This window comes from Callithrix jacchus, chromosome 22 (assembly GCF_049354715.1).
Source record: "Callithrix jacchus isolate 240 chromosome 22, calJac240_pri, whole genome shotgun sequence".
NCBI lineage: Eukaryota > Metazoa > Chordata > Mammalia > Primates > Cebidae > Callithrix > Callithrix jacchus.
The window spans coordinates 22,128,633-22,272,811 of record NC_133523.1 but is presented as its reverse complement, the minus strand read 5'-3'; the positions used below and the strand labels follow the sequence as shown (position 1 = coordinate 22,272,811).

The 144,179-nt window shown below is 43.3% G+C and overlaps 1 protein-coding gene, 2 long non-coding RNA genes and 2 pseudogenes across 6 annotated transcripts; 1 reads left to right on the top strand and 4 right to left on the bottom strand.

Annotated features, from left to right (window-relative positions):
• Positions 1–2,828: 2,828 nt before the first annotated feature.
• LOC108590183 (cdc42 effector protein 3-like) lies at positions 2,829–5,741 on the bottom strand (annotated as a pseudogene).
• A 40,881-nt stretch (positions 5,742–46,622) lies between these two features.
• LOC103787304 (uncharacterized) lies at positions 46,623–84,665 on the bottom strand. 2 transcript variants are annotated; one of them, XM_035285491.3, is made up of 4 exons: positions 84,502–84,665; positions 64,521–64,647; positions 63,599–63,694; positions 46,623–51,377 (listed from the first exon to the last, which is right to left on the bottom strand). In XM_035285491.3, the coding sequence occupies exons 1-4, from the start codon at positions 84,502–84,504 to the stop codon at positions 49,471–49,473; spliced, it is 2,133 nt and encodes a 710-aa protein (XP_035141382.1). In that variant the 5' UTR covers positions 84,505–84,665; the 3' UTR covers positions 46,623–49,470. The 2 variants fall into 2 exon arrangements, with proteins under 2 accessions (XP_035141382.1, XP_035141383.1); XM_035285492.3 differs by lacking the exon at positions 64,521–64,647.
• A 1,744-nt stretch (positions 84,666–86,409) lies between these two features.
• LOC103789865 (uncharacterized) lies at positions 86,410–128,669 on the bottom strand. 3 transcript variants are annotated; one of them, XR_013530940.1, is made up of 3 exons: positions 128,465–128,669; positions 126,464–126,559; positions 86,410–86,966 (listed from the first exon to the last, which is right to left on the bottom strand). It is a non-coding gene; the product is annotated as an uncharacterized LOC103789865 (long non-coding RNA). The 3 variants fall into 3 exon arrangements; XR_616077.5 differs by lacking the exon at positions 86,410–86,966 and adding an exon at positions 110,065–111,485; XR_004738175.3 differs by lacking the exon at positions 86,410–86,966 and adding an exon at positions 114,428–120,567.
• LOC144580792 (uncharacterized) lies at positions 100,068–104,255 on the top strand. Its single transcript, XR_013530939.1, has 2 exons — positions 100,068–100,316; positions 102,658–104,255. It is a non-coding gene; the product is annotated as an uncharacterized LOC144580792 (long non-coding RNA).
• A 282-nt stretch (positions 128,670–128,951) lies between the features above and the next one.
• Positions 128,952–129,445, bottom strand: LOC100386987 (mitochondrial inner membrane organizing system 1 pseudogene; annotated as a pseudogene).
• Between the last annotated feature and the right edge of the window lie 14,734 nt (positions 129,446–144,179).

Here is a 144,179-nt window from a genome sequence, read left to right as displayed (position 1 = left end):
TGGTCAGGCTGGTCTTGATCTCCTGCCGTCAGAGATCCAGCTGCCTCCGCTTTCCTTGTTTTATTCAGTGCAATGTGGAAAGTCTGCGGCAAACTCAATCTGCCGGTAGTTAACATTTATTGTTCCTCTTTCAGGGAACCATCATGTGCAGATGTTCAAAGGTCAGTTTCTAGACAACTTCAAACAAAAAAGCTTATCAAGATAACTTCCCTTTCACTCACTTGCACATACTCCTGGGCCTTCTGCCTCAGGGTTAGAGAACAGCTGCCTTCAGCTTTCAGGCCTGCTCCTTTCCCTGTAGTTTCTCCCACCATTCTGATCTCCTACAACCCTTCAGTTCTTTTCTTGGGCCTGTATGGGGAAAAACAGTTTTAGTACTGTATGGGGAAAAACAGTTTTAGTACTGTATGGGGAAAAACCAAGATACCCAGCATGGCTACATCTGCTAGAGTGTCTAGTGAATATCAGCTTCTGGGTCATTTTCTCTTATCGGACAACTTGAAGTACTGAGCGTACATTTTCTTTTTTTTTTTTTTCTTTTTTTTTTTTTGAGACGGAGTTTCGCTTTTGTTACCCAGGCTGGAGTGCAATGGCTCATCTCGGCTCACCGCAACCTCCACCTCCTGGGTTCAGGCAATTCTCCTGCCTCAGGCAGTTCTTCCTCAGCCTCCCGAGTAGCTGGGATTACAGGCATACGCCACCATACCCAGCTAATTTTTTTTTTATTTTTAGTAGAGACGGGGTTTCACCATGTTGACCAGGATGGTCTCGATCTCTTGACCTCGTGATCCACCCGCCTCGGCCTCCCAAAGTGCTGGGATTACAGGCCTGAGCCACCGTGCCCAGCCCTCTTTTTGTATTTTTTTAGAGATTGAATTTTTCCGTGTTGCTCAGGCTGGCCTCAGACTCCTGAGTGCAGGCAATCCAGCTGCCTTGGCCTCTCAAAATGCTGGGATTACTGGCATGAGCCATTGTGCCCTATTATCGCGTATTTTCTTTAACATATTTTCTTTATTCAGTCTACCAATAATAAGTGTTCAAGTTGATTCCGTGTCTTTGCTATTGTGAATAGTGTTGCAGTGAACATGTTTGTGCATGTGTCTTCATGTGGCAGTTTCGCACAGAACTAAAAATAGAATTACCAACCTGGTGTTGCTTGGTGAAATGGTAATTCTGTTTCTGGTTCTGTGAGAAATTGCCCCACTGCGTTTTACAAGAGTTGAATTAGTGTACACTCTTTTTTTTTTTTATTTTTTGAGATGGAGTCTTGCTCTGTTGCCCAGGTTGGAGTGCAGTGGCGCAATCTTGGCTCACTGCAACCTCCGCCTCCTGGGTTCAAGCAATTCTCCTACCTCAATCTCCTGAATACCTGGGATTATAGGTGCTCACCACCACGCCCAGCTATTTTTTGTATTTTTAGTAGAGATGAGGTTTCACCATGTTGGTTAGCCTAGTGTTGAACTCCTGAACTTGTGATCCACCGGCCTTTTGCCTGGCTAATGTACACTCTTAACAGCAGTGTATATGTTTTTCCATAGAACCAAGAAAAGGGGGGGGGGGAAGATAAAAAGAGCAGTGTATAAGTATTCCCTTTTCTAAGCAACCTTGATAGCATCTTTTTTTGTAACTCTTTAATAGCCGTTCTCACTATTGTGAGATGGTATCTCAAGGTTTTTCTTTGCGTTTCTCTCTAATCATTATTGATGAGCATTTAATTATATGCTTGTTAGCCACGTCTGTCTTCTTTGGAAAAGCATATTTTTCATGTATTTTGTCTACTTTTTGGTTAGGTCTTTTTATTTTCTTATAAACTTGTTTAAATTTCTTCTGGATTCTGGATATTAGACCTTTGTCAGAAGCATAGTTTGCAAATATTTTCTATTATTCTGTAGGTTGTCTGTTTACTGTGTTGATGGTTTTATTTGCTGTGAAGAAGCTCTTTAGTTTAATTAGGCCCAGTTTGTCAATTTTTGCTTTTGTTGCAATTGCTTTTGGAAATCTCTGCCACTTTCTATGTCTAGAATGGTATTTCTTAAGTTATCTTCCGGGGTTTTTATAATTTTAAAATAAACATTTCAGTTTTTAATCTTGAGTCGATTTTTGTATATGGTGTAACAAAGTTTCAGTCTTACACAGAGTGCTAGCTGGTCATTCCACCACCATTAATTAGGAAATTCTTGGCAGGTGCGGTGGCTCAAGCCTGTAATCCCAGCACTTTGGGAGGCTGAGGCGGGTGGATCACGAGGTCAAGAGATCAAGACCATCCTGGTCAACATGGTGAAACCCCGTCTCTACTAAAAATACAAAGAAAATTAGCTGGGCCTGGTGGCGCGTGCCTGTAATCCCAGCTATTCGGGAGGCTGAGGCAGGAGAATTGCCTGAACCCAGGAGGCGGAGGTTGCAGTGAGCCGAGATCGTACCATTGCACTCCAGCCTGGGTAACAAGAGCGAAACTCCGTCTTAATAAATAAATAAATAGGGAATTCTTTACACATTTCTTTCTTTTTCTTTTCTTTTTTTTTTTTTTTTTTTTTGAGACAGAGTTTCGCTCTTTTTTACCAGTCTCAAAATATAGGCTGGAGTGCAATAGCGCGACCTCGGCTCACTGCAACCTCCGCCTCCTGGGTTCAGGCAATTCTCCTGCCTCAGCCTCCTGAGTAGCTGGGATTACAGGCACGCGCCACCATGCCCAGCTAATTTTTGTATTTTTAGTAAAGACGGGGTTTCACCATGTTGACCAGGATGGTCTCGATCTCTTGACCTCGTGATCCACTCGCCTTGGCCTCCCAAAGTGCTGGGATTATAGGCGTGAGCCACCACGCCCGGCCTCTTTCCACATTTCTATTGTCACCTTTGTTGAAGATCAGATCGTTATAGGACTGTGCCACTTCTGGGCTCCCTATTTTGTTGGTCTATGAGTGTTCCTATGGTAGTTCCATGTTACTTTGTTTACTGTAGCGCTGTAGTATAATTTGAAGTCAGGTAATGTAATGCCTTCAGCTTTTTTTGTTTTTGTTTTTTGAGACGCGCCCAGCCATGTTTTATAATTCTTATAGAAATCTTTCACCTTCCTGGTTAGCTGTATTCCTAGATATATTATCTTTTAGCAGTAGCTCTGAATGGGATTGTGTTTATGATTTGTATTTGGCCTGGATATTGTTGATTTACAGGGATGCTACTAAGTTCGTTTGTTTGTTTGTTTGTTTCCTACTAAGTTTTGCACATTTATTTTGTATCCTGAAATTATTTTTTGCCAAAGGCATATAAAAATATATTTTACCTTTAAAAATAACTTAGTTACAGTAATACTTTGCCTGTGTCTTACCAACATGTAGCTGACAGTCAGAATTTTGCGATATAGATACAATATGTAGGGATATGTAAGAACTCCAAAACCCATAAAGTTCAAATGTTAAAACAGAAAAGTTTCAACACTGGAGAATTTGCTCTGGGGAGCCCAAGCAATATATAGAAAAGAGCCTAGAAAAAAGTATTAGGTATTACATAAATTTTGACTTCCTCTTGCTCAGAAAATGTTAGAATGCTGTAAAGTTCATTAATGTGATTTGCCCAGCCCTTCATAGCTAGTGTAAGTCCTGGCCATGCCAGTGTTTTTGTGTTTCTACAAAAAATATGTGAGCCAGGTTCAAATCCTCAGTGAAGCCAGTCTTAAATTAGTGAAATCTCTTTGGGGAAATTCAAATATTTATTAAAAAAATATATATATATGTGAGCCAGACATCACCAACGCCTGCTGAAAATGGGCTCTGACTGACTCAACTGTCTCTTTTTGCCAAGGCAGGTTTTGCTTTGTTGTTTTTTTCTAAATTGTTTTTGCAAACAGGGCATAACAGGTAAAAAAAAAAAAATACTTTGTAAGAATATTATTTAGAAAACCCATCACAAAACTGCAAATACAGCTCCAAAAGCCCTTCTTTTCAACTGCGGTTAGTTTAGTTTGTTTCTGTGCCTTTTACCACAAAGGAAAAAAGTTGGCATTTTTTTCCAAAATAAAGTTACTTATTTTTATCCGGGACATTCAGCACCTCATCCAAAAGTGAGGGCAGAAGATCCAGCTGCAGGGAGAGAAGAGAGCCTGTGAGGTCAGAGAGGGACTGCTCTGACTTAGTCTTCCCTTTGATGAGAGTTCGCGTGGGGTGGGATGGTCAAACATGTCCTCGGCTGTCCAGGCGGGGTACTGTTCCGACAGGCTAGAGGAGTGGCTGCCCCTGCCCTGGCTGGGCTGAGATGCAGAACCACTGGAGCTCCATGAGGTGTCTCCACATGTCAGAACATGACACGTCATGTGTTGTTCTCCAACAGACCTCTTTTCTCTTGAGCTTTTCCCTCCATGATGGGTTCGCAGCTAAGCCTGGGCTGCTTTGCTGGCCCAAAGGACTCCTGTTTGGAATTAAATGTCACTGGTGACAATAAGGGCAACATGAGAGCTTGGGAGCCTCCAGTGGTCGCGAGGGAGATGGCATTCTTGAGCACTGAGTGGGAGGGTGTTTTTGTGAACACAGAGTCAGAGGTGCTGTTGGCCCAGAAGAACTTGTTATGCCCAGGGAACTGGCCCAGGTATGCTTTTTCCTGGTTTCCAGGTAAAAGCAAATAGTTCCCTTAAAGAAAGGAAATTATCTCCAAAGACATCCTGCTGGCCCTCTTTGCCGATGTGGTTGGTGTGGCGACTGATCATATCGGGAGACAGAATGTCCCTCAGGTTAAATTTTTTTCCTTTTGTTACTGGCTGCTTTCAGGTAAATTGGGGTCCTGGCTGGCATTTTGAAATTTGAGAATGTCTATTTTGCAAGCAGGAAAAAAAGCCACTTTCTTCACAGATGGTATATGTTTCTGAAGAATGTTTATCGATAGTAACTGTCACATCAATTTTCACAAGTGGCTTTAGAAGTGGCTGTAGATGTGCGAGTTTCCAGTGTGGAGGGTGGTGACTACAGGGAAGTGAGGCCACCTGGGCATGCTGCCCCAGTCAGGCTGAAGCTCCCCAGCTCCCTCTTGGGTGGGCGTGAAGGGCTGTATCCTGAAATTATACTGAAGTTGTTTGTAAGTTTAAAGAACTTTTCGGGCCGGGCACAGTGGCTCACGCCTGTAATCCCAGCACTTTGGGAGGCCGAGGCGGGTGGATCACGAGGTAAAGAGGTCGAGACCAACCTGGTCAACATGGTGAAACCCCGTCTCTACTAAAAATACAAAAAGTTTAGCTGGGCATGGTGGCACGTACCTGTAATCCCAGCTACTCAGGAGGCTGAGGCAGGAGAATTGCCTGAACCCAGGAGGCGGAGGTTGTGGTGAGCTGAGACGCGCCATTGCACTCCAGCCTGCGTGACAAGAGCAAAACTCCGTCTCAAAAAAAAAAAAAAAAAAGAGCTTTTCTGCCAAGACTGTACGGTTTTCCTGTTGCAGAATCGTGTTGCCTGCAAACAGAAATAGTTCAAATTACTCTCTTCCTGTTTAAATGTCTTTTATTTTATTTTTTAATACTTTTTAATTTTTTACTATTTTTTATTTTTAAATTTTAAATTTTAAATTTTATTTTACCTTATTTATTTATTTTGAGATGGAGTCTTACTCTGTTGCCAGGCTGGAGTACAGTGGCACAATCTCAGCTCACTGCAAATTCTGCCTCCTGGGTTCAAGCAATTCTCCTGCCTCAGCTTCCCAAGTAGCTGGGATTACAGGTGTGCACCACCACGCCCAGCTATTTTTTATATTTTTAGTAGAGACATGGATTCACCATGTTGGTCAGGATTGCCTGGATCTCTTGACCTTGTGATCTGCCCTCCTCAGCCTCCCAAAGTGCTGGGATTAAAGGCATGAGCCACCGCGCCCGGCTATTTTTATTTACTTATTTTTTGAGATGGAGTCTCACTCTGTTGCTGAGGCTGGAGTGCAGTGCTTCGATCTTGGCTCATTACAACCTCTGCCTCCTGGTTTCAAGCAATTCTCCTGCCTCGGCCTTCTGAGTAGCTGGGATTACTGGCACGCGCCACCATGCCCAGCTAATTTTTGTATTTTTAGTAGAGACGTGGTTTCACCGTGTTGGCCAAGCTGGTCTCGAACTCCTGACCTCATGATCTGCCTGCTTCAGCCTCCCAAAGGGCTGGGATTACAGGCATGAGCTGCCACACATGACCAAATGCCTTTTAATTTTCTTTTATCTTTTGCCTGATTTCTCTGATCAGGACTTCTGATTTTATGTTGAATAGTAGTGTAGAGAGAAGGCATCTTTGCCTTGTGCCAGTTTTCAAGGAAGAATGTTCGAAGATTTTTTCTTTCCTTTTTGAGATAGAGCCTCCCTTTGTCTCCCAGGCTGGAGTGCAGTGGCACAATCTCTGCCCACTGCAACCTCTGCCTTCTGGGTTCAAGCGATTCTCCTTCCTGAGCCTCTTGAGAGGCTGGGATTACAGGAAATTGCTACCACACCTGGCTAATTTTTCTATTTTTAGTTAAGATGGGGTTTTGCCATGTCAGCCACGTTGATCTCAAACTCCTGACCTCAGGTGATCCACCTACCTTTTTGCCTCCCAAATTCCTGGAATTACAGGCATGAGCCACTGCACCCATCCGCTTCCAGGTTTTGTTCATTCAGTATGTTGGCTGAGGGTTAGTCATAGATAACTCATTAAAGTGTGTACCTTCAATACATAGGTTGTTGAGGGTTTTTAACATGAAAGATGTTAAATTTTTCAGCCGGGCGCGGTCGCTCACGCTTATAATCCCAGCACTCTGGGAAGCGGAGGCGGGTGGATCACGAGGTTAAGAGATCGAGACCATCCTGGTAAACAAGGTGAAACACCGTCTCTACTAAAAATACAAAAATTAGTTGGGCATAGTGGCGCGCGCCTGTAGTCCCAGCTACACGGGAGGTTGAGGCAGGAGAATTGCCTGAACCCAGGAGGCGGAGGTTGCGGTGAGCCGAGATCACCATTGCACTCCAGCCTTGGTAACAAGAGCGAAAATCCGTCTCAAAAAAAAAAAAAAAAAAAAAAAAAAAAAAAGATGTTACATTTTATCAAAAGCTTTTTCTACATCTATTGAAGTATTCTTGTGATTTCTGTCTTTAGTTCTGTTTATGTGATGAATCACATTTATTAATTTGTGTATGTTGAATCAACCTTGCATTCCCAAAATAAATTCTACTTGATTATGGTGGGTTAGCTTTTTGATATGCTGCTGGTTTGTCAGTATTTTGTTGAAAATTTTGCATGAATGTTCAAAGATTTTGGCCTGAATTTTTTTTTTTTTTTTTTGAGACGGGAGTTTCGCTGTTGTTACCCGGGCTGGAGTGCAATGGCGCGATCTCGGCTCACCGCAACCTCCGCCTCCTGGGTTCAGGCAATTCTCCTGCCTCAGCCTCCTGAGTAGCTGGGATTACAGGCACGCACCACCATGCCCAGATAATTTTTTTGTATTTTTAGTAGAGACGGGGTTTCACCATGATGACCAGGATGGTCTCGAAATCTTGACCTTGTGATCCACCCGCCTCGGCCTCCCAAAGTGCTGGGATTACAGCCGTGAGCCACCGCGCTCGGCCCTGAATTCTTTTTTTTTTAATATCTTCGCCAGGTTTTGGTATCAGACTAATACTGTTCTTATATGAGTTGGAGAGAAGTTACTTTTACTTATTTCTTATAATAGTTTCAGTAGAAATAATGCCAACACTTTCTTGTACATCTGGTAGAATTCAGCTGTGAATTTGGCCCTTGGCTTTATTTTGTAGGTAATGGTGTTTATTTGGATAATCACTTCTTCCTTCATTAATCTAGCTAGTGGTTTATTTATATTTTTTTCATAGATTTAATTTATGGATTTATTGATATTTTGTAAAGTTTTTTATGTCTAAATCTCAGTTCAGATCTGATTTTGGTTATTTCTTCTCCTCTGTTAGCTTAGGGGTTGATTCGCTCTTGCTTTTAAATATGATGTCAGGTTGTTAAATGAAGATCTTTCTTTTTTTTTTTTTGAGACGGAGTTTCGCTCTTGTTACCCAGGCTGGAGTGCAATGGCCTGATCTCGGCTCACCGCAACCTCCGCCTCCTGGGTTCGGGCAATTCTCCTGCCTCAGCCTCCCGAGTAGCTGGGACTACAGGTGCGCACTACCATGCCCAGCTAATTTTTGTATTTTTAGTAGAGACTGGGTTTCACCACGTTGACCAGGATGGTCTCGATCTCTTGACCTCGTGATCCACCTGCCTCGGCCTCCCAACGTGCTGGGATTATAGGCGTGAGCCACCGCGCCCGGCCTGTTAAATGAAGATCTTTCTAACTTTTTCATTTGAGCAGTAAATGCTATAAATTTCTCTTTTAACACCATCTTAGCTGTATTGCAACAATTCTGATGTGTTTTATTTTTTGAGATGGAATTTTGCTCTTGTTATTCAGGCTGAGTGCAATGGCACGATCTTGACTTACCATAATAATTAAGGACCTTTTCTTTTCTTCTTCAGGATAATTTTTAAAAATGAATGATATATTGAACATACTACTAAAGAAACTTTACTTTTTGATTATGGCCTCTACATTGAAGATCTGTAGGAATTTTTCTGATTCTCAAATCTTCCCATGACGTCCCTGTTTATAGAAATACCTTTGAAATAATTTGTGTGACTACTTTACAAATCAAAAATGGATTCACATGACCGAATTATCATAATCACTAATTTTGACAGTTTCCTCGATATTTTCTATATCAGTTTTCTTGATTATGTCAATAATATGAACATGCTCTTAATAGAACACAGTATTTAATTACATCATTTTTCCATCAACTTACTAAAATCACTTAATAATTATATTGGCCATTTCCACTGATCAGCAGGAGGCTCTTCCACTAATGGCTCCCATGTTTTCCTATTTTTCTGTTCAACTTTTGTGTGCTGTTGGAATGACCTTTACTGTGAAAAAATGTGTGTCAACTTTAAGACTAAACATCATAATCTTTCCATTTTTCTTGCCAGACATAGTTCATGTTTATCCTGAAGAATCACCTCTTCTAACTGACCACCTTGAAGCTGGTCTTCTAATTTTTGAACATCTGGTTCCTCTTTAACCATAGCCAGCTTCTCATTTATAATCTGTTCTGTATATTTTCTATATGCTGCATTTCTAGGGATATCCTCAAGAACATCAAGAATCTTTGTGTACAGTATTCTTAGCCTCTCGTGTGGAGTATTGCACACAGCCAATCCCACAAGGCCAGTGGTCTTCTTCAGCACATCCGCCATGACAGCGCCCTATGTATAGATTTTTTTTTTATTTTTTTGAGATGGAGTTTCGCTGTTGTTACCCAGGCTGGAGTGCAATGGCGCGATCTCGGCTCACCGCAACCTCCGCCTCCTGGGTTCAGGCAATTCTCCTGCCTCAGCCTCCTGAGTAGCTGGGATTACAGGCATGGGCCACCATGCCCAGCTAATTTTTTTATTTTTTTGAGACGGAGTTTCGCTGTTGTTACCCAGGCTTGAGTGCAATGCGCAATCTCGGCTCACCACTACCTCCGCCTCCTGGGTTCAGGCAATTCTCCTGCCTCAGCCTCCTGAGTAGCTGGGTTTACAGTCATGGGCCACCATGCCCAGATAATTTTTTGTATTTTTATAGAGACGGGGTTTCACCATGTTGACCAGGATGGTCTCGATCTCTTGACCTCGTGATCCACCTGCCTCGGCCTCCCAAAGTGCTGGGATTACAAGCGCGAGCCACTGCACCCAGGAAGATTTTTATCTCCCTTTTTTTGAAATACATGTAAATCATGTTAATAGCTAAATAAACCTTTTGTCAATTTTTTTGACTCAGGATTGTCTTTATCTGGGACCTGAGATTAATTGCTTTGTTTTTGCTTTGGCAAAAGATTATATTTATGATGATTAGTCTTAAAGTTGACACATTTTTTCAGAGTAAAGGTCATTCCAACAGCACACAAAAGTTGAAGAGAAAAATAGGATTAAATTTAGCAATATGGAATGATAAAAACTAAAAGATACTGAGTAAGTTGTTTGAGGGAAACCTGATTATCCAAGGTGAGTATTTGCAGGCAGAATACTTACTTATACTACAAAAGCAAAAATAATTCAGTTTATGGCTGGGCACGGTGGCTCACGTCTGTAATTCTAGCACTTTGGGAAGCCAAGGCGGGCAGATCACCTCAGTTTGGGAATTTGAGACCATCCTGACCAATATGGAGAAAACCCATCTCTACTAAAAATACAAAATTAGTTGGGCATGGTGATGGCTTACTGTAATCCCAGCCACTCAGGAGGCTGAGGCAGGAGAATCGCTTGAACCCGGGAGGCAGAAGTTGCTGTGAGCCGAGATCGTGCCACTGCACTCCAGCCTGGGCAACAAGAGCAAAATGCCAGCTCAAAAAAAGACAAGAAAAGAAAAAGTTCAGTATATAAACTGAACAGTGGAGTTTCTTATCATACTTTGGTTTCTATTTATTACTTCAGTACAATTAGCATAGGTATGTCCAGTGTTTGTAGACAATCTGCATTCATATACATTCAACAGTATTTTCTACATTAGTATGAATATAAAGCCACAATATTTACTTTGAATGAATTCTTTAGTTATTTTAATATTGTGATTCATACTTTTGAAATGTAATTTTCAATGAAATTATAGAAAATTTTAAAAATTCTATATATATTAGTACATTAAAATTATTCATACTTGAATATTTCTATCTAATATCCAAAGAAGATTTACTACAAAATTGTTACAGGAAATATTAGTCTGATATGGTTATTAATTTAACCAATAGAGATGATTATATGTAAGCATAATTTTAGTGTTTTTCATTTCACAAATTAAAATGCTGCTATTACAGAACAAATAAAGACAGGTGATGTGGCCACCTCAAAACTGTAATCGCTCTCCAGTTAGCTATGTCGCAGGCTCACATGTATTCCATTATGTTAACACAGTGAGATTTTAATTTTTTATCAAAAAGTGCTAGTGGAAGTTTTCAGAATTTTTTTTTTTTTTTTTTTGAGACGGAGTTTCACTCTTGTTAACCAGGCTGGAGTGCAATGGCGCGATCTCGGCTCACCGCAACCTCCGCCTCCTGGGTTCAGGCAATTCTCCTGCCTCAGCCCCAGGGATTACAGGCACGCGGCATCATGCTCAGCTAATTTTTTGTATTTTTAGTAGAGTCGGGGTTTCACCTTGTTGACCAGGATGGTCTCGACTCTTGACCTCGTGAACCACCCGCCTCGGCCTCCCAAAGTGCTGCGATTACAGGCCTCAGCCACTGCGCCTGGCCAGATTTTTTTTTTTTTTTTTTTTTTTTTTAGTAGATGGAGTGTCACTCTTGTTGCCCAGGCTGAAGTGCAATGGTGCAATCTTGGCTCACTGTAGCCTCAACCTCCTGGGTTCAAGTGATTATCCTGCCTCAGCCTCCTGAGTAGCTGGGAGTATAGGCACCTGCCAACACGCCCAGCTAATAATTTTTTTCTTTTCTTTTTTTTATTTGAGATGGAGTTTCGCTCTTGTTACCCAAGCTGGAGTGCAATGGCGTGATCTCAGCTCACCGCAACCTCCACCTCCTGGGTTCAGGCAATTCTCCTGCCTCAGCCTCCAGAGTAGCTGGGATTACAGGCACGTGCCACTATGCCCAGCTAATTTTTTGTATTTTGAGTAGAGACGGGGTTTCACCATGTTGACCATGATGGTCTTGATCTCTTGACCGCGTGAGCCACCGCACCCAGCTGAAACTGTGTCTTAAATAATGCTTTCATTCCATTATTGTGAAGGTGCGATTCTACCCCGAGGCCTGCAGGCTCTCCTGCTGCAGCTAAGGCTTCACTTTTTTTTTTTTGAGACAGACTCTCACCCTGTCACCCAGGCTGGAGTGCAGTGGTGCGATCTTGGCTCACTGCAACCTCCACCTGCCGGGTTCAAGCAATTTTCCTGCCTTAGCCTCCAGAGTAGCTGAGAGAAAAGGTACCCACCATTGTGCTTAGGTAATTTAAAAAAAAAATTTTTTTTTTTTTTTTTTTTGAGACGGAGTTTCGCTCTTGTCACCCAGGCTGGAGTGCAATGGCGCGATCTCGGCTCACCGCAACCTCCGCCTCCTGGGTTCAGGCAATTCTCCTGCCTCAGCCTCCTGAGTAGCTGGAATTACAGGCACGTGCCACCATGCCCAACTCATTTTTTGTATCTTTAGTAGAGACGGGGTTTCACCATTTTGACCCGGATGGTCTCCATCATTTGACCTCATGATCCACCCGCCTCGGCCTCCCAAAGTGCTGGGATTACAGGCTTGAGCCACCGCGCCCGCCAATAAAAAATTTTTTGTGGAGACAGGGTTTCAATATGTTGGCCAAGCCGTTCTCAAACTCCTGACCTTGTGACCTGCCTGCCTTAGTCTCCCAAAGTGCTGAGTTTACAGGTGTGAGCCAGCTACCTGGCTAGGCTTCACTCGTTGATGTGACACTAAAGTGCTGCTGAGACAATTGGTGTTTACCTAAGATGTGGGCTGCCAGCTGTGAGCCCTATGCTGTGTGCTGTACTTCAGTGTCAGATGCTAGAAAACAAAAGAGGACAGCGGCCACCAGAAGAGGGGAAGCAGGAGAGCTCTAGCCCAGTCCTCAAGGAGTAGAGAGTCACTGCATTAAAATACAAGTAGCCAAAAAGATAGCACCCTATTCCACCACTTTTGTAGAAGAGTGAAAGTATACCTTAAGCAGGTACCTGGCTTCAAGCTGCAAAACTACCTTCTGTCCTGAAGATGTGAAAAGCTTATTTTGTCATTGATATAACCAATTAGCATACACGGATGGCCTCCCCAAGGACCAGGTGAATTTAGGATGAACTATGTATGACATGGTGCTGTAACTTCTTCTACTTGTGAACTAATTATGGTAACCGTCTTTCTTTTCTTTCTCTTAAGCAGACTGACTATACACATGACATCCACATTTAATTGTGTAATGAAACAGTTTTCTTTCTGTTTTATTACTGTGGTTTCTCTGGGGCTGAAAGTATTTTTTAAATTATATTCCCCAAACACTGTAGAATTACCAGATTTAATATAAACACATAAGATGCCAATCAAGCATTACTCTAGAGAAGACTTTCCCTCTCAGGCTTCCAGTCAACTCACAATTATGCTGTAAAATGCATGCTGTCACCTAAATATGCAGGCAGAATTGTGTCTCTGCCTAATTGGCATCTAGAGTCCTCTACAGTCTCTTCTACAGGGGATAGATCAGATTTCTACAAACTCTATAGGGCAGCTATTAATCATTTTACTTAGTGACTCTTGTATCATCAGACCTGAAACTGATTCTGAGACCTTGTAGCCCATAAACGCAATCAGAGTAATAGGTGTGCATTGAGTAGACATGGAAACATGAGAATCTCCACTTCTCTTTCCCTCCTCTCGATAAAATGCTCACAATTGCAGTAACATCTGCTGCTACTCCACCCATCCAGGACCTAAAGCTGCATGTCTAAATTCTAAATCTAAGTCTTGAAATTAAAAAAGAAAAATCTTTTATTTGAGGAATGCAAGTCTTTTTACTTACGAAACTCAGAGATACATTAAGAGCACAAGTATGTCTTTCTCCCTTCTTTCAACTATGTATTCATCTCAAATCTGTTCACTATTGCCACAAGTAGGTATAAGTTAAATAATGTCACACTGGACACTTAGTTTTATGCCCTTAGCCTTAATGTACAGTCAATCAATAACTAAAGTTATTTGTTTAAGAATTTCTCACAAACGAGTTTGTATCAGCCCACTTTCTGTCTCTCTCCTTGTTTTTGCCTTTACAAATCCACTTGTAACTGCTGCTAATCAAAAGTGTAGATTCTAGATATTTTGCATATTTCTTCTCAAATTGCAATACTTAAGCTTGGCCCAAATAAACTATCTACTTATATTCATGTTGTGTCAGCTTTTTCTTTCTTTCTTCTTTTTTTTTTTTTAATACGGGGTTTCGCCATGTTGATCAGGCTGGTCTTGAACTCCCAACCCTGATGATCCACCCGCCTTGGCCTCCAAAGTGCTTGGATTGCAGGCGTGAGCCACCACGCCCGGCCCAGATTTTTTTTTAGGTAAAATATTTAGAATTTTCTAGAATAGCCTTTATGAGTAAATCTCTCCTTTGATTGTACCCTACTTGTTCTAACAGCCAAAAATACAGAGTGATGTCGATTTTATCTAGAATCTGCAAATAAGATCTGGCCTCTGCCTGGAATTTACAAAACAGGGCTGGACATTAGATGGAGAATGTAGAGAAAACCAGCAGGAGACATTTTCTGCCTTGTGAAATGTCAACATACCCATTCGAGATCCCTCCTCAAAACTGTAGAACATTGGAAGATAACTGTATATTGAACTTTCCATAAAACTGGTGTTTTCTTTTTTTTTTTTTTTTGAGACGGAGTTTGCTGTTGTTACCCAGGCTGGAGTTTGCTCTTGTTACCCAGGCTGGAGTGCAATGGCGCAATCTCGGCTCACCGCAACCTCCGCCTCCTGGGTTCAGGCAATTCTCCTGTCTCGGCCTCCTGAGTAGCTGGGATTACAGGCACGTGCCACCATGCCCAGCTAATTTTTTGTATTCTTAGTAGAGATGGGGTTTCACCATGTTGACCAAGATGGTCTCGATCTCTTGACCTCGTGATCCACCCGCCTCGGCCTCCCAAAGCGCTGGGATTACAGGCTTGAGCCACCGCGCCCGGCCTGATGTTTTCTTATGGTTACATTCAGACTGTAATTTACTTTAGTGAAGCCAATACTTCAGTGGTGATGCTGTGACCTCTGCCGGGCGCGGTGGCTCATCCCTGTAATCCCAGCACTTTGGGAGGCCGAGGCGGGTGGATCACGAGGTCAAGAGATCGAGACCATCCTGGTCAACATGGTGAAACCCCGTCTCTACTAAAAATACAAAAATTAGCTGGGCATGGTGGCGCGTGCCTGTAATCCCAGCTACTCAGGAGGCTGAGACAGGAGAATTGCCTGAACCCAGGAGGCAGAGGTTGCGGTGAGCCGAGATCGCGCCATTGCACTCCAGCCTGGGTAACAGGAGCAAAACTCCGTCTCAAAAAAAAAAAACAACTTGTCCTAGTGCAGTTGCTGTTAATAACTCACTTGCTTAATAAGCTCTCTTACACATTTTTTACTATATTAAGGTTTTCTTTATATTTATCTTTCCTTCGTAAATTAAAACTCTCATTTAAAAAAAAAAAAAAACAGGCTCTTCCACTTACTGGATGTTTGACAAAATATTCTTTTGGGTTCAAAACATTGGCATTGCTGGTGAGCTTGTTAGAAATTCAGCAGCTCAGACTTTATTTCAGATCTCCTGAAAAAATAATCTGCATTTACGAGATGTCCAGTTTATTGTACACATTAAGATTTGAGTAGTACCTTCTAACTTAACATGTCCGTTTTTTTGTCTGAAAAATATAAATAACTATGTCTTTTTCATTTGAAAAATATACACAACCCATTCTGTATTATGTAAATATAGCACTCAGATGTACATATTAGTGTTTATGCCCTGTTTTATACTTTATCATCCAGACAAATATCACATATACACTGATGTTGTGGATATCATGCCACTCTCTTTTCTCAGAGTTAGTGAATATGTTACAAAATGTTTCTGTGTTGACAATTATTTTATTAGATAATTTCATTCACTCTTCTAAGTCAGAACCAGTTCTATTCACTTTCTCATTTTACCTTGAGTCAAATGAAAAATTCTGCTCATAGACACTAGGTAAATAAGTGTGTTTGTTTGTGTTTTCCAGGAACCATTGACATTTAGGGATGTGGCCATAGAATTCTCTCTGGAGGAGTGGCAATGCCTGAACCCTGCTCAGCAGGATTTGTTTAGAAATGTGATGTTAGAGAACTACAGAAGCCTGGTCTTCCTGGGTGAGGAAAACTTTAATACAAAATTCCTAATATAAACTTAAAGATTTCATTTCTCTTTTGTAGAATGTTCTCTGGTTATTTATGCTTTCAGATTTCTGTTTTTAAGAAAATCCTGGAGATTTATCTGTTTAGAAAATAATTTCTTCAAGATGTTTTATCTTGACCTGCACTTTCCACATGCCTGAGCTGATCTGTATTCTTTACTTTACTTTAGTGTTAATTTCAGAAGTGTAGTGGCATAAAATATTGTTATTCATACCTTAAAATCTAATTGCCATCACCAGTTTATGATTCAGTAGTACTAGCAGTGAACTTAAGAACCTATGATATAGAAATACTTTGTAAAAATTTAAACATTTCTGTTATAAGCTAGTATATTGGGATAAATTTATTATTCTATTATATCCTCTTTACTGAGCATATTACTAAGTTGGTAATTGGAGAATATGAGCAAGATTCATGTTAGTTATTTGTAATAAGACAGGTATTGCTGCCTCTAAGCCAGACCTGATCACCTGTCTAGAGAAAGCAAAAGAGCCCTGGAAGATGAAGCAACATGAGATGGTGGATGAACCCCCAGGTGGGTGAGAGTGAACACAACAGACGACATGGATGAGAGGTCCAAGGTCAAGGAGAAAGCCAGTCTTTAAAGTGATTTGGGAAGCTGTGTTCCAGAGTAAATAGTTTCTGGGAAGCCGAAAATTTTTTTAAAAATTATGCTCACACATAGGGATATCTTCTGCTTATGCTTATAAAATCTCTAAGAATTCTACTTTCCCTTCAATGACCTTCCTTCAGGTTACAGTGACAGCCAAAGTACTTTTCATGGCATATAAAAGAGTGCACGATCTGGTGTCTTTTCTGGTTTTTTGTTTTTTTTGTGGACAGATAGATATCTATATAATTTTGAGATACTCTATGTTAAATTTATTATTATTTTTTTTGAGACGGACTTTTCACTCTTGTTGCCCAAGCTGGAGTGCAGTGGCACGATCTTGGGTCACAGTAACCTCCGCCTCCCAGGTTCAAGTGATTCTCTTGACTCAGCCTCCTGAGTAGCTGGGGTTACAGGCACACACCACCATGCCTGGCTAATTTTTTGTATTTTTAGAGACGGGTTTCTCCATGTTGGTCAGGCTGGTGTCAGACTCCTGACCCCAGGTGATTCACCTACCTCGGCATCCCAAACTGCTGGGATTACAGGTGTGAGCCACTGCATCTGGCCTAAACTATATTTTAAATTCTCTTTTTGTGTCACATCTGAAATGCATGAGAATAGTGGTTTCTGTTCCATTGTCTTGTTTATTTTTCTTCACATTTCATTCTGTTATTACTACAGTCTTGAAATATAGTTTGAGCCGGGTGTGGTGGCTCATGCCTATAATCCTAGCACTTTGGGAGGTTGAGGTGGGCGGATCACTTGAGGTCAGGAGTTCGAGACCAGCCTGGCCAACATGGTGAAACCCCATCTTAAAAAAAGAGGCCGGGTGCAGTGGCTCAAGCCTGTAATCCCAGCACTTTGGGAGGCCGAGGCAGTTGGATCACAAGGTCAAGAGATCGAGACCATCTGGTCAACATGGTGAAACCCCATCTCTACTAAAAATACAAAAAATTAGCTAGGCATGGTGGCGTGTGCCAGTAATCCCAGCTACTCAGGAGGCCAAGGCAGGAGAATTGCCTGAACCCAGGAGGCGGAGGTTGCAGTGAGCCGAGATCGCGCCATTGCACTCCAGCCTGGGTAACAAGAGTGAAACTCCGTCTCAAAAAAAAAAAAAAGAAATATGGTTTGAAATTATAAAGTATGATGTCCTTCTGCATTGTTCTTTTTCTTCAAGATTGCTTTGGCTACTCAAAGCTTATTGTAGTTTCATGTACATTTTAGGATTGTATTTTTCATTACTGTGGAAAAAAACACTGGAACTTTGATAGGGAGTTTATTGAATCCACAGATCAGTTTAGTTAATATGGGAGTGTCACAATACTTACTATTTTGATAGAAATAAAATATTTTAAAATTTATTTGTGTCCTCTCTAATTTTCTTCATTGATATATCTTTCACTTAAAAAATTTATGAGCTCCTTGGTTTAATTTAATCTAAAATTGATTATTACTATTGTAAATAAGATTTTTTTCCTATTTTATCAGATAGTTTAAGTGTGTGGAAGATATCTTATAATTGTATAATTTTATATTTTGCTAAATAACTGAGTGTATTCATTAATTTCAACAGGTTTTAATATACTGTTTATATATATAAGATTACATTATCTACAAACAAACATTTTACTTTATTGGTCTTCAATGTAATGAGTTAAAATTTTTTTTTGATTATTTTTTCACACAATTTCAGTGCTATGTTAAAATAGAATCATTGACAATAAGAAACAGTAGTTTTGCATTGGTATCTGTAAATTTGAAGGAATAAATACCTCTTTAGATTTATTTTTATTTTTATTTTTTTGTTAATCAATGAGAGCTTGTAACGTTGCTCAGGTTGGCCTTGAACTTACGGCCTCACCTCCTCAAGCACCAGGACATCTGGCCAGAGCCACTGCGGCCCCCCTAGATTTTTATAAACTAGTTTCAGAAAGTAAAAATCTATTTTTATTGGGACCCCAGAGTGATAGAATGCTCTCTGAGTTTGTAGTGAAGCGGGGTTGTAGCTTGGTCTTAAGGCTTCTGAGTTTGCACAAGTGTCCACTTTTAGTTATCTTGTTAAAAGGGGCTTGGATAGTTGTAATTCTTATTTAATTTTTAGATAGAGTGAATATCCTTTAGTATTTTGCTGTACAGGGCAGACCTAAGAGCAGGTTTCCGCAGTCAGGGTTGCAGGTGGTGGGCTTTATATCAGGATGTGGATGAGCATGGGTTTTACCAAGTACAAGAGAGGATTTTCTCAGGTCACTTTGGGTTTCTACATAGGCAGAACTGGCCATGAACTGTAGCTCAGGGAGCTGGAACTGAATCATGGAACTTTATCAGGGACCACAGTAAAGGCCAAGGTCTGCAGGCCTGCTGCATGACTATAAATAAGAGTCTTTCTCTTGGCCTCTTTGAGGGCAGGACCTCCCTGAGACTGGCTGGAAAGAGTTTGGAATGGTTACTGAGTAAGTTTAAAATTTTCAGTGGAATCAAGTTAGGTGGAACATTTTCTTGTGTGTAGCCAAAAACAGTAGTCCTATAGTTTACCACCTAAGTGAGGGCCTGCCTTCTAAAGAGGATTACTTTCAATCTTGGTCTTTAGAAGAGTTTTACAACTCCTTCCTGGATCTCAGGGCTCTCTTAAAGGCAGTTATTTTTGCTCCACAGGCAGACAAGCAACCTCATCAAGCAGCTCCCTGACACCACAGCCAGGTAAATCCACAAAGATGGGAAAAAACGAGCACAAAAAAAATGAAACCATCAAAGACCAGAACACCTCTTCTCCTTCAAGGCAACACAACTTCTCAACACAGGATCACAACGTGACCAAGGAGTGCAACGAATTGACAGATGCAGGCTTCAGAAGGTGGCTAATATCAAACATTTTGGAGCTAAAGGAACATGTTCTAACTCAATGCAAAGTAACCAAAAACCTTGGAAAAAAGTTAGACAAAATGCTAATTGGAATAACCAGAATCGAGAAGAACGTAAACGACTTGATGGAGTTGAAAAACACAGTCCAGAAGATGGCGCTGTGAGAACAACCCAGGATTGGAGCTCTCCTTGAATCCGCGGAGAGGGACATGGATGAAGCTGGAGAACATCATCCTCAGCAAACTGACACAAGAACAGAAAATGAAACACCGCATATTCTCACTCATAGGCGGGTGATGAAAAATGAGAACACATGGACACAGAAAGGGGAGTACTAAACACTGGGGTCTATTGGGGGGAAAAGGGGAGGGCCAGGGGGAGGGGGAGGTGGGGAGGGATAGCCTGGGGAGAAATGCCAAATGTGGGTGAAGGGGAGAAGGAAAGCAAAGGACACTGCCATGTGTGTACCTACGCAACTGTCTTGCATGCTCTGCTCATGTACCCCAAAACCTAAAATCCAATAAAAAATTAAAAAAAAAAAAAACACAGTCCAAGAACTACATGCAGCAAACACAAGTTTAAATAGCCAGATCGATCAAGGAGAAGAAAAGATCAGAGATTGAAGATCAACTCAATGAAATAAAAAGAGACAGCAAGACAAGAGAATAAAGAGTGAAAAGAAATGAACAAAGCCTCCAAAAAATATGGGATTATGTGAAAAGACCTAATCTACGCTTGATCAGTGTACCTGAATATGATGGGGAGAATGAATCCAAGCTGGAAAACATGCTCCAGGATATTATCCAGGAGAACTTCCCAAGCCTAGCAAGGCAGTCCAAATTTCAAATTCAAGAAATACAGAGAACTTCCCAAAGATATTCCTCAAGAAGAGCAACCCCAAGGCACATAATCGTCAGATTCACCAGGGTTGAAATGAAGGAAAAAATGCTAAGGGCAGCCAGAGAGAAAGGCCAGGTCACCCACAGAGGGAAGCCCATCAGACTCACAGCAGATCTCTCTGCAGAAACCCTACAAGCCAGAAGAGAGTGGGGGCCAATATTCAACATCCTTAAAGAAAAGAACTTTCAAACCAGAATCTCATATCCAGCCAAACTAAGCTTTGAAAGTGAAGGAGAAATAAAATCCTTTATGGACAAGCAATTATTGAGAGATTTTGTCACCACCAGACCTGCCCTACAAGAGCTCCTGAAAGAAACACTAAGCGTGGAAAGGAACAAGTACCAGTCACTGCAAAAGCAAACCAATTGGCAAAGACCAAAAATGCAATGAAGAAAATGAGGCAACTAATGGGAAAGAAAACCAGTCAGTAACAAAATGGCAGAATCAAATCCACACATAACAATATTAACATTGAATGTAAATGGCCTAAACACCCCAATCAAAAGACAGACTGGCAAACTGGATAAAAAGTCAGAACCCATTGGTGTGCTGTATTCAGGAAACCCATCTCACATACAAAGACACACATAGACTCAAAATAAAAGGAATGGAAGAAGATTTACCAAGGAAATGGAGAACAAAAAAAAGCAGGGGTTGCAATCCTAGTCTCTGATAAAATGAACTTCAAACCAACAAAGATCAAAAGAGACAGAGAAGGACACTATGTAATGGTAAAAGTATCAATCCAACAGGAAGAGCTAAGTATCCTAAACACATACGCCCCCAACACAGGAGCAACGGATACATAAAGCAAGTTATTAATCACCTAAAACGAGATTTAGACTCCCACACAATAATAGTGGGAGACTTCAACACTCCACTGTTGATATTAGATCAGTGATACAGAAAATTAACAAGGATATCCAGAACTTGGATGCAGAGCTGGACCAAGTGGACCTAATACACATATATAGAACGCTCCACCCCAAATCCACAGGATATACATTTTTCTCAGCACCACATTGCACATACTCTAAAATTGACCACATCATTGGAAGCAAATCACTCCTCAGCAAATCCAAAAGAACAGAAATCATAACAAACAGTCTATCAGACCACAGCACAGTCAGACTAGGACTCAGGATCAAGAAACACACACAAACCCACACAACCACTTGGAAACTGAACAACCTGTTTCTGAGTGTTGACTGGAAACTCTGTCTCAAAAAAAAAAAAAAGAAATACTAGACTTCCATAGAATCAACCCAAATGCCCATCAATGATAGACTGGACAAAGAAAATGTGGTACATATACACCATGGAATACTACGCAACCATAAAAAACAAGTTTGTGTCCTTTGTAGGGACTTGGATGAATCTGGAAACCATCATTCTCAGCAAACTAACACAAGAACAGAAAGCCAAACACCATAATTCTCACCCATAGGTGGATGTTGAACAACAAGAATATGTGGACTCAGGGAAAGGAGCATCACACACTGGGGGCAGTTGAAGGGGGTAGGGAGAGACAGCGGGGGGTGGGGAGTGAGGGGAGGGTGGGGAGGGATAACATGGGGAGAAATGCCAGATATAGTATGCACTTAAAGTTAATAAATTAATTTAAAAATATACAAAATAGATGGACATGGTGGTGCCTGCCTGTAATCTCAGCTACTCGGGAGGCTGAGGCAGGAGAATTGCTTGAACCTGGGAGGTGGAGGTTGTAGTGAGCCGAGATTGTGCCACTGCACTCTAGCCTGGGCAACAAAGCTAGAGTCTGTCAAAAAAAGAGGCATTTATTTTTGAGATGGGGTCTTGCTACATAACCTGGGCAGGTCTTAGTGTTTTGACCAGAAGCAATTCTCCAACTTTAATATACCATGTAGCTATTATTACAGGTGTGAACCATGATGCCTGGTTCTCTCATAAAGGGATTTTTGTCAGGAATCAGTGACAGATTGTCTTGGTGTCAGAAGATGAGCAAATAGGGCACCGTTTACTTTCTTGTCTTATGAATGTCACTGTCCATATGGATTTTTACTTTTTATTTTCTACTTCAAATTTGTCTATAATTTTAGATTCAGACATTTAGGGCAATATACTAAAATATACATGTTGTGCCTGAATTAAATTAGATAATTAGTATGCAGGCAGGCAAAAAGGAATTATAAAATTTTAAATTGCTTCTGTTAGCCTATATCTAAAGAATACAATTTATTCCCCAAATATTTGTTTTTTATATGAGACTTACCATATTCTGCTAAATGTGTGTGTGTGTGTTTGTGTGTGTACACATATATATATAATTTAGCAATGTAAGGCTATTCTTTGCTTCTAAACTTGGATTGCAGTAGTTTTATTTTGTGTAAAAATGGCATATATTTAAAACTTAAAAATTGACACGTTTCTTTTAGACGCTTATCTAGTAAAGTGTGTCATTAGCATCTCCTATTTCTGATTGTAGTGCATTTTCCCTGAAATTTTATTGCTATACAATAGATGCCAGTAATTAAAAATTCCTGCCTTCCACAAATGCAGTGACAAACATTGCAGTTACCTAGACAAAATATTTTTATTTTTTTGAGATGGAGTTGTGCAGGCTGGAGTGCAATGGCGAGATCTAGGCTCACAACAACCTCTGCCTCGCAAGTTCAAGCGATTCTCCTGCCTCAGCCTCCCAAGCAGCTAGGATTACAGGCATGTGTCACCACACCCAGCTAATTTTGTAATTTTAGTAGAGACAGGGTTTCTCCATGTTGGTCAGGCTGGTGTCAAACTCTGAACCTCAGGTGATCTGCCCACCTTGGCCTCCCATAGTGTTGGGATTACAGGCGTGAGCCACCGTGCCGGGCTTATTTGTTAATATACATTAACATTGCAAAATAAATTTTTATGAGTAAACATTTCTGTTATTATTGTCTTGCAGTTCTTTATTAGTGTGTTTTTTTAGTGTAATTTCTTAACATCAGTTTATTGTGTCTATTGGTTTTACTTATGTGTTATAATTTTAGATAATTTACAATTGTTTGTATACTTTAAGTTAATGTGGGGTTTAACTAAAAGATAAATTAGCCATATGTATATCACTATCAGATTATATAGATGTATCTGTTTATATCCACAGATATGACCCCAATTTTGGTTATCCCTTATCTTGTATGTATTATTTTTTAGGTCATTTTCTTTTGTTTTGTTTTGTTTTGTTTTGAGATGGAGTTTCACTTGTTAGCCAGGCTGGAGTGCAATGGCGTGATCTTGGCTCACCGAAACCTCCGCCTCCCGGGTTCAAGCAATTCTTCTGCCTCAGCCTCCCGAGTAGCTGGAACTATAGGCACATGCCACCACCCCTAGCTAATTTTTGCATTTTTAGTAGAGACGGGGGTTTCACCGTGTTAGCCAGGATGGTCTTGAACTCCTGACCTCATGATCCGCCCACCTCGACTTCCCCAAAGTGTTGGGATTACAGGCATGAGCCACCACATCCGGCCATTTAAAGGTAATTTTAAAAAACATTAATAATTCTGTATTTTTTCATGTTTAAAAAAAATCGTAAAGATATGTAATTTCTTTCTTAAATCTATTTAAATGTACATGTCAGGAGAAGACATGGTGGTGGGTCACATCTGTAAAACCAGGATTTTGAGAGGCCAGGACAGGAGAATTGCTTGAGTCCAAAAGTTTCAAGACAGCCTGGGCAAAATATGGAGACATCCTCTCCACAAACTTTTTTTTATAAGAAATGGCCAGGCATGGTGGTGTGCACCTGTGGTCCCAGCTACTTGAGAGATTGAGGGGGCAGGATTATTTGAGCCTGGAAGTGTGAGGCTGAAGTGAGCCATAATTGCGCCATTGCCCTCAAACTTGGGTGACAGATTGAGACCCTGTCTCAAAAAACCAGAAAAACGGCTGGGCGCGGTGGCTCACGCCTGTAATCCCAGCACTTTGCGAGGCCGAGGCAGGTGGATCACGAGGTCAAGAGATCGAGACCATCCTGGTCAACATGGTGAAACCCCGTCTCTACCAAAAATACAAAAGATTTCCTGGGCATGGTGGCTCGTGCTTGTAATCCCAGCTACTCAGGAGGCTGTGGCAAGAGAATTGCCTGAACCCAGGAGGCAGAGGTTGCGGTGAGCCGAGATGGCGCCATTGCACTCCAGCCTGGGTAACAAGAGCGAAACTCCGACTCAAAAAAAAAAAGAAAGAAAAACAAAAACAACAAAACTGTATATTTCAGGCATGTCAACTGCATTCACCTCATTATGCAAAACACTTCTTGAAATTTTACCTCTTGTAAACTAAAACTCAATATGCGTTATATAACATTTACTCATTTTATGCTGTCTTGAGCCCTTGACAAACACCATTTCACATTCTGTTTTTATCAATGTGACTATTTTATATCTCATATAAGTGAAATCATAATATCCATCATTTTGTTACTGGCTTATTTAACTTGAAATATATTCTCAAAGTTTATCTTTAAATGTCACAAGATTTTTTTTAAGACTGAATAATATTCCATTATATTAAATATGTCTTCAAGGGTCCCATGTTGCATGTTTTATATATAGATTCATAAATGGAATTGCTGTATTTGATAATTTTATTTTTGATTATTTGAAGTACAGTTATAACATTATAAAATAATAGGTGTATCATTTTCCACCGACAACCTAGCGACTTTTTAAATTTTTAGTAGAGATGGGGTTTCACCATGTTGGTCAGGCTTCTTCTCAAAATCCTGGCCTCAAGTGATCCACCTGCCTCGGCCTCCAAATGTGTTGAGATTACACCCGTGAGCCACAGCGGCCAGTAATTATACATCGTTACAAGGTAGTGATTTACAATTGCTTAGAGCTTACCTGGTTAGCCAAGGCCTATCTTTTTCAAATCTGTGCTGAAATTGCACCTGCTTGGTTACAGTATCTTTTTTAAAAAGTGACCCTGACTTATGGTCAAAAAAAGAAAAAAATCTGACTGAGAAATCCTATGTGTTAAGAAACAGAGGTGAGCGGGGCGCGGTGGCTAACGCCTGTAATCCCAGCACTTTCGGAGGCTAAGGTGGGTGGATCACCACATTAGCAGATCGGGACCATCCTGGCTAACACAGTGAAACCCCGTCTCTACTAAAAATGCCAAAAAACTATCAAGGCACGATGGCACGCACCTGTAGTACCAGCTGTTCGGGAGGCTGAGGCAGGAGAATCCTTTGAACCCCGGCAGCAGAGGCTGCAGTGAGCTAAGATCACATCATTGCACCCCAGCCTGGGCGACAGAGCGACTCTATCTCAAAACAAAACAAAAAATATGGAGCTACGAAAAGAAAATAATTTTTAGAGAAACAAATTTTACCAGTTGGTTTTTGTTGTTTGTTTATTTGAAACGAAGTCGCGCTCTTGTTGCCCAGGCTGGAGTGCAGTGGTGCAATCTCGACTCATTGCAACCTCCTCCCGAGTTCAAGCGATTCTCTTGCCTCAGCGTCCTGAGTAGCTGGCCTTACAGGCATGCGCCACCACTGTCGGTTAATTTTATATTTTCTCGAACTCCTGACCTCCAGTGGTCTGCCCGCCTCGGCTTCCTAAAGTGCTGGGATTACAGGCGTGAGCCACGGCGCCCAGCCTACCACAGTTATTGCTAAAAAAATAAGTGCTTCAAAGTCAAATCAAATTTATTTAATTAAAAATTGCAAATATAGTGGTAGTAAATAAAATTAAAGGTGTTGGCCAGGCGTGGTGGCTCATGCCTGTAATCCCAGCACTTTGGGAAGTTGAGGTGGGTGAATCTCTTGAAGTTAGGAGTTTGAGACACCAGCCTGGCAAACATGGTGAAATTCCATCCATACAACAAAAAGAAGAATTAGCCGCTCGTGGTGGCACATGCCTCTAAAATCCCAGCTACTGAGGAGGCTGAGGCACTAGAATCACTTGATCCCGGGATGCAGAGGTTGCAATAAGCCGAGATCGTACCACTGCACTCCAGCCTGGGTTACAGGGTGACACTCTATAAAAAAAGACAAGAAAAATAAATTAAAGGTTTTTGCCTTCACAGAGTTTACATTGTAGTTTGAAAAAGAAAGAAATTGAGAGTCGCCTACTACGGAAACAAGAAGGAAGCCAGACAGGAGAATCCTGGGCAGAAAAGCACCATCAGTTTTAACGCCGCTGCTCTGGCCCTGGGAACTAACAACCTGGACGTCCTAATCTGAAAGTTGGTAATTTCAAAGACGACAGGAGGATAAATTTACAATGACGGGAAGAAACCAGCGTAAAAAAGCTGAGAATACTCAAAGTCAGAACGCCTCTCCCTCTAAAGATGATCACAGCTCCACATCAACAATGGAACAAGGCTTGATGGAGAACGAGCGCCTCCTGATGACAGAATCACTCTTCAAGGAATGGATAATAACAAACTTTGGTGAGTTAAAAGAACATGTTGTAGCCCAACGTAAAGAAACTAGGAACTTTGAAAAAAGGTTTGATGAAATCCTATTGAGAATAGACAACCTAGAGAGGAGTATGAGTGAATTAATGGAACTGAAGACTACAATACAGGAACTCCGAGAAGTATGCACAGGTTTAAACACTCGAATTGTTCAAGCAGAAGAAGGGATATCAGAGGTCAAAGTCCAACTTAATGAAATAAAACGTGAAGAAAAGATTAGAGAAAAAAGGATAAAAAGGAATGAGCAAAGTCTCCAAGAAATGTGGGACTATGTGAAAAGACCAAATTTACGTTCGATAGGTGTACCTGAATGCGATGGAGAGAATGAATCCAAGCTGGAAAATACCCTTCAGGATATTATTCAGGAAAATTTTCCTAAACTAGCAAAGCAGGTCAACATTCAACCCCAGGTAATACAGAGAACACCACAAAGATATTCCTCAAGAAGAGCAACCCCAAGGCACATAATCGTTAGATTCACCAGGATCGAAACGAAGGAGAGGATACTAAGGGCAGCCAGAGAGAAAGGTCAGATTACCCACAAAGGCAAGCCTATCAGACTTAGAGCAGATCTCTCAGCAGAAACTCTACAAGCCAGAAGAGAGTGGGGGCCAATATTCAACATCCTCAAAGAACAGAACCTTCAGCCCAGAATTTCATATCCAGCCAAACTAAGCTTCACAACTGAAGGAAAAATAAAATCTTTTATGAACAAGCAAGAACTCAGAGATTTTATTACCACCAGGCCTGCTTTACAAGAGCTTCTGAAAGAAGCATTACACACAGAAAGAAACAACCAGTATTAGCCTTTCTAAAAATACACCAAAAAGTAAAGAGCACCAACATAAAGAAGAATTTACACCAACGAATGGATAAAACAGCCAGTCAACATCAAATGGCAGAAACCCTAAATTTAAATTGACTAAATCCCCCAATCAAAAGACACAGCCAAAACCCAACGGCATGTTACATCCAGACCTGTTTCACAGGCAAGGATACACAAAGACTCAAAACAAAGGGATGGAGAAAGATTTACCAACCAAATGGAGAGCAAAAATAAATAATAAATAAATAAAAAGCAGGAGTTGCAATTCTTGTATCGGATAAAATAGATTTTAAAGCAACAAAGATATAGTGGTAAAAGGATCAATGCAACAACAAGAGCTAACGATCCTAACACCCAGATACATAGAGACTTAGACACAATGAGACAGAAAATTAATAAGGATATCAAGGACTCGAACTCAGATCCAGAACAAGTAAACTTAATAAATATTTATAGAGCTCTCCACTTCAAATACACAAAATATACATTCTTGTCAATACCACATCACACCTACCCATTAGTTTAAATGAAACATTGATTGGCCATTATTAATACCCAATTTTTTTCAAAATAAAGCAATATTTCCATTTACTCTCCCTCTTTCTCTTCCTCTTTCTTCCTCTCCTTTACTTATTTTTTTTTCTTTCCTTCTCTCAAAAAAAAAGAAATCAACTTGTAAACCTCTAGATCCAGGTCGGCAATGTCTCTTTCATTGCTTGATCTCCTTTCTTCCCTTCCCTCCCTCCCTCCCTCCCCGCTTCCTCCCTTCCTTCCTTCCTTCATCCCTTCCTTCCTCCCTACCGTCCTTCCCTTCCTTCCTGCCTGCCTCCCCCCACCAAAAAAAAAAAAAAAAAGAAAAAGAAAGAAATTAGGGACTCAATGATCCCTCATATAATGCTGCTGGTAGCCAATGCCTGCAGGAGCTGAAGATAGAAACATGTTAATTATATATGTGGTTATATATTTACATAATTGCACAATTTTTTCTTTAAAAATGCCCAAGACAAGACGGGCGCGGTGGCTCACGCCTGTAATCCTAGCACTTTGGAAGGCCAAGGTGGGTGGATCACCTGACATCAGGAGTTCGAGACCAGCCTGGCCATCATGGTGAAACCTCATCTCAGACAAAAAAAATTAAAACAAATAAAAATAAAATTTAAAAAATGCCCAAGACCGTTTATAGGAACACTAAAATATCTGAAAAAAATCACCAAAATGTATATGAACCGTAAATAAACTGTAGTGTATTTACATCACCTCACAGTGAAGAGCAATACATGTGGATAAAGCACAACTACAGGCAACAACAGAGATCAATTTCACAATGTTGAGTAAAATAGGATGACCAAGAATGAGAACTTATTGTTTTAATCTATTTATTTAAAGTTCAAAAACAGGCAAATCTTATGTATTGTATTAAAACTCAGGCCAGATGTGGTAGCTCATGCTGTGATCTCAGCACTTTGAGAGGCCGAGGCCGGCGAATCACCTGAAGTCAGGAGTTTGAGACCAGCCTGGCCAATATGGTGAAACCCCATCTCTACGAAAATAATACAAAAATTAGCTGGGCATAGTGGTGGGCACCTGTAATCCCAGCTATTTGGGAGGCTGAGACAGGAGAATCACTTGAATCCAGGAGGTGGAGGTTGCAGTGAGCCAAGATCACCCCACTGCACTCCAGCCTGGGTGACAGGGCGAGACTCTGTCTCAAATAAAATAATTAAAAGCCAGGATATAAGTCACTCTTGGGAATAGTGACTGAAAGGGAGAATTTAAAAGAGAGTGTACAGGTTGTTCCCACTCCTCCATCACTGGGCCCTGGGTTCATAGTGTATGCATTCTGTAAAAATGTTTCAAGCTGTTTTTAATGATATGTGTGTAAAATTAAAAACAAGATTTCTCGTCAGTTTTATTTCATCCTCAATTTTTTGTTCACATACTATTCTGGAAGAAAGGTAAGTTTCTCTAATGGTTTAAAACATTATCTTATGATTAAATTTTTACATTAGTTATAAATATTCTATTTTCTTTTTCTTTTTTCACCATGTTGGCTAGGCTGGTCTGCCCACCTTGGCTTCCCAAAGTGTTGGGATTACAGGCGTGAGCCACCACACCCAGCCCCATTTTATTTTTCTTAATATTTTTATTGCTTTTAAAATGTATTTATTTATTTTGAGATGGAGTCTCGCTCTGTCACCCAGGCTGGAGTGCAGTAGGGTGATCCTCTTTCACTGCAACCTCCACTTCCCAGGTTCAGGTGATTCTCCTGCCTCAGCCTTCTGAGTAGCTGGGACTACAGGCACCCACCACCATGCCTGACTAATTTTAGTAGAGACTGGGTTGTTTGTTTGTTTTTAAAGAGGCAGGGTCTCACTATGTTGCCCAGGCTGGAGGGCAGTGGCATTCACAGGTGCAATCCCACTACTGATCAGCAAGGGAGTTTTAACCTGCTCTGTTTCCAACCTGGGCCAGTTCACCCCTCCTAAGGCAACCTGGTGGTTCCCGGCTCCCGGGAGGTCACCATATTGATGCCGAACTTAGTGCAGACACCCAATCAGTATAGCGCACTACGCCCAGAACTCCTGAACTCAAGGGATTCTCCAGCCTCAGCCTCCTGAGTAGCTGGGACTACAGGCATGCGCCACTGCGCCTGGAGAGACTGGGTTTCACCACATTGGCCAGGCTGATCTCGAACTCCTGACCTCAAGTGATTTGCCCACCTTGGCCTCCCAAAGTGCTGCGATTACAGGCGTGAGCCACCGCGCCCAGCCTATTTACTTTATTATGTTCAAAGAACAAGACACTTTTCTCTCTCTTCTTTTTTCTTTGTTTTTACTGTAAGAGAACAACACTTATTCATAGACTATGTGGCGCTTTTTTTTTTTTTAATGGTTTCGCTCTTATTGCCCAGACTAGAATGCAGTGGCAGCAACCTTGGCTTACCACAACTTCTGACTCCCGGGTTCAAGCAGTTCTCCTGCTTCAGCCTCCCTAATAGGTAGGATTATAGACATGCACCACCATACCCCACTAATTTTTGTATTTTTAGTAGAGATGGGGTTTTGCCATGTTAGTCAGGCTGGTCTCAAACCCCTAACCTCATTCGATCCAAAGTATTGGGATTACAGACATGAGCCACAGTGTCTGGCCATAGGCCATGTTATTATTCCCAAGTGACAGATAAATCAGAGGCATGAAGAAGCTTGTCCAAGGTTACACAGGTACTCTAAGCCTGCTCTTCTTTCTTTTTTTTTTTTTAATTGAGACAGTCTCGCTTGTCACCTAGGCTGGAGTGAAGTGATGTGATCTCTGCTCACTGCAGGCTCTGCCTCCCAGCTTCCAGCAATTCTCCTGCCTCAGCATCTTGAGTAGCTGGAACTATACGCACCCGCCACCATGACTGGCTAATTTTTGTATTTTTATTAGTAGAGATGCGGTTTCACCGTATTGGCCAGGCTGGTCTCAAACTGAGCCTGCTCTTCTAATCATTGAACACTGTCTCAACGAGGAAACACCCATGCAATGCTACTTCTAAATGTACATAGAATCACATATACACATGCAAATTGGTGTAAAGATAACAAATTTATACTGAGTTTACCTGCAGAAAGGGCACTAGGTTAAAGAGTATAGAATGTCACATGCAAATCAGCATTCTCAGGCTGGGCATGGTGGCTCACGCCTGTAATCCCAGCACTTCGGGAAGCCAAGGCAGGTGGATCACTAGAGGTCAAGAGTTTGAGACCAGCCTGGCCAGCAAGGTGAAACCCTGTTTCTACTAAAAATATCAAAAATTAGCTAGGCATGATGGCACATGCCTGTAATCCCAGCTGCTTTGGAGGCTGAGGCAGGAGAATCGCTTGAACCCGGGAGGCAGAGGTGTGGTGAGCTGAGATTGCACCACTGCACTCCAGCCTGGGTGACAGAGAGACTCCATCTTGGAAAAAAAAAAGTTTTAGTTTAACCTAATATTGATTAATGATGGGTAAACAAGTTTTTTGAAAATCTTATAGGCCTATTAAATTGTTGAAGATGTTTTTAATTTAAAAATTTTGTTTTTCGGCCGGGCATGGTGGCTCACGCCTGTAATCCAAGCACTTTGGAGGCCAAGGTGGGCAGATCACCTGAGGTCGGGAGTTCAAGACCAGCCTGACCAACATGGTGAAACCCTGTCTTTATAAAAAAAATTAAAAATAAATCTGTTTTTTAATGTTGTTAACAGAAATTTAGGTCTCATCTAATCTGCTAAATATGTTAATCAGTGTCAGATGCTAGATTCCAATTCATTTTTAGTGTGCCTGTATGACTTTTTCCACATCCTTTAAATTTCTATTACTTGTTTTTTGTTGTCGTCGTTGTTTTTGAGACAGAGTATCACTCACCCAGGCTGGAGTGCAGTGGAGTTATCTCAGCTCACTGCAACCTCTGCCTCCTGGGTTCAAGCAATTCTGCCTAAGCCTCCTGAGTAGCAGGGATTATAGGCATGTGCTAATTTTTGTATTTCTTTTTTTTTTTTTCTTGGAGATGGAGTCTCGATCTGTGGCCCAGCTGGAGCGCAGCTCACTACAACCTCTGCCTCCTGGGTTCCAGCAATTCTCTTGCCTCAGTCTCCCAAGTATTTGGAGCTCCAGGCGCCCGCCACCATGCCCAGCGAATTTTTGTATTTTTAGTAGAGAGGGTTTCACTATATTGGCCAGGCTGGTCTTGAACTCCTGACCTTGTGATCTGCCCACTTAAGCTTTCTAAGGTACTTGGATTACAGGCATGAGCCACTGAGCCTGGCCTAATTTTTGTAGTTTTAGTAGAGGCAGGGTTTTTACCATGTTGGCCTGGCTGGTCTCGAACTCCTGACCTCAGGTGATCTGCCCTCCTTGGCATCCTGATGTGCTGAGATTATCTGTATTTCCCAGGGTGACAGCCTCAATTACTTATTTGAATGTTATAAAATGCAGCTTATACATTGCAAGTAAAACCACTAGGTAAAATGAGTTCTGACTTAACCGTTACCAAGTTAGTGTTACATATACAGATGGATGTGGCTCAACAAGATTTTAGACAAAAAAAAAATGAATGGAACTAACATGTGTTTCCCTGCCAGCCTCTAATAAGTTTATAAATAAATCCAGATTTCAGCACATTTATCAGGTTGCTTTTAGTGCCTCTAAATGTTGTGCGTCAAGACTTTTTATGCCACTGTCTGATAAAACAGAATCTACTGTTACTTAAAAAATAACTCAAAAGGCCGGGCGCGGTGGCTCAAGCCTGTAATCCCAGCACTTTGGGAGGCCGAGGCAGGTGGATCACGAGGTCAAGAGATCGAGACCATCCTGGTCAACATGGTGAAACCCTGTCTCTACTAAAAATACAAATAAAAATTAGCTGGGCATGGTGGCGCATGCCTGTAATCCCAGCTACTCAGGAGGCTGAGGCAGGAGAATTGCTTGAACCCAGGAGGCGGAGGTTGTGGTGAGCTGAGATCGCGCCATTGTACTCCAGCCTGGGTAACAAGAGCGAAACTCCGCCTCAAAAAATTAAATAAATAAATAAATAACTAGAAAACATTTTATAACCGTGCACCACATAAGAAACTAATATGTAGTACTAATAAATGCAAATTAAATCACCTAGAAAATAGTAATCCAGAATGTCACTTTCAATATTTAAGCATTTGAACTTTTGTTTTAAAAATGTAAAATAAAGCATTTGATAAGCTTTATGTAGCTTATCAGCATACTGTAGACAATAGATGTTTAAAAATGAAAATAGGCCAGGCACGGTGGCTCATGTCTGTAATCCTAGCACTCTGGGAGGCCGAGGAGGGCAGATCACCTGAAGTCAGGAGTTTGAGATCAGCCTTGCCTACATGGTGAAACCCCATCTTTACTAAATACAAAAATCAGCTAGGCTTGGTGGTGGGTGCCTGCAATTCCAGCTACTTGGGAGGCTGAGACAGAGAATTACTTGAATCCAGGAGGCAGAGGTTGCACTCCAGCCTGGGGGACAGAGCTAAGCTCCGTCTCAAAGAAACAAACAAAAAAACCCACTTTAAAAAAAACCTGATATTCACCAATGCATACATACTGTTTTTTGTGTGTTGGGAGAGTCAAAAGCAGAATATTTGGTGTACTGATTAAATAATTCATATTTACTGTGAGTGAATATTTTCACATCTTTTTTTTTTTCTTTTGAGATGGAGTCTCACCCAGGCTAGAGTGCAATGATGCAATCTCTGCTCACTGCAACCTCCGTCTCCAGGGTTCAAGCTATTCTCATGTCTCAGCCTCCTGAATAGCTGGAATTACAGGCGCCTGCCACCACGCCTGGCTAATTTTTGGTATTTTTAGTAGAGATGGGGGTTTCACCATTCTAGCCAGGCTGGTCTCGAACTCCTGACTTCAGGTGATCTGCCCACCTTGGCCTCCCAAAGTGTTGGGATTATAGGAGTGAACCACTGCGCCCAGCCACTATTTTAGGTCTTAAAAATACTGCTTTGTACTGTGAATAATAATTGTGAAATATTTATCCTCAAGAGGATTCTGGCTCTCAGTCCAACATATATGGCAACTCATTTTTCTGGTTCCTCCAAACTGAGGTCATTAAGCCTCAAATATGGAGCGAGAAGGACTCAACAACAGAGGTTGCCATATAAAAAGGGTGAGATAGAATGGTCAGATCTAAGGCTCAAGGATTGATTGCCTGGGGGACCCCAATGTAATGATCTTAGCTATAAAGCTCACTGGGTAGAAATAAATAGTCTCTGGAATTGTAGCAGATGTGCCAACATAACTGAGCAAAAATGACATGTATCCAGGGATTATTAAGGGGAATGTTTATAAGCACATAAAAATTTGTTCCAAAGGCCAGGCGCAGTGACTCACGCCTATAATCCTAGCACTTTGGGAGGCTGAGGCGGGTGGATCACGAGGTCAAGAGATCGAGACCATCCTGGTCAACAAGGTGAAACCCCGTCTCTACTAAAAATACAAAAATTAGCTGGGCATGGTGGCTCGCACCTGTAGTCCCAGCTACTCGGGAGGCTGAGGCAGGAGAATTGCTTGAACCCAGGAGGCGGAGGTTGCGGTGCGCCGAGATCGTGCCATTGCACTCCAGCCTGGGTAACAAGAACTCCATCTGAAAAAAAAAAAATGTGTTACAAATCTTATTACAATAGCAATATTATTATTATTATTATTATTATTATTTTTGAGACGGAGTTTCACTCTTGTTACCCAGACTGGAGTGCAATGGCGGGATCTCGGCTCACCGCAACCTCCGCCCCCTGGGTTCAGGCAATTCTCCTGCCTCAGCTTCCTGAATAGCTGGGATTACAGGCACGCGCCACCGTGCCCAGCTAATTTTTTGTATTTTTAGTAGAGACGGGGTTTCACCATGTTGACCAGGATGGTCTCGATCTCTTGACCTCGTGATCCACCCGCCTCGGCCTCCCAAAGTGCTGGGATTACAGGCTTGAGCCACCGCGCCCGGCCTACAGTAGCAATATTCTTATCTGTAATGACAGCTTCCCCAAGCAAAAGATGCCATAGAGAGACTAAGTCAACTGCCTAATATGTTGTAGGCAGTTAATTTCAATATTTAACAAACTTACAATAATTTTATGACTTAATTGAACTCTGTTTCATGTATAAATTTCACTAAAAGGCACTATCTAGTAGCTATTTCTCTGTTTTTCTGGAATTTTTCTGTTGCTTGATTCCAAATCAACCTTATTTGAATCCCAGTCATTTATAAAGCCCCAGATTTAAGAACAGAAAAACAGCAGAAATGAAACCAAGTTACCACAAACAATCCATGTCTAATATATTTGGTTTCCCACATGAACCAAAAACCACACAAGCTAAACAACAGTGGGTTTAAAACTCAACCTAAATTTAACAATAGCAGTCGGAGTCATATGCAAAAATTAGCAAAGTCACAATGTAGAAACTTTTAGTCTGTTATTGCAGGAAAAATATTATAATTTTTATTTTGGCATTTTTTAGAAAGGATAAATAATATATTAAATATAAAGTATACCCACTCAAATATAATAAATACATATAAATTTTATTGTTATTCTTTTTCTCTTTTTTTTGAGACGGAGTTTCGCTCGTTACCCAAGCTGGAGTGAAATGGTGCGATCTCGGCTCACTGCAACCTCCGCCTCCTGGGTTCAGGCAATTCTCCTGCCTCAGCCTCCTGAGTAGGTGGGGTTACAGGCATGCACCGCCATGCCCAGCTAATTTTTTGTATTTTTAGTAGAGATGGGGTTTCACCATGTTGACCAGGATGGTCTCGATCTCTTGACCTCAGGCAATCTGCCCACCTTGTCCTCCCAAAGAGCTGGGATTTCAGGCATGAGCCATTGCTCCCAGCCTGCACCTAACTTTTAAAAGTCTTTCTGTTTTGCAATAAATTACCCTATGCTGCATTTCCTTTGTTGTGTGTCTCATGTTTAAGTTTTTTTTTTTTAAACTTAGAAGACAAAAACTGAGGTCTCACAACAACAATTAACACTATCAGGCTTTGTTTCGTAATTTTTATTATAAACATTTTACTATCTGATGTGTCAATATTCACATTTCAAACAGCCAACTTATATTGAAGTCTACTATATAACACTAACTTGAAAATTTAAATGATGACAAAATGATTTGCCATAAAAGCATGTGTATTTTAGAAGTTTCAGCTTTATCACACTTTCTATTCAATTTTTTTTTTTTTTCTTGAGATGGAGTTTCGCTCTTGTTACCCAGGCTGGAGTGCAATGGTGCGATCTTGGCTCACCGCAACCTCCGCCTCCTGGATTCAAGCAATTCTCCTGCCTCAGCCTCCTGAGTAGCTGGGATTACAGGCACACGCCACCATGCCCAGCTTATTTTTGTATTTTTAGTAGGATGGGGTTTCACCATGTTGACCAGGATGGTCTCAATCTCTTGACCTCGTGATCCACCCGCCTCGGCCTCCCAAAGTGCTGGGTTTACAGGCGTGAGTCACCGCACCCGGCCTCCAATTATTGTTATATGTACTTTTGACATAACTGGATTTGAAAGCTAAGAAAAAACTAAAGTGGGCCGGTCGCGGTGGCTCATGCCTGTAATCCCAGCACTTTGGGAGGCCAAAGCAGGCAGATCCCCTGAGATCAGGAGTTCGAGACCAGCGTGAGAAACATAAAGGAAACCCCGTCTCTACTAAAAATCCAAAATTAGCCAGGCATGGTGCTGCATGCCTATAATCTCAGCTACTGAGGAGGCTGAGGCAGGAGAATCGCCTAAATCCGGGAGACAGGTTGCGGTAAGCCAAGATCTGCACTGCACTCTAGCCTGGGCAACAAAATTGGAAGTCCATCTCAAAAAAAAAAAAGAACTGAAGTATGATTTTAAAGGTTCAAGGGCCTTAAGCTTAGTGGCACAAATGCTCTGTAGTAAAATAAAGCCTCATCTTTTTATCAATATTTTAATAGTTTTATGTCTGAGCACTTATGCATCAAGAAGAGAACTTTGGATGATGTTAGGGAATATTTAAATGGATAAAGTAGAAAGTGATCATTGGAGTCTAATAAGTGATGGATACAGCAACATAATACTTTACAAAACCATTCAGGGTGTGTTTGAGAAACACATAGGAGCTGTATGATTAATGTAAAGTGTTCTCTCTCTAACTTTAGTCTTTATTCTCAACCTTACAAATATCACATATTCACATACACAGAATAAGAAAAATTAAGGCGGCTGTTGAACAGTTAGTACACATGGTGGACACAGGGAGGGGAGCATTACACATTACAGTCAGTTTGGACTAGGGGATGGACAGCGGGGAGGGTAGGGAGGGATAACATGAGAAGAAATACCAGATACAGGTGACTGGTGGGGGTAGGGGGGGAGGAAGGCAGCAAACCACATTGCCATGTGTGTACCTATGCAACAATCCTGCATGATGTGCACATGTACCCCAGAACCTAAAGTACAGTAAAAAATAAATAAAATCTGAAAAAAAAATTAAAATTAACTTTTTTTTCCTGGAAGGCAGTGTTTCAGCTTTTACTATATCTTTTTCACATTGCTGTGATGATGCTGTTGAAGTACCCTCTTTCACCTGAAGATTACCTGTGTGAATTTGAATAGATTGTCATTGGAGTGGACCAGCCCAGCACACTCCCTTGGAACTGTCACTTTGCTTTTCAGGCAGTTAAAATGCCTTTGAAGAGTGAAAATATAGTGACTGCTGATTATGCAGAAAGTTTTACATTAAAAAGTTTATCAAATGTTTGAAAATTACATTCCATGGTTAGGGCCGGGTGCGGTGACTCACCACTTGTAATCCCAGCACTTTGGGAGGCAGAGGTGGGCGGATCATGAGGTCAGGAGTTTGAGAACAGCCTGTCCAAAATAGTGAAACCCTGTCTCTTAAAAAACAACAAAAGACAGACAAGAAAATTAAATTGCATGGTCTACAACTTTTAAAATATAAAATGTGGCCTGGTGTAGTGGCTCAGGCCTGTAATCCCAGCGCTGTGGGAGGCTGAGGCAGGTGGAAGAGTTGAGACCAGCCTGGCTAACATGGTAAAACCCCGTTTTGGCTGGGTGCGGTGGCTCATGCCTGTAATCCCAGCACTTTGGGAGGCCAAGGCAGGTGGATCACGAGGTCAAGAGATCGAGACCATCCTGGTCACATGGTGAAACCCCATCTCTACTAAATATACAAAAAATTAGCTGGGCATGGTGGCACATGCCTGTAATCCCAGCTGCTTGGGAGGCTGAGCCAGGAGAATCGCTTCAGCCTGGGAGGGGGAGGTTGCATCGAGCAGAGATTGTGCCACTGCACTCCAGCCTGGGCAACAGAGCAAGACTCCATCTCAAAAAAACAAAATACAACAAACAAGTATTGCTCCAACGTTTTTCAGTTCTTAATCAGGTATGCTTTCCATGATAAGTTCTATTTTAAAAGGGTAACTAGTGGTCTCCTTGGTGTTTCTGTAGTGGATATTGTAAAGCTGGGTAACCAGAATCGTGCAGACATGCTGATTTAATCAGAGTAAATTCAGCCTTCTTGGTAGAGTATTGGTATCTCAGGAGCTGATCATTCACTTCAACTTAGTAAGTGTTGCTCCATAATACCAGTGAGTCCTTTCACTGGCATTTTTCCCTTTTTTCTCCCACTGATGTGGTCATGTTATGAGCTCCTCTGTTTATCTTAAGCTATCCCAGATGAGAGGTGATTATTTCCTGCATGAATGAGATCCCCTTCTTTTCCTCTTCTTTGGGATCCTCCTGTCCTCCCTACAGGAAGCAACATGTTGGAGGCAGGAATTATGACAATATACAAATATATTTCCTGCCATATGACCACCACAAGCAGCTTACAGCATGACCCACCTAGGCCAGGCCAGGCCAGACCAGCAGGGGTGTTTTTCTATGTGTCTTTCTCTCTTAAAAAGCACTTCTAATTAAGTTTAGCCCAATGAGGATAATCACCCTTATGATAAAAAAAACATAGTCGCCGAGCGCGGTGGCTCAAGCCTGTAATCCCAGCATTTTGGGAGGCCGAGGCAAGTGGATCACGAGGTCAAGAGATCGAGACCATCCTGGTCAACATGTGAAACCCCATCTCTACTAAAAATACAAAAAATTAGCTCAGCATGGTGATGCGTGCCTGTAATCCCAGCTACTCAGGAGGCTGAGGCAGGAGAATTGCCTGAACCCAGGAGGCGGAGGTTGCGGTGAGCCGAGATTGCGCCATTGCACTCCAGCCTGGGTAACAAGAACGAAACTCCGTCTCAAAAAAAAAAAAAAAACCTCAGTCATTCCATATTACATACATATATTCAAACATCACGTTATACCCCATAAATTCATTAAACTTTGTCAATCAAAAATACCATTCATACATTAAAGAGAAAAAAATAAACTTTCAGAAAATTGAGGCCAGGCGTGGTGACTCACGCCTGTAATCCCAGCACTTTGGGAGGCCGAGGCAGGTGGATCAGGAGGTCAGGAGTTCGAGACCAGCCTGACCGACACGGTGAAACCTCGTCTCCACTAAAAATACAAAAATTAGCTGGGCATGGTGGCACACACCTGTAATCCCAGCTACTCAGGAGGCTGAGACAGGAGAATTGCCTGAACCTGGAAGGTTTTAGACTTTGTCTAAAAAAAAAAAAAGAAAAGAAAAAGAAATTTGACCAGAGAAAAAAGAAAGAAGTGTTTATTTTAAAATCTTAGAAAATATATACATATCTTTTTCACGTATTTCACATGCCTTGCTCATTCAATGATTTAACTTTTTTTTTTTTTGAGAGGGAGTCTCCCTCTGTCACCCAGACTGGAGTGCAGTGGCATGATCTCCTCTCACTGCAACCTCCGCCTCTCGGGTTCAAGCGATTCTCCTGCCTCAGCCTCCTGAGTAGCTGGGATTACAGGTGCCCACTATCACGCCCGGCTCATTTTTTTAATTTTGGTAAACGGAGTTTCACCATGTTGGCCAGGCTGCACTCAAAGTCCTGACTTCAGGTGGTCCATCCACCTCCACCTCCCAAAGTGCTGGGATTACAGGCATCAACTGCCGCTCCCAACCATAAGTAAACTTTTAATATAATGAATAGTCTAAACCCACACTCAAGAATAAAATGTTTATTGTTAACGTTCAAAATAATACTATAGGCCAGGTGCGGTGGCACATGCCTGAAATCCCAGCACTCTGGGAGGCCGAGGCTGGCAGATCTCTTGAGGTTAGAAGTTCGAGAGCAGCCTGGCCAACAAGGCGAAACCCCATCTCTACCTAAAAAATTACAAAAATTAGCTGGGTGTGGTGGCCTGCACCTTTAATCCCAGCTGCTCGAGAGGCTCAGACAGGAGAATTTCTTGAACCTGGGAGGCGAAGTTTGTAGTGAGCCGAGGTAACTCTACTCCTGCCTAGGTGACAGAGTGAGTCTCCCTCTCAAAAGAAAAAATTTTCTTCAGTGACTAAAATAAAATAGATTGGAATTACTGATCAGTAACTTACAATGTGGTTTCAAATGTTACTTAATGAATATGTGGTCTCTTTTAAACTCATTTTAACAAATTACTATTTTTTTTTCACTTCTATTAGAAAAAAAGTACTAAAATTTCTGTTATTACAAACCTATAAATTTTTTTAGATTTAAATGTAGTGCTAATCTTAAAAGATCTGTATGCTTAGGATTTTGAAAAGCCTATTCTCCATTTAAACTTAGAAGATAAATAGCTGCTTTTCAGTAAACCCAACCGGGCAATTGTGACTCACAAGTATAAGCTATTAAAATATTAATACTATCACCTAGAGGACACCTTCAGGTATCTGCATTTTCAAGTTGTTTAACTTGTAATAATTCAAAAAGAATTTTTTATAAACTGTAAAAAACTAAAAATATAATTGTCGGAGGCGGTGGCTCATGCCTGTAATCCCAGCATTTTGGGGGGCTGAGGCAGGTTAATTACAAGGTCAGGATATTGAGACCATCCTGGCAAACATGGTGAAACTTTGTCTCTACTAAAAATACAAAAAATTAGCTGGTGTGTGGTGGCACATGCCTATAATCTCAGCTACTCGACAGGCTGAGTCAGGAGAATCGCTTGAACCTGGAAGGCAGAGGTTGCAGTGAGCCAAGATTGCACCACTGCACTGCAGCCTGGGAGAGAGTGAGATTCCATTACAAAAAAAAAACACTAAAAATATGAAAAATTTGTTTTAGTTCGCGGTGGCTCAAGCCTGTAATCCCAGCACTTTGGGAGGCTGAGGCGGGTGGATCACGAGGTCAACAGATCGAGACCATCTTGGTCAACATGGTGAAACCCCGTCTCTACTAAAATTACAAAAAATTAGCTGGGCACGGTAGCGCGTGCCTGTAATCCCAGCTGCTCAGGAGGCTGAGGCAGGAGAATTGCCTGAACCCAGGAGGCGGAGACTGCGATGAGCCGAGATCGCGCCATTGCACTCCAGCCTGGGTAACAAGAGCGAAACTCCGTCTCAAAAAAAAAAAAAAAAAATTAAATAATGTCATTATTTATAGTTGAAATAACACTAAATTTTAAGAGGCTGTGGCTTTAGAAACAAGAAATGTTATGGTTGACTCTGCTTTACTTCCTGCTCTATTTCACACAAACACAGCAGCACAGAAAAGACCAGAAATGCAACACCTTGATTGCAAATACACCAGTACCCTTCTAGGGAGAACATATGTGTGACCATTGACTTGAAATTCATAACATCTTTTGAAGTACAGGCTTCTGTATGGCAAGAAACAAAGAAAAATTTTACACAGCAATAGAATAAGAAATATACTCTCAAATTACCTTCTAACCCATTATTTCCGTTTTCAGTAGCATGGTTGTGACGGAATGAGCATTTGCAGCAGTATGGGCTTAACCTACACTCTGTTTCATCATTTTTGAGCTATAGCTGTTAAGTCTTTTATAATTTTATTAGAAAAAAATGCTTTCTTTTTCTAATTCAGAAATTCAGCATGATTTCACAGCTTCACATATTCAGAAATGTCTCATTCTAAAAAATGTAATTGGCTGGGCACAGTGGCTGACACCTGTAATTCTGGCACTTTGGGAGGCTGAGGCGGGTGGATCATGGAATGTGAGGTCATGAGTTCAAGACCAGCCTGGCCAACATGGCAAAACCCTGTCTCTACTAAAATATAAAAATTAGCTGGGGATGATAGCACATACCTATAACCCCAGTTACTTGGGAGGCTGAGGCAAAATTGATTGAACCTGGGCGTCAACAGAAATAAACATGAAGTCATCTTTTTTTTTCTGAGATGAGAATTTCCCTCGTTACCCAGGTTGGAATGCAGTGGTGATATCTTGGCTCACTGCAACCTCTGCCTCTCAGGTTTAGGCGATTTTCGTGCCTCTGCTTCCCGAGTGGCTGGCATTACAGACATGTGCCACCACATCTGCCTAATTTTGTATTTTTAGTAGAGATGGGGTTTCACCATGTTGATCAGGCTGGTCTCGTACTCCTGATCATCCACCTCTGCCTCCCCAAGTGCTGGGATTACAATCATGAGCCACCATGGCCAGCTTTAGTCCCTTCTTACTTAATAAATGATACTGAAAATACTGGTTAATTATATGGAGAAGAAAACTGGACCTCTACCTCTTGCTGTATAAATGACAGAACTCGCCGGACATGCTATTCCAGCTACTCAAGAGACTGAGGCAAAAGAATTGCTTGAACCCCGAAAGGTGGAGGTGGCACCGTGAGCCTAGATCACTCCACTGAACTCCAGCCTGGGAGACAGAGCAAGACTGTCTCAAGACCAAAACAAAACATACAACTCGAGGTAGATGAAAGACTTAAAACTACCTTGACTTATATTTTTATTTCTGTTGTCTCTATCAAAAATAAACTGGTCGTATAAGTGTACCTTTATTTCAGAGTTCTCTTCCATTTCATTGGTCTATATATATATTTTGTACCAGAATTAAAGTAATAGGAAGTCTCTAGGTTTATACGTTTTCCCTAAAGTTACTTTGGCTCTTGTATTCTTCAATTTTAGAATAGCATTTTTTTACTAATTCTATTTTTAAAGTCATTGATAGCTTGATAGAAAAGAACTAATCTGTAGATTGCTTTAGGTAGAAAGGACATTCTAATTATATTGGTTCTTCAAATTCATGAGCATAAAATGCCTTTTGTCTCTGATTCCTTTCAGCAGTATTTATAGTTCTCAGTCTAGAGATATTTTATCTCAATTTAGTGTATTGCCTAGGTATATTATTTTTTGGTTGTAGCTATTGTAAGTAACACTGTGTTCTCAATTTTCTGCTTGAATGGTACTCGTGCACAGAAATGCTACTTATTTGTGTATATTAGCTACTCCGGAGGCTGAGGCAGAAGAATCACTTGAACCCAGGGGCAGAGGTTGCAGTGAGCCAAGATCAAGTCATTGCACTCCAGCCTGGGCAACAAGAGCAAAACTGTCTCAAAACAAAACAAAAAAAACTCATCTAGAATAACTGTATTAATTATATAGTGAAATAAATTTAACCAAAAACTGGAAACATCTATGCATTATAATCTAAACAATATTTAAGTACAAAATTAATACATAAATGGAAAAATATTACCTTCAAATGAATTGGCATTACTAGTGTTAAATATCTGTATTAAAGAAAATCTACAAATATAATGCAACCTCTACAAAAATACCAGTGACATACTTTAAATTTTAAAACATACATCTAAAATTTATGTGGTACCACAGAAGACTGTTAGTGGCCAAAGCAATAAAGATTAAAAAAAAAAAAGGTGAAGGTATCACCCTACCTGACCTTAAAATATACTAAAAAGTTACATTAGCTAAAACAGTATGGTAATTGAGGAAAAACAAACATTCCAATGGATTGGGGGATAAAAAAAAAGACCAGAAATGGCTGACTTGAAGTTACAATCTAACTTAAGCAGAAATATTTATGGCTTATTATGGAGCATCAGTTACACAGTAAGCAGTCATGCTTTTTTTTTTCCCTTTTGAGACAGTCTCGCTCTGTCCCCCAGGTGGGACTTTTGTTGCACAATCCTGGCCACTGCAACCTCCGCCTATTGGGTGTAAGTGATTCTCTTGCCTTAGCTTCCTGAGTAGCTGGGATTACAGGCATGTGTCACCAGGCCCAGCTAATTTTAGTATTTTTAGTAGAGACAGTTTCACCATATTGGGGGTCAGACTGGTCTTGAACTCTTGACCTTATGATCTGCCCTCGGCCTCCCAAAGTGCTGGGATTACAAGTGTGAGCCACCACGCCAGCCTTAATTTTTGTTTTTAGTAGAAATGGGGTTTTGTTTGCCAGGCCGGTCTTGAATTCCTGGCCTGAGGTAATCTGCCCACCTTGGCCTCCCAAAGTGCTGGGATTAAAAGTGGGAGCCACCGCGCCTGAACTCAGTCATGTTTCTTTGATACATTTATATATAAAAACATTCTCATGACTTATGAAGCTTTCCTAGAACTTACTTGACCAAAAAAAAAAGACTCAATAAATAAGTAAATTTACTTATGTCTTCTACAGAAAGAGGGCAATAAAGAAAAGTGGGCCAGGCGCGGTGGCTCACGCCTGTAATCCCAGCACTTTGGGAGGCCGAGGCGGATGGATCAAGAGATCCATGGCCAAGAGATCGAGACCATGCTGGTCAACATGGTGAAACCCCGTCTCTACTAAAAATACAAAAACTTAGCTGGGCATGGTGGTGCGTGCCTGCAATCCCAGCTACTCAGGAGGCTGAGGCAGAAGAATTGCCTGAACCCAGGAGGCGGAGGTTTCAGTGAGCTGAGATCACGCCATTGCACTCCAGCCTGGGTAACAAGAGCGAAACTCCATCTCAGAAAAGTTAAAAAAAAAAAAAAAAAAGAAAAGTAGGCTTACATAAACATCTGTAACAAAATGGAATATTCTAAATAAAACATACTAATTATGGAATTACATCTTAAAATGTTGTGTGCACTACTAAATTTTATTAACATTCTTATAATCAATGACCAGCTCACGTAATGAATACTTCATAAACTATAAAACAAATAACAAGAAAACTATAAATCTAGCATGAGTATCAAGCAAAGAAAAACAGACTTTGTATGGAAATTCTGAACCATAAGCCATAAGGTTTTACAGTACTGAATACAAAACTGAGAGCACAAATTTGCTTTCGGCATTTTTTAGGTTATTATTATCTAGAAATTAATCACCTTATTAAAATGGTTTTATTCCAATAGTGTTTTCTTCTGAAAATAGGTAACAAACTCATATTCATACAAGCACACATACTCCATAATTTTAATTTTCTTTCCTAAGGTTTATCTTTAATGTATGTGTGTTGTTTTTTTGTTTTGATATGGAGTTTCACTCTTGTTGTACAGGCTGGAGTGCAAGGCACAATCTTGGCTCACTGCAACCTCCGCCTCCGTAGTTCAAGCCATTTTCCTCCTGTGTAGCTGAGATTACATGCACCACAATGCCTGGCTGTATTTTGTATTTTTGGTATAGATGGGGTTTCTCCATGTTGGTGTTGGTCAGGCTGGTCTCAAACTCCTGACCTCAGGTGTTCTGCCCACATCGCCTCCCAAAGTGCTGGAATTACAGGCAAGAGCCACCACTCCTGGCTAACTTTATGTAAATCAAAATTAAAAATCTGAGTTTACAGGCAGGCAGGCCACATGTTCAAATAAAAATATTTAAGGAATTTATGAAAATATCTATTCAAGACTCACAAATGCATGGATTTAGTAATACTTCTAAATAATATTATAACCAAAGAAATTACCCTGTAGTCAGTCAATACTATTTATTCATTTTGAGAGAGTCTCGCTCTATTGCCCAGGTTGGAGTGCAGCGGTATGATCTCAACTCACTGCAACCTTCACTTCCAGTTTTAAATGATTCTCCTGCCTCAGCCTTCAGAGTAACTGGGATTACAGATGTCCACCCCCACGCCCAGCTAACTTTTTCTATCTTTGGCAGACAGGGTTTCACCACGTTGGCAAGGCTAGTCTCGAACTCCTGACCTCGTGATCCACCCACCTCACCCTCTTAAATTGCTGAGATTACAGGTGTGAGCCACAGTGCCCGGCCCAATAATTTTTGTATTTTTAGTACAAATGGGAGTTTTGACATGTTGCCCACACTGGTCTCGAATTCCTGACCTCAGGTGATCCACCCATCTGGGGCTCCCAAAGTGCGAGGAGTACAGGCATAAGCCACCACGTCCAGCCACCAGTAACAATTGTACATTTTAAAATAACAAAAACTGTAAAACTAAATTTTCTGTAATACAAAGAATAAATGCCAGAGGTGATAGATACCTAATTTACCATGAGGTGATTATTATATATTGTATGCATGTATCAAAATATGCCACATGGCATATTTTGATACATGCATACAATATATAATGCCATATACACATACTATGCACCCAAAAAATTAAGTAAATTTAAATGACAAAGAAAAATAAAAATTTAACCTTCAGGAACATTCCTTAACTTCTTTGCAGTTTAAAGCCATTGGCAAAAAAAATTACTAGAGATGGTACTTTATTATGTCAACAAATATATTGTTACCATCCTTTACACTCTTAAGGTGGAATGGGTTAAGGTCAGTGGCAAAATACTGTTTCATTGAGTGCACAATAGTATTTAACATGTTAAAAATGTTAAATTCGAAAATTAAGTCTACACATAACTTCAATGTTTTTATTTTTATTTATTTATTTTTTTTGAGACGGAGTTTTGCTCTTGTTATCCAGGTTGGAGTGCAATGGTGCAATCTCAGCTCACCGCAACCTCCCCCTCCTGGGTTCAGGCAATTCTCCTGCCTCAGCCTCCCGAGTAGCTGGGATTACAGGCACGTGCCACTATGCCCAGCTAATTTTTTGTACTTTTAGTAGAGATGGGGTTTCACATGTTGACCAGGATGGTCTCAATCTCTTGACCTCGTGATCCACCTGCCTCGGCCTCCCAAAGTGCTGGGATTACAGGCATGAGCCACCACACCCGGCTAACTTCAAGGTTTTTAAATTTACTGGATTGTATCACATAAAAGTACAATTAGTAAAATAATATATTATTAATTTTAACTAAAATTAAAAATTTTTCTCACAATGCAGAATATTAAACTGAACAGCTACGTCAGCCATCACTAAATATTGTACGTTAACCACAAAGAGCATCCCTACTTAGATTTGCATCATGCATCTTACACTTTAATGTCTTTATTATTTAATAGAAAAAGTAATAATGCTCACCTAATAAAAAAGAATCTCTCATATCTTTCATGCAGGAACAATTCATCATGTTTTCACATGTGAATACAACAGGAATAAAGATACAGTCATCAATTTGAAAGCTGAATTACATCCTTATTCACGTATCCAAAAAAATCTTTTTTCAAGAAAAAAATATACTTTGGCTGGACACAGCAGCATACATCTCTGTCATCCTAACACTTTTGGAGGCTGAATCACCTGAGGTCAGGAGTTTCCAGACGAACTTGGCTAATGATGAGACTCCATCTCTACTAAAATTACAAGTTAGCCAGGCATAGTGGCTCATGTCTGTAACCTCAGCTACCTGGGGGGCTGAAGCAAGAGATTCACTTGAACCTGGGAAGCAGAGGCTGCACTCCAACCTGGGTGACTAAGCAAGACTCTGTCTTAAAAAAAAAAAAAAAAAAAAGTATATTTTGAATGTAATTATAGCTTTCCAAAATATCTTATACCCTTTTAAAGTTACATAAAAAATGTTTATGTATAACTTCAGCTTTAAATTATGTTCTAAACTCAGTACTCTGATTTAGTGTAGTGTCTGAAGTCAGTTCCTTAGATATTTCTACTCTGAATTAATATTTACATAATTTTCAAATAACTCATTTTTTATATCACCACATCTGCAAAAATATATTTTAGTATAAACTCTCTGGTGTTTCCTAAGCTGTAGTTTGTGTTTTAAAAAGTTTTTCAAAATTTATTACATTTGCAGAGATTTTTTTTTTTTTTTTTTGAGACGGAGTTTTGCTCTTGTTACCCACACAACCTCCGCCTCCTGGGTTCAAGCAATTCTCCTGCCTCGGCCTCCTGAGTAGCTGGGATTACAGGCACATGCTACCATGCCCAGCTAATTTTTTGTATTTTTAGTAGAGATGGGGTTTCGCCATGTTTACCAGGATGGTCTCGGTCTCTTGACCTCGTGATCCACCTGCCTCGGCCTCCCAAAGTGCTGGGATTACAGGCTTGAGCCACCGCACCCGGCCTGAGATTTTCTTCAATATAAATTCCCTGATGTTGAACAAAGTTTGAGTGAAGTTTGTACAAAATGTGTATAATAAGATCTGTCATATAATACAACTCTCTCTCTATATATATATATATATATGGTTTTTTTCAGATTGAGTCTCACTCTTTCACCCAGGCTGGAGTTCAATGGCACAATCTCAGCTCACTGCAACCTCCGCCTCACAGGTTCAAACAATTCTCCTGTCACAAGCTCTCAAATACCTGGGATTAGTCGTGTGCCACCATGCCCACCTAATTTTTGTATTTTGGGTAGAAACGGAGTTTCACCATGTTAGCCAAGTTGGTCTCAAACTTCCGACCTCACATGATCCAACCACCCAAAGTGCTGAAATTACAGGTGTGAGCCACCACACCCAGCTCGTATTTTAATGTTTGTCTTCAAAATAAATACTCTTCTTCACTTTAAAGGCTTGCAGTTTCTGAAAAATCTTTTGACAGCGATTTTTCTTTTTTGACATGGAATCTTGCTCTGTCACTCAAGCTGGAGTGCAGTGGCGTGATCTTGGCTTACCGCAACCTCTGCCTCCTGGGTTCAAGTGATTCTCTTCCCTCAGCCTCCCAAGTAGCTGAAACTATAGGCATGCACCCCCACACCCAGCTAACTTTTTTGTATTTTTCGTAGAGATGGGGTTTCATCATGTTGGCCACACTGGTCTCAAACTCTTGACCTCAGATGATCGACCTGCCTCGACCTCCCAGAGTGCTGGGATTATAGGCATGAGCCACCATGCCCAGCCAAAGCCATAGTTTTGTCAGCATCAGTTAAAAATTTTGCCACATTCTTCACACTTGTAGGTTTTCTCCAGTACAAAGTATTTTACCTACAATCAAGTATGACAACCATTTATCTTTGTAATATTCTTTCTATTTTTAGGATTTTGCACCAGCATTATTTCTTTTACATTTAGAAAAGTTGAGGTGTTGTCAATTGCACTGTTACATCTTTCAGGTTTGTACAGTTCCTCTCCAGTAGGAATTATGTCTGCTAAGAATTAAGGACTTGTTAAAGGCTTTGCTACATTATTCACACTTCTGGGTTTCTCTCCAGCATAACTTATCTTATGTGTTGTGAGTTCATGACCGGTTAAAAGCTTTGCCACATTCTTTATAAGATTTTTCTACAGCATGAATTTTCTTATGTGTAGTAAGGTTTGAACATTGGTTAAAAGCTTTGCCACATTCTTTACATTTGTAGGGTTTCTCTCCAGTATGAATTACCTTATGTTTAGTAAAAGTTGAGGACCACTTAAAGGCTTTGCTACATTCTTCACATTTGTAGGGTTTTTCTCCAGTATGAATTCTCTTATGTTCCATAAGATTTGAAAACCAGTTGAAGGCTTTGCCACATTCTTCACATTTGTAGTGTTTCTCTCCAGCATGAATTTTCTTATGTGTAGTAAGGGTTGAGAACTTATTAAAGGCTTTGCCACAATCTTCACATTTGTAGGGTTTCTCTCCAGTATGAATTGTCTTATGTTTAGTGAGAGTTGAGGACCATTTAAAGGCTTTGCCACATTCTACACATTTGTAGGGTTTCTCTCTAGTATGAACTATCGTATGTTGGGTAAGGTTTGAGTATTGGTAAAAACCTTTGCCACACTGTTCACACTTGTAGGGTTTCTCTCCAGCATGAATTATCTTATGTCTAGCAAGGGTTGAGGATTGGTTAAAAGCTTTGCCACATTCTTTACATTTGTAGGGTTTCTCTCCAGTATGAATTTTCTTATGTGTAGTAAGGTGTGAGGATAGGTTAAAAGCTTTGCCACATTCTTCACATTTGTAGGGTTTCTCTCCAGTATGAATTGTCTTATGTGCAGTAAGGGCTGAGAGTTGCTTAAATGCTTTGCCACATTCTTCACATTTGTAGGGTTTCTCCCCAGTATGAATTATCTGATGTGTAGTAAGTTGTGAGAACTGGCTAAAGGCTTTGCCACATTCTTCACATTTGTAGGGTTTCTCTCCCGTATGAATTCTCCTATGTGTAGTAAGGTGTGAGGATGTGTTAAAGGCTTTGCCACATTCGTCACATTTGTATGGTTTTTCTCCAGTATGAATTCTCTTATGTTGAGTAAGGGTTGAGGACACATTAAAGGCTTTGCCACACTCTTCACATTTGTAAGGTTTCTCCCCCGTATGAATTCTTTTGTGTTGAGTAAGGGTTGAGGACACATTAAAGGCTTTGCCACATTCTTCACATTTATAAGGTTTATCTCCAGTATGAATTCTCTTATGTTTAGTAAGGTTGGAGGATTGGTTAAAAGCTTTGCCACAATGTTCACATATGAAGGGTTTCTCTCCAGCATGAATTTTCTTATGTCTAGTAAGAGTTGACAACTGGTTAAAAGCTTTGCCACACTCTTTACATTTGTAGGCGTTCTCTGCAGTATGAATTATCGTACGTGTAGTAAGGTGTGAGGATGCGTTAAAAGTTTTGCCACATTCTTCAGTTGTGTAGGATTTCTCTCCAGTATGAATTATCTTATGTGTTTTAAGGTGTGAAGACTTGTTAAAAGCTTTGCCACGTTCTTTACATTTGTGGTGTTTCTGTCCTGTATGAATTCTTTTATGTTGAGAAAGGGTTGAGGACACATTACAGGCCTTGCCACATTCTTCAATTTTGTAGGAATTCACAGTAGTGTGAATTTTTTCATGTTGAGTTAGGTGTGAAAGAATGCAAAATGATTTGCCACACTGTTTACACTGGAAAGGATTCTTTTCAGTCTTATGTCTATTTGAATTTGAAAATGTATGAAAGTCTTTCACATATTTATCACATTGAAATATTTTGCTCTGGGTAGCTGTCAAACACTGTCCATTACAATTTCCTTTGTACACCCTATACTCATCCACACCTTTATGCCTGTTCTTTAACTGTAAATTGTGATATCCAGATTTTTCATATTTTCTCAGTATTACTGTTTGGAAAGAATCTTTTACACTCTCCTCTAGCCAAAGGTCTTGGGCAAAATAGGAACGCATACCTGAAAGAAATAAAAATAACAATTGAATCCACATACTACAGTCAGATACATATTCTTTACAAGTCTAATCTATAAAATTATACAAACTACATAAATAAGATTGCATAACAAGTCTGGGCGTGGCAGCTCATGCTTGTAATCTAAGCACTTTGAGAGGTTAAGGTGGGCAGATCATGTGAGGTCAGGAGTTTGAGACCAGTCTGGCCAATATGGTGAAACCCATCTCTACAAATAAAAAAAAAATACAAAAAAAAAAAAAAAAAAAAAACTAGCCAGGTGTGGTAGTCTGCACCCGTAATCCCAGCTACTCAGGAGGCTGAGGCAAGAGAATCACTTGAACCTAGGAGACAGCAATTGCAGTGAGCTGCGATCAAAGAACTGCACTCCAGCCTGGACAACAGAGCAAGACTTTGTCTCAAAAAAAAAATTGCGTAACAAAATACCAAAGGTCCTCATTTCTTTTTTTTTTGGAGACGAAGTTTTCGCTCTTGTTACCCAGGCTGGAGTGCAATGGCATGATCTCAGCTCACCGCAACCTCCGCCTCTGAGGTTCAGGCAATTCTCCTGCCTCAGCCTCCTGAGTAGCTGGGATTACAGGCACGCGCCACCATGCCCAGCTAATTTTTTGTATTTTTAGTAGAGACGGGGTTTCACCATGTTGACCAGGATGGTCTCTATCTCTTGACCTCATGATCCATCCACCTCGGCCTCCCAAAGTGCTGGGATTACAGGCGTGAGCCACCATGCCCAGACCAGGTCCTAATTTCTTTACAGACATATAAATGTAAGAAACATCTACAGACGAAAATGCATGCGTGAAAAATCTATAAATGAGTTAAGTGTGTAGAATGCTCCAGAAAGTGAGCACAATGCAAAGAGCCACAAAGAATAAAAATAAAAGTCTGTTATGTTTACGTAACACAGCTCCTCCATCTCCCCACCAATATAACATAGTGCCTTTAGAAGTCAATAGCCGACTGGGCATGGTGGCGTATTCGTGTAATCCCATAACTAAGGGAGGCCAAGGCAGGCAAATGACCTGAGGTCAGGTGTTCACAACCAGCCTGGCCAACATGGCAAAACTTTGTCTCTACTAAAAATACAAAAATTAGCCTGCCACAGTGTTGGGTGCCTATAATCCCAGCTACTCAGGAGGCTGAGGCAGGAGAATGGCTTGATCCCAGGAGGCAGGGGTTGCAGTGAGCTAGGATGTCGCCATTGCATTCCAGCTGGCACGACAGAGAAAAAAAAAGAGAAGTGAATAGCCAAGCCTGTTTTTGTTTTTTAAAGACAGGTAGAACACTGGCACATACATCTTTTTTTTTCATTTCTAGACACTGTCTTGGCTTTCTAGACACTGGATTCTGTCTCCCATGACATAAAGTGCTGAAAGAAATGTTAGTATACTTTGGAATGAGTTTGAATCTGCTGAATCCAAAGCTAAATGCTACAGCCACAGAGAGAGGGTAGTATCACAAACAGGGAACAGGTTTAGCAAGTGGTAACTGATTATTAAAAAACATGAATAAACTTTTTTAACTAAAAAATAAATACAAAATTTCAGACAAGATAGATAATAAGAACATGTTTAAGAGACTCTCAGAATCTCTAGCTGAGAAAATTTTTTCTGACTATGCCAGGACCTACAGCGACATTATAAAAATTGTGACAGGTAGCTTTTTAAGATATCCATGTCACAATTAAGGATTACAATGTATATAAAATAGTACAATATAGTCCCCTCAAGAATGTTATAAGGTTTTCAGAAAGAAACTGAAAAAGTATACATTAACTTTAAAAACTGATTGAAAATAATACTTAATAAGCAAAATAGTAAAACATAAAACTATGAAAACTCAGAAAAATGATGGTAAGAACAAAGATATTAAAAATATCAAAAAGAAAATTGCGGGGGTAAAAAACACAAAAAGAAATTACAACTGAAAACTCCTAACATAAAATATGTTGTAAAAATAAAGAAGCTCAACAAAGAAACTATAATACACAAAAATGCTTATAAGAAACAGAGACCATTCATGTGGGTGACAGTTTTCTGAGGAGCCAAAAAAAAAAAAAACCACAGATTTTTTTTTTGAGGCGGAGTCTTGCTCTGTCTCCCAGATTGGACTACAGTGGCACGATCTCTGTTTACTGTAACCTATGCCTCCTGGGCTCAAGTGAGTCTCCTGCCTCAGCCTCCCAAGTAGCTGGGATTACAGGTGCCCATCACCACACCCAGCTAATTTTTGTATTTTTAGTAGAGATGCAGTTTCACCAACTTGGCCAGGCTGGTCTTGAACTTGACTTTGTGATCCACCTGCCTCAGCCTCCCAAAGTGCTGATATTACAGGCATGTGCCACCACACCAAGCAAGAAACACAAATTAAGCACAATTTCAAAAGTGACACAAGACAATCTTGGGAGCTGCAAGATAAAAGCGATGTGTCATTTACAAACATAGTCTTATGAGATAACCAGTGAATTGATACCTAAAATTTTGCAAGCCAGAAGAAAACGCTGTGATATAGTCAAACTCCTGAAAACAAAAGCTATCATGTGAGAATAATACCATCAGGAAATCTGTCTTGCCAAATAGGAAGAAAAAAGCCTTCCTAAATAAGCCAAATTCTGAAAAAGTACATTGGCACTGCATATGCCCTACATATAAAAGATGCTGAAGGCAGTTTCTTTTACTGCAAATAACATAATTCAAGAAATGACAATCATACAAAAATTCATTGTCTGAGAAAGATATGCACATACACAAAAATAAAATTTCCTAACAAAATCATAATGATGCAGAAAACATTTTTAACTATGTTCAAAAATTGAAGGAATTTTAGAGAATAAAGAAATTAGAATTCTGAGGTATAATTTTTATATGCAACTGAAGTTTGTTTCTTACCAAATTAAAATATATTGTTGTATGTTTTAGAGGTTTATGTAATCCCTAAGGTACCACAAATTATGTATCTATATAGATACACAAAACAAAATAAGAAATAAGTAAAAGAGGCCAGGGGGCAGTGGCTCCTGCCTGTAATCCCAGCATTTTGAGAGGCTGAGGAAGGTGGATCACCTGAGGTCAGGAGTTGGAGATCAGCCTGACAAATATGGTAAAACCTTGTCTCTACTGAAATATAAAAATTAGCCAGGTGTGGTGGCTAGTCCCAACTACTCAGGAGGCTGAGACAGGAGAACTGCTTGAACCTGGGAGGTGGAAGTTTCCGTGAGCTGAGATCACACCACAGCACTCCAGCCTGGGTGGCAGAATGAGATTCAGTCTCAAAAAATAGAAAGAAAGAAAGAAAATGAGAAACAAAGATACAAGAATCAAATAAAACAACTAATAAAATAACATTAGTTAATTCCTTCTGTTTAAGAATATTATTTAAATATACATATTCATAAATACATATATATTTAACTTTACAATCAAGAGACATACTTTCAATAGAGGAATTTATTTAAAAATTTTTAGAACTAAAATCTGTCTAACTCTTCTTTCCACAAGAGTCACCTGAGACCTGATAATAAAAAAAAGACTGGGCTGGACTCAGTGGCTCACCTGTAATCCCAGCACTTTGGGAGGCTAAGGTGGGTGGATCACCTAAGGTCAGGAGTTTGAGACCAGCCTGGCTAACATGGTGAAACTCTGTCTCTACAAACATTAGTGAAGCGTGTTGGCAGGTGCCCATAATCCCAGCCACTTGAGAGGCTGAGGCAGGAGAAGCTCTTGACCCCAGGACATGGAGGTTGCAGTGAGCCGAGATTGTGCCACTGTACTCCAGCCTGGCAACAAAAGCGAAACTCCATCTCAAAAGAAAAAGACTGAAAGTGGCAAGATGGATGTAGACATTCCATGCAACAAGATTAAGAGCAGAAGAGGTCAGAATAATATTACATGAGCTATATCTTAAGTCAAAAACTGCCATATTTTATAAAATGTATTTTAAGTCAAAATTTCAAAGATACAGAGGAGGACATTAAACAATAGATTTACTTATTGAGAACCTACGACAAATTTGTATACGCATGTGTGTATGTATCTCACATTAGGCTTCTAAATATATAAAGCAAATATTAACAGAATCAAAAAACACACAGAGCAATATAATTATTGTTGCATATTTCAACACCCAACTTTCTGTAATGAAAGTAAACCAAAAGAGAATATTAGTAAGGGAACAGAAGACTTTAAGACAGTATAAAACAACCATTCCTAACAGAAGTATAGAGAACCCTCCTCAGCAATATTAGGATATACAGCCTTCTCAGTAGCTCATACAACATTCTCCTTGATAGTCCACCTATTAGGCCAAAAGAGAAGTCTTAACAAAATTTTTCAATTTGAATTTTTATGGATCACTTTCTATAACCTAAAAGAAAGTATAAAATAATAGAAAAAAACTTAAAAATTATACAAATATATTGAAATTAAACAAGACACTCTTGAACGGGCTCCTGTTCAAAGGTTGAAATAATTATTTCCATACTAAATGTAATCTACAGACTTACTGAAATGCTTTTTTAAAATTTCTCATTGCATGTTTGAAGCAACAATAACTACTACAAAAGTATATGGAAGCTTTGAGAGACAATAGCCAACAATCTTCAGAAAAGAAAATGTTTTAGCATTACAGTTTCTTATTACAAAAGAAAAAACACCACAGAGCTACAGAATTAAAACAATTTGGTATGAGTATAAAGGTAAAAAAGTAGACTAATAAAATAAAATGCACCACCTATATAAACTTTCACATGTATTGTCATATAGTTATTTAATAACCATCATTATTGTTGCTTTGTTACTGAAATCCAATAGGTAAAATCAATGCACATTTCTGTCACCAAATCGTTCAGTAGATATAATTTGAAATATAAAAATACTGGATGGGCCGGGCGCAGTGGCTCAAGCCTGTAATCCCAGCACTTTGGGAGGCCGAGACAGGTGGATCATGAGGTCGAGAAATCGAGACCATCCTGATCAACATGGTGAAACCCCATCTCTACTAAAAATACAAAAAATTAGCTGGGCATGGTGGCGCGTGCCTGTAATCCCAGCTACTCAGGAGGCTGAGGCAGGAGAAATGCCTGAACCCAGGAGACGGAGGTTGCTGTGAGCCGAGATTGCGCCATTGCACTCCAGCCTGGGTAATAAGAGCGGAACTCCGTCTCAAAAAAAAAAAAAAAAAAAATACTGGAGACTGGGTGCCATGGCCACACCTGTAATACCACCACTTTGGGAGGCCAAAGTGGGTGAATAACCTGAGGTCTGGAGTTCAAGATAAGCCTGGCCAACATGGTGAAATCCCATCTCTACTAAAAATACAAAAATTAGCTGGGTGTGGTGGTGGGCACTTGTTATCTCAGCTACTCAGGAGGCTGAGGCAGGAGATTCACTTGAACCTGGGAGGCGGAGATTGCAGTGAACTGAGATTGCACCACTGCACTCCAGGTTGGGCAGCAAGAGGGAGACTCCGTATCAAAATATTCTGGAATATCACCCAGGATTTAATAAGCAAGAAATATTCTAGGCTGGGCATTGTGGCTCATGCCTATAATCCCAGCACTTTGGGAGACAGAGGTGGTCAGATCACTTAAGATCAGGAGTTCCAGACTAGCATGGCCAAAGTACTGAAACCCTGTCTCTACTAAAAATTATAAAAATTAGCCAGGCATGGTGGTGCACACCTTTAATCCTAGCAACTCGGGAGACTGAGGCAAGAGAATCACTTGAATCCAGGAGGTGGATGTTGGAGTGAGCCGAGACATCGCTACTGCACTCCAGCTTAGGTGACGGAGTAAAACTCCGTCTTAAAAAAAAAAAAAAGAACAGGAACTATTCTAACAACTATACAGATAAAGCTTAATGACATTATGTAAAATGAAATGAGCCAGCCACAAAAAGACAGATTTAGTGAGATATATAAACCAGTTACACTCTTAAAAGCAGAAAACGGAGTAATGTTGAAAAGTGTCAGGAAATGGGAAAAATTGGTAGTTGTCTAATGTGTACTGAGATTTGGCTCTGAAAGATAAAAGTATTCTACGGTTATGTCGCAGAGCATTGTCAGTATATTATGACTAAACTAATCCCAGCACTTTGGGAGGCCAAGGCAGGTGGATCATCTGATGTCAAGAGTTCAAGACCAGCCTGACCAACATGGAGAAACCCCGTCTCTACTAAATGTACAAAATTAGCTGGGCATGGTGGTGCATGCCTGTAATCTCAGCTACTCAAGAGGCTGAGGCAGGAGAATCACTTGAACCTGGGAGGCAGAGGTTGCTGTGAGCTGAGATCGCACCATTGCACTCCAGCCTGGGAACAAGAGCGAAACCCTGTCTTGAATAAAACACTTCTTCAACATATTCTTGGTCAAGAGTCAATATAATGTTGTTAAGATGTCAGTACAGGCTGGGCATGGTTGCTCACTCCTGTAATCCTAACACTTTGGGAGGCAGAAGTGGGCTGACTGCCTGAGCTCAGGAGTTCAAGAGGCCTCGGCAACACTGTGAAACCTGTCTCTATTCAAATAAAAAAAAACAATCAGCCAGGAGTGGTGGCACGCGCCTGTAGTCCCAGCTACTTGGGAGGCTGAAGCAGGAGAATAGCTTGAACCTGGGAGGCAGAGGTTGCAGTGAGCCAAGATCCTGCCACCACAATACAACCTGGGTGACAGAATAAGACTCCGTCTCAAAAAAAAGAAAAGGTGTTAATACATCCTACAGTGGTGAACAAATTCATGGTGGCTGCTCACGCCTGTAATCCCAGCACTTGGGAGGCCAAGGCAGGCAGTTCACCTGAGGTTGGGAGTTCAAGACCAGCCTGACCAACATGGTGAAACACTGTCTCTACTAAAAATATAAAAATGAGCCAGGCGTGGTGGCACACTGCTGTAATCCCAGCTACTCAGGAGACTGAGGCAGGAGAATCGCTTGAACCTGGGCGGCAGAGGTACATGCCACTGCACTTCAGCCTGAGCAACAGAGCGAGACTGTCTCAAGAAACGCGCACGCACACACACACAGGAAAGAGCCTTCGAAATGACATACAAATTTACTAATATGTGAAGGCATGAATAGAAATCACAAAGAAAAGCAAGATCACTCAACACTCATTAGAATGGCCACTATCAACTTTTTTTTTTATAAAACATCAAATCTGGGTCGGGTGGGATGGCCCACGCCTGTAATCTCAGCACTTTGGGAGGCCGAGGCGGGTGGATCACGAGGTCAAGAGATCGAGACCATCCTGGTCAACATGGTGAAACCCTGTCTCTACTAAAAATACAAAAAATTAGCTGGGCACGGTGGCACGTGCCTGTAATCCCAGCTACTCAGGAGGCTGAGGCAGGAGAATTGCCTGAACCCAGGAGGCGGAGGTTGCAGTGAGCCGAGATTGCGCCATTGCACTCCAGCCTGGGTAACAAGAGCGAAACTCCATCTCAAAAAAAAATCTTGGCTGGGTGCAGCGGCTCATGTCTGTAATACCAACACTTTGGGAGGCCCAGGCAGATAAATCACCGGAGGTCAGGAGTTCAAGACCAGCCTCGGCAACATGGTGAAACCCCGTTCTACAAAAATACAAAAACAATTAGCCAGGCATGATGGTGGGTGCCTGTAATTCCAGCTATACGGGAGGCTGAAGTGGAAGAGAATTGCCTGACCTGGGCGGCGGAGGTTGCAGTGAGCAGAGATTGCTCCGTTGCAAGCACTCTAGCCTGGGTAACAGAGAGAGATTCTGTCTCAAGAAAAAAAAGAACTTGTCAAATTTTAAGATAAACTTTGAAAATATTGCATCACCTGAAATAAGCCAGTAACGGAATGATGAATACTATATGATTCCACTCATATGAGATATGTTAAAGAGTCACACTTGTAAAAATGGAAAGTGGAAGGGTGTTAGTCAAGGGCTGCAGAAAGGGGGAAATGGGCAGTTGTTACTTAATGGATATTGAGTTTTAATTTTACAGGTTGTAGAATTTCGAGAAGTGTTTTGCATAGTCAGGTGAATATACTCTACATGCCTAAAATTTACAGCTTTTTTGAGACAAGGTTTTACTCTGTCACCAAAGCTGAAATGCAGTGGCTCAATTATGGCTCACTGTAGCCTCAAATTCCCAGTCTCAAGTAATCCTCCCTCTTCAATCTCCCAAGTTGCTGGGACTACAGATGCACACAACCCATGCCTGGTTATTTTTAAATTTTTTCTTCTTCTAGAGAAAGGGTCTTTACATGCCAGTCATCTCAAACTTTTGGACTAAAGTGATTCTCTTTTCCTGGCCTCTCAAAATTCTAGAATTACAGATGTGAGCCACCACCATGCATAGCCCTAATATGTACACTTAAATAGATTTGAAATGGTAAATTTTATGTTGTCTGTTTTTATAAGTTTTTTAGAAGAACTGAAAAAGTACAGAATTACAAATCTTTTCAAAAATTAACTTCAAATCAGAAATGTGGTTCTCTCACAAAGGAAATGTATATTCATTATTTAACAAAGTGTGATGAGCCGGGTACAGTGGCTCACACCTGTAATCCTAGCACTTTGGGAGGCTGAGGCGGGTGGATTGTCTGAGGTCAGGAGTTCAAGACCAGTCCGGCCAACATAGTGAAACCCTACCTCTACTAAAAATACAAAAAATTAGCCAGGCATGGTGTCGGGCACCTATAATTTCAGCTACTAGGGAGGCCAAGGAAGGAGAACACTTGAACCTGGGAGTCGGAAGTTGTAGTGAGCTGAGATCACACCATTGCACTTCAGATTGGGCAACAAGAACGAAACTGTCTCAAAAAAAAAAAAACAAAAAAAAAACTGCAAAATAATAATAAGGAAAATGTTTACTCATAAATTCTGGTAGGCAACATTGAGGTGGCATTAAAAAAATTTTGTCTAGATAACCACAATATTTGACTGTAACTGTGTACTCATAAAAGCCAGGTATTTTGAATCACTGGCATGAACTGTATAGCAGTAAAATATCAGAGAAAATGCAGTATAATCATAAATAGAAGATTCTAATGAGAAACTTTCACTAAATTAGTATTATAAAAAAGAGGTAATTTTCATATTTTAAATGTTATTTGTATACAGAATGAAACTGAGGTAATTCAAATTTAGAAGCAGGCTGGGCATGGTAGCTCACACCTGTAATCCCAGCACTTTGGGAGGCTGAGGTGGGGGGGTCACTTGAGGTCAGGAGTTCTGAGACTAGCCTGGCCAACATGATGAAACCCCATCTCTACTAACAATACAAAAAACTAGCCAGGCATGGTGGTACACATCTGTAATTCCAGCTACTCAGGAGGCTGAGGCGGGAGAATCACTTGAACCCAGAAGGCGGAGGCTGCACTGAGCTGAGTTCATGCCATTGCACTCCAGCCTGGGCAAGAGAGTAAGACTTCGCCTCCAAAAAAAAAAAAAAAAAAAAAAAAATCAAATTTAAAAGCAAAGAATAGCCTCATGTTGCTAAATTCAAAAGAAAGAAAGAAGGCCAGATGTGGTGACTCACGCCTGTAACTCCAGCACTTTGGGAGGCTGAGGCAGGCAGAGCATAAGGTCAGGAGATCAAGACCATCCTGGTCAACATGGTAAAACCCCGTCTCTACTAAAAATACAAAAAGTAGCTGGGCAAGGTGGCGCATGCCTGTAATCTCAGCTACTCAGGAGGCTGAGGCAGAAGAATAGCTTGAACCAGGGTGTGGGAGGTTGCAGTGAGGTGAGATTGTACCACTGCACTCTAGCCCGGTGACAGAGCAAGACTCTGTCTCAGAATGAATGAATGAATGAATGAATAAATAAATATATTTTCCAGAATATAATTAAAGCCTCTGATATATATGAAACAAATATTTGGGAATAAATTATGTTTTTATTTAGGTATAGGCTGAAGAAACTGGGTGTAAATTCTAGAATTCCTTTTTGCCTGCAGCAAACAAATTTATAAGTAACTATTTTAGTAAATAGTGTGCCTACTAAGTATCTAATTTACTTCAAGCATAACATTTAAATTCTAACATAGTGTCCTAATCGTATGAATCCAAAGCTAGAGTCAAATTTGAAATAGAAAGTAGAAAGTAAAATGAATAGAGTAACATCAATAGGATGGGAAAATAAAAGGTGATTTATTTTTTAATCCCCTGACAGCAGGAAAATTTGTCAGTCTCCTTGACAAAAATGTCTTTATGAGAGAGCCAGGGATCATGGCTCATAACTGTGATGACAGCTACATGGTATATTGAGGTTAAAGAATTGCTTTAGCCAGGCATGGTGGCTCACGCCTGTAATCCAAGCACTTTGGAGGCCAAGGTGGGCAGATTACCTGAGGTCGGGAGTTCAAGACCACCCTGACCAACATGGTGAAACACCGTCTTTAAAAAAAAAAAAATTGCTTCACGCCAAAATTTCAAGTCTGGCTTGGGGCATGCAGCCAAGAACCTGCCAGGCATGGTGGCTCACGCCTGTAATCCCAGCACTTCGGGAGGCTGAGTAGGGTGGATCGCCTGAAGTCAGGAGTTTAAGACCAGCCTGGCCGACATGGTGAAACCCTATCTCTACTAAAAATATAAAAATTAGCCAGGCTTGGTGGTGCATGCCTGCAATCCCAGCTACTCAGGAGACTGAGACAGGAGAATTGCTTGAACCCAGGAGGCAAAAGTTGTGGTGAGCTGAGATTGAGCCACTGCATTCCAGCCTGAGTGATAGAGATGAGACTCCATTTCCAAAAAATAAAAATAAAAAATGTTTTAAAAAAGAGAGCTTTGAGATCCAAGGAGGGAGTTGTGAAACTCTGTTAAAGTCTAAGACTGAGGAGCATCCTTTTCAGAAGTCAGGCTTTCATTCAGGTGGCAAACTACAGGACCTCTCTTCTTGGCTATAGACTAAAAAAGAGCCCACCCAACTTGGTCCCACTGAGAAATCTGAACTTATCCTGTAACCATCTCAAACTCCTCCCAGTCTAGGTCTGGGAGATGTCCTGCCCTTCCAGAGGTCTGGAGGAAAACACCAATTTATAGCCATGCAGGCAAGTTTGCAAGACCTTAGCCTTTACTGTGGTCCCTGAAGCAATTCCATGACTCAGTCCAAGCTCTCTGGTCCATAGTTCATGGCCAGTTCTGTCTACATAGAAACCCACACAGGGACCTGGGAAAATCCTCTGATACTCAGTGAACGCTATACACATTCTCGTCCTGATGTAAGGCTCACCATATGCAGACCTGACAACAGAATCCTGCCTAGTGTGTGCCCTACAGATCAAAGTCCTGAAGGATATTCAGTTTGTCCAAAAATAAAATTTACAACTACCCGAGCCCCTTGTAATAAGCCAACTAAAGGTAAACCATTATGCAGACCCAGCAGCTTTGTGAGCAACCTACAACCCCTCATTACAAATCTAGAGGGCATCTCATTATCCTGGGGGGCCAACACAAGATCTTTACCCCCTGAAACCAGTTTATAAAAACTTGAAGAGGTGTTTGTTTCTTCAAATTCACAGACACAATGCAAAACTATGTTGAGCCCAATGTCAATGCTTCTATTTTAACATAGCACTAAAAGTATGTGGCAAAAGAATTAGTCAGAGTAATTTTTTCTTTTCTTTTTTCTCAAAGTGCTATTAAAAGTCAAAATAATTTCTAAAAAGCCATTAACATCGAAGACAAATAAGTTAAAAATCTGCTGTTGGTAGATCATATAATCTCATATATTAAAAAAATCAGGCCGGGCGTGGTGGCTCACGCCTATAATCCCAGCACTTTGGGAGGCCGAGGCGAGTGGATCACGAGGTCAAGAGATCCAGACCATCCTGGTCAACATGGTGAAACCCCGTCGCTACTAAAAATACAAAAAATTAGCTGGGCATGGTGGCGTGTGCCTGTAATCCCAGCTACTCAGGAGGCTGAGGCAGGAGACTTGCCTGAACCCAGGAGGTGGAGGTTGCGGTGAGCCAAAATCGCGCCATTGCACTCCAGCCTGGGTAACAAGAGCGAAACTCCGTTCCCCCCCAAACCCCCCCCCCCAAAAAAAAAAAAAAACAGATCTTGCAGTCTTGTATATGCCATAAAGGGGATTTTGGCTCTCATTGTAAACTTATAAACCTCAGGCTTCTCAGAAACTACCTACTTAGAGCACAGCTCGCAAGTCATATTTCAAAAACTGACTTTCTCCTTGATATTTGGACCTCTCATCTATGTCATCTGTTGTATTCACTCTCACCTACCTGGGGGTTTGGCCACCATCTCCTGTCTCTTCAGATTCCAGGGCTCTTTGCCTTGCTCCAGACAGGCGATCAGGTCTGGCTTAGAAACAGCAATACCTGTTTTATTAAAAATAAGTAACATGAATGTTGCTCATATTCTCCAAATAATGTGCTCAGTAAAGAGGATGTAGAATATTCCAGTAAATTAATTATAAAATGCCAATTTAAAACAGAAATATTTCTAAATATTTAGAAAATGTTTTAAATTTGTAGGTTCTTTTTTTTTAATTTGTAGATTCTTAATTTTACTAAACTTAGTACTACTGAATCAAAAACTGGGGATGACAATTAGATTTTAAGGTACAGAAAACAATATTTTATGCCACGAAATTTCTGGAATTAACACTAATTTAAAGGCTACAGATCAGGAACATAAAAAGTTCAGATCAAGATTAAACATCTTGAAATTTTTATTTTTTCCAACAATGACAAATCCCCAAGATTTTCTTTCTTTTCTTCTTCTTTTTTTTTTTTGAGATGGAGTCTTGCTCTGTCACCCAGGCTGGAATGCAGTGGTGTCATCCCAACTCACTGCAACCTCCACCTCTGGAGTTCAAGTGATTCTCCTGCCTCAGCCTCCCAAGTAGCTAAGACTACAGGTATGTGCCACCATGCCTTGCTAATTTTTGTATTTTTAGTAGAGCAGGGGTTTCACCATGCTGGCCAAGCTGGTCTTGAACTCCTGATCTCAGGTAATCCACCTGCCAAGGCCTCCCAAAGTGCCAAGATTACAGGCATTAACCACCGCACTTGGCCCCGAAGATTTTCTTAAAAATAGAAATCTGATACTCATTTATGCCAAGATAAATTACCAAAAAATATTCTACAAATAAAATAAAATCTTTAGGGTATATTAGCAATTGTGTATTGAAGTTATTCTCACCAAGGAAGACCATGTTTCTGTAGTTCTCTAACATCACATTCCTATATAAATTCTGCTGTGTGGTATCCAGGCATTGCCACTCCTCCAGAGAGAATTCTATGGCCACATCCATAAATGTCAGTGGTCTCTGAAAAACACACATACATATATTTACCAACTGGCCATGGGCAAAATTTTGAAACTGACTCAAGTTGAAATGGAATTCTAAAGAGAACTGGTTCTGACTTAAAAAGTGACGGGAAATTATCCAAATAAAATAATTTTAAACACAGAAATACTCTGCTATACTCTCTATGAGAGAAGAGTGGAATAAGATCCACACCATCAGTTCTATATGATAATTTTCTGGATAATAAACTATAAAATTAAGGGCATGAACATAATATGTACATTTTTGAGTGCTATATTTACATTATACAGAATGAATGAGTTCTGTATATTCTTGAGATGAAAAAGACTTGTTGAGTTAGAAGGTACATCTCAATTTTTTTGAGACACAGTCTTGCTCTGTAACCCAGGCTAGAGTGCAGTGGCACCATCGTGGCTCCCTGCAACCTCTGCCTCCCAGGTACAAGTGATTCTCCTGCCTCAGCCTCCTGAGTAGCTGGGACTACAGCTGTGTGCCGCCACCCCTGGCTAATTTTGTGTTTTTAGTAGAGACAGCGTTTCAACACATTTGCCAGGCTGGTCTCGAACTCCTGACCTTGTGATCTACCCGCCTCCACCTCCCAAAACTGGGATTACAGGTATGAGCCACCACATCCAGCTTCTAATTTTAATATATAAAATAAACTAGACTGGAGATCTTGTTATGCCATTTTTTGAGGGGGCAGAAGATCTGGAATAAAGTCTGAGTTGCTAAATTTTCAACAAGCTCACAAGTAATTACCAATAATTTTGCCCTAAAAAGAGTATTTTATCAAACATCCAGTAAGTGAAAGAACCTGGGGTTTTTCCCCATTTTTTATGGCCTATAAAAAAGAGGGATGAAAGCCTTCATTTTCCAAAGACAGATATATGCAAAGAAACCTTGAGAGAAGAGCAGTTGCCAGATTAAATTTGATGATTTATGCAAATCAGCTTCAAAAAGAGAAAAACAATTCTAGAGTAAAAAAATCTGTGAGAGAGCTCTTTAACCAAGTGAATCACTAGCATCAACTGCAATAGGATAAACTTTTATGATGTGCTAAAACACACAGAAGGACCAGCATTGATGCTGGAATATTGCTACCAATAAGTAATTTATAGTCCAAATTCAATCATACTGAAACATCAGTTGTATGCAAAGTTCAAGATACAGGTATTTTCTATGTTCTGTAATTTTTTTTTTTTTTTTTGAGACAGAGTCTCGCTCTGTCACCCAGGCTGGAGTGCAGTGGCGCGATCTCGACTCACTGCAACCTCAGCCTCCCGAGTTCAAGCAGTTCTCTGGCCTTAGCCTCCTGAGTAGCTGGGGCCACAGATGCGTGCCACCACAACCAGCTAAGTTTTTGTATTTTTATTAGAGACAGGAAAAAAAGGAAAAAAAAAGTAGAGACAGGGTTGCACCATGATAGTCAGGATGGTTTCCATCTGACCTTGCGATTCGCCTGCCTCGGCATCCCAAAGTGATGGGATTACAGGCATGAGCCACCACACCCAGCTATGTTCTATAATTTTTAATAGTGATTTTAAATAGTCTTTCTTTAGCACCTTAGAGAACAGGTATGTCCTGATAATTTTTTTCAAAACTTTCTGGGTAATAAATGCCATCCTCTTTAAATAAGCATTTTCTTTATTCTGTTCTACACAGGACTAACAGCAAACACAAATGGAACTTCAACATTACATGTTCTCCATCTTTACTAAGGATCCCAGCTTTTCCAATGGTAATCTTGAGTATCCACACTTTTCCATGTTCAACAACCACAAAAAGAACATTTTTAATGCTGCGGATCAATAATTAATGGTGAGAATTTTACAAGGCATATAAAAAGCGGTAAGGTAGCTGGGTACAGTGGCTCACACCTGTAATCCCAGCACTTTGGGAGGCCGAGGCAGGCCTCCATCTGAGGTCAGGATCATCTGAGGTCAGGAGTTCAAGACCATCCTGGCCAACATGGAGAAAAAAAAAAGCAAGCTCTAAGGCAGAAAATTTAGAGAAGGCTCTGACACATAGGAAAGAAATATTTTTCAGAGACCCTACATTATCTTAAAAATTTTTTTTAAGTAGTTAAAACAAACTCATTAGGGAGAAAAAACACAAGTCCAGAAGTCAAGGTTTGCAAGTACTAAATGTATAGCATACCAAGAGGCAGAGTGGACACAGCTCTTGATCTGAGACAAGTTTAGCTGAAAAAATGTCCCCTTTTACTCTATCTCCTCCTTCTCAGATTTATTTTCAGATGAGATTTTTCTGACAAACTACACCTGCATCTTGACAATTTATCTTTAAAAGGGCCAGGACCACTTGTTTACATGTTACCACTACACCTACAGACAGAAGGACTAAGACTCTCAGAAAAAGTTCACCCACTTCTGTTCCCTTTTTTTTTTTTTTTTTTTTTTTGAGATGGAGTTTCACTCTTGTGACCCAGGCTGGAGTGCAATGGCGCGATCTCAGCTCACCGCAACATCCGCCTCCTGGGTTCAAGCAATTCTCCTGCCTCAGCCTCCTGAGTAGCTGGGACTACAGGAATGCGCCACCATGCCCAGCTAATTTTTTGTATTTTTAGTAGAGACGGGGTTTCACCATGTTGACTAGGATGGTCTCGATCACTTGACCTCGTGATCCAACTGCCTCGGCCTCCTAAAGTGCTGGGATTACAGGCCTGGGCTCAAAATTAACTTTTTACATCCTCATGACAGGAGGTAATTTTGTAACTTAGGGTATTATCTTCTTAGCTATTTACATTTTAAAGCAATGGCTCTTTACCCCCTGAGCACTAGACTAGAGCTTTTTTTTTTTTTTTTGAGACGGAGTTTTGCTGTTGTTACCCAGACTGGAGTGACTGCAATGGCACAACCTCAGCTCACCGCAACCTCGGCCTCCTGGGTTCAACCAATTCTCCTGCCTCAGCCTCCCAAGCAGCTGGGACTACAGGCGCGCACCACCATGCCCAGCTAATTTTTGTATTTTTAGTAGAGACTGGGTTTCACCTTGTTGACCAGGATGGTCTTGATCTCTTGACCTCGTGATCCACCCGCCTCAGCCTCCCAAAGTGCTGGCATTACAGAGGTGAGCCACCACATCCAGCCTTCACCAATACTTTTTTTTTTTTTTTTAAAGAGATGGGGTTTCACCATATTGGCCAGGATGGTCTTGATCTACTGACATTAGGTGATCCACCAGCCTCCAAAAGTCCTGGGATTACAGGCGTGAGCCACAGCGTCCAAGCCTACACTTTTTTTTTTTTTTTTTTGAGATGAGTCTCACTCTGTCACCCAGGCTGAAGTGCAATGGCATGATCTATTCTCACCATAACCTCTGCCTCCTGGGTTCAAGCAATTCTCCTGCCTCAGCCTCCCGAGTAGCTGGGATTACAGGCACGTGCCACCATGCCTGGCTAATTTTTTGTATTTTTAGTAGAGACGGAGTTTCACCATGTTGGCCAGGCTTGTCTTGAACTCCTGATCACCTGATCCGCCCGCCTCGGCCTCCGAAAGTACTGGGATTACAGGTGTGAGCCACGGCACCCAGCTTTACCAATACTTTTTTTTTTCTTTTTCTCTTTTTTACTTTTTCAAAAGAAAAATTTTTTTTTTTAAAGACAGGGTTTCACCATGTTGGTCAGTCTGGTCTTGAATTCCAGACCTCAGGTGATCCGCCCACGTTGGCCTCCAAAGTGCTTGGATTACAGGCATGAGCCACCACACCCGGCCCACCAACACTTGTTGATGAAGAACTGGAATCTGACTTCGTTTATATATTTCACAAATATATTTGAGCTTACAATATAGCTAACTTAAAAGCTGTTCTATTTTTTGCATGACCACATCATCCATCACGTTTATTTGTACTATAATAGAAGCATTCAAGTTTAGAAAAATAAAAGATACTGAAAGCATGCTTATCTGTAATTATCTCTATTGGGTGAATTAATACTCATGTCAGACTAACATCTACTATAACAATTTTGTAGTGAATTTTTTGGATATTAGATATCAGTATCTAAGTATAAATGATTTTAACATACTAGTAACAATGTAGAATTTTTAAAAATTTTCTGTAGCCATAATTTCGTTATAATACTTCATATTTCAGGCCAGGTGTGGTGGCTCATGCCCATAATCCCAGCCCTTTGGGAGGCTAAGGCAGGTGGAGCACCTGAAGTTGGGAGTTCAAGAGCAGCCTGACCACCATGAAGGAACTGTTTCTACTAAAAATACAAAATTGCTGGACATGGTGGCGTACACCTGTAATCAATCCCAGCTACTCAGGAGGCTCAGGCAGGAGAATCACTTGAACCCAGAAGGCAGAGGTTGCAGTGAGCCAAGATCACGCCATTGCACTCCAGCCTGGGCAACAAGAGCAAAACTCCGTCTCAAAAAAAAAAAAAAAAAGAAGGCTGGGAGTGGTGGCTCACACCTGTAATCCAAGCACTTTGGAGGCCAAGGTGGGCGGATCACCTGAGGTCGGGAGTTCAAGACCAGCCTGACCAACATGGTGAAACCCCGTCTTTATAAAACAAAAGAAATTAAAAAAGAAAACTTTGTATGAATAATACTAAAATGACTATTTAAGAAATTCACTCAATAAATATTATGGTCTTATATTCATACTATTGTAGAAAATACTGTATAATTTAGGCCAGGTGCAGTGGCTTATGACTGTAATCCCAGCACTTTGGGAGGTTGAGGCAGGATGATCACCTGAGGTTAACAGTTGAAGACCAGCCTGGCAAACATGGTGAAACCTCGTCTCTACTAAATACAAAAATTATCCGGGCATGATGATGGGCGCCTGTAATCTCAGCTACTCAAGAGAATCACTTGGACCCGGGAGACAGAGGTTGCAGTGAGCTGAGATTGCGCCACTGCACTCCAGCCTGGGCAACAGAGCAAGACTCTGTCTGAAAAAAAAGGAAATACTGCATAATTTATATAAATGCAAGTTGTCTACAAACACATGCTAACTGTTTTGAACTAATAAATAGGAACCAAAGCATAACTACAGACTCCACTGTTCAATTTATACACTGAACTGTTCTTGCTTTTGCAGTGTTAAGTACTTCAGCCTGCAAATATTAGATAATTACCTTGGATAATCAGTTTTTTTCAAAGAAACTTATTCAGCATCTTTTAGTCTTTATCATTCTGTATTGCTAAGTTTAATCCTATCTTTGTGCTCAACTTTTTGTGCACTCAATATGAGCTTTAATCCAAACAAATCTGTATCTACATTCAGATACTGAAAGTGGCAAAAAAAAAAAAAAAAAACCTTTGCCAAAGCAAAAACCCTGCAATTGTTCTGAGGTCCTAAAGACAATCCTGAGTCAGAAAGAATAACAAAATGTTTCTTTAGCTATAATATGATTTACATATATTTCAAAAAAGCAGAGAATATCTACATATAATTGAAATGCTTCAATAAAAAAAAAGATGAACAAAATATCCTCCCTTATTATGAGGTAAGAAAATAAAGACTCTTATTGGAATTTATATTTTCTCCTGTAACAGCCAAATCTTTAACCGGGCACAGTGGCTAACACCTGTAATCCCTGCACTTTAGGAGGCCGAGGCAGGCAGATTACTTGAGGTCAGGAGACCAGCCTGCCAAACATGGCAAAATCCTGTCTCTATTAAAAATACAAAATTGGCCGGGTGTGGTGGTACACACCTGTAATCCCAGCTACTCAGGAGCCAGAGGCAGGAGAATTGCTTAAACCAGGAAGATGAAGGTTGCAGTGATCCGAGATCATGCCACTGTACTCCATCCTGGGTGACAGAGTGACACTCTGCCTCAAGAAAAAAAATGACAACAGCAGTCAGGCATGGTGGCTCATGCCTGTAATCCCAGCATTTTGGGAGGCCAAGGCGGGTGGATCACTTGAGGTCAGGAGTTTGAGATCTGCCTGGCCAACACGGTAAAACCCTGTCTTTAAAAAAAAAAGGTCAAGGTGGGTAGATAACCTAAGGTCAGAAGTTCAAGACTAGCCTGCTCAACATGGTAGAACCCCATTTCTACTGAAAATACAAAAATTATGCCAGGTGTGGTGGCATACACCTGAATTCCACCTACTTAAAAGGCTGAGGCAAAAGAATCACTTGAACCCTGGAGGTAGGGGCTGCAGGGAGCAAAGATCACACCACTGCACTCCAGCTTGGGCAAAAGAGCAAGACTCCATCTCATTTAAAAAAAAAAAAAAAAAAAAAAGGATAACAGGGACATTACCACTGACCCCACAAAAATACAAATAGTTAGGCCAGGCGCAGTGGCCTAAACACAATATTGGCAAACCAAATCCAGCAGCACGTCGAAACACTAATCCACTATAATCAAGTAGGCTTTATCACTGGAGTGTAAGGTTGGTTTGACATACAAAAATCAATAAATCTGATTCATCACAGAAACCAAAGAAGCACAAAATTATCTCAATGGAGGCAGAAAAAAACTTTCAATGAAATTTAACATTTTTCATGTAAAAACCCCCAACAAACTAGGCATTAAAGATACATACTTCAAAATAATGAGTTATCTATGACAAACCCAAAGCCAACATACTAAATTGACACAAGCTGGAAGCATTCCTTTTTGAAAACTGGCACAAGACAAGGACACTTTTTCTCACCACTCCTATTCAACATAGAATTGGAAGTGCTGGCCAGAGAATCAGGCAAGAGAAAAAAATAAAATGCATCCAAACAGAAAGGGAGAAAATCAAACTATCCCTGTTTTCAGATGACATCATTCTACATATAGAAAACCTTATGATCTTGGCAGAAATGCTCTCTAACATGACAGAAAAACTTACGCAAAGTTTCAAAATATAAAACAAAGGTACAGAAGTAAAGTAGAACCTCTACCCATCAACATCCAAGCCAAAAGCCAAATCAAAAACACAATTCCAGGGTCAGTCATGGTGGCTCATGCCTGTAATCCCAGCATTTAGGGAGGCCGAGGTGGGCAGATCACCTGAGGTTGGAAGTTCAAGACCAGCCTGACCAACATGAGAAACCCTGTCTATTAAAAATACAAAATTAGCTGGACGTGGTGGTACATGCCTGTAATCCCAGCTACTCAGGAGGCTGAGGCAGGTCTTGAACTTCCAACCTCAGGTGATCTGCCCACCTTGGCCTCCCTAAGTGCTGGGATACAGGCATGAGCCACCATGGCTGGCCCTGAAATTGTGTTTTTAATTTGGCTTTTGCTCAAGCTGGAGTGCAGAGGTGTGATCTTTGCTCCCTGCAGCCCCCACCTCCAGGGTTCAAGTGATGGGTAGAGGTTCTACTTAACTTCCGTACCTTTGTTTTATATTTTGAAACTTTGCATAAGTTTTTTGTCATGTTAGAGAGCATTTCCGCCAAGATCATAAGGTTTTCTATATATAGAATGATGTCATCTGAAAACAGGGACATTACCACTGACCCCACAAAAATACAAATAGCTAGGCCGGGCACAGTGGCTCAAGCCTGTAATCCCAGCACTTTGGGAGGCCGAGGCGGGTGGATCACGAGGTCAAGAGATCGAGACCATCCTGGTCAACATGGTGAAACCCAATTTCTACTAAAAATACAAAAAATTAGCTGGGCATGGTGGCGTATGCCTGTAATCCCAGCTACTCAGGAGGCTGAGGCAGGAGAATTGCCTGAACCCAGGAGGCGGAGGTTGCAGTGAGCCGAGATCTATTAAAAATACAAAATTAGCTGGACGTGGTGGTGCATGCCTGTAATCCCAGCTACTCAGGAGGCTGAGACAGGAGAATTGCCTGAACCCAGGAGGCGGAGGTTGCAGTGAGCCGAGATCTACTAAAAATACAAAATTAGCTGGACGTGGTGGTGCATGCCTGTAATCCCAGCTACTCAGGAGGCTGAGGCAGGAGAATGGCTTGAACCCAGGAGGCGGGGGTTGCAGTAAGCCAAGATTGCACCATTGCACTCCAGCCTGGGTAAGAAGGGCAAAAACTCTGTCTCAAAAAAAAAAAAAAAAATGCCATTCACAAATGCCACAAAAACAATAAAGTATCTAGGAACACAGCTAACCAGGGAGGTGAAAGATCTCTACAACAATTATAAAACACTCCTCAAAGAAGTCAGTGATGATGGCTGGGTGCAGTGGCTCACTCCTGTAACCCCAGCACTTTGGAAGGCCGAGGTGGGCAGATCACCTGAGGTCAGGAGTTCGAGACCAGCCTGACGAACATGGTGAAATACCATCTCTACAAAAAAAAAAAAAGTCAGTGATGACACAAACAAATACAAAACTATTTCATGATCATGAACAGACAAGATGAATATCATTAAAATGGCCATACCAACCAGGCACCATGGCTCATGCCTGTAATCCTAGAACTATGGGAGGCCGAGGAAGGCAGACTGACTGAGCTCAGGTGTTTGAGACCAGTCAGGGCAACCTAAACCCAATTTCTATAAGAATACTAAAAGAAAAATTAGGTGAAAATGGTGGTGTGTGCCTGTAGTCCCAGATACGTGGGGGCCTGAGGTAGGAGGCCATGTTTGATTCCAAAACGTTGAGGCTGCAGTGAGCCAAGATCACGCCACTGCACTCCAGCCTGGGTGACAGAATGACACCCTTTTCATAAAATAAAATAGAAAAAAATATAATTTTTAATGAAAATATAATAAAGTCCAGGTGCAGTGGCTCAACCCCCATAATCCCAACACTTTGGGAGGCTGAGGCGGGCAGATCACATGAGGTCAGGAGTTACAGACCAGCCTGACCAACATAGAGAAACCCCATCTCTACTAAAAATATAAAATTAGCCAGGTGCGGTGGTACATGCCTATAATCCCAGCTACTCAGGTGGCTGAGGTACTCCTACCTTGAACACAGGAGGCGGAGGCTGTGGTGGACTGAGATCATGCCTCTGCACTCCATCCTGGACAACAAGAGTAAAACTCTTGTCTCAAAAAACAAAAGAGAAAATATAATACATAAATATCATGGAATACTGTGTGGCCATAAAAAAGGAACAAGATCATGCCATTTGCAGCCACATGGATAAAACTGAAGCCAGTTATTTTTAGAAAACTAATGTAGAAAGGCTGGGCATGGTGGCTATACCTGTAATCCAAGTACTTTTGGAGGCCAATGCAGGCAGATTCTTGAGATCAGGAGTTTGAGACCAGCCTGGATAACATGGTAAAACCCCATCTCTACTAAAAATACAAAATTAACCGAGCACGGTGGCACGCATCTGTAATCCCAGCTACTCAGGAGGATGAGGGAGAATTGCTTAAGCCTGGGAGGAAAAGGTTTCAGTGAGCCAAGATCACACCACTGTACTTCAGCCCAGGCAAGAGCAAAACTCCTCAAAAAAGAAAACACAGAGAGAAAACCAAATGCACTATCTCATTTATAAGAATTAAATAAAAAGAACACATGGGCTGGGCACAGTGGCTCATGCCTGTAATCCCAGCATTGTGGGAGGCCGAAGCAGGTGGACTACCTGAGGTCAGAAGTTTGAGACCAGCCTGGCCAACATGGTGAAACCCCATCTCTACTAAAAATATAAAAATTAGCAGGGTGTAATAGCATGTGCCTATAGTCCCAGCTACTTGAGAGGCTGAGATAGGAGAATCATTTGAACTCAGGAGAGAGAGGTTACAGTGAATTGAGACTATACCACTACACTTCAGCCTGGGCAAGTGTGAGACCCTGTCTCAAAACAAAAACAAATAAGGGCCAGGTGCTGTGGCTCACGCCTGTAATCCCAGCACTTTGCGGCACTACCAACATGGAGAAACCCCATCTCTACCAAAAGTACAAAACAGCCAGGCATGGGTGGTCCATCCGTGTAATCCCATCTACTCAGGGGGAGAGGGCTGAGGCAGGAGAATCACTTAAACCTGGGAGGCAGAGGTTGCGGTGAGCCAAGATGGCATGATTGCACTCCAGCCTGGGCAACAAGAGCAAAACTGTCTCTCAAAATAATAATAAGAATACATGGATACAAAGAGGGGGAAGGCAGACACTAAGGCCTAGTTGAGGTTGACAAGACAAAGATGATTTAAAAATACCTATTTGGGCCAGGCGCAGTGGCTCACGCCTATAATCCCAGCATTTTGGGAGGCCAAGACAGGTTAAGATTACCAGAGGTCAGGAATTCAAGACTAGCCTGGCCAACATAGTGAAATCCCAACTCTACTAAAAATATAAAAATTAGCCAAGTATAGTGGCAGTTGCCTGTAATTTCAGCTACATAGAAGCCTGAGGCAGGACAATCACTTGAACCTGAAAGGTGGTGGCCGCAGTGAGCCACAACAATGCTGTTGCACTCCAGACTGGACAACAAGAGCAAAATTTCATCTCAAAAAAAAAAAAATTAATTTAATTAAAAAAATATAAAAATCTGTTTGGTGCTATGCTTAGTACCTCCATGAAAAAATAATCTACACCAAACTTTCATGACACAATGTTACCTATGTAAATGTAATAAACCTGCATGTGTACCTCTGAACTAAAATTAAAAGTTAAAAGGAGAAAACTCAATGGGTAAGTGCAATATGTAGGCTGGAAAATTGGTTTGTGCTATTTATTTCTGGGTCCGTGCAGGCATGTGAACAAGTGGTCCAGAACCCTAAGTTGGTGGAGAAAACAGGTTGCTGCTACAGATTCAGTGTCTGGGGAACAGGGATACAACAGGAGACACGTAGACACTTTTGTAAGACTTTGGCAAGAAATGCTAGAATTTAAAATGCTGTGGTAAAGTTCCTGAAGGTGGTTCCTAGTCCTGGGAGGGGTGTGGATGCATCAGTGTCGAGTGGACATGACTGTGAGTGTGTGAGAATCCTGTGGTGGCAGCTGTGGAAAAAGGAGGTCTGTCACCAGAGCTCCTTTCCTCTAAGTTTTCAGTCCTCTCTCAGGCTAAGAGACCTGAAATCAGAAAACAATGGGCAGTGTGACAGCCAGTGTACAGGGGAGCAGAGCCTCCCAATCCCAGAGACTCAGTTTTATTCCAGGCCAGGCCTCTATGGTATTTTTATTCTGGCACAAAATCTACAGAATTTGCTGAACACCAAGCAACTCTCCCACACCAATTCTTTGTCTAACATTTAAATTCTGACACCATTCAGAGTCAACACAGACCCTGATTCAGGGCTTGATATCTAAATATTGTTCTTACTATCGATGCCAGTAACAAACTCCATGGGTCCAGTTATACTTCCAAATTATGAGCCCATTATGAGCTACTTTATAAAAATTCTGGACTTGGCCAGGCGCAGTGGTTCATGCCTGTAATCCTAGCACTTTGGGAGGCTGAGGCGGGTGGATTATCTAAGGTCGGGAGTTCACGACCAGCCTGACCAACATGGAGAAACTCTGTCTCTCCTAAAAATACAAAGTTAGCTGAGCGTGGTGTAGTGCATGCCTGTAATCTCAGCTACTCTGGAAGCTGAGGCAGGAGAATTGCTTGAACCCAGGAGAAGGAGGTTGCGGTGAGCTGAGATCGTACCACTGCACTCCAGCCTGGCAACAAGAGCAAAACTCCATCTAAAAAATAAATAAATAAATTCGCCGGGCGCAGTGGCTCAAGCCTGTAATCCCAGCACTTTGAGAGGCCGAGGCAGGTAGATCACAAGGTCAAGAGATTGAGATCATCCTGGTCAACATGGTGAAACCCCATTTCTACTAAAAATACAAAAAATTAGCTGGGCATGGTGGTGCATGCCTGTAGTCCCAGCTACTCGGGAGGCTGAGGCAGGAGAATTGCCTGAACCCAGGAGGCGGAGATCGCGCCATTTCACTCCAGCTTGGGTAACAAGAGCGAAACTCCGTCTCAAAAAAAAAAAAAAAAAAAAAAAATTCATTCAGGACTCCCATAAACTTCCTCAAGTTCAATAACTTAATATAGCTATATACAGAACTCAGAAAAACACTGAAGTTATGTTGACCAGATTATTATAAAAGATACAACCCAGGAAAAGTCAAATGGAAGAAATGCATAAAACAAGAGGTGGGGAAAAATGAAACACATAGATAATCCTGGTAAATGGCCATAATTAATAAAATTCTCCCTCTTTTGCATGTTCCAGAAATAGTTTGTGGTAAGAAACACACTTCCCATTAAGACTTAGATGGTGCACTCTTTTCATTCTTATCACTTGGCCAGACATAGACTTTGCCCTTTTCTTATTCTCTTAGAAAAATCAGCTGAATTTGACTTTAGCTGTCAAAATACAATACTTCAGAGTTAATCTCCTTCCCGTAGCTCCTGAACTTTGAGCTACACTCAGTCTGAGCCAACATACAATCCCATTATATGTTGCTTATAAGAACACGCTGACTTGAGGATAAAACTAGCATCCGGTTTTTTCACCCATCATTTGCCATTTCCCTCCCATCTTGTTTCTAATCTTGGTTGCTCCTTTCCCTGAAAGAAAGATATGCTTGTCTGCTTAAACTTTGCAATCCTTAAAGATCTTGTAGTTGGTACTTCCTCCTACTGCAATTCCTTTGAAATTGGTTTTCTTGAGATGGAGTCTCACTCTGTCGTCCAGGTTGGAGTACAGTGGCAAGATTCTGCCTCCCGGGTTCAAGCGATTCTTTTGTTTCAGCCTCCCGAGTAGCTGGGATGATACGCGCCCACCACCACGCCTGGCTAATTTTTATAATTTTTTTTTTTTTTAGAGGAGTCTTACTGTGCCACCCAGGCTGGAGTGCAGTGGTGTGATCTTGTCTCGGCTCACAGCAACCTCCAACTCCCATGTTCAAGCATTTCTCCTGCCTCAACCTCCTCAGTAGCTGAAATTACAGGTGCGTCCCATCATGCCTGGCTAATTTTTGTATTTTTAGTAGCACAGGGTTTCACCATGTTGGTCAACCTGGTCTCGAACTCCTGACCTCGTGATCCACCCACCTCAGCTTCCCAAAGTGCTGGGATTACAGGTGTGAGCCATCACACCTGGCCTAATTTTTTTTTTAAATATAAATCTGTTTTATTTTTAAAAGTCTAGAAACTGCCTCACAGCAAGAACAACTTTATAGTCAGTAAGATCCTTTCGTTCCTGTTCCAGCTTAACTGCACCTGTCTGTGGGTCCTCAGCTTTCCAGGGCTCTGTAGCTTCTCTCCAGATAAAGGCTTCTTCCATGTCTGGAGTGAGCAGGCTGGGACATATGCAAGGCAAGTTCCCCAGGAAGAACTAACTGGGCTTTCTTTTTTTTTTTTTTAGAGATGGGGTCTCACTATGTTGCCCAGGCTGGATTGCAGTGGCTATTCACAGGCGCTATCCAACTACTAATCAGCTTGGGAGTTTCAACCTGCTCCATTTCTTACCCAGGCCAGTTCACCCCTCCTTAGGCAACCTAAGGAGGTCACCACATGATGCCAAACTTAGTGCAGACACCCGATCGGCATAGCTCACTACAGCCCAGAACTCCTGGGCTCAAGCAATCCTCCCACCTCAGCCTCCCAGTAGCTGAGACTATAGGCACACACCCCCGCGCCCGGCTAAGTGGGCTTTCAATAACCTCCTTTTGCAGGCTCACTGTTAGCCTTAGCTTGGAGTCACTGGGTTCAAGCTTTAATTTCCATGTCAGTTATTCACTCAGGTTTTGCAAGTGTTTGAAAAAGCCAGTATAATTACTCGAACACAGTATTCATAAGAGAAAAACAAAAATTAAGATGCTTAGACTTTTTTTATTTATTATTATTATTTTTTTTTTTTGAGATGGAGTTTCGGTCTCATTACCCAGACTGGAGTGCAATGGCACGATCTCGGCTCACCGCAACCTCCGCCTCCTGGGTTCAGGCAATTCTCCTGCCTCAGCCTCCTGAGTAGCTGGGATTACAGGCACGCACCACCGTGCCCAGCTAATTTTTTTTGTATTTTTAGTAGAGATGGGGTTTCACCATGTTGACCAGGATGGTCTTGATCTCTTGACCTCGTGATCCACCCGCCTTGGCCTCCCAAAGTGCTGGGATTACAGGCTTGAGCCACCGCACCCGGCCCCGATGCTTAGATTTTATACCTCAACGAGAAAGGCAAAGTATTTATTTCTTTCAGACAGTAAATTTATTACTTTATTATTTCCATTATAAATCATGTAGTAAACAATTAGGCAGGGCTCGGTGACTCACGCCTGTAGTTTCAGCACTTTGGGAGGACCAGGAAGGCGAACACCTGTGTTCAGGAATTCGAGACTAGCCTGACCAACATGGAGAAACTCTGTCTCTACTGAAAATACAAAATTAGGTGGGCATGGTGGTACATGCCTGTAATTCCAGCTACTCCAGAAGCTGAGGCAGGAGTATCACTTGCACCCAGGAGGCAGAATTTGTGGTGAGCTGAGATCGCGCCAGTGCACTCCAGCCTAAGCAACACGAGAAACTCCATCTCAAAAAAAAAAAACAAAACCCACAATTAGTCATATGGGAACACCACTAGGAGGTACCAAGTTTTATCTTATAAAATCTAGCATTCACTGGGTGTGGTGGCCCACACCTGTAATCCCAGCACTTTGAGAGGCCGAGGCGGGTGGATCACGAAGTCAGGATTTTGAGACCATCCTGGCCAACTTGGTGAAACCCCATCTCTACTAAAATTACAAAGATTAGCTGGATTCCCAACTACTCCAGAGGCTGCAGTGAGCACAGATCAGCCATTGCACTCCAGCCTGGGTGACAGGAGGGAAACTCCGTCTCAAAAGCATTAAACTTATAAATCAAGATCATAGGATATAGAACAGATATTCACTCTTAGAAATTTACCCTGCAAGAAGAGGAACTGATGATGTTTTTATGAATCTATGTAACTCAGCAATTATCTACCACATTTTTTTTGTATTTTTAGTAGAGAAGGGGTTTCATCATGTTAGCCAGGATGATCTTGATCCCCTGACCTTGTGTTCCACCTGCCTCCCAAAGTGCTGGGATTACAGGCATGAGCCACCACGCCTGGCATGAGAATTTTTAACAATGGAAAATATGATTAGGTATTTTTGAAACCCACCTCTTTTATGCCCTTTGTAAATACCATCTTACCTTTCAAGCTCTACAAAAAAAATACAATCTACAATTTTAAAAAGTCAATGTAGGCCGGGTGTAGTGGTTCACGCCTGTAATCCAAGCACTTTGGAGGCCAAGGCGGACGGATCACCTGAGGTTGAGAGTTCAAGACCAGCTTGACCAACATGGTGAAACCCCATCTTAAAAAAAAAAAAAAAAAAAAAAAAAAGAGGCCAGGCACAGTGGCTCACGCCTGTAATCCCAGCACTTTGGGAGGCCGAGGCAGATGGATCACGAGGTCAAGAGATTGAGACCATCCTGGTCAACATGGTAAAATCCCGTCTCTACAAAAAATACAAAAAATTAGCTAGGCATGGTGGCGCATGCCTGTAATCCCAGCTACTCAGGAGGCTGAGGAAGGAGAACGGCTTGAATCTGGGAGGCAGAGGCCTCAGTGAGCCAAAATGGTGCCACTGCACTCCAGCCTGAGCAACAAGAATGAAACTCTGTCTCACACACACAAAAAAAAAAAAGAAGAAAAAGAAAACAAATGTTTTCTGACTCATGTGTCAAGCCAGGCCCTCCGATCCCTGGAGATTCTCCCACCCCATCCTGCTCATTTAACTGCCCAATGACCACCTTCTCCGGAGACACTGCTCTATGTCCCATGAGTTCTTACACTGTCTCACTGGGGTCAGGTTTTTTTTTTTTCTTTGGGGATACAATTTTTTCACAAATCTTAGAGAATCCAGGTGGCAGAAATTATTTGTTTTCCCTTCAGTATCAGCATCTGATCGCTGACCAGCAATGTGTCTCCAAGAAATGGAAGCTGACATGTCTTAAAGGGTTAGCTTTTCAAAAGAAGAATACACTAGGATATTCCTCTCAGCCCCAGGGCATTCACCTTCTTGAGAGGCTACACACCATACCTCAGGTTGTTCTGTAAGAGGAAATGACCCAAGAGCTGACATTAAGTCTAACAGATAGACATGGTGGGTATCTTGGTTTACTCAGACAGTACTGAAATCCAGGACCAGGAAAAAACTAAAGGGCAGCTGAGGACACATCACCCCGTAGAGTTTCCAAAAAACATTGACACGGAAACATTCTATCTCTGCACTTAGGGAAGATAAAAGAAAAAGAGGCAGAGATTTTTTTACAATACAGTATCAGGGGATTACTCTTGGCATTCTTCTCATGGAAAATACTTAAAAAACAGCAAGGCCGGGCACGGTGGCTCAAGCCTGTAATCCCAGCACTTTAGGAGGCCGAGACGGGTGGATCACGAGGTCGAGAGATCGAGACCATCCTGGTCAACATGGTGAAACCCCGTCTCTACTAAAAATACAAAAAAAATTAGCTGGGCACGGTGGTGCATGCCTGTAATCCCAGCTACTCAGGAGGCTGAGGCAGGAGAATTGCCTGAACCCAGGAGGCAGAGGTTGCGGTGAGCCGAGATCGCGCCATTGCACTCCAGCCTGGGTAACAAGAACGAAACTCTGTCTCAAAAAAAAAAAAACAAACAGCAAACAAGACTGGGTACAGTGGATCACGCCTGTAATACTGGTACTTGGGGAAGCCAAGGTGGGCAGCTCACAAGGTCAGGAGTTCGAGACCAGCCTGGCCAACATGGTGAAACCCCATCTCTACTAAAAATAAAAAATTAGCTGGCCGTGATGGCACACGCCTGTAATCCCAGTTACTCAGGAAGCTGAGGCAAGAGAATCAGTTGAACCTCGGGAAACTCCATCTCAACAAACAAACAAAAACAAAAAACAAATTTTTTAAATGTGCTATTCAGTGTGGTGTCAGTAAATAATTAATTAAATACAGTATCAAAAATGTACACTAAAGAACAAATAGTTCATACTGTGAATTGGGGAGAGAAAATTCACAGCTCCTTGAAGTAGAATACTAAATTTTCACTTATTGAGATTGTCAGAACAACTGGAAATTTAGTATGTATTTTACTTCAAGCCAGAGTTAGGCTGGAGGTAAGAACTGGGGGTACACTTGAGACCCTGCTTAAAACATATGTAAAAAATGCAGGGGAAAATCAGTCCTCTGTGCAGTGTGAAAATAGTTAAGTGGCAGGCAATTAGACTGAGGCGGAAATCTATCTAGTCCCTGGATTCCTGCTTTGAAAAAATCTAACTCAAATGCACATTTTCTATTTTTGTAAATTACTACATTATATGTAAAAAAATTTAGGTTTAACCTAAATAAACTGTCAATTAAACTCCAATTATATAACTAGGAATTTTGTACCTTCAGGGTAGAAATAAAGAAACTGAGACTGGGAGTGGTGGCTCACGCCTATAATCCTAGCATTTGGGAGGCCGAGGGGGGCGGATCACGAGGTCAAGAGATCAAGACCCTCCTGGTCAACAAGGTGAAACCCCGTCTCTACTAAAAATACAAAAATTAGCTGGGCATGGTGGTGCGCACCTGTAGTCCCAGCTACTCGTGAGGCTGAGGCAGGAGAATTGCTTGAACCCTGGAGGCAGAGGTTGCGATGAGCCGAGATCATGCCATTGCACTCCAGCCTGGGTAACAAGAGCGAAACTCCGTCTCAAAAAAAAAAGAAGAAGAAACCCCATCTCTACAAATATGCAAAAATTAGGCCGGTCAGGCACGATAGCTCATGCCTCTAATCCCGGCACTTTGGGAGCCGGAGGTGGAGGTGGGCGGATCACCTGAGGTTGGGCGTTCAAGACCAGCCTAACTAACATGGAGAAACTCCATCTCTACTAAAAAATACAAAATTAGCCTTGAGTCCCAGCTAATAGGCAGGAGGCTGAGGCAGAAAAGTCGCTTGAACCTGGGAGGCAGAGGTTGCGGTGAGCCGAGATCGTGCCATTGCACTCCAGCCTGGGCAACAAGAGTGAAACCCCGTCTTAAAAAAAAAAAAGAAAGAAAAGAAAGTTAGCCAAGGGTGGTGGCAGGCACCTGTAATCCCAGCTACACGGGAGGCTAAGAGGCAGGAGAATTGCTTGAACCAGGGAGGCAGAGGTTGCAGTGAGCCAAGATCGCGCTACTGCCCTCCAGCTTGGACATCAGTGCACGACTCTGTCTCAGAAAGAAAAAAAAAGTAAAGAGAACGAAAGAAGCGGTGGGGGGAAGGGGGACGAGAGAGGGAGAGAGGGAAAGAGGTGGGGGGGAGGGATGGAGGGAGGGATGGAGGGGGAGGGAGGGAGACACTGCATAACTGTACCTAAGCAATTAATTTTTTGCATCGCGCACCTGTAAGTCTTTAAAGTCCCTCTCATGAACCAAAAGCAACCCATAAGGGTGCTCTACAATTTTTGAACCACTCTTTGATCAAATTGTTTTAATATTTTTGCAGAGGCTGCCATAATTTTTTGTTTGTTTTGTTTTTTGAGATGGAGTCTTACTCTGTCGCCCAAGCTAGAGTGCAGTGGGGCGATCTCGGCTCACTGCAACCTCCCCCTCCTGGGTTCAAGCGATTTTCCTGCCTCAGTCTCCTAAATAGTTGGGATTACAGGCCTACTTCACCAAGCCCGGCTAATTTTTATTTTCATTTATTTATTTTTTGAGACGGAGTTTCTCTCTTATTGCCCAGGCTGGAGTTGCAATGGTTCCCATCTCAGCTCACAGGCAACCTCCGCCTCCCTGGCTCAACCAATTCTCCTGCCTCTGTCTCCTGAGTAGCTGGGATTATAGGCGCTATACCAGGCTATTTATTATTATTTTTATTATTATTATTTTGGCAATTTATTATTATTATTATTATTTTGAGACAGTCTCGCTCTGTCGCCCAGGCTGGACTCCACTGGTGCTATCTCGGCTCACTGCAACTTCCGCCTCCTAGGTTCAAGCAATTCTCCCGCCTCGTGAGTAGCTGGGATTACAGGCGCGCGCCACCATACCCAGCTTTTTTGTATTTTTAGTACAGGCGGGGTTTTGCCATGTTGGTTACGCTGGTCTCAAACTCCTGACCATGTGATCCACCCGTCTTGACATCCCAAAGTGCTGGGATTACAGGCGTGAGCTACCTCGCCCAGCTAAATTTTTATATCTTTTTTTTTTGAGACAGAGTTTCACTCTCGTTACCCAGGCTGGAGTGCAATGGCGAGATGTCCGCTCACCACAACCTCCTCCTGCCGGGTTCAAGCGATTCTCCTGCCTCAGCCTCCCGAGTTGCTGGGATTACAGGCATGCACTACCACACCCGGCTAATTTTCTATTTTTAGTAGAGACAGGGTTTCTCCCTGTTGGTCAGATTGGCCTGGAACTCCTGATCTCAAGTGATCTGCCTGCTTCGGCCATTCAAAGTGCTGGGATTACAGGCATGAGCCACCGCACCCAGCCATTTTTGTATCTGTAGTAGAGCTGGAGTTTCGCCATGTTGGCCAGGTTGGTCTCGAACTCCTGGCCTCCGGTGATCCGCCCGCTTTGGCCTCTCAAAGTGCTGGAATTATAAGAGTGAGCCACCGAGACCAGCCTGCCGTACATTTTTAATAGGAGAAAAGACGAACTCGAAAGGCGGCGGACTAAAGCTCTTCCCATCCATGTACCCGCACCCGGATTCAGAATTCTCCCCTGAAGACCCTCCCGTGGTTCCTGTGCAATCTGAGAGAGACGCAGCGCTGCGAATGCAAAGCTGCCAGAGAGGGCTCCAGGCCAGGGCACAGTCACTACGCAGGGAAGAGACAGGACGTCCGGGGACCCGGCTGTCAGCGCAGCCGCCATCTTATGGCTGAAAGGGACTGAGGCCGAGCTGGGCAAGGAGAACTCGGGGCGCAGATTGTGGAACTGACTGTGGGGAGGCCTGAGTCCGCCACGGCCACTTCCCACTGGTTTTTCAACCAGTCCCTCCCTCTCTCTCTGAATGTCGGACCCGGCACTCTCACCATTTCTAGGCTTCCAGGGGTCCTGGCGTCTTAGCTGTGGATCTCTCAAAACCTGCAGGTCACCGGGCCTCAGAGGATGGGCCTCTAGGAGCGGAGGACACAGAGAAACGAAGACGAAACCCGAAGCTCCGGCTGCAGCAAGGACAAAGGCCCCGCCAAATTCCGGAAGCCGCCCTGTCCGCTCCAGCTGCGTGCCTGATTGGACGATTCCAAGTTTAGCCTCTCTGATTGGAAAACGTCTACGTCCCCGCCCCTTCAGGCCTTGAGTGACAGAAGATGTGACCAAATGCTGGGCGGAATGAAGAAAGAGTGACAGTCTAAGCTGCGGCGTTTTCAGGCAGGGCTGGCTTCCTGAGCTTAGCCAGGCCCACCCCAGAATGTATTTGCATTTAAACTCGTGTATAAGGTCTCACGTATTTATAAATAATACACTATATGGCTATTCACAAATCCATAATAACAATTATTTTTAAATTTCAGCTTTTATGATTTTCCTGGCTTCCGGCATTTGAACAAGCAGCCTGAGATTTCAAAAAGGAAGCAATCCTCTGAAATAAAATATAAGCCACATCTGAATTTTAAATTTTCTAGTGGCCAAACTTTAAAAAGAAACAAGAAACAGGGTGGATTTGATTGTAACAATTTAATTTACCCAATATATCCAAAATATTATTTTAATATGTGAGCAATATATTTTTAATGAAATATATATATAAATATAACTGAATCTTTGAAACTAACTCTGTATTTTACCTTTCTAACATATCACCACTCAATAGCCACACATCACCAATAACCGTCACATTGAAGTGCAGCTCAGATGTCAGCTGCGTGAAGGCCCTGAACATCTTTTCTCTGCAGCGGTGGGGGAAAGCCTCTTCTTACCAACATCTCTCTTCAGTTCCGAGGGTGGAATAGATAGTGGCCATAGAAAGAGCAGAAGGCAGCAAGAATAAAATAACCACACCTAGACCACTACTGGCCATCTGTTCCCCACTTTCCTTCCAGAGATTAGACAGTGAACAAAAAGTGATGGGGCAACAGGACAAGAAAACGGTGTGTCTTCAGATCTGTCCACAGTCTTGACTACTAACGTTTAAGTATGAAGAAAATAGATTCAAGGCAAACTTAAAATGGTCAGGCTGTGGTTATCTGTTTTCCTTTGTGGTTTCGGGGACTGTGTAAGTATTAGCACAAGTCACATGCATAAATATCTACATGTATTTCTGCATTACTCAGCATTATCTTACAACTTTATTGTTTTGTTGTTGTTTTGTTTTTGAGATGGAGTTTCACTCTTATTGCCCAGGCTGGAGAGCAATGGCATGATTTTGTCTCACCTCAACTTCTGCCTCCCAGGCTCAAGCGATTCTTCTGCCTCAGCCTCCCCAGCAACTGGGATTATAGGCATGTGCCACCATGCCCAGCTACTTTTGTGTTTTTAGTAGAGATGGGGTTTCTCCATCTTGGTCAGACTGGTCTCGAACTCCTGATCTCAGGCAATCCACCTGCTTCTGCCTCCCAAAGTGCTGGGATTACAAGCATGAGCCACCTCCCCCTGCCACAAGACAATGTTAAATCAAAAATTAAAAAACTACCAGCCTTATCAACATGATGAAACCCCGTCTCTACTAAAAATACAAAAAAATTAGCAGGGTGTGGTAGCAGGCACCTGTAATCCCAGCTACTCGGGAGGCTGAAGTAGAATTGCTTGAACCTGGGAGACAGAGGTTGCTGTGAGCCGAGATTGTGTCACTGCACTATAGCCTGGGCAACAAGAGCAAGACTCCATCTCAAAAAAAAAAAAAAAATTAGAGGCCAGGCACAGTGGTTCGCACCTGTAATCTCAGCACTTTCAGAGGCCGAGGCAGGCAGATCATGAGTCAGGAGATCAAGACCATCCTGGCCAAAAGAGTGAAACCCCATCTCTACTAAAAATACAAAAATTAGCTGGGCATGGTGGCAGGTGCCTGTAATCCCAGCTACTCACAAGGCTGAAGCAACTCCAAAGAGTTGGAGGTTGTAGTTAGATATGGTGCTACGACACTCCAGCCTGGTGACAGAGCTAGACTACGTCTCGCAAATTAAAAATAAAAAATTAGTACCTTCAGGGTGCCCACTGTTAGAATGTAATAGGCAATTAACCTGTCATAATATCCTGGCATTTTAACTGCACTGGGTGCATGCATTAGTTAGTTAGCTATTGAGGCATAACAAATAATCCAAAACTTATTAGGTCATAATTGAGATGGTTACCCATTTATGCTGGGCTCAGGGGGCCATTCTGGTCTCAGCTGAACTCCTTCAGATATGTATTATCAGCTGCTTGTTGAATAGGCAGCTGTGCTCCTGGGGATGAGCTTCTGCTTCTGGGACTGTTGCCAGAAGCACCTTGTTTCTCTTCTCCATGATATATTATCCTCCAGCTGGTTAACATGGGCTTTATTCATAAAGATGGTAGCATTCTGAAAAGAAACAGAAGCATTCAAAATATTTTAAGCATAGGCCCCAAACTAGCACAGTGTCACGTTCACAGGTTTTTACTGCCCTTAGCAAGGAAGGCCAGCCAGACCTACAATTTGTAGAATAGATCTGGATCTCAATGGCACCAGCTATAAAAGCTCCTGGCAATGGGCATGATATATAGGAGGGATGAAAATTGCTACAACTGTTGCAATCAGTATTGTTCTGCCCTTTTTTTTTTTTTTTTTTTTTAAGACGGAGTTTCGCTCTTGTTTACCGAGGAGGCTGGAGTGCAATGGCGCGATCTCGGCTCACCGCAACCTCCGCCTCCTGGGTTCAGGTAATTCCCTGCCTCAGCCTCCTGAGTAGCTGGGACTACAGGCACAGGCCACTATGCCCAGCTAATTTTTTGTATTTTTAGTAGAGACGGGGTTTCGCCATGTTGACCAGGATGGTCTCGATTTCTTGACCTCGTGATCCACCCGCCTCTGCCTCCCAAAATTCTGGGATTACAGGTGTGAGCCACCGCACCCGGCCCTATTCTGCCTTTCTTTACATATGTGGTTTATACAACTTTTTTTTTCCTTGGGACAGAGTTTCACTCTTGTCGCCCAGGCTGAAGTGCAATGGTGCTTTCTCAGCTCACTATAACCTCCACCTCTCAGGTTCAAGCAATTTTCCTGCCTCAGCCTCCCAGGTAGCTGGTATTACAGGCACCTGCCACCACACCTGGCCTTTTTTTTTTTTTTTGGTATTTTTAGTAGAGACACAGTTTCTCCAAGTTGGCCAGGCTGGTCTTGAACCCCTGACCTCAGGTGATCCGCCTGCCTCAGCCTCCCAAAGTGCTGGGATTACACAGGGCCTGGCCTAGTTTATTTATTTATTTAGGCTCAGTTTGGATAGACCAAGACTTTAGATATTGATATCACTTTGTCACCATCAAAAATGTACTTATTTAGTCTCCAATCCCAGTGTGAAATAGAACTATGGTTTGTAAATGAGAAACAAGAACTTCTGGTTATTAAAATTATCTTTTTTTTTTTTTTTTTTTTGAGACGGAGTTTCGCTCTTGTTACCCAGACTGGAGTGCAATGGCATGATCTTGGCTCACCGCAACCTCCGCCTTCTGGGTTCCAGCAATTCTCTTGCCTCAGCCTCCTGAGTAGCTGGGATTACAGGCACGCACCACCATGCCCAGCTAATTTTTGTATTTTTTTTTTTTTTTTTTTGAGACGGAGTTTCACTCTTGTTACCCAGGCTGGAGTGCAATGGCTCGATCTCGGCTCACCGCAACCTCCGCGTCCTGGGTTCAGGCAATTCTCCTGCCCAGCCTCCTGAGTAGCTGGGATTACAGGCACGCGCCACCGTGCCCAGCTAATTTTTTCATATTTTTAGTAGAGACGGGGTTTCACCATGTTGACCAGGATGGTCTCGATCTCTTGACCTCGTGATCCACCCGCCTCAGCCTCCCAAAGTGCTGGGATTACAGGCGTGAGCCACTGCTCTCGGCCAATTTTTGTATTTTTAATAGAGACGGGGTTTCACCTTGTTGACCAGGATGGTCTCAATCTCTTGACCTCGTGATCCACCTGCCTCGGCCTCCCATAGTGCTGGGATTATAGGCGTGAGCCACCGCGCCCGGCCAACAATTATCTTATTTATTTATTTATTTTTATCTCACTCTGTCGACCAGTCTGGAGTGCAGTGGCGCAATCTCAGTTCACTGCAACTTCTGCTTCCCAGGTTCAAGGGGTTCTCCTGCCTTAGCCTCCTAAGTAGGTGGGATTACAGGTGTGTGCCATCATGCCCAGCTAATTTTTGTATTTTTAGTAGAGACAGCGTTTCCCATGTTGGTCAGACTGCTCTCAAACTCCTGACCTTGTGATCCGCCTGCCTTGGCCTCCCAAAGTGCTGGGAGTACAGGCGTGAGGCACTAGGCCCAGCCTGTCTTATTAATTTTTAAAGGGTTAGAGTAGAAGGCTGGGCAAGGTGGCTCACACCTGTACTCCTAGCATTTTGGGAGGCCGAGATGGGTGGATCACCAGAGGTCAGGAGTTCGAGACCAGCCTGGCCCACCTGGTAAAACTTCATCTCTAAAAAAACGAAAAAGAAATAAAAATAGATCAAATAATTAGCTAATTGGTCTACTCATTTAAATCAAGCAGCCTTTTCATTAATTCCCTACAACTGTATCTCTGTAACATCTGATGTCTTTCTTCATGTGAAACTACAAGTAATAGAAACTGCACAGGTACTTCTGTTTATCCAGTAAGTAACCTAGAGAAATTCTATTATTTAGCAAAACTTTAGTAAGAAAATTTCTTACTAGCCTGTAATCCCAGCTACTAGGGAGGCTGAGGCAGGAGGATCCTTTGAACCTGGGAGGTGGAGGTTGTAATGAGTCAAGATCATGCCACTGCACTCCAGTCTGGGCAACAGAGTGAGACTCCATCTCAAAAAAGAAAAAAATAATAATTCTGGCCAGGCGTGGTGGCTCACGCCTGTAATCCAAGCACTTTGGAGGCCAAGGCGGGCGGATCACCTGAGGTCAGGAGTTCAAGATCAGCCTGACCAACGTGGTGAAACCCCATCTTAAAATAATAATAATAATAATTCTACTATTTTGTAACCATAGCCTTACAGTAGAATCTGCTATCAAGTCCTATTATGGGGGATAAGTTTCTTTCTTTCTTTTTTTTTTTTAAGACGGAGTTTCACCATGTTGGTCAGGCTGGTCTTGAACTCCTGACCTCAGGTGATCCACCCATCTTGGCCTTCCAAAATGCTAGGAGTACAGGCGTGAACCACCACGCCCGGCCTATGGGGGATAAGTTTCTAACCATTGCCTCATTTATTCTAACCATGAATAAAAGATGTAACGAATAATGTCCATTCAGAACATTAATGGCCTCCTGGCAATGTTCCTAAACCTATTCTGAATAAATTCTTTGTAATTTATGAAGCAGGTTAATAGGGATAGATTGACCGCCTGTGCTGGCTCACACCTGTAATCTCTCTTTTTTTTTTTTCTTTTTTGACAAAACTCATGACTACTTTTGTGCCAACACCTGTAATCTCAACACTGTGAGGCCAGATGGGAGGATCACCTGCGGTTGGGAGTTTGAGACCAGCCTGACCAACATGGAGAAACACTATCTCTACTAAAAATACAAAATAAGCTGGGTGTGGTGGCATGTGCCTGTAATCCCAGCTACTTGGGAGGCTGAGGCAGGAAAATTGCTTGAGCCCATGTAGAAAATAAGAATAAATAAAAGTTTCTCTTCAAAGTGTTCTTCTTTGCTTAAGAATAAATGATAAAAAAGAATAAATGATAATTTCTTCAAAGGTTAATTTAAAGGTTTTGCTAATAATAGTAATGTAGCCATTAGTCATAATGAAGAAATGTGTATCCAGTGTTTTTGTTTGTTTTTTTTTTTTGAGACGGAGTTTCGCTGTTGTTACCCAGACTGGAGTGCAATGGCACGATCTCGGCTCACTGCAACCTCTGCCTACTGGGTTCAAGCAATTCTCCTGCCTCAGCCGAGTAGCTGGGATGAGGTGCCACCATGCCCAGCTAATTTTTGTATTTTTTTTGTAGAGATGGGGTTTCACCTCGTTGACCAGGATGGTCTCCATCTCTTGACCTCGTGATCCACCTGCCTCGGCCTCCCAAAGTGCTGGGATTATAGGCGTGAGCCACTGCGCCTGGCCTCCAGTGTTTTTCGTTCATACACTTTAGCCTAGATATTTGCCCTAACGTGCCTAGACAAGGCTGGGCAAGTCCTAGATCATAGCTTATTCCTCTTCCTTATTTGAAAGTGAGTTTTCCTCTCTAAGCATTCTTCAAGTTACTTCCTCTTTTCTTTTATTCTCCTCTTCCTTTACCTATTTAGGAAAGTTTAAAGTTGTTAGCCAATCAGGCATTAGCTTAGATTGTGAGGCTCCAGCCAATAGATGCAGGACACTGCAGTAAGAATGACTCAAATGCATAAGAAATACCTATGTCTGATTTTCCTTTGTTCAAGGTCCTCTTGTGGCAAGATAGTTAATAGGACTGCCCTTTCCGCAGAAAGTAAAGTTGCCTTGCTGAGAAAATTAAATTTATATTGGAGAGCTACTTCTTTTGGGGCACCAAAAATTTACATATAACAACCTGGGAGGTGGAGGTTGTGGTGAGCCAAGATCACACCATTCCACTCCAACCTGGGCAGTGAAACTTCATCTCAAAAATATAATAATAAATAATAAATAAAAGGGATAGATCAATATTCTGTTTTTGATACTATGAGGCAATAAATATCCCATTATAATTTCTCACCCACATTGGTCCTTCATCTTTTACCTATCAAGGCATAGGTTTTTTCATATATAATGTTGGCTGCAGATTTCTCTACATATAGTAATATACCATGACTGCACACAAGAGACCCATTTTTTAATTTCTATTGTTTATAGAGCCATAAAAAACTGGGAACTACAAGTGTCATGATAGGAGAGATATTCTGCTCTTTGATTTTATTAATAAAACTATATATATCAAGGTTTTCATCTGCTTTTGAGAAGAAACTTCCCTGATTAGCTTTACTTTTTTTTTTTTTTTTTGAGACACAGTCTCACTGTTGCCCAGGCTGGAGTGCAGTGGCATGATCTGGGCTCACTGCAACTTCCACCTCCCAGGTTCAAGCAATTCTCCTGCCTCAGGCTCCCAAGTAGCTGGGACTACAGACATGCACAACCACATCCAGCTAATTTTTGTATTTTTAGTAGAGATGGGGTTTCACCATGTTGGCCAGGCTGGTCTCAAACTCCCTGACCTTGTGATTCACCCGTCTCGGCCTCCCAGTGTTCTGGGATTACAGGTGTGAGCCACCGCACCTGGCCCCAGTGTTCAAAGTTTTGAAGTCTTGCGTCAGTGTGGATGGCAGGCATACTCAATCTCTGGGTTCTAGATTATAAAGGGTCTTACTGTCCTCAGTGGAAAGACTATTAAAGGCTTTCTTTTGTGGGTGAAAATGTACTTTGCTGTAATACATAAAAGCATTTCTGCATTTAGTAATATTAGACTTCAGTAGCAGAGAATACATAAGGTTCTATCAGGCGGATAGGCCTTCCAATGACTATCTTATAAGGGCCAACATATTATTTCCATTCTAAGTGAATTTTATTGTCATCAATCTGTAGTTACAAAAGGAATCCAGTAATTTTTTTTTTTTTATGGAGTTTCGCTCTTGTTACCCAGACTGGAGTGCAATGGCCCAATCTAGGTTCACCACAACCTCTGCCTCCTAGGTTCAAGCAATTCTCCTGCCTCAGCCTCCCTAGTAGCTGGGACTACAGGCATGCACCACCATGCCCAGCTAATTTTTTGTATTTTGAGTAGAGACGGGGTTTCACCATGTTGACCAGGATGGTCTCAATCTCTTGACTTTGTGATCCAACCACCTCGCCCTCCCAAAGTGCTGGGATTACAGGCGTGAGCCACTGTGCCTGACCGGAATCCAGTAAATTAATTAGCTTTGCTCAATTCTATTATATCTGTAATACTGTAATTAACAAGTTTTACAACTTGTCTAGTGAAATAAGTTTGTTTATTTATTTATTTTCTGAGACAGAGTCACTCTTGTTTCCCAGACTAGAATGCAATGGTGTGATCTCAGTTCACTGCAACCTCCACCTCCTGAGTTCAAGCGATTCTCCTGCCTCAGCCTCCCAAGTAGCTGAGATTACAGGTGCCTGCCACCACACCCATCTAACTTTTTGTATTTTTACTAGAGACAGTATTTCACCATGTTGTCCAGGTAGATCTTGAACTCCTGACCTCAGGTGATCCACCCACCTCGGCCTCCCAAAGTGCTGGGTTTGCAGGCGTGAGCCACCATGCCTGGCATAAGTACCTTTACAATTGGAGACTTTTTCAGAAATGTCTCATGAGGAAAATTTTTAAATATATCTTTTTAGCTACTGTTATAATATCAGCCTTCCTGCATGAGAAATCTTTTATACTACCAGAAAATATGTATTGAAGATAAAAATTGAGGCTGGGCATGGTGGCTTACACCTGTAATCCCAGCACTTTGGGAGGTGAGGTGAGCAAATCACGAGGTCAGGAGATTGAGACTATCCTGGCCAACATGGTGAAACTCCATCTCTACTAAAAATACAAATATTAGCTGGATGTGGTGGTAAAAATACAAATATTAGCTGGATGTGGTGGTGCATGCCTATAATCCCAGCTACTCAGGAGGCTGAGGCAGGAGAATCACTTGAACCGGGGAGTCAGAGGTTGCAGTGACCTGAGATGTCACTCCTGCACTCCAGCCTGGTGACAGAGCAAGACTCCATCTCAAAAAAAAAAAAAAACTGAATAAAATTTCTGTATAAATTTTTTTTTGAGACATTACCTAGACTGGAGTGCAATGGCACGATCTCGGTTCACTGCAACCTCCGTCTCCTGGGTTCAAGCAATTCTCCCGCCTCAGCCTCCCGAGTAGCTGGGACTACAGGTGCACACCACCATGCCCAGCTAATTTTTGTATTTTTAGTAGAGCCACCGTGCCCGGCTGTTTTTTTTTTTAAATAGAGACAGGGTCTCACCATGTTGCCCAGGCTGGTCTTGAACTCCTGACCTCAGGCAGAAGCCACCACACCCAGCCAATTTCTGTATAAATTTTTAATGGCCCACCAGGTAGCAGAAACGTATATAAAGTTTTGATTGTCTTTGCAGGATTATATGTTTGACAAAAAACCTTGGTCTTGGACCAGACACGGTGATTTGTTTATGTTCCTAATGCTCACTTTGGGAGGCCGAGGTGAGCAGATTACTTGAGGTCAGGAGTTCCAGAGCTGCCTGGCCAATATGGTGAAACCCAATCTGTACTAAAAAAATATATACAAGAATGGCCGGGTGTGGTGGCTCACACCTATAATCCCAGCATTTTGGGAGGCTGAGGCGGGTAAATCACAAAGTCAAGAGATTGAGACCATCCTGGCCAACATGGTGAATCCCCATCTCTACTAAACATGCAAAAATAGTTGGGCACGGTGGTGCATGCCTGTTAATCCCAGCTACTCGGGAGGCTGAGGCAGGGGAATCACTTGAACCCAGCGGGTGGAAGTTGCAGTGAGCTGAGACTGCATCACTGCCCTCCAGCCTGGAGACAGAGCAAGACTCTCTCTCAAAAAAAAAAAAAATATATATATATATATATAAATTAGGCCAGGCGTTGTGGCTCATGCCTGTAATTCCATCTTTTTGGGAGGCCAAGGCAAGTGGATCACAAGGTCAGGAGTTCAGGATCACCCTAGCCAAGATGGTGAAACTCCATCTCTACAAAAAATACAAATTTTAGCTGGTCACGGTGGCAGGTGCCTGTAATCACAGGTACTCAGGAGGCTGAGGCAGGAGAATCATTTGAACCTGGGAGTTGGAGGTTGCAGTGAGTGGAGATCGAGCCACTCCACTCTAGCATTGGTGACAGAGCAAGACTCTGTCTCAAAAAACAAAAACAAGAATTAGCTGGGCATGGTGGTGTGTCAGGTTCCTGTAATCCCAGCTACTCAGGAGGCTGAAGCAGGACAATCACTTGAATCTGGGAGGCAAAGGCTGTAGTGAGCCAAGACTGCCACTGCACTCCAGCCTGAGCAACAGAGTAAGAGCAAAACTCTGTGTCAAAAAAACTCCTCTTAATCTATTTTAGTAATTTAGAATAGTCAACACACACACACTTTTAATCTATATTTAATTTAGATCATTGTGTTTCTTCTGGGATGTGTAAAGGAATGCAGAACTTTTAATAATGGAAGCTTTAAGGACTCAGAAATGGGCCGGGCTCTTCCCAAAGGGCACAGCACTTTGGGAGGCTGAAACAGGTGGATCACCTGAGGTCAGGAATTCAAGACCAGCCTGACCAATATGAAGAAACCCCATCTCTACTAAAAATACAAAATTAGTGGGGCGTGGTGGTGCATGCCTGTAATCCCAGCTAGTTGGGAGGCTGAGGCAGGAGAATCACTTGAACCTGGGAGACTGAGGTTGCAGTGGGCCAAAATTGGGCCATTGCACTCCAGCCTGGGTGACAGAGCAAGATTCCATCTCAAAAAATTAAAAAAAATAAAAACAATAAAAACAAACCGGAATGAACAAGTGGCTTTTGGCTGTCTAGGTACTCCAGGAGTCAATATTTAATATTAAATTTGAGTCTTTTATTTATTTATTTATTTATTTGTTTATTGAAACGGAGTTTCACTCTTGTTACCCAGGCTGGAGTGCAATGGCAGGATCTCGCCTCACCGCAACCTCCGCCTCTGGGTTCAGGCAATTCTCCTGCCTCAGCCTCCTGAGTAGCTGGGATTACAGGCACGCGCCACTATGCCCAGCTAATTTTTTGTATTTTTAGTAGAGACGGGGTTTCACCATGTTGACCAGGATGGTTTTGATCTCTTGACCTCGTGATCCACCCACCTCCGCCTCCCAAAGTGCTGGGATTATAGGCCTGAGCCTTTTTTTTTTAAATTTTGTTGTTGTTGTTGTTGTTGTTCATCAATGAGAGCTCATTATGTTGCTCAGGCTGGAGTGCCATGGCACAGTCTTGGCTCACTGCAACCCAACCCATCTCATTAACATAGAAAAGACACTTCTCATTTCAGATATGCCAAAGATTTTAGGGTTTGCATACAAAGAAACTGAGACAAACTCTATATACTCACAGTGATGAGCCTCCAGGCCTGGCTGAGCTCTGGTCCTCTGTGTAAAGCTTCGCTGTACCCACCTTCATTCATTCATTCATTCAATTCATGAGAGGGGGTCCTGCTCTGTCCCCAGGCTGGAGTGCAGTGGTGTGATCTTGGCTCACTGCAACCTATACCTCCCGGGTTCAATTGATTCTCCTGTCTCAGCCTCCCAAGTAGCCGAGACTACAGGCAGGTGCCACCACACCTGGTTAGTTTTTGTATTTTTAGTAGAGAGGGGATTTCACCATGTTGACCAGGATGATCTCGATCTCTTGACCTTGTGAACCACCCACCTCAGCCTTCCAAAGTCCTGGGATTACAGGGGTGAGCCACCATGCCCAGCCCCAACCTCGTTTTAATCAGAACCTACCCTGGAAAACCCTGTGGGCACACATTCTTTATAGCAGCAGCATGTTCTGGCACCTCATATTCTCTGATATAATGTTGGTATTTTGTTGTTTACATCTTCAAGCTTTTGGTCATGTTTGCTGTGTCCCATTTACCACTATATTCCCAGTGCCAATTACAGTGTTTGGCCCATGGCAGATGCTCAATTAATAGTTGTTGAATTAATTAGTGCACAATGGCACTGTCTGTAAAAGAGGGAGGAGGTCAGAGCACAATTGAGCTCACCACTTTCTATTTGGCTGACTTTAGGCAAGTTTTTGGATTTTTTTTCCCCTTTCGGTCACCTTGTCTGTGACATGAAGAATCATTAAACTTGGCCAGGCTTGGTGGCTCATGCCTGTAATTCAAGCACTTTGGAGGCCAAGGCGGGCAGATCACCTTGTTGCATTGAACTTAGCCCAGAAAGTCAACACCAGAACAAAAGTATGCCAAATTGCAGGGTTTATTGCCGGCGATCATGGAGGACTCACGTCTCTCCAACCCGTGGCAGAGAAAGAAGAGTGACAAGACCTTTTTATACCCACAAAACCACCTTGGGAGTGGGGGTGAGGAGCGGAGATGGGAATGAAAGCTGTCAATCACCTCCTAGGCTGAGACGAGGGTGAGGGGGCTCCAGATATTCCAAGGGCCAGGGGACTTTTGTCATTCCGATTGCCACTTAAGTGGTTTACAGAGGTCAAGATAAACATTAGTTTATACATTATTTGGACAGGTGTGGGGTCCACATACTTTTAGGTTACTTGGAGCCAGGATGGAATTATCTGGGGGTGCTTACTTTGGTAAACAAAGGCCAGCAATTCTGGCAGTTACAGATAAGGGAAAGTATGCAGCTTGTCCTCTCTTTGCATTTTGCAAGGTAATCTTAGTAGTTTACAGAAGCCACGGCTAGTAGTCATTGTGAGGAGAATGGAAACAGTTTTCCCATTTTAAAATGGCATTGTACTGTTTCTAATTCTAGGCCAGCTATATCACATTCCCCCCTGTTCTTATAACATAAATTAAATCTTTAATAGGTGTCCTCTTCTTGACACAGAGGCCCATAGTTGGATCTTAAAACCATTAATTTTACCGAATCTATTCTTTCCTGGATAAATTTGCAGAGCATGTTTAAAAGGCATGGTTTAAATGTTATCTTAGGACTACTAACATCAAGGGTCCTGCTAACCCAATGAGCAGGGATGTCAGCTAGGGGGACCAAGAGAACAGTTTTTGGTACTAATTTCCTGAGGCTGCAGCACTGTTTGCAATGGCAAAGACCTGGAATCAACCCAAATGCCCATTGACAATAGACTGGATTGGAAAAGTGTGGCACATATACACCATGGAATATTATGCAGCAATCAGAAATGAGTTTGTGTCGTTTGTAGGGACATGGATGAATCTGGAGAACATCATCCTCAGCAAACTGACACTAGAACAGAAAATGAAACACCGCATATTCTCACTCATAGGTGGGTGATGAAAAATGAGAACGCATGGACACAGGGAGGGGAGTACTAAACACTGGGGTCTATTGGGGGAAAAAGGGGAGGGCCAGTGGGAGGGGGAGGTGGGGAGGGATGGCCTGGGGAGAGATGCCAAATGTGGGTGAAGGGGAGAAAGGAAGCAAAACACACTGCCATGTGTGTACCTACGCAACTGTCTTGCATGTTCTGCTCATGTACCCCAAAACCTAAAATGCAATAAAAAATTAAAAAAAAAAAATTTCCTGAGGCTTCTCTGAGGTGTTTCCTCATTTCTAAGTTTTTTCTAACCATAGCAAGACTGTCTCAGATAATTCCAGAATTATTTGCATAGAAGCAACATTGCTCACCGAGAGCCGCATACGGCCCTCCTTCCCTCAAGAGCAACAAGTCTAACCCCTTTTTATTTTGCAATACCATTTCAGCCAAGGAGTCTACTTGTTTAGCTGATTTGGTGAGGGAATTTTCTAGATGGGCAATTTCTGCATCTATTTGATGTGAAAGAGTTTGGAAATTTTGGTCCCCAGTGACTAAGGCAGATATTCCTATAGCGGTGGACCCTGCTATTCCAAGTCCCACTAATAGGGGTATAATTATGGGGGCCTGTTTCTAACATCTGTCTGTATTGGGTGCTATGAGAATTTTACCTTTTATCTGGTGTGGACCTTGGGCATAGATATAGCCTCATTGTCTGAAGCCGTTTTTCGGCCACTACGTTCCCACATCCATCTCCTTCGCCCTCACCGCATTTTCCCTGCCCCATCTTTTTGTCTTCATTTGTCCTATAGTATTTGCATCTAGGCTCTCGTTTAAGAGAGTGCAGAGCTCTAGGGAGAAGGTTATGGGATCTCTGGGAATGTACTCTAGGGTTAAGTTGACAAGAGTGGTTCCAGCCTCAAGTACAGTACTAACAAATTGTCCTGTTGAGCCTTCCGTGATGACCTATTGACAATAAGCGGGCATTAAGGGGGGTGGTTACAGGAATCAAAGAGATTAGGATGACAACTGTGAACAGTGCAAAAGACTTAGCTTTAGGGGGTCCGTTGAGGATGAAACTACTTCCCATCTTGCATCCGGGGGCAGTCTTGATGTGTGAATGGTGAATCCAGGCAGTCAGTCTGTCCACCTTGACTGCCGTGGGGGTGACCAGAATCACGGTGTAGGGTCCCTTCCAGTGAGGAGTCAGACCAGAGGCAGTGAATCTCTTTATTAAGACCTTATTCCCCGGCTGGAAGGGGTGTAGCGACTAGTCAGTGAGGTCCCCTGGAGTAGGTTGAACTTCCCTGATGAGTGAATGCACCTGGGACTGAACAGACTGGAGTGCCTGCAAGGACTTAAGGAGTGTATGATTATGGACTTCAGCATGTATGGTGTCCGCAAGTTTGGGGATTAAGGGAAGGGGCCTCCCAAACATAATTTCAAAAAGAGTAAAGCCTTTCTTATAGGGAGTACATCGGGTACAGAGGAGAACAAAAGGAAGCAGGTTGACCCAGTTTTCACCGGTTTCTAGAATGAATTTTGTTAAAGTTTCCTTTATGGTCCGGTTCATCCTTTTAACCTGCCCAGAACTCTGGGGCCGATAGGCACAGTGTGGCTTCCAGGATATGCCCAGGGCCTTAGATAGGCCCTGTGAAACCTGTGCCGTAAAAGCAGGGCCATTATCTGATCCCAGTGTCAGGGGCAAGCCATACCGAGGAACCAGGTCCTATAACAGTCTCTTTGTTATTACCAGTGCAGTTTCTGACCTAGTAGGAAAAGCCTCGACCCATCCAGAAAAAGCATTTGTAAACATAAGGAGGCATTTACAGACTCAAGCTGGGGGCTTTATTTCAGTAAAATTTACCTTCCACTGTTCCCCTGGGCTAGTATCCCTAAATTTACCCTGTCGCTTACATTACAATGAATAGTAGTTTCCCTAACAATCTTATGTAAATGTGGAATGTAGTATCTGGCCCTTAACAACTCAGTGAGTTTTGTTTGTCCTAAGTAAATGGCCTGGTGTGTTCTTAACTAGAGCCTTCTCTAGAGCCTCTAGAGAAGCTAGGGAGCACAATCCTTATGTCCAGTAGAATCCACCATCCTATGGAATCTTTTCGTCCACCCTGTTCTTTAGCAAAATTTTCTTCCTCAGGCGAGTATGTTGGGGTACGAGGCAGGTTTGGGGCCGGCAGAGTCACAAGAAGAGTCAGAGGTTTTACTGGCCCCAAGGCTGCCTGTCCGGCTTGCAGGTCAGCTGCCCTATTTCCCCTTGCCTCTGATGAATCTCCCTTCTGGTGTCTGTTTGGAAAACTCTGCCCCTACCGCAAAATCTCTCTCTCTTTCCCTCCCCCACAAAGAGGCTCCCTTATCTCTCACTTTACATACCGGCCCTAGCCCTCCCGCCGCCCAGCTTCCCGCCCAGCAGTTCAAACTGACCAACAGTTGCCCACCACCTCGGCTTTTGGCTTCCCCACCCCCCAGCCCTTCAGCCCCCTATAAAACAACCCTGCCCCTCTGAGCGGCACGGCCATTCTCCTCTTCCTCCCGGCTGGTCCGCCCGGAGGCTCTTTCCTCTCAATAAAGCCTGAACTTAAGGAATTTCCTCTAGCCTGCGGTCCGGTTTTTTCCGAAGGAGCTCAGTCTTCCCGCAGAGGGTAGGTCGGACAAATGGTGCCGGAAACCCGGGACGGGAGCTGGGGCCGTTGGCCCGGCCACGGCCCCCCTCCCCGACCTACCCAACACTGGCCCTGCCACCTCCACGTTCCGATTAAGGTAAGCCAAGTTTTTCTTGCTTTGCCTTCCCCCGCTTCCCGTCTCCTCTTCCTACGGCACGGTGCAGTTGCTCCCCTCCGGCGTTCCGCACGGACTCCTTGCCTAGTCTCGGCCGAGCCAAGGTAGTCTTCCATTCCGGCTCCAGGAGCCTTCCGAGGGACAGCCGCCAGACGGGGGACGCCCCTCTGACCGCTTCCCTTTCCGTACTTAATTGTACTCCGGGGAATTTGCAACGAACGGGGACGCCTTTTCGTTGCATCTGCCCATCCGCGCCGGAGAGTCTGTAGCTGCGCCTGCCATGGGAAATTCGGAGTCCAAAATACCTCTGAGCACCCCCCTTGGGTGCTTGCTGCGAATTTTACCAAATTGGGATATTCCCAAACCCTCAGAAAGAAAAAGCTTATTTTCCTGTCCCACGTGGCTTGGCCCCAATACAAACTCAGTAACCAGTCACATTGGCCCCCGACTGGCACTTTTGATTTCAACACCCTCCGAGATCTCGACGATTTTTGTGGCCGCGCGGGCAAGGACAATGAAATTCCTTACGTCCAGGCTTTTTGGGACCTCCGTACCCACCCCAACCTATGTTCTTCCTGCTCCACCTACCAAATCCTCTTATCTCGAACCCCCCGTAAATCTTCCTCCACTACCTCTCCCCCTCCCTACTCCTCACCGGAGGATCTGCCTGAACATCTGTCCTCTCCTGCCAATCTCAGCAACCACTCGCCATCAACGGCACGCCCTTCCCCCACTCCCTCTGCACCTCCTACCTCAGAGGCCATGCCTCGCTCTCCCTCTACTCCCTCCGAGCCCCCTCCCTCAGAGGCTGCACTTCCTCTTGCCTCTCCGGTGGCGGCCCACACCCGCTCCCACCAGCCAGCTATCCTGGCCCCACTCCGAGAAGTGGCAGGCGCTGAAGGTTTAATCAGGGTCCATGTTCCTTTCTCACTCCAAGACCTGTCCCAAATTGAGACACGTTTAGGATCCTTCTCAGCCAACCCGTCCACATATATTAAAGAATTCCAATACCTCACTCAAGCATAAGAAGCCCTAGTCTGGTATACTCGACTAGATCCAGCCTCCCAAAATGGGGCCACTGTATTAGCCTCCCATTTTATCTCCCAATCAGCACCCGACATAAGAAAGAAACTAAAGAAAGCAGAAGAGGGGCCAGAGACTCCCATCCAAGACCTGGTAAAAATGGCCTTTAAAGTATTCAATGCCAGGGAAGATGCGGCTGAGGCTGCCCGCCAAACTCGCATGAAGCAGAAGGCTGCCCTCCAGACCCAAGCCCTAGTGGCGGCTCTAAGGCCGGCAGGGAACCAGAAGCCCAAGGCCGAAACCCATGCCCCTCCAGGGGCATGTTTCAAATGTGGAAAGGAAGGACACTGGTCCCGAGCCTGTCCACAACCATGGCCACCAACTAAGCCTTGCCCTATCTGTCGGCTCCCGGGACACTGGAAGTCAGACTGCCCCAGCTTCCCCAGGGTGCCGGTTCCTCAAAACAGACACACTGGCGTTACGCAGCCGGCGGTCACCCTCAGTAGGGAGGAGCCTGCTTGCCAGGAGCCGACCTCCGAGGGAGCTCCGTTCCCCAGTCTACTAGGGCTGCTAGATGACTAGCAGGGCCCTGGCTTTCCGACTCCGGTTACCCTCGCCGAGCCTAGGGTCACAAGACATGGGGGCTACCTACTCCGCACTTCCTTCTTATTCTGGCCATCTCACCCCTTCCCAGGTCTTAGTCATGGGAATCGATGGGACCCCGAGTATCCCCTATCAAACCCCACCACTCATGTGCTCATATAACTCCACTCCCTTCACCCACTCCTTTTTAGTAATCCCCACCTGCCCAGTTCCCCTTCTGGGGTGAGACATCCTTTCAAAGCTGAAGGCCGTCATAACCTTCCCCACTGCCAGCCCACACAGCCTTTTTCTCCTAGCCCTCAATACTCTGCCTCAGAACTCCAGACCCTCCAGTCTACCCCCGGGGTACAGTTCAAGGATGACTGGGCCTTCAAGCATAACCTCCTCATCCTCCCTGAAAAGCAAAGGTACCAGATAATCCAAGACATCCATAATTCACTCCACATTGGGCCTAAAGCCTTATACCAGTTCCTCCACCCACTTTTTCACCCCCACCGCCTCCTCAATACCATACAGGAAGTCCAGTCCTCATGTACTGTCTGCGTGAAAACTAATTCCCAGAGTTCCTGTCATCCCCGGCGCCAGCTTCATCAGCTACGCAGGTTCCTACCTGGCCAAGACTGGCAAATTGATTTCACCCATATGCCAAAGCACAAACAGTACCGGTATCTGCTAACCATTGTTGACACTTTTTCAGGCTGGATTGAAGCTTACCCCACAGCCTCTGAGTCTGCCGGGACAGTAGCCACTCATCTCATTCAAGACATCATCCCACGCTTTGGACTCCCGGCTACCATACAGTCAGACAACGGCCCAGCCTTTATCTCCAAAGTCACTAATGCCGTTTCTACCTCTCTAGGAATTCAGTAGAAGCTACATGCTGCCTACCATCCTCAGTCCTCTGGTAAGGTGGAACGGGCCAATGGCCTAATAAAGGAGCATCTGACTAAGCTCATGCTTGAGCTCCGCCAATCCTGGGTAACCTTAATTCCTATCACCCTCACCAGGGTAAGAGCAGGCCCCCGGGGCCCATCACAGCTTAGCCCATTTGAGCTGCTGTATGGTTGCCCCTTCCTACTTTCAACTCCCCCACCGCCAGAGACTACTCCTCTAGACAGCTACCTCCCCTACTTTACTCTCCTTCGCAGCCTTCTCCGAGAACACGCCAACGCTTCTCTTCCCCAACCCACCCAGCCATCTGAAAATACACAGAAAGTCCTCCCGGTAACCCTAGTCCCTCGACTCACTATATATTCCCCAGCCGAATTCCAGATGCTGCAAACTCCCCATCGCCGCACCCGACGAGCTGCCTTCCTACCCATTGCCGTTGGTGTCTCCCTTGCTGGTTCAGCACTTGCAGCAGGATTAGGAGGAGGGGCACTAGTCCACTCTCACCTGGCCATAGCCCGACTGACCTCACAACTCCAAGCGGCTATTAATGACTCTACTGAGTCTTTAGCATCACTCCAATGACAGATCACCTCAGTTGCCCAAGTTGCCTTGCAGAACTGAAGAGCCCTGGACCTGCTCACTGCTGAACGAGGAGGGACCTGTATCTTCCTACAGGAAGAGTGCTGTTACTACATCAATGAATCCGGCCTAGTAGAAACCCGAATCGAGAGCCTCCAGAAACTCAAAACTAACCTGCAGAGTCAGAAGTTCTCGGCTGAAGCCACAGCGTGGTGGTCTTCCTCTATGTATACCCTCTTGTCCCCATTGCTTGGGCCCCTAGTAGCTGTTTGCCTAATCTTACTTATTGCTCCTTGCTTTCTACAGTTCCTATAGCGGCGCTTTCAAGAACTGACTGGAGTCACCATCCACCAGATGCTGCTCCAACCCTACCCTGAATGAGTGCTAGAAGCGGACCTCTCCCCGAACATCCAGGCTCGTTAAGAAAAGAGACCTCTTCAGAACCCCCATCGACCCTTGTCAGCAGGAAGTAGCTAGAGAGACAACCGACGCCCCTCTTTTTCTTTTCTTTAAGGAGTCGGGAATGTTTGGAAAACTCTGCCCCTACCGCAAAATCTCTCTCTCTTTCCCTCCCCCACAAAGAGGCTCCCTTATCTCTCACTTTACATACCGGCCCTAGCCCTCCCGCCGCCCAGCTTCCCGCCCAGCAGTTCAAACTGACCAACAGTTGCCCACCACCTCGGCTTTTGGCTTCCCCACCCCCCAGCCCTTCAGCCCCCTATAAAACAACCCTGCCCCTCTGAGCAGCGCGGCCATTCTCCTCTTCTTCCCGGCTGGTCCGCCCGGAGGCTCTTTCCTCTCAATAAAGCCTGAACTTAAGGAATTTCCTCTAGCCTGCGGTCCGGTTTTTTCCGAAGGAGCTCAGTCTTCCCGCAGAGGGTAGGTCGGACAGTGTCCTTTGCAGTGTATTAATGCCACTGCCTTGGGCTTCCATAGAGCTTCTAGCAGGGCTAGGATTTCCTCTCTGTTTTTGATGATCTTTCCCTCCGAGGTAAGCAGCCCTCTTTCTTTATAAATGGGTCCATGTACTTGGGCTGTAGCAAAGGCATATCGACTATTTATGTAGATATTGACAGTTTTTCCCTCTGCCCAGTCCAAGGCCTTTATTAGAGTTATGAGTTCGGCCTTCTGGGCTGAGGTCCCGTGTGGGAGAGCCTGAGCTCAGATAACCCGCTCTTGGGTGACCACAGCTGCCCTGGCATACCTGACTCCATCGACCATGAAGCTGCTTCTATCCGTATACAATACCTCTTCCGGGTTCTAAAGGGGGACATCAGTGAGATCCGGTCGCGCAGCTTGGAGGACATCTATTGTCCATTGGCAGTCATGAATTGGCTCCTCTGGCCATGTCAGGTAGCAATGTGGCAGCATTTGACATCCATTTTCTGGGGCTCGACGGAGTAGCGACTCTAACACGTGGGGAGCCACTAAGTTTAACTCCTGCCCCAAAGTCAGCTTGTCTGCCTCTTTGATAAATAAGGCTGTGGTCGCCACCACTCTCAGACAAGCTGGCCGCCCAGAGGCTATGGGATCAAGTCCTTTTGAAAGATAGGTGACTGGCTGGGATTAGGGTCCCAGAGTTTGGGTAGGCACCCCCTTAGCAACTCTGTTTTTCATGCACAAACAACTGGAAAGGTCTAGAGCTGTCTGGCAAGGCTAAGGCTGGGGCTGCAGTCAGGGCAGTCTTGAACTTGTCAAAAGCCTGTTGCTCTACCTCTGTCCACGTTAAGGGCTGATTTCTTCTAGTGCAGGCATACAGGGGCTTGGCTATCTCAGAAAATCCCAAAATCCACAGTCTGCAGTATCCGACAGCCCCAAGGAATTCTTTAACTTGGCGTTTCGTGGTGGGGGTGGGTATTTGCAACACTGCTTGGATTCCGCTGGGTGCCAGTGCCCAGTTGCCTTTCTCTATAATAGAGTCCCAGTAAGTAACTCTCGGCTGGCAGAGTTGGGCCTTTTTAGCTGAGACCCGGTACTCTAAAGTCTGTAGGGTCCTTAGTAATGACTGGGTGGTCTCTTTACAGTCCTCCTGGGTTTTTGTGGCTAAAAGTAAGTTATAACTCAGCTCAGAAATCAGCAAGGCCTTGGCTCAGTGTCTCATCAAACAAAGTGGGGGAATTCTTAGAACTTTGCAGCAGCTTCTCTGCTGGATTTTTGGTTCCCGGGAGGTAACTCGGGTTTCCTGGAGTGCTGTTATCACTGCTTTAGTAATTCTCTTATCTTGCTTGGCCTCTAAGGTGTTCCTATTGTTAAAAACTTTTTGGGCAATTTCTAACAACTGAGCTAAATTTATTCCCTGAAAGCCCTCTAATTTTGCAACTTTCTTTTGATGTCTGGGGGAGACTGGGAAACAAAAGCCAGATTTATGGCCTGCTCATTTTTACAGTCCCTATCATGGAGCCACTCTCTTAACCCCCTCTAACAATTACTGGTGAAAAGTGTTCAGAGCCTGGTGACCCCTCAAGGTGTTGGGCCCCCATGTGGGGTCGGGTAGATGAAAAATACCATTTTAATTTGGTCCTGGCATTTTCTGATCTTCCGCCCATCCTACGTATTGCTTTATGGGTTTCTCGTCTAATTCTACTCCTCTCCTCTGTGGTGAACAAACTCAGTAATAATTGTTGGCAGTTATTCTAAATGGGGCGATAAGTTTGCAGCACAGATTTTAAGAGCCCTGTCAAAGCCTGGGGCTTCTCAGAGAACGGGGGATGTTGAGCTTTCTGACAGAACTTACTCTATTGTAAAACTTTGCTACCGCTTCAAGATCCTCCAGCCTCCCAGCACGACCCCTTCCCGGGGAACTTTCTATCTCAGTAGTTTTCTAACCCGCCCCCTCTTGCTATTTTAGTAGTTCCCCAGCCCTCCCAGGAACTATTAAACTCAGCACTTCCCCAGCCCCTCCCCTCTTGCACAGCCCCTCACACTGGAGGTATCTGCCGGCTTGCAGGCCATAAAAATTCCTTTTGCCACGCCACAGGTGCTGCGTGTCAATTTTGGGTGCAGCCCAGCAGATTTTTCCTTGCATTTAATAAAGCTTGTGCCAGCACTTGGTGTTTTGGCCTCCTCCTTAATTTCTATCACCTTCCAGTTATATAAGTCACCTGACAAGAAGTGAACAAAGAATGGGCGACCCCAATTGTTTTCTTCTTGTTGGGGAGCCTCTCGGAGAAGAAGGACCGCCGGTGAATGTAGGGCCCTGCTTCGAGTGTGGAGAGGAGACAAGGGCTGGTCATTAGTACTATCCAGGAAGGGGTGTTGGGACCCCGCCCCCGAGGGCCAAGAATACGGTGGAGGCAACTCTTGGTCCTCGGCAGGGCCTGGAAGAACAGCCGGTGCTGAGGGGCCCTTTTTTTTTTTTTTTTTTGGGGGGGGCCTGCTAGCATAACCTGAAATACAGCACACTTTATACATTTTTCAAGCCAAGGAGGGGGGTGCTGGTTCAGCCTCAGCCATTGATCGATGTATGGAAATTGATCAGGGTGGCCTGGGGACCCTGACACGATGTTCCTGACAGCCAGAGTTATCTTGGGGTCATATGTCCCTGTATCTGGCCAGCCTACCCCAAAGGCTGGCCACTCGAGCTCACAAAGGGTCCGAAGCCTCTGTGGGGTTAGCTTAACACCATACTGGCCAGAGAACCCTAATTTAAAGTTTTCCATCATGCATCGGAGGCGGGTGTATGGTCAGGACGGTGACGAGCCCATTTGGTCGTTTTCTTTCCGTTTTAAATTTTCCCCTGAGAGATTTTACTAGTTTAAGACTGGCCTTATTGAGGACTTGAACTAACAATCTTGCAGCTTTGGGCGCCCTCGCCCCACCTTAACTGTTGTGCTAACAAATAATTTGCACTACAAAGAGTTAGAAAGCTGTTCTTAGAGCTAGTTTTTAGATGCAAATGCTACACTGAGAGACAGTGTGGCCTGCCTGAAAGCCGGGTGGGGCGGGCAGCCAGCAGAGAAGGGAAAAAAAAAAACGCTTTTGGTGTCAGTTTAAACTGAGCTCCAAGCCGCTGGGCCGGCTGCGAGTTCTTCCCCCCTGCAGCTTTTTGTCACTTTTACACAGGGACCCTGAAAAGCATTAAATTCTTGTCTCCCCCCCTTTTTTTTTCTTTCTTCTCCACTCTCTTCTGTTTTCTCTCTTTCCCTATTTCCTCTCTCTTGCTTTCTTTTGTCTCTGTCTCCTCTCTCTTCTTTTCTTTTCCTTTCTCTCAGGACTCTTGCTTACTACCGTGTCTTTCCTTTTCTGTGGCATAGCCAACTTTGGAAAGCCTCTAATTCAATTTTGCCCTCTCTAAAGCAGGTTTTAGTAAGGCCTCCCTGTGATACACTACTGGGCACTGCTTATAATAACATTGGACATTTTTCTGGCAGAATAGGCAGTTACCAGTTTTCCATCCCAACCAGACAAAGAGCTCTCGTAGACCCTGATCTAGGACTTTGTTTCCTACAACCCCAAAGAAACTACTTCTGAGGTGCTGGGGGCACAACTGCCTTCCCGACATGGACTCAGACCCAGCACGGGCAAAAATACTCTTTTCCCGGTGGAGGTGGCTGGGAGAATTTACAGGCCACAATGATCATAACAAGGAAGAAAATAAAAACAACTAAAGTTAAGACTATCTGCCACATGGCAGAGAAAGAAAGAATGAGGCCTCAGTGACAGAAGAGAAAGATGAGAAAGAAGGAGAATAGAGTAATCTCTGCAGGGATATAATCAATGAAAGTTCCCTGCATCCAGTGTATGTCTGCTAGCAGAAGTCTAATAATACTGGCAAACTTACAGACGAGACAGGACCACATACAAGAGTGACAAACAAAGGGTGGGAGCCTCCCAGAGGAGACCACTCAGTTGCCTGCCCGGCCACGCCCCCGGAGGGGTATTTCAGGAACGTCTTGACTAGAGGTGTACCCGGATAATCCACGGGCCTGGTCACCTCAGGATGGAAGTCCGAGTAGGACAGCTCTGAGGTGAATCACCGTTATGCCTTATGATGCTCCCGTGGAACCGCGGGTGGAGGCCCACTCAAGCCCCGTGGCTTTCAGCCGTGGGACTACATAGATACTCACACACTCTCACTCACACAGAGGCTACGGAAAACAATCGAATGCTGACACCCACTATGCCAGCTACCAGAAGGCTGCCACCCACTATGACAGCCACCAAAAGGCTGGCACCCACTATGCCAGCCACCTGAGGCTGATATACCCACTATGCCAGCTACCAGGCTGCCACCCACTATGACAGCCACCAAAAGGCTGGCACCCACTATGCCAGCCACCCGAGGCTGATATACCCACTATGCCAGCTACCAGAAGGCTGCCACCCACTATGACAGCCACCAAAAGGCTGGCACCCACTATGCCAGCCACCCGAGGCTGATATACCCACTATGCCAGCTATCAGAAGGCTGCCACCCACTATGCCAGCCACCAAAAGGCTGGCACCCACTATGCCAGCCACCCGACGCTGATATACCCCCTATACCAGCTACCAGAAGGCTGCCACCCACTATGCCAGCCACCAGAAGCCTCAAGCAACGTCTCGGTGAGGCTTGCCAGGTCGGAGTTGCAGTGACTCGTCAGTCCCCCGACACAGGCCCTTTCCCTTGAACCGGTTCCCAGATTCCAAACCAACCTACCTCCGGAGGCTTTCAGGACCCCAAAGAATTTTGGGTGAATGTCGGCCAGGTGGGCGCTCCTCCGCAGTAGCGCTCCGGGGCCCTGAGACAGCTCAGGGGGCGCCTCCCCTAGAGGCTTCCGAGGTGGGAGCAGCCACCCAGGCGAGACTCTGAAATGGCTTTTGTCTGGTGATGAAAAATAATATCTCGGTGGGACCTCCAAAATGTTGCATTGAACTTAGCCCAGAAAGTCAACACCAGAACAAAAGAATGCCAAATTGCAGGGTTTATTGCCGGCGACCACGGAGGACTCACGTCTCTCCAACCCGTGGCAGAGAAAGAAGAGTGACAAGACCTTTTTATACCCACAAAACCACCTTGGGAGTGGGGGTGAGGAGCGGAGATGGGAATGAAAGCTGTCAATCACCTCCTAGGCTGAGACGAGGGTGAGGGGGCTCCAGATATTCCAAGGGCCAGGGGACTTTTGTCATTCCGATTGCCACTTAAGTGGTTTACAGAGGTCAAGATAAACATTAGTTTATACATTATTTGGACAGGTGTGGGGTCCACATACTTTTAGGTTACTTGGAACCAGGATGGAATTATCTGGGGGTGCTTACTTTGGTAAACAAAGGCCAGCAATTCTGGCAGTTACAGATAAGGGAAAGTATGCAGCTTGTCCTCTCTTTGCATTTTGCAAGGTAATCTTAGTAGTTTACAGAAGCCATGGCTAGTAGTCATTGTGAGGAGAATGGAAACAGTTTTCCCATTTTAAAATGGCATTGTACTGTTTCTAATTCTAGGCCAGCTATATCACAACCTGAGGTCGGGAGTTCAAGACCAGCCTGGTGAAACCCCGTCTTTAAAAAAAAAAAAAAAAAAAGTCATTAAAATTGTCTACAGAGATTTTGCTGATGAAGATTTAATGAGCAAAAATATCTAAACAGCTTTGAATTACTGGCTGGCACAGTAAGAGTGCTGCACACATTAGTGGTGTAGACAAAGAGTCATACTCTGTAAAATATTTGAAGAAATTTATTGTGAGTCAAATATGAGTGACCATGGTCCATGACACAGCCCTCAGAAGGTTTTGCACATGCATGAAGGTGTTCTTCAAATTGTTCATTAAGGCATTCATCTCCCATTACTTCAATGCACTTTGCAAAAGAATGCATTATTTTGGCCAGGTGCAGTAGCTCACGCCTGTAATCCCAGCACTTTGGGAGGCTGAGATGGGTGGATCACCTAAGGTTAGGAGTTTGAGACCAGCCTGACCAACATGGTGAAACCCCGTCTCTAGTAAAAGATATAAAAATAATTAGCCAGGCATGGCGGCAGGCACCTGTAATCTAATCCTATCTACTCAGGAAGCTGAGGCAGGAGAATTGCTTGAACCCGGGAGGAAGTTGTGGTGAGCTGAGGTTGCACCATGGCACTCCAGCCTGGGCAACAGAGCAAGACTCCATCTTAAAAAAAAAAAAAAAAAAAAAAAGAATGCATTATTTCTGAAGACGTCTGAATCTGGTTCTGTACCAGTGGCCTTAATTAGAACGTTATACATAAACTGCCACATATGTGTGAGACATTCAGGACCACAGACTCTGGCACACTCCAGGAAGAGGCATGGATTCTGCTGCTGCCACTCCAACACCATCGTGGAAATAAAATTTTGGTAAACGGACCATCAGTTTGACAACCTGTTTGGTATACTCCACAAAGCACAGTCAAATCAGCTATGTGCTGCAGAAGGTCACAATTTTTTCTTTCTTTTTTTTTTTTTTTGAGATGGAATCTTGCTGTGTTACCCAGCCTGTCCATCCAGGCTGAAGTGCAGTGGCACGATCTTGACTCACTGCAATCTCCGCCTCCCAAGTTCAAGTGATTCTCCTGCCTCAGCCTCCTGAGTAGCTGGTGCTACAAGTGCCCACCACCATGCCCCCCTCTTTTTTTTTTTGACATGGCATTTTGCTCTTATTGCCCAGGCTGGAGTGCAATGGCACAATCTCAGCTCACTGTAACCTCCGTCTCCTGGGTTCAATCTCCTGGGATTACAGGCATGTGCCACCACACCCGGCTAATGCCCGGTTAATTTTTGTATTCATGCTGGCCTCGAACTCTTGACCTCAGGTGATCCACCTGCCTTGGCCTCCCAAAGTGCAGGAATTACAGGTGTGAGCCACCACACCTGGCCAAGGTCACAATTCTGCCTGTGAGCAGAGAGCAGGTAACAAAAGAAAATCACATTACCTGTGTGATTGGTGCAAAGACATTTAAAAATGTTCTCTGCAGGCAGAACCCAGGCATAAAAGTTATATCACCTGGATGTTGAACTCATCAAGATGTCGCAATGGCCCAAGTGGACAAACCACAGACAGAAGAGTCACATGATGTCAGTGCAGTGCCCAGCAATATGCCACAATGTCTCCTCCAGGCAAAACCTAAAAGAAAAGTCACATCAGCTAGGTGCTGGGCATAGCAATATGCTACAATGTTCCTGTAAGGAGGGACCAGGCAGATGAAAAGTCACATCACCTAGATGCTGGGGCTAGCAATATGTCAACCATCTTTCCTGTATTAAAGACCCAGCATGAGAAACATCACCTGGTTGCTGGCCACAGAAATATGCCACAATTTTTCCTGTAAGCAGGGTAAAGAAGGACAGGCAGAAGAGGAGAATCACATCTCCTAGGTAATAAATGCAGGCCAGGCGCGGTGGCTCACGCCTGTAATCCCAGCACTTTGGGAGGCCAAGATGGGTGGATCACCTGAGGTCGGGAGTTCAAGACCAGCCTGACCAACATAGAGAAACTGTCTTTACTAAAAATGCAAAATTAGCTGGGTGTCGTGGCATATGCCTATAATCCCATTTACTCAGAAGGCTGAGGCAGAATGGCTTGAATTCGGGAGGCAAAGGTTGTGGTCAGCCGTGATGGCACCATTGTACTCCAGCCTGGGCAACAAGAATGAAACTTAAAAAAAAAAAAGAAAGGTGGCCAGGCGGATCACCTGAGGTCGGGAGTTCAAGACCAGCCTGACCAACATGGTGAAACCCCGTCTCAAACAAACAAACAAACAAAAGGTAATAAATGCAGAGATATGTCACAATGCCACCTGCAGGAAGGGGAAGGGGCCATGTAGGCGACTCCCACCCCTTAGGTGTTGAGCCCAGTGATATGTCACAACACCCAAATATGTGGTGCCTGAGAAAAAGGAGAGTCACATCACCTAGATGCTAGGCCAATGATGTCACAATTTCTCTGTGAGCAGAGACCAGGCAGGAGGAGAGTAACATCATCATGCAAGGCATTCAGTTATGTCACAAAACCCCTTGTAGTCACAGCCCAGGAAAATGTTACATCACCCAGGTGTTGAGCCCAGCAGTACGTAACAATGTCTCATGTGACATACTGTTCTGTGATATGGCACAACATGCAGGACACAGGTTGGAGAGTCACATAACTTGGGTGCAGAATCCAGCAATATTTAACAATACCCCAAATCTGTGGGGTCCAAAAAGTAGTGACATCACTGAGGTGCTGGGTCCAGTGATATACCACAATCTTCACTTTGGGTTGGGCCAAGGCAAAAGAGTCAAGTCATTCAGGTGCATAACAAAGGCATATGTTACAGTCACGCCTGCAGGAAAGTCCAGTAAAAAATTATAAATCCCACACATATCCCAGTTGTAGGTATGAGAATCACCACATTCTTTATGTTGGGTCTAAGGTACGCTAGTGACAATCTCACCAAAGTCGAGAGCTTTTTTTTTTTTTTCTTTTGAGACGGAGTTTCGCTCTTGTTTACCCAGGCTGGAGTGCAATGGCGTGATTTCAGCTCACCCCAACCTCCGCCTCCTGGGTTTAGGCAATTCTCCTGCCTCAGCCTCCTGAGTAGCTGGGACTACAGGCATGCGCCACCATGCCCAGCTAATTTTTGTATTTTTAGTAGAGACGGGGTTTCACCATGTTTTGGTCTCCATCTCTTGACCTTGTGATCCACTCGCCTCAGCCTCCCAAAGTGCTGGGATTACAGGCGTGAGCCACGGCATCCGGCCCAAAAGCCGAGAGCTTTCTTCGCTTCCATGAACTGTTTGCTCTGGCCCTAAGCCCAGGGAGAATTCTCATTGGTTCAGATAGAATTCTCACCTGCTTATGAAGTGGATTTAGAAATTAGTCATCATTTCAATTCTAGCCAGATGTTCATGTATGATATTCACAATTTCAACTGTAGACTGTGTGTGAGATTCAGGGCCTCACCAGTGGGCTGTGTCCATGTGTCAAGGTGACAATCCTAATGGTTGGGGGGCAGTGCATATGAGAAACACAATCTCACTTGTATGCTGAACTCTGTAATGATATTCTCTGTACAAGAGAGTTATTTAGTATACAAGAAAATGGTCTTTTGTTTTTCGAGACACAGTCTCGCTCTGTCACCAGGCTGGAGTACAGTGGCACAATCTCAGCTCACTGCAATCTCCACCTCCCAGGTTCAAGTGATTCTCCTGCCTCAGCCTCCCAAGTAGCTGAGACAACAGGCATGAGCCACCACATCCAGCTAATTTTTGTACTTTTAGTAGAGACTAGGTTTCACCATATTGGCCAGGATGGTCTTGATCTCCTGAACTAGTGATCTGCCTGCCTCAGCCTCCCAGAATGCTGGGATTACAGGTGTGAGTCATCATGCCCAGCCTGCAGGTGGTAATTCTTTATGACCTTTGTACATGGAGACCCAGGATCACATTCATGAGCCTAGGCCTCGTTATAAGAGACAACATCTCTCCTATTAGATGGTATGAAAGTAATCATTGCATCTGTGAGCTAGGTCAAGATATATTTTACAAGTTAGGTGCAGTGGCTCACACCTGTAATCTCAGCACTTTGGGAGGCTGAGGCGGGTGGATCACAAGGTCAGGAGTTCGAGACCAGCCTGGCCAACATTGGGAAACCCTGTCTCTATCTAAAACACAAAAATTAGGCCAGGTGCGGTGGCTCATGCCTGGAATCCCAGCATCTTGGGAGGCTGAGGTGGGTGGATCACAAAGTCAGGAGTTCGAGACCAGGCTGGCCAACATGGTGAAACCCCGTCTCTTAAAAAAAAAAAAAAAAAATTAGCCAGGCGAGGTAGTTCATGCCTGTAGTCCTAGTTACTTGGGAGGCTGAAGCAGGAGAATTGCTTGAACCCAGGAGGCAGAGGTTGCAGTGAGCTGAGATTACACCACTGCTCCAGCCTGAGCGACAGGGTAAAACTCTGTCTCAGGAAAAAAAAAAAAAAAAAAAAAAATATATATATATATATATGTATACACACACACACACACACTTATTATTTTATTATTTATATATTTAATTTATATATAAATATAATATGTATAATATTTATATTTATTCCTTGCCAAAAACTCAGATGATATAACTCTCCTCTCTACCTATTCACAAGCAGGATAGGGTGAGAGTAGAGTCACATCATCTGAGTCTTTGGCCAGGAATATGATAGAACCTTTTCTGAGGGCAGAGATCAGTCAGGAGAGTGACATCACTGGAATACTCAGCCAGGAATAAGTTACAACCTTCTCCAGAAAGCAGAACACAGACAGCGGAGTTATATCAGCTGGGTGCTGAGCCCAGCAATCAGTAACAATGTTCTCTGTGGTCCAGGCCCAGGCAGTAGACACACATCACCTGGTACCTGGGCCGGCCACAATTTTTTCTGAGGAGAGTACAGGCAAAAATGGAGTCACATCTCCTAGGTTACTGATGCAGATTTGTCACAAGGCCCTATGTAGAAAGGGCCCAGGTGGCAGCCTCCCACTTGATAGGTGTTCGCCCTAGTAATATGACTTAATATGAAAAATATAGGCTGGGTGTGGTGGCTCACATCTGTAATTCAAGCACTTTGGGAGGCCGAGGTGAGTGGATTACCTGGGGTCAGGAGTTTAAGACCTGCCTGGCCAACGTGGTGAAACCCCATCTCTACTAAAAACAGCATATGTCAATGAACCCTGTGGGCAGCTCTGAGGCTGGAAAAAAAGAGTTACATTTTGGAGGTGCACAGTCAAGTGATATGTCACAATCTCATCTGTGGGCTTCACCAAAGCAGGAGAGTCAAATCACTAAGTTGCTTCGCAGATTCATACAATCACACATGCAGGAAAGTCCAGGGATTAGAAATTCCATACATGTACAGGTTCTAAAGGTATTAAAGTCAACACCTCCTGTATGTTAGGTCTAAGTACATGAGTCACAATCTCAAGATTGACAGAATGTGTGCAAAAGAGCCACACTTGCTTCTGCAGACTGTGTCTGCTTAGTGCAGTCACAGCCTTGTATGTGCTCAATCTTGGTCTGGAAGTCACCAGCCCACCTGTAGACCAGATCAAAACATGAGAAGCAATTATCCAACTTTTGACAGCCTCTGTGAAATTCAGAACTTCAACAGTGGGATGTGTTTATGTGGGAGAATGACAATCTTCACTGTTGCCTGCATGTGTATTCAAGAGACACTATCTCACCAGTGGGCTGTGTTCTCTTATGATACTCTCAAAGGAAAAATAAAAGGAGAGTTACATCAAATAGTTAATGGGACAAGAGATATGACACCATGTCTCCAGTAGGCAGGGTTTAGACAGGAGACAAATTACATTGGTGCTGGGCACTGTAGTATGTCATAATGTCTTTTAAAAATTTGCAGGACCAGGCAAAATAACTTTGCTTATGGGCCTAGTGATACGTCAGTTTTTTTTTTGTTTTTTTTTTTTTTGCCAATCAGTTTGAGCTTATGAGGTTGCTCAGGTTAGCCTTGAACTGATGACCTCGCCTTCGCGAGCACCATGACCTCCGGTGGGAGCCACTTTGGACCCCCGATACGTCAGTTTTTTTGCGGGCAGAACCTAGAAAGCAGTTACATCAACTCAATGCTGAAACCAGAAATAGGTATCATCTCCCAGTGAACAAGGACCAGGCAGGTGAAAAGATTCACATCTCCTGGGTGATTAGCACAAAGATATGTCACAATATCCCTGGAAGGCAGTGGCCTGGCAGGAGGTACATCACCTGGGTATTGAAACCAGCTATACTTCACAAAAGCCTAAGTAGACAGGGAACAGGTGGCAGAGTCCCATCACCTGAGTGCTGAGCCCAGGGATATGTCACAATGTTCCTGTGGGCAAGGCTCAGGCAGGAGAGAAACATCTTGTAATTGCTGCATCCAGTGATGTCTCAATCTTTTCTGTGAGAAGAATGCAGGTAGAAGAGGAGAGTAATATTTTTCTAGGTAATGAGACCAGAGACATGCCACAAAGCTTCCTGTGGGCAGGGCCCAGACAGGAGCCTCTCATCCCCTAGGTGTCGGGCCCAGAGATATGTCACAATACTCATCATTCCATGCCCTGGCAATAAAGGTGAGTTACATCCCCTAAGTGCTAGGTCCAGGGATATGTCACAATTTCTCTTTCATCAAGGCGCAGGCATAAGTGGAGAGTCACACCACCTATGTGATGAATGAAAAGATAATCGTCATACCCCTGTATGCAAACCTTATGCAGGAGAGTTACATCACCTAGGTGTTAGCCCCAGTGATGTGTCAAAATGCATAATGTATGCAGGGTTCAGGCAGGAGAAAAGAGTAACATCACCTAGGAAACTGGACAAGCATATATCAAACTCTCTTTTGGGATATATTTCAAGCAGTAGAGATTCGAATCACCTAAGTTCTCAGTCCAGCCATATGTCACAATGCCCCCTGTGAAAATGACTGGAGAATAAGAGGAGTGTAACATACCCAAGGGGCTAGGCCAACCTATGTGTCACAATCCCACCCGTGAGCAGGGCGTAGGCATGAGAGGAGAGTTATATCAAGTCAGTACTGAGCCACACGATATATCACAATTCCCATATGGACAGGTCTCAGGAAGACATCACCTAGGTGCTGGGCCCAGAAACTTGTGACAATGTTTCTTATAGGCAAACACATGGTAGGAGAGGGGAGGGGATAATATCAAACATCTGATGGGCCAAGAGATATGTCACAATGCCCCCTGTGGGTAGAGACCAGGCTGGAGACATACATTACCTTGGCATTGGACCCATGAGTATGTTACAGTGCCTTCTGAGGGCAGGCCCAAGGCAAAAGAGTATGCTGTTGGGCCCAGCAGTATGTTACAATCTTTGCTGCAGATGGAACCTAGAAAGAAGAGTCACACTAGGTAGATACTGGGCCTAGCAATATGTCACATTTTGTGAGAAGCGACTAGGCAGTAAAAGGGAGTCATATCACCTGTGTGATGAGCAGCGATATGTGACAATGGCTCCTGCAGGCAGAACCCAAACAAGTGCTGAAACCAGCAATAGGTATCATTATCTCCCAGTGAACAAGAACCAGGCAGGTGAAAAGATTCACATCACCTGAGTAATTGGCACAAAGCTATGTCATGATATCACAAACAAGAGCGTTACATTACCTGGGTTTTATACCTAGCAATATGTCATAATGTCACAATGACTCATGTGGGCAAAACAGAGGCAGGAGAGTAACATAACCTAGGAGAGATGGCAGCAATATTTCATAATGCTCATTGTGGACAGCACCAAACCAGGAGAGAAAACTCCCATTCCTCCAGCTTGGGTGACACAGCAAGACTCCATTTAAAAAAGCAAAAACAAAATCCCCCCGTGTGCTTGGTCTTGTTAGTATACTTTTCTTTTTTTTTTTTTTTTTTGAGACAGTCTCACACTGTCACCTGGGATGGAGTGCAGTGGCATGATCTCAACTCAACGCAACCTCTGCCTCTTGGTTCAAGTGATTCTCCTGCCCCAGCCTCCCAAGTAGCTGGCATTAGGTGCCCACCACCAAGCCCAGCTAATTTTTTGTATTTTTAGTAGAGACAAGGCTTCACTATGTTGGCCAGGCTGGTCTCGAATTCCTGACCTGGTGATTCACCCGCCTTGGCCTTCTAATGCTGGGATTACAGGTATGAGCCATCGTGCCTGGCTACTACACTCAAAGGCTTTATCCAGTATAAATGAGAATCACAAGTTACTCTAAAATCATGTTTGTAAGCGCTCATGACCATACTTGCGGCCCTAAGCACAGGGATTAGAGGCAAAATCTCTCCAGTTGGCTGAGTTTAGATAGTAGACCCCTCATCTGCTATGTTCTGAGTTTAGAAATGTGTCACCATCTCAACTGTGGCTGGAAGCTCACATGACAGTCACAATTCCAACTGTGGACAGTGTTTGCATGTGATATTTAAGACCTCAGCAATGGGCTCTTTCCATGTGTGAAGGTGATAATCCTAACGATTGGTGAGGTGTGCATATAAGAAACAATGTCACCTTTGTGCTGTGCCCTGGGATAACACTTTTTTTTTTTTTGAGACGGAGTCTTGCTCTGCCACCCAGGCTGGATGGAGTGTACTGGTGCAATCTCCACTCATTGCAACCCGCCTCCTAAGTTCAAGCGATTCTTCTGCCTCAGCCTCCAGAGTAGCTGAGACTACAGGTGTAAGCCACCACACCTGACTAAATTTTTTTAATTTTTAAAAATTTTTACCAGAGACCGGGTTTCACCATGTTGGCCAGGCTGGTCTCGAACACCTTATCTCAGGTGATCCACCTACCTCAGCCTCCCAAAGTGCTGGGGTTATAGGTGTGAGCCACCATGCCCAGCTGGATAACACTCTTTATAACAATCGAGGGCATTATGTAACATGTGGGAGTGTGCTAATTCTTCATGACCTTCATAAACAGAGAAGACCAAAGATGTGACTCATTTATATGAGAGACAGTATTACTTCTAATAGCTGACTAGAGGTAAGATAGTCATCATCACATAAGCTGACTGTAGCACAGCAAGTTGTCCTGAAAAAAAAGCTGACTATAGTGTATGCCATCATTTAATATGTAGGTAGGCAGTTAGCGGGAGACTCATATCACCTGGGATTTCAGCCAAGGATATCTCACAATCTTCCATAAGGGAATGAGGAACGAAGCAGGAATGTCAATCACCTGGGTGCTCAGTCAGGAATATGTTAGAATTCTCTCCTGAAAACACAGCACAGGCAAGAGTCACATTACCTGGGTGCTGAGCTCAGCACTATGTCACAATGCTCCCTAAGAAGAGAGACAGACAGAAGAGCCACATCACCTGATGTTTGGTTTCAGGGATATGTCACAATCTTTCCTGTGCAGGGCATGGTGCAGGCAAGAAGCATCACATCTTTTAGGTCATGGATATATGTCACAAGGTCCCTGTGGGCAAAGCCCAGGCAGGAACATGCAATCCTGTGGGTGGTGGACCTAGTAATATTTTACAATACCCAAAATATGTGAGGCCCAGGAAAAATAGGAGAATCACATCACCTAGGTGCTGGGTCCGGTGATATGCCACAAACTTCCCTTTTGGCCGGGCCCAGAAAGAAAAACAGAATTATATCACCTGGGTGATGAATAAAAAGATATGTTATAACACCTCTGTGGGAAGGTCCAATGCAGGAGAGTCACATCACCAAGGTGTTAGAACCAGACACATGTCACAATACATAATATACAAAAGGAACCAGGCAGAAGAGTCAAATCACTCAGGTGCTATGCAGGTGTATGTCACAATCACACATGCATGAAGATCAAGGTATGAGATGAATAATTTCACACATTTCTTAGTTCTAGATATGAGCCATAATACCCTCTGTATGTTGGGTAAGTACATGAGTAACAATCTCAATGATGGTCTCAATTTGTATATGAGACCCTCAATCCGTCCTGGAAATTGTGTCATTTTAATGAAGTTACCAACTCATGGGTGTGCTCAATCTTGGTGTCAGAGACACTAATCTCTCAATGGACCAAATTATGAGATTCAATTTTCCAACTTTCTACTGCCTCTGGATATGAGATTCAGAACCTCAACAGTGAGCTGTGTTTATGGGGAAGGATGACAGTCTTTACTGTTGGAAGGCTATTCATGAGTGTCACAACCTCTCCTGTGTGCTGAGTTCTTTTAGGACATTCTCTGTACCTCTTGACAACTCTACACAGTATGTGAGAGTGTTAACTCTTCATGACCTTCATACAAAGAGGAGACCCAAGACATTACTCATTTTCCTGACCCTGGCTATGAGAGACAGTGTATCTGCTATTGGTTGTTTTAAGATATGAGTCATTATTGCACCTGTAAGTTTGGACAAGATATGCATCACAATCCCACCAGTGAATAGAGACTGACCAGTAGACTCACATCACCTGTGTTTTGGGGAAATGACATGTCACAATCTTCTCTGAGGGCAAGGACAGGGCAGAAGTGTCACACCACCTGGGTGCTTGATTAGGAATATGTTAAAATCTCCTCCTGAAAGCAGAGTACAGTCAGCAGAGCCACACCACGTGGATGCTAGGCACCGTGATATGTTACAATGATCTGTGGGCAAGGACCAGGCAGGAAAAACACATCATCTCATTGGTGAGACCAGTGATTCATCACAATCTTTCCAGTGATCAGCATGCAGGCAGAAAAGGGGAGTTAAATCTCCTGGAAAATGGATACAAAAATATGTCATAAGGCTACTTACGTGCTGGGCTCAGGCAGAAGCCTCCCATCTCATAGGTGTTAAACTCAGTAATATGTTGCTATACCCACAATATGCCAGCAACAGGAAAAATAAAAGGTCACATCACCTAGGTGATGAAAAGGAGATATGCCATAATACTGCTGTGGGCAGTTCCCATGTCATAATGTGGTATCACGTAGGTGCTGAATCCACATGTAAATCACAACACACAACGCATGCAGGGCTTAGGCAGAAGAGGAGAGTCATAACACATCAGTGGTGAGTCCAGCAACATGTCACAATCCCTGCTTTGGCAAATCCCAAGCCATAGAGAAGAGTCACATCACCTATGTACTGGGCTCAGCAATATGTCAGACTATTATTTATGGGGAGGGCCCATGAGAGTGTCACATCATCTAAATTATAGGCCCAAAAATATGTCAAAATGCTCTCTGTGAGTGCAGCTCAGGAAAATAAAAGAATCATATGACCTAGGGTTTAGGGCCAAGTACATGTAACGAACACCCCAGTACAGAGCCCATGGATAAGAGTCACATCGCCTAGGTCCTGGACCCAGTGATATGTCTCAATACACAATGTGTGCAGAACCCAGTCTGGAGAGAAGAGTCACCTCATCTAGGTTCTTGATCCAGTGATACGTCACAATTCCTTTTTGGGCAGAGATCAAACAGTAGAGAAGAGTCACATCACCTAGATGCTGGGCCCAGCAATATGTCACAATATTCCAAGAAGAGGGTCCAAACAACAGAGTTGAATCATCTGGGCCAACATGGCAAAATTCCATCTCTACTTAAAATATTAGCTGGGTGTGGTGGTAATCACCTGTAATCCCAGCTACTTGAGAGGCTAAGGCAGGAGAATCACTCTGGGAGCCTGAGATTGCAGTGAGAGTCACACAGTCTCATTGATGAGCCCAGATGTATGTTACAGTGACTTCTGGGAGCCAGCAGAAGAATCCTATCATGCTAATCTCAGCAATAAATCACTCTCTCTTCTGTGGGCAAGGTGCAGGCAGGAGAGGAGAGTCACATCATCTCGGTGCTGGGCCCAAAGTTATGTCATAATCTCTTTTTGCGCAACACCCAGGTAAGAGGGAAGAGTCACGTAAAATAGTCAAAGGGGGCCAAGTGCAATGGCTCACATCTGTAATCCCAGCACAATGGGAGGTTGGGGCAGGCGAATTGGCTGAGGTCAGGAGTTTGAGAGATCAGTCTGGCCAACATGGTGATACCTCTTCTCTACTGAAAATAAAAAAATTAGCTGGGTGTGGTGGTACACACCTGTGGTCTCAGTCAAAAGGCTGAGGCAGGCCGGGCATAATGGTTCACGCCTGCAATCCAAGCACTTTGGAGGCCAAGGCGGGCGGATCAACTGAGGTCAGGAGTTCAAGACCAGCCTGACCAACATGGTGAAACCCCATCTTTAAAAAAAAAAAAAAAAAAAAAAGATAAAGAAAAAAAAGGCTGAGGCAGAAGATTCACTTGAACCCAGAAGGCAAAGGTTTAAGTGAGCAGAGATAACACCATTGCATTCCAGCCCAGGTGGCAGAGGAGACTCTGTCTCAAAAATAAAGTTGAAATAAAATAAAATAAAATAAAATAGTTAAAGGACCCCAGATATGTTACAATGCATCTTCTAGGCAGGGTCCAGGCAGGAGTCTCATATCACATTTGTTCTGGGCCCAGCAACGCATCCCCACACCTTCTGAGAGCAGTGGCATGACAAGAGTAATGTCACCTTAGTATTAGGCCCAGTGACATGTCACAATAAACCCTGTGGGCAAAACCTAGGAAGAGGAGAAAAGTTACCTAGCTAGGTGGTGAGCCCAGTGATAAGTCACAATCCCTTCTGTGACCAGGGGGCAGGCAGGAGAGTCACCTCACCTGGGTGTTAGACTCAGCAATATGTCACAATGGCCCACATGGGCAGGGCACAGGCAGAAGAGTCACATAACCTATGTGTGGGACCCACAATGTCCCCTGTGGAAGAGCCAAGGCTAGAGAGAAGATTCACACCACCTGAGTACAAGACCCAGTGATGTCATAATGCTTGCTCTGGGAAGTGCCAAGGCAGTAGAATAGTCACATCACCTTGGTGTTGGGTTTGACAATATGTCACAATCCCTTCTGTTGGCTGGGCTGAGGCAGGAGCATCAACTCACTCCAGTGTCAGAATAAGTCATAGGTCATAATCACACTGTCACAAATGTTCAGGGATGAAAGAATCAACACATCAAAAATATGACCAGACTCTGCATGGTACCTCATAATCCCAGCACTTTGGGAGGCCAAGGTGGGAGGACACCTGGAGCTCAGGAGTTTGAGACTATCCTGGGGCCTGCATGGTGAGACAACACCTATATTAAAAAATAAGTTTAGGCTGCGTGTGGTGGGTCATGCCTGTAATCCAAGCACTTTGGAGGCCAAGGCTGGAGGATCACCTGAGGTCGGGAGTTCAAGACCAGCCTGACCAACATGGTGAAACCCCATCTTTAAAAAAATAATAATAATAATAATAATAATAATAAAGTTTAAAATAAATAAATATATATATGCATATGATCAGAGCCTGAAAAACATAGCAAGACTAGGTATCTACTGAAAAAAAAAAAGAGAGAGAAAAAGATAGATAGATGTCTGATTGTTTAACAGATATATATATATATATATATATATATATATATATATATATAGAGAGAGAGAGAGAGAGAGAGAGAGAGAGAGAGAGACAGACAGACAGACAGAACCAGTAATGGTGTCTCAGGCGTGTAAGCTCAGTACTTTTAGAGGCCGAGGCCAGCAGATCTCTTGATGCAGGAGTTTGAGATCAGCCTGGGAAACATGATGGAACCCCATCTCTATAAAAATGATAAGTAAAATATACAAAATAAAGTGCCGGTTGTGGTGGCACATGCCTTTAGTCCCAACTATTGGGAAAGGCGGGTCTGAGACGGGAGCATCAGCCAAGCCCAGGGATGTGGAGGTTGCAACGAACTATGATCATGCACCTGAACTTTAGCCTGGGTAAAACACATCTAAAACAACAGCAACTTCAGTGTACAGGAATGAGTGTGTGTGTGTGTGTGTGTGTGTGTGTGTGTGTGTGAGAGAGAGAGAGAGAGAGAGAGAGAGAGACAACAACAAAAAGAAAAAAGAAAAAAAAAACCAGAACTCAATGTACTGCAAAAACAAACACAAAGTAGGGCGAGAAAAAAACAAAAACAAAAACCCAGAAAGATCCCCAGAGCCCCAGCTATTTGGGAGACCAAAATGGGAGGATCACCTGGATGAGCTCAGGAAGGTGGAGGCCGCAGTGAGCCATCACTGAACTCTTCTGATGGACCTAAGGAGTACTGCCCCAGTGAGAGCCGTCTGGTCCACCTGAAACATTTCAAGTTGGCGACCAAGTCCTATGCTCTTAGTCAACATCTGTAGACCTGGTGGCTAGAATGAGAAGCCAGCCAGTGGCCTCTTGGAGGCAGAAGCCCACCAGGTCCACCCTACAGGCCATGTGTGGTGCTCTTGGCCTGAAGCTGTCCCCGTTGGAACCTTATTCTCCCCAAAGGGGCCTACCTCTACGGCCGGCCTCTAGGTCCACCAACCTTCCTTCTTAAGTTTTCAATTCCTGGTCCACTCAAATAAGAGGCCAGCAGCCACGACTACTGGCCACAGCTGGCATCCCACATCTGGTCATCCAGCAGCCTGGCCAAGAAGTCACCAGGTCCATCCTTCAGGCCATGTGTGGCAATCGAGGCCTGAAGCTGTCCCTCTGGCATCTTAAGTCTGTGAGCTTCCCACCTCCCCCTCCCCCAACCCCTCCACCCCCAATCCAGGTCACAGTGCGACCCACTCTGGGTTAAAAATAAATAAATAAATAAATAAAAAATAAAGAAAGAAATGAAGGAAAGAAGGAAAGCAAGGAAGAAAGAGGGCAAAAAAATTAAAAAAAAAAAAAAAAGAATGAAAAGGAAAAAGAAGAAAATAAAACAGGATGGAGCATGGTGACTCAAACCTGTAATCTCACCCTTTTGGGAAGCTGGAAATGGGAGAATTGCTTGAGCACAGGAATTTGACACCAGCCCTGGGGATGTAGCAAGACCTGGTCTCTACTGCGAGAAATAAAAAATTTAGCCAGGCATGATGGCATACTCATGAAATAAGAAGGAAAATAGGCAGGAGGAAAGGAGGGAAGGAGAGAAGAAGGGTAGGAAGGAAGAAAGAAACCAAGTTCTTATTTTTATTTTTTATTTTATTTTATTTTTTTTGAGACAGAGTCTCGCTCTGCTGCCAGGAGCCAGGCTGGAGGGCAGTGGCGCAATCTCGGCTCACTGCAATCTCCACCTCCTGGGTTCAAGCAATTCTCCTGCCTTGGCCTCTGGAGTAGCTGGGACTACAGGTGCATGCCACCATGCCCAGGTAATTTTTGTATTTTTTAGTAGGGATGGGGTTTCACCATGTTGGCCAGGATGGTCTCGATCTCTTGACCTCGTGATCCACCTGCCTCAGCCTCCCAAAGTGCTGGGATTATAGGCGTGAGCCACCATGCCTGGCTGAAACCAAGTTCTAAAAGGAAAAAAGAAATTAAAAAGAAACAGAAAGAAAAAAGGAGAAAAAAAAAAACAAAAAAAAAAAAGGGGGGGGCCAGGTGCAGTGGCTCACGCCTGTAATCCCAGCACTTTGGGAGGCTGAGGTGGGTGGATCATGAGGTCAAGAGATCGAGACCATCCTGGTCAACAAGGTGAAACCCCGTCTCTACTAAAAATACAAAAATTAGCTGGGCATGTTGGAGCATGCCTGTAGTCCCAGCTACTCGGGAGGCTGAGGCAGGAGAATTGCTTGAACCTAGGAGGCGGAGGTTGCAGTGAACCAAGATTGCGCCATTGCACTCCAGCCTGGGTAACAAGAGTGAAACTCCGTTTCAAAAAAAAAAAAAAAAAAAAGAGGAAGAGAAACACAGAGGGAAAGACACACACAGAAGGAGACAGAGACAGAAAGGGAGAAAAAAATGAGGAAGATAGGAAAGGAGGCCAGGCGCAGTGGCTCACGCCTGTAATTCCAGCACTTTGGGAGACTGAGGCAGGAGGATCATGTGAGGTCAGGAGTTCGAGACCAGCCTGGCCAACATAGAAAAACCCCCATCTCTACTAAAAAAATACAAAGAATTAGCTGGGCTTGGTGATGCACAGCTGTAATCCCAGTTTTTCTGGAGGCTCAGGCATGAGAATCACTTAAACTCAGGATTCAGAGGGTGCAGTGAGCCGAGATTGCGCCACTGTACTCCAGCCTGAGCAACACAGCAAGACTCTGTCTCAAAAAAAAGGAGAGGCAGAGAAGAAATTAGTCCTGGGAGGAGCCTCTAGGAGCCCACACCAGCTATTTGCACCGCTACTGTGCAATCGCCTTAGATATTCAGAAGCTGCTATGCTTCTGAACTGAAGAGCTATGAGATATGCAAAATACTTGCTGTCGACATTGTGACTCACATGCAAACAAAATACACGGTTTCATTTTCTGAATCCTGTGGTTTCTTTGAGCCCACGTTTATCACCTTAACCTAGTTAATGTACATTCTGAATTGTGTGTATGGCCTCAGAACTGAAGTTGATACTGAAATCTCAAGTTTTGATAGCCTGTGAAGTGCATAAATATCTAAATTCACCTGAATTGATTTGAGGAAAAATTACCAGAATCCCTTGGTCTGATTATTCAGTAGAATCAATGGTTGTACATAAAACAGATCTGCATATATATATATATATACATATATTATAATAAAATAATGGAAGACAAAAAAAATCTGGCTTCTTGACCTTTGGACCTCTCACCCAGGTCACCTACTTCCTTCACTCTCACTTACCTGGCTGTGCAGCTACGGTCTCCTCACTCTTCACAGTCCAGCGCTCTTTCCTTCCCTCCAAAAAGGTCACCAGGTCCAGTTTAGAGACAGCAAGACCTGTTTTTTGGTTTTGGAGACAGAGTGTCGTTCTAGCACCCAAGCTGGAGTGCAGTGTTGCTATCTCGGCTCACTGCTGCAACCTTCACCTCCCAGGTTTGAGCGATTCTCCTGCCTTAGCCTCCTGAGTAGCTGGGACTACAGGTGCCAGCCACCACACCTGGCTAATTTTTTGTATTTCGGTAGAGATCAGGTTTCACCATGTTGGCCAGGATGGTCTCAATCTCTTGACCTCATGATCTGCCTACCTTAGCCTCCCAAAATGCCTCTGCCTCCTAAAGTGATGGGATTACAGGCATGAGCCACAGTGCCCAGCCTTTTTTTTTGAATGGAGTCTTGCTCTGTTGCCCAGGCTGGAATATAGTGACACGTTCTTGGCTCACTGCAACCTCTGCCTCCCAGGTTCAAGCACTTCTCCTGCCTCAGCCTCCTGAGTAGCTGGGATTACAGGCAAATGCCACAATGTCTTGCTAATTTTTTTGTATTTTTAGTAGAGATGGGGTTTCACCGTGTTGGCCAGGCTGAAAATAATTTTTTACTCTGGGGCAGGGTGCAGTGGCTCACACCTGTAATCCCAGCTACTTGGGAGGCTGGGGTGGGAGAATTGTCTGAACATGGGAAGTGGAGGTTGCAATGAGCTGAGATTGTACCACTGCACTCTAGCCTAGGTGACAGAGTAAGATTCCGTCTTGGGCCGGGGGGTTGAGGGGGGTATACTTTGCAGCAGCAGCATTAACACAAAAAGTTCTATTAAACCCTGATCAACACTCAAATGTCACCATCTCTGTAAAGCCCTCCTTGATTTTCCCACTGCTATGGTAGTGGCACAACTGATCACTATAACCATTCAGCCCCTCAATACAAGTCTTTTTATGTACAAGTGTTATTCTCTAGAAGAAATTAATCATTTACCCACCTGTACACACTAATGAACTACAAACTCCTACAGGGCAGGTAGGTTGAACCCTGTTCACCTGTGTAATCCAAATGTTGGATACATAATAGTTGTCATATACACATAAAATTAAAATGCTGCCAGGGAATTATTGGGAAAACTACAAAATTCTTTTTTTTTTTTTTAATCACCAGGAAATTTCCACCTGAACCACACAATTCTTGATTTTCGTTTGCCTTCTCCCTCGCCCTTTATAAAACCTTTCCTTTATGCCTCTCAGGTGCGCCACATATTATGGCTGGGTGCTTTCCATTTCACCGATCACTGCTCAAATAAACTGGTTAACGTTTTAACATTGACTGCCTTTAATTTTTGAGAGAAGAGGCTGGGCACGGTGGCTCAGGCTTATAATCGCACTTTGGGAGGCCGAGGCAGGCGGATCACGTGAGGACAGGAGTTCCAGACCACTTTCCGCCATGGAGAAACCACTTCTCTCTACTAGAATACAAAAATTAGCCAGGCGTGGTGGCGCAGGCTCTAATCCCAGATTCTCGGGGGGCTGAGGCACGAGAATCGCTTGAGCCTGAGAGGCGGAGGTTGCAGTGATCACGCCACTGCACTCCAGCCTGAGCGAAGAGCAACTCCGTCTCAAACCAAATGTTTAACAAAAGAGACTGGGAACTCCACCCGCCGCAGTTCCTTCCACGCAAACACCGGGTCGGGATTCTGTCCTGAAGATTCGCCTGGCATCCCTGGGCAATGTGGAAAATACTCGGGGCTGCGGGTGCAGAGCTGCCCAGGGAGCTCCAGACGGGGCGCAGCTGGGACCGGGCAGGACTCGGGGATCTTGGCGGCGGGCTCAGCCGCCATCTTGCCGCTAGAAGGGCCTGGGGCGGAGCTGCGCCAGCGGGGATCAGGTCCGCGACCCGGGAGCGGACTGTGGGGAGGCCGGACCTGTTGGTTTCACAGCCTGCTCTCCTCTCTTGGGATGTCCAACCCCGCACACTCACCCTTTCCAAGTTTCCAGGATGTCCTGGCATCTTAGGTGTGCGTCTCCCAGGACCTGCAGGTCACAGAGCAACAGAGGCTGTGAAAGAGTCACGGGGCGGGGGAGGGGGGACGGTGGATCTCAAGGTGTAGGACGCGGAACAGCAGAGACAGATCCAGAGCTCTGCAGGTAGCGAGAGACAAAGACCCCGCCATATGCCGAAGGCCACGCCCTCCTCTCCAAATGCGCGTCTGATTGGACGGTTCCCTCACCAGCGCCACTGATTGGATAAAGCACCAGCACTCTCCCAGTATCTCACCCGCTTCCCTCAGCATAAGTGTATTTTATGGACAGGAAAACAGGCTAAAGTAGGTAAGATAACCCTCACAAGGAATTACAGCTGATTAAGAAGTGAGCTGAGACCTGTAATGCACTTGCTCTTTCCTTACCTGGGTCTGCTTGCATAGTGCATCTATTTGCTACTTAAGGGTACGAAAGAACATTTGGAGTTTTTTTTTTTTTTTTTTCCTATTTTTGTTTAATTTATTTAAGACCACCTCCTTACAATTTCCAGAGAGAAAATACAAAACAAGAAACAGACTTGGTTTCAAATATATAACCAGGTGCTGGAGTTTAAAGCATCACGGATAACATCGTTACAGAAGAATGGCAGCTTACTCCAGGGCACTTCAGTATTCCTGAGGAATAAACATGATTTCTTTTGTCCTCCCACTGGGATGTTCTCAGGTGACGTCACTGCTCCTGCTCTTTGACATATTTTCCGTGTAGGAGATATGGAGCCTGGAAATCATGCTGACAGTTGGAGTAAGCCATTCCTAATCCCATGCCAGAACCGAAGGCTAATAGCCACATTCTTCTTTTAAAGAAGGTAAGTGAGAAAACAATTCCTAATCCAAAACCAGTACCTATCTTCCCGACCGCATCCGCCAGACACCGGTCCCACTTCCTGCGGAGCTCCGACTCCGACATGTTCCCCACCCGCCGGACTTTTTTTTTTTTTTTTTTTTTTTTTTTTTTTTAATAGAGTTTCGCTCTTATTGCCCAGGCTGGAGTGCAGAGTGCAATGGCGCGATCTCCGTCTCCTAGGTTCAGGCAATTCTCCTGCCTCAGCCTCCTGAGTAGCTGGGATTACAGGCATGCGCCACCATGCCCAGCTAATTTTTGTATTTTTAGTAGAGACGAGGTTTCACCTTGTTGACCAGGATGGTCTCGATCTCTTGACCTCGTGATCCACCCGCCTCGGCCTCCCAAAGTGCTCGGATTATAGGCGTGAGCCACCGCGCCGGGCCCAGGAATTTCTTAATAATATCTAACAGTTTCCTAATACCCATTATATTTAACATTGATCGCTTACAGGGCAGGAAGGAGACAAGGAGACACACATGACACAACCTTAGATGTTTAATTTGGTCATAAGTTGTTTTGTTTCATTTTGTTTTTGGAGACGAGGTCTTACTCTGGTACCCAGGCTGGAGTGCAGTGGCACAACCATAGTTCATAATTTCGTTGTAATAGTTCTTTAAAAAATATTTTTGGCTGGGTTTGATGGCTAACACCATCACTGAAACAGTTTGGAAAGCTAGGGTGGAATGATTGCTTAAATCCAGGAGTACAAGACCAGTCTGGGCAATGTAGTGAGATTCAGTCTCTACAAAAATTTTTAAAATTGGACTGGTGTGGTGTTGCATGCCTGTAGTCCCAGCTGCTCGAGAGGCTGAGGTGGAAGGATCACTGGAGATGGAGGCTGCCCATTATTTGGTCACTGCACTCCTGCCTGGGTGACAGAGTGAGACCTGTATGTGTGTACACACACACACACACACACACACAAAATATATACATAGACATACACATACACATATATATACCCTATATATATGTAATCAAAATAACATGTATGTTGGCTGGGAGCAGTGGCTCACGTCTGTAATTGCAGCATTTTGGGAGGCCCAGACAGGTGGATCACCTGAGGTCAGGAGTTCAAGACCAGTCTGGCCAACATGGCAAAATCCTGCCTCTCCTAAACATACAAAAATTAGAGAGGCATAGTGGCACGTGCCTGTAATCTCAGCTACTCCAGAGGTTGAGGCAGAAGAATTGCTTGAACCTGGGAGGTGGAGGTTGCAGAAAGCTGAGATCCCACCATTGCACTTCAGCCTGGGCAAGAAGAGCAAGACTTTGTCTAAAAAAAAATAATAATAATAATGCTGGTGGTCCCAGCTACTCAGGAGGCTGAGGCAGGAGAATTGCTTGAACCTGAGAGGCAGAGATTGCAGTGAACTGAGATCAAACCACTGCACTCCAGTCTGGGCAACAGACAGAGAATCCATCTTAAAAAAATGTATGTTGAAAGAAATTCAAGCACAGAAGAAAAGTGAAAGACCATGGTGAGGAATGTGATAAAAGGTGAATGTGGCTCCTACAGCTCAGTGAGACTTGGTTTTCCATCTTTAAGTACCTGCCCTCCCACACTGAAACCACAACCCAGCACATGCCAATTCTCAAACTCAGCACATGCCAATTCTCACACTATTTTGTTTTTCTTCTTGAGCCGGGTCTCATTCAGTGGCGCAATCTTGGCTCACTGCAACCTACACATCCCAGGTTCGAGTGATTATTCTGCCTCTGCCTCTCGAGTAGCTGGGACTACAGGCATGTGCCACCACGCCCAGCCAATTTTTGCATTTTTAGTAGAGACAGGGTTTCATCATGTTGGCCAGATGATTTCGATGTCTTGATTTTGTGATCCACCTGCCTCGGCCTTCCAAAGTGCTGGGATTACAGACATGAGCCACCACACCCTGCAATTCTTACACTATTTATACTTTGCACAAAGGCAGCAGAAGGATGTCAACATCATCGTTTGTTACATGAAAGTCTATTCCCCACTGAGACCTTTTAAAAATGTTATTGTCTTAAATCCTCTTCTTTTTAATAAAGTCTGCAGAAATACACATATACAAGCCTGAAACTACTCATAATAAAAAATTAGATTATTAAAATCCCATAAATAAACAAGCAAACACAAAAATAACCACTTGAATTGAGGAGAGAGTGGGATGGAGGGGGTTAGGAGACTGCTCACTTCACCTCTGGGCCCCATGCAGAAAAGTGGATGGAGTCTAGGAAGAGTCATTTATTCTGACTGGGCTTTCCCCCAGCTCCACACTTTGCTAACCGTTTCCTGGGAAGAGCTTAGAAACCTTCTGTGCTCTAGTGAGGCAGGGCCTCTCCTCACAGGGTATTGGTGAGGAGGTATTATTGCGAGACTCTGTGAGAAGCTAGCACAGTGCTTGACAATTACCTGTGGGACCTGTCATGTGGCCTTGGAGTGTTCAGTTGGTCTGGACTGGCCTGGGGCTTGGTGTGGCTTGGAGGGTCAGCTGCTTTAGGCTCCCACTTTCTCCTCAATCAAAATGGCTCTTTTCGTGTCTATTTGTTTCTTTATGGTTTTTAAAAACCTGATATACAGGTTGGGTACAGTGGCTTAGGCCTGTAATCCCAGCACTTCGGGAGGCCACAGTGGATGGATCATGAGGTCAGGAGTTCAAGACCAGCCTGGCCAACACAGTGAAACCATGTCCCTACTAAAAATACAAAAATTAGCCAGGCATGGTGGCATGCACCTGTAGTCCCAGCTACACAAGAGGCTGAGGCAGGAGACTCGTTTGAATCCGGGAGGCAGAGGTTGTGGTGAGCAGAGATCATGCCACTGCTCTCCAGTCTGGGCAACAGAGCAAGTCTTGTCTCAAAAAACAAAACAAAACAACTTGATATATTTAGAAAGTGCAGCTGGAGGTGCGGAGGCTCAGTGTCTAGAGCTGTGCTGCTTGGACTTGCTTGCTGGCCTGTGGCCAGGTGATCTCTGGGTGTGAGATGGTTCCCACCCCAGATCTACAATCCCCACCACTCTCCCAGGCCTTGAGTAAAGAGCGGATAAGTGACTGGCATCAAGCCCATCCAGGAAGATTTGAATGCCCTCTGGGCCGGGGCTGTCGGGGGTAGGGACTATGACTCTCAAAAAACTAGGATGGTTATAAAAGCTGAAATTTTAAAATAATTGTTATATATATTTTTAGTTTTGAATAACCATATAGTATATTACTTAAAAGGCATATGACCTTACACAGAAGGTTAAAGGCAAATACCCTGTTGGGTGGGCCTGGCTTAGCTCAGGTAGAGAGCCCGGTCTGAAAAGGCTGCAGCTTAGATTGCTGGTCTTCATTTAGCCGAGCGTCTGATCAAATCTTCTGTCATTCACGACCTGAGGGGGTGGGGTTTTAATCATTATCCAATCAGGGACGCTGGGCTGGGAACTGTCCAATCAGGCACGCAGCTGAAGCGGACAAGGGCGGCTTCCGGGTTTAGCGGGGCCTTTGACTCTTGCTGCAGCCGAAGCTGCTTGTCTCCTTCATTTCTCTGTGTCCTCTGCTCCTGGAAGCCCAGCCTCTGTGGCCCTGTGACCTGCAGGTATTGGAAGACCCACAGCTAAGATGTTAGGTCCCCCGGAAGCCTAGAAATGGTGAGAGTGCCGGTGGGACATCCCGAGAGAGGGGAAGGGGCTGGTTGGAACCGGTGGGAAGCGGCTGTGGCTGCACTCAGGCCTCCCCGCAGTCAGCTCGACAATCTGAGCCCCGATTCTCCTTGCCCAGCTCGGCCTCAGTCCCCTTCAGGCATAAGATGGCGGCTGCGCTGACAGCCGAGCCCCCAGGCGTCCTGTCTCTTTCCTGCGCAGTGACTGTGCCCTGGCCTGGAGGCCTCTCTGGGCAGCTCTGCACCTGCAGCGCCGCGTCTCTCCCAGATAGTGCAGGGACCACAGGTGCTGGGTTCATGAATGGCAAGACCTCTGGTCAGTGGCGTTCTCAGTTTCTCTTTCCTTGTTTTAAACATTTATGGGAGTCAGCCGGGCGCGGTGGCTCACGGCTGTAATCCCAGCCTTTTGGGAGGTCCAGGCGGACGGATGACGAGGTCAGGAGTTCGAGACCACCCTGACCAACATGGTAAAACCCTGTCTCTACTAAAAATGCAAAATAATTAGCCGGTCGTGGTGGTGTGCGCCTGTAATCCCAGCTACTCGGGAGGCTGAGGCAGGGGAATTGCTTGAACCAGGGAGGTGAAGTTGCAGTGAGCCGAGATCACACCACTGCACTCCAGCCTGGGCAACAGAGTGAGACTCAAAAAATGAATAAATAAATAAGTAAATAATTTATGGGAGTCAAAAGGCCAGGCGCAGTGGGTAATGCCTGTAATCCCAACACCTTGGGAGGCTGAGGCGAGTCGATCACGAGGCCTGGTCAACATCGTGAAACCCCGTCTCTATTAAAAATACAAAAATTAGCCAGGCGTGGTGGCCAGTGCCTGTAATCCCAGCTATTCGGAGGCTGAGGCAGGAGCATTGCTTGAACCCAGGAGGCAGAGGTTGCGGTGAGTTGAGATCACGCCATAGCACTCCAGCCTGGGCTACAGAGCGAGACTTTCGGGGGGGGGGAAAAATTATGGGAGTCTGCTGGGCACATTGGCTCACGCCTGTAATCCCAGCACTTTGGGAGGTCTAGACCGGTGGATCACTTCAGACCAGGAGTTGGAGACTACTCTGGCCAACATGGTAAATCCCTATCTCTAGCAAAATATAAAAAATTAGCCGAGTGTGGTCATGGGCACCTGTAATGCCAGCTACTCGGGAGACTGAGGCAGAAAAATCGCTTGAACCTAGGAGGTGGAGGTTGCAGTCAACGGAGATCGTGGCACTGCACTCCAGCCTGGGTGCTCAGCATGCAGATGGTGCAAGCTCCCTACCAACTAGGATAGGTGTAGCAGGGCTGTGATCAGGGTGTGTGCCCAGATCTTCCTCACTTGGGCCGAAATAGATGGATTCTGCACTGGGCAACTGGACCTTCTGTCCAGAAAAGATCATGCACAAAGGATCCTTTAAGGCCTACAGACAATGTGTGCATGTGAGCCCCACCTCTATCATCCAGCAGCTCCCCATGGAGCATTCCTAATATGTCCCCTGTCCTCTGCATCTAGAAAGTGGTGACATCCTCACTTAAAACATGTACTGATGGAAACTTTGTTGTGGAGTAGTCCCACAAAGATAATCTGAGATGCTATTAACTATACAAGGAATTATAGATGTGGGCTAAATGAAGACTAGAACTTCATAATTAAATCTTCCCCACTCCTACCTCCACCTCTATGCAGATAGGAAAATGTCTTGGGAAAGAGACATGTCTTATTGAAGATTACCAGGGATTCCATGATAAAGCTATCATTTTGGTTAGGACTACATTTGCCCACAAGTAGAAGCATACCCAATATAACTGTAGTGTAGACAAAAGACAGAATGCTTTCTTTCTCATAAATCAGAATGTTAGAGCTGGCAGTCCATGCTGACTCTGGACTGTGCACTAAGGCAGTCAAAAATAATGTTTTGCTACAAGTTCTAATACTCCTTTTCTTTTCTTCTCTTTTTATCTTTATTCTTCTCTCCTTCCTCAAATCATTCTGCTCCTCTCCTACTTAATGTCTTTCTTCTCTCCTCCTTTCCTCTTTGCTCTTCATCCTCCACTTCTGCTCTTCTTTTTCTTCTCTCTTCCTCCTCCTTTTCTCATTTCTCTTCTATTCCTTCTTTCACTTCTCTTCCTCCTTTTTCTTCCCCACCTTCTCCTATTTTACTCTTTTGCCTGCTGTTTCTTCCTCTCCTCTTCATCCTTAACCTTTTTCTCCTTTTCCTCCACCTTCTTTTCTTCTTCTCCCTTTCCTTTTCCTCCTCCTGCTTTTTTCTTCTTCTTCTGTGTTCTCCTTTTCTTCACCTTTACTCTTTTTTGTCTTTTTCCTCTTTTTCTCTTCTGTTTCCTCTATTCCTTCTTTTCTTCTCTTCCTCTCCTCCTTTCCTTTTTTCTCTTACTTATCCTCCTTTTTATTGTCCCCCAACTATTTCTCCTCTTTTCCTCTTATTTCCTCCTCGTCCTTCTCCTCTCCTTACCTTTCACACTTCTCTTTTCTTTCTTCGCCTTGTTTTCTCTGTCTTCTCCTTTCTTTTCTTTTTTCCCTTTTCTCCTCCTCTTCTTCACCTCCCTTATCCTGTTTCCTCCTCTCCCCCTTTTTTCTCTTCTCCTTTCTCCTTTTCCTTTTTCTTTTTTCTCCTCCTCTTTCTACTTTACTCCTCTTTATGTTCCTGCTCTCCTCCTTTTCTTTCTCTCCTCCTCCTCCAATTTTTCCTCTTCCTTCTCTCTTCCCCCTCCTCCCCTTCCTCCTTTTTTCTCATTTTCTTCTCTCCTCCACCTCTCCTTTTCTTATTTTTCTTCTATTTCTCTATTCCTCCTCATTTTCTTCTCCTTTTTTGGCCTCCTCTCCTTTCTTATTTTTTTTTTACATTTTCATCTCCTCCTCTGCCTGTCCCCTTCTTTTTCTTCTCCTCTCTTTTTTTCTCATTTTCTTTTCCTTCTCCTTTTTTCTCACTCCTCCTTTTCCTTCTCTTCTTTTTGTCCTCTTCCTTCTCTTTTCCTCCTCTTTTTCTCTTATTTCTGTTTCTTCTTCTTTTTCCTCCTCTGATTTTTGTTTAATTTCTTTTTTTCTGCTCCTACTTTTTCTCTCCTACTTCTCTTCTTTTTTGGTTCTTCTTTTTCTTTTTTCTCCTCTTCTTTCTTTTTCTTCTATCCTCCTTTTTACCTCCTTCTCCTTTTTCTTATTCTCCTCTTCTCTTGCTTTTCCTCTTTTTTCTCTCCTTTATCATCTCTTCTCTTCCTCCTTTTCCTCCTTCCCTCCCTTTTTCTTTCCCTACAGCTTTCCTTTTTGCTTCTTTCTTTTCACCTTTGTCTCTTCTCCACTTATTCTTTACTCATTTACTCATATTCTTTACTCATTTCCTCCCTTATTTCTTCTTTTTCTCCTCCTCACAGGCTTTTTTCTTGCCTCCTCTTCCTCTTCTCCTCCTTTCTTCTCTTCTTTTGTTTTTTCTTTTTCTTTTTTCTCCTCTCCTTCTCCTTATTTTTTGCTTCTCCTGTTCCCCATCTCCTTTTTCTGTATTTCTTCTCTCGTCCTCATCATTTTCTATTCCTTCTTTTGCTCACTTCTTTTCCTCATCTCCTCCCCTCTTCATTTTCCCCCTTTTTTTCTTATCGTCACTGCCTCCTTTTTCTTCTACTTCTTCTTTTTTCCTCTTTTCATGCAACTCTGATTTTTCTCCTTTTTTCTTTCTTTCCTCCTCTTACCTTTTTGTTTCTTCTTTTTCTACTCTCTTCTGCTTTCTCTCCTTTTTTCTTTCTCACCAGCCTCGGCCTGGGCTCCCTCCCTACTTCCCACTTGCGTCTCTTAGGAAACTGCTACCCTAATGTTTGCTAAGGAGCAGGGGAGGTCCTTCCATTCGCTGACACCCCACCCCCTCGGAAGGGGCACATTTTCTGGACAGAGGGCGCATCGAAGATGTGACTCACCCATCGACATGCCCCGAAGGGTGAGGACGGGGCATGTCGGCTGATCCCACTGCCTGGCGGGGCCACTTCTTTCCACGCAGGGTGGAGACCTGCAGGGTGCAGAGGAAACAAAATGATTTCTGCAAAGGCAGAGGTGCCAGTGCATCTCCATATATTTTAGGGAGTTCTTCCTTTAGATATGCAGTGGTCTATGCAGCTGTGCACAAGGATTCTGAAGACATTTAATAGAAGTGGAAGGCGATGGAAAGAGAATTGCAAAGAGAAGAATGTGATTTTGCTTTCATTTTTACATCCGTGAAAAGCATTCTCTAAATTTGATGCTTTTTCAAGAAGGCAGGTATAGTTTTTAAGACATGCTTTAATCAGGGAGTCTGTTAGAGACCAAAGTCTTGGCTAAAATCTCTTTGGAAATACACACACACACACATACACACAAATGCCTAGTTCTTTGCTACCTTCAAGAGTCCACAGAACTTTTGCAGATATGGGTATGAATTCTTTCAACAGGATCTTGTGCTCCATTTCAGATGAATGAAGTTGCACTGTATTATAATTCTTAAAAATACTGCTAAACTGGTTGCATATTAGGATACCTTGTTTTTTAAAAATTTGCTAGATGTATGATTTTTAAAGAAATGCTACTGATGCTTATAAATCTATATAAAGTCATTCTCTGGAATGTTCTACATATCACTTTATTTCTCATCAGAAGTTCAGGCTCTAAGTCCTTACCGTGGCAGAACCTGTGTTTGTTATGTGACGGTAAACATGCATCTCACTAAGCTGGTGCAGGTGACTCATTCATACCTAACTTGTTACACCATCCATATGACCGTTTGATAAAAGGGTCTTTGATTTTAAGTTACTTCAGGCAGATTCCCAAGGTCTTATTTGCATCCGACCAGGTACAGCATGTTAAATGAGAAAAAATAAAGCTTACCTTTTTAGTCCTGCATTTGATCAATAGCTGTTTGTTGGCTACCTGGTGTATGCCACACACTGGACAGCATAGGTACCCTGGTAATTAATGGATGGTAATAAATGTAGTTGCCAGCCAGGTGCAGTGGCTCACATCTGAAATCTCAGCACTTTGGGAGGCCAAGGCAATCATATCACTTGAGATCAGAGTTCAAGACTAGTCTGACCAATATGGTGAAATTCTGTCTCTACTGAAAATCCAAAATTAACTGCGTGTGATGGTGCATGCCTGTAATCCCAGCTACTCGGGAAGCTGAGGCAGGAGAATCACTCGAACTTGGAAGGCAGAGGTTGGAGTAAGCCAAGATCATGCCATTGAAATAAATAAGTAAATAAATGTAGTTGTCCTGTATCAGCAGTTCCCAACATCCAGAGGACAGATTAATACAGTCTGTGGCCTGTTATAAACCAGGCTGTACAGCAGGAGATAAGTGGCGGGTGAGCAAAGCTTCATCAGTACTCACAGCCACTTTCCATCACTGGCATTATAGATCAGCAGCATCAGATTATCACAGGAGTGCAAACCCTATTGTGAACTGCGCATGTGAGGGATGTAGATTGCACACTATTTATGAGAATCTAATGCCTGTAGACCTGTCACTGTCTTTCATCTCCCCCAGATGAGAACATCTAGTTTAAGAAAAACAATCCCAGGGCTCTCAATGATTCTACATTATAGTGAGTTGTATAATTATTTCATTATATATTACAATATAATAATATCAACTAAGTGCACAATAAATGTAATATGCTTTAATGATCTGAAAAAAAAAATTATCCAAAAAGAAAAGCATTCTATCACATCTGTGGAAAAACTCTTCTGCAAAACTGGATCCTGGTGCCAAGAAAGTTAGGGACCACTGCCCTGCAATGTGCAATGCCTGGCATACACCAGGTAGCCAAAGAAATTCCTAGTGGGGTTAATCAGATAGAGATTTTTTTTTTTTTTTTGAGACGGAGTTTCTCTCTTGTTACCCAGGCTGGAGTGCAATGGCACGATCTTGGCTCACCGCAACCTCCGCCTCCTGGGTTCAGGCAATTCTCCTGCCTCAGCCTCCTGAGTAGCTGGGTTACAGGCACGCACCACCATGCCCAGCTAATTTTTTGTATTTTTAGTAGAGACGGGGTTTCACCATGTTGACCAAGATGGTCTCTATCTCTTGACCTCGTGATCCACCCGCCTCGGCCTCCCAAAGTGCTGGGATTACAGGCTTGAGCCACCGCGCCTGGCCTCAGGTAGAGATTTTAAAAGCTGTATTTGTCATTCACTTGCTTGCTTTGTGTTTTCTCTTTTTTTCACTTTTCTCAGAGACAATGGAGTAGGACTATATACGATGCGTAATATTTCTGGTGGCTTAATTACTTTAAAGTGTTCTTTATTCATTTTGGTGGACCTTCTTTTTTTATTTTTTCACCCCGCCCCACTGGTGTACCTTCTTAGACTAAGTTATTTTCACTCTGCTTCTTTGAAAGCACTCAGCACATAGTCCAGGTTTATACTCAGACCAACACTGTTAGGGTTGGGTGGGTATGTTGGCCCATTTTATAGCTGCTTTATGATCTACACAGGGGTTCCCAATAAATGAAGCTCAGGATTCACAATTGCTAACTACTGCCAAGACCCATGGAACAGCTGCTTTATAGAGTCAGCTTGATCTCAAAGAAGACAGCTTTAAATGTATCCTGCTTATTTACCTCTGTGTATGGGTGTGTTGTTATGTTTAATAAAGAAGACCAATTTTAAAAAATATAAATTTGGTTGAATTTGAAGGTATAATAATAATAATAAAAACTTGGCCGGGTGTGGTGGCTCAAGCCTATAATCCCAGCACTTTGGGAGGCCGAGGCGGGTGGATCACAAGGTCAACAGATCAAGACCATCCTGGTCAACAAGGTGAAACCCCGTCTCTACTAATAATACAAAAAAAATTAGCTGGGCATGGTGGTGCGTGCCTGTAGTACCAGCTACTGGGGAGGCTGAGGCAGGAGAATTGCTTGAACCCAGAAGGTGGAAGTTGCGGTGAGCCGAGATCATGCCATTGCACTCCAGTCTGGGCAACAACAGCGAGACTCCGTCTCAAAAACAAAACAACAACAAAAAAAACTTAACCATCAGTGGCAGTGTCACTGATGAATATGCTGATAGGCATCTTTTTAGTAGTTTTTCTACTTCAGGACAATGACCTTACAACAATGTAAAAAGCTTACAACAACGGTTATAAGCATAAAATAATGTTCCAGAAACTCAAAATCTACATATGGAATAAAGTGGTATAGTTTGAGTTTAGGAAGCTTTGTGGGTATCCACTGCGGATTTCCTTTTGAGAATTTTGAATTTTTGAGTGCCTTGCTTTGGGAAAGGATGCTATTGGTCTTTAGTGCACAGACACTGGAAATACTGCTCCACATGGCACAGTGCCCAGACAACCCCAAACGTCAGCAGAGCTGAAGTCAAGGAAGCCGCTTGAAAGGTAGAGCAGTGGCTTTTATTGCACCCACAAGCACACTGGGTGCATTCCCTCTATTGCATGTGCTATATTTAGAAATCAGAAAATTCATACAGCAGGTAAAATTTTATTTGCCTCTAAGGTGCCATGGTTGGCAAAGTCAAAGTTTAACAAGAAGCTTGGGATTGAGGAAAACATTAAGTGGTGTTAAATGTAGTTGAAAACGCCACGGTAAATAAGAGTTCTAGCACTTACGTGTTTCTAAAACAAATGAGATACATTGGCTCTGTAAAGCTGTTGTAGTAGGTGGCTCAGTTTTCCCAGCCACCTTCTCAGTTACTTAAAAAACTCACCTGATTCTGTCATCTGCCAATCTTCCTCATCTTTCAAGTTATGTGGAGTACATCTTTATTTATTTATTTATTATTATTTTTTTTTAAAGATGGGATTTCATCATATTGGCCAGGCTGGTCTCGAACTCCTGACCTCAGGTGATCCACCCACCTCAGTCTCCCAAAGTGCTGGGATTACAGGTGTGAGCCACCGTGCCCGGCCAAGTACATCTTTCAAAAAATTATTTGAACTAGCTCTTACTTGCTTGACAGTTAATGTTTTTGCATTTATAGTCTCCCTTATTTTAATTTCTCAAGGTTCTACACAATTCTTACACAACAATCTGCTCTTTTCATAGAACAGTGTTTCCTAGCCAGGGATTCTGTCCATACATGTCCTCTTGAGAGGGTGGATGTCAGCCAGCTTCCCTGGCTGAGAAGGATGGGGATAATACAGGGATGCAACAAAGGAGACAGTGATAACTTTTTTTTTTTTTGAAATGGAGTCTCACTCTGTCGCCCAGGCTGGAGTGCAGTGGCACCATCTTGGCTTACTGCAACCTTCACCTCCTGGGTTCAAGCAATTCTCCCACCTCAGCCTTCCAAGTAGCTGGGACTACAGATGTGAACCACCATGCCCAGCTAATTTTTTAATTTAATTTTTATTTTTTTGTAGAAACAGGGTTTCATCATATTGGACAGGCTGGTCTTGAACTCCTGACCTCGTGATCCGCCTGTCATGGCCTCCCAAAGGATTACAAGCCTGAGCCTCCACGCCCAGTCAACAGTGATAATTTTTATGTTCTGGGATCCCAGGCCTCAGGTCAGAACTGTGCATTATAATGAAAGGAGTCATCTTATAGTCAACCAGGGCCACTGGTCTGAATTTTGTCCTACCCTCCCACTTTTCACCCTATTACACAAGCAGGAGATATGCAAAATAGAAGGCAGGAAGATGAGAAGACTGAATTATAGAAAGGGGTTGCCTGCAGTAAGCAGACAGTTGCCTGCAAAGCAATCTGGGCTCCACTTATGTTAGAGACATGTGAAACGCTTGAGAATAGTTGTTTTAAAATTCTTAGATCAGTGGACAGACTGGAAGCATCGCACTGATGTCAGCTGCCAGGTGCCCAATGCCTGTTCTCTGCAGAAACCTTTGCAGTCCCATACCTGAGAGTGAGTTCTGTTCCTGCAGAATGCCCTATGCATTCTGGTGCTTTTTTGCCCTCTCCTCTAACCTATGAACTGGCAACTCTAACTCTACGTTTTCACTTACAACTTCTCCAAAGCTGTAATCTTCTGTCATCCTGATCACACTACAAGTCCCTCACCCTGCAAGTACTTGTAAAAATGAAAGTAATCTCCATCCCTTCTGGAAGGTGAGTGCCATGCACACAACCTACTAGGCCAGGAACATTGCTGCTGGCTGCCCTGATGCACATCTCTCTCACCCCCATTCCAGTCAGTCACCAGGCTCTCCTCAAAGCCACGCTCCAGTCACTGACTTTAGCTGTTTAATCACTTCTGACCTAAGGCCCTCATTGAGTCATAAAAACCTCTTAATTTAATTTTCTGCCACCAGTTTCTCCCTACTGCTGTTAACCTTCCACCCTGTCACCAGAGTTATCCTCAAAAACTAAAGCTGCTCTTGGTGTTTGCCTAATAACATTTCTTGGCTCCCTGTTGCCTACAAAAGAAAAATCCAAACTCCTTAACTTGGTTTACAAAGACCCTCATCTGCTTCCAAACCAAAGTCCTAGTCTTGGCTCTTGTCTCTATCTTCCACGTCACTGCCACACTGAACAATCCCTCACTGCCTTTGCTGTTGCACGGGTTACTTTTTATTGTGTCTTCAGCTGCTTCCCTCAGCAAAGAACATTTACTCTTCTGTTGAGACTCGTCCAAACTTTGCCTTTTCAAGGGAGAATTACGTCTTCTGTTTCTAATAAAGTTTATTCCCATGTATCAAGTCTGTCTCCTGTAATTTATCTGTTAACATGTTTGTCCCGCCTCAAGAATATTTTCTTAATATCCTGTACCTAGCACAATTGCATGGTTAGTGCTCAATGACTACTGCGTTTTGTTTTGTTTTTTTTTGAGATGGTGTCTTGCTCTGTTGCCCAGGCTGGAGTGCAGGGGCGCAATCTCGGCTCACTACCACTTCCACCACTTGGGTTCAAGCAATTCTCCCACCTCAACTAACATCTCAAACAGGTTTTCTGTGTTTTGGTTACTTAGATCTGTATGTATATGGTTCTGTGATTTTTTAGTTTTCTGTGGTTAGTTAAATCTCTATGTATTTGGTTCAAATATTCTACTTAAAAGTTAATAGTAACTTAAAGGAGGCATAATTTGTGTTTTGTTGAATTTGATTTGTATTTAAATTATGAAAATAAGTTTTCTAGGAATAATTTGTGTGTTCAAAAGCTTATTAAGTTTTCACAACTTAATTTTGCTAAGTGATTCTGTATCAGATTTAGCTTCCTTTTAGAAAAGAGTTTTTCACAACCAAATTTACCATTCTTATGATTCACTTTTACATTTACAAATTTTTATTTATTCCATAAATATCTGCTTGTGAAGGTTCTGTCTTTACCACCAAGTCTACTGGTATAGCAAAAACAGACAGTTGCTAAACTCAAAAAGGATAGGTCACATTCAAAGACACTCATCCAGCCATGAACAGGTCACTTATTCCAGTGTTAATTGCTCAAAGTTAAGTATGACAAGAACCTATGAAGTAAAGTTTGCCCTTTGTGTATGGAAGAGGAATGAAGGTTGCTGGATTGCAAGTCAAGGAAAGCATCCTGTGAAAGTCACATTTGAGCTAATATCTGAAGGATGGGTGACAGGAGGAAAGTATGCTTTCGAGAACAACTGGTACGGAAGCCGAGGTTGAAAATGTGATGTGTTTGGCCGGGCACGGTGGCTCAAGCCTGTAATCCCAGCACTTTGGGAGGCTGAGGCGGGTGGATCACAACGTCAAGAGATCGAGACCATCCTGGTCAACATGGTGAAACCCCGTCTCTACTAAAAATACAAAAAATTAGCCAGTGGCGCGTGCCTGTAATCCAAGCTACACGGGAGGCTGAAGCAGGAGAATTGCCTGAACCCAGGAGGCGGAGGTTGTGGTGAGCCGAGATCACACCATTGCACTCCAGCCTGGGTAACAAGAGCGAAACTCCGTCTCAAAAAAAAAAAAAAAAAGAAAAGAAAAGGTGATATGTCCAGGGAAGTGGGAGAAGCATAATATGTTTGGAAGGAAAGACACTGAATGAGATAAATGACAGAAATAATGAAGTCGATAGGGGCTAGAGCAGGCTTGTAAGAACTTGGAAAGCTGTGAAGTGTTGGGGCAAAAAGTAGTGTGGTGAGATGTGCATGTTAATGGCAATTTTTACTTATAGTAGTAAATAGACCTGGGAGAAGGAAATAATAATTGGCTTTCTGCTCGGAAGAAGATCGGTTAGGCTAGTTTTTGAAAACTTTGAAAAGCAGCAGTGGCCTGAAACATACTAGCAGTA

Bases quoted from the DNA above. Each gene is read 5' to 3' on its own strand.
- LOC103787304 (XM_035285491.3), bottom strand. The intron at 63,695-64,520 runs GTGAGAATAACT...TTAATAAAACAG, and splicing joins CAGAAACATGGTCTTCCTTG to GTATTGCTGTTTCTAAGCCA. The intron at 51,378-63,598 runs GTAGGTGAGAGT...TATTTCTTTCAG, and splicing joins GATGGTGGCCAAACCCCCAG to GTATGCGTTCCTATTTTGCC.